The sequence below is a fragment of the Atractosteus spatula genome, chromosome 2 (assembly GCF_055471065.1).
Source record: "Atractosteus spatula isolate fAtrSpa1 chromosome 2, fAtrSpa1.hap1, whole genome shotgun sequence".
NCBI classification, from domain to species: domain Eukaryota; kingdom Metazoa; phylum Chordata; class Actinopteri; order Semionotiformes; family Lepisosteidae; genus Atractosteus; species Atractosteus spatula.
Genome location: NC_142707.1, coordinates 42,420,648 through 42,542,543, shown reverse-complemented (window position 1 = coordinate 42,542,543; position 121,896 = coordinate 42,420,648). Strand labels below are relative to the sequence as shown.

At 34.5% G+C, this 121,896-nt stretch overlaps 1 protein-coding gene and 1 pseudogene across 1 annotated transcript; one reads left to right on the top strand and one right to left on the bottom strand.

The window, feature by feature from the left end:
* Positions 1-249: 249 nt before the first annotated feature.
* LOC148839703 (uncharacterized) lies at positions 250-1,179 on the top strand (annotated as a pseudogene).
* Positions 1,180-4,328: 3,149 nt separating this feature from the next.
* Positions 4,329-59,684, bottom strand: prep (prolyl endopeptidase). Its single transcript, XM_088935308.1, has 15 exons — positions 59,476-59,684; positions 57,567-57,641; positions 56,900-57,033; positions 53,420-53,550; positions 47,386-47,595; positions 46,653-46,774; positions 44,507-44,612; positions 41,855-42,046; positions 35,202-35,399; positions 29,905-30,008; positions 14,588-14,724; positions 12,694-12,788; positions 7,137-7,268; positions 6,406-6,562; positions 4,329-5,734 (listed from the first exon to the last, which is right to left on the bottom strand). Exons 1-15 carry the CDS (start codon positions 59,515-59,517, stop codon positions 5,437-5,439), a joined length of 2,133 nt encoding a protein of 710 aa, XP_088791434.1. The 5' UTR covers positions 59,518-59,684; the 3' UTR covers positions 4,329-5,436.
* Positions 59,685-121,896: the final 62,212 nt, after the last annotated feature.

Sequence of the window (121,896 nt, the reverse complement as noted above, 5' to 3'; positions counted from 1 at the left end):
CCAATGTGCAGCATCCACCTGGATGACACGATGGCAGCCATAGTGCGCCACTGATAACTGATGCTCACCACACATCAGCTATCAGTGAGGATGAGAGTTCATGAGAGGATATTTGGCTCTCATAGCAGCAAGATGACAGGATGTTGGAGCATGACTTACCGTAGTTTGTATGCAGAATTCAGAGAAGACCAGTGGCTGGTGGGTGAAACCAACTGCTCACCCCCATAACAAGAGGCTGAAATAGCTAACATGGTGTTGGCAAATAATGCCTTAAGACTCAAAGAGCCAACACCATATACAAGAGGACAATGGAATGTTTCTCAACGTAGACCGTACAGTACAGTATATCCATATCCACCATTGAGCGCGTGCCGAGAAGGCACAGGATGTCTATGAAGCAAATATATTGTGTGCCATTTGAGAGGAACAGTGATCGTGTGAAAGAAATGCGCTACTTATACATGCAGGTAAGCTATGAATCTCCATACAGTAGGAACAAGTAATAGGTTTATTCCGTGGCCTTCTTCAGGTGTGAGCAGTAGTACAGTAGTGTGCACTTGTCTTGCACAAAGGTGTAGGGGAGTAGTGTTTCAGTATACAGTACTGTAAGAGAAATGCACAATGTCCTCATCACTATACCTATTTAATTTGTCTTTTTTCAGAGGATCTTGAAGCAAATGGTGCCCTAAATAAGTTCATCTATGTTGATGAGGCAGGATTCAACCTGCCTACAAGGCGACAGCAGAAAAGAAACATCACAGGACAGAGAGCAATGGTGGAGGTCCCAGGCCAAAGGGGTGGGAATGTCACCTTTTGTGCTGCAATCAGTCACCAAAGGGTTGTCCATCAGCCTGCAACACATCTGCTGGCATTCCTTGATGCACTGCATGACAAATTGCTCCAACTCAGGGCCCCAGACAACACTTACATATATTTTGTCATTTGGGACAATGTATGCTTCCACCGTGCAGTGGTTTTCAGGGAATGGTTCACCAACCAGCCTCAAATCCAGGTTGTCTTCCTTCCACCGTATTCTCGGATTGAGGATTTTTTTTTCTGCATGGTGATGGAAGGTTTATGACCGTAAGCCTTATGAGCCAGTCAGTCTACTCCAGGCAATGGAAGAGACCTGTGGTGATGTTCGCATAGGTGCTTGCCAAGCACGGATTTGTCATGCTAGGAGACTTTTTTTCCCTGCTGCTTGGCCAGGGAAAACATCAACTGTGATGTAGATGGAAACCTGTGGCCAAATCCACAAGACAGACAGGACAGTTTCTGAATGCAGCATTTTTTTTTTGCTTTCATACAGTAGTTGTGTTTGGCAGTTAACTGTGTTTTTCTTCATTTACAGAAAGCATGTTGTGTATTTTACTGTAATTTGTGTAAAAATAAACCATCTGAACAGTCATTACAGTGATTTTTTTTCAAAATGGTTTTGTTCAATTTGTTATGTTCCTACATGCATTTCCCCTTTTTATCAGAGAATTTACTTTTTTGACACACTGTGTTTTATTGTTGCTTTCTGAGAGTTACACATACAGTATGGCATAAGTGTGTGGCATTCAGACCTGATAGTTTGGTTTTGAGGGCTGTGTATCTAGTTTTTCAGAAGAAGCTTCTTATTTCAAAGTAAAATATTCTGCTAATAGAAGACACGATACTTATTTATCCATTCAAACACTATAAAAGCAGTTGGGACCTCACCAGTTTTTATTTTACTTTGTAACAACTAGACCTAATTACTTGTCTGAGTCACCACTGGAAAACAGGGCTACTATAATGCCTTTTAATCAGGTAGACAGAACATAAAAACAAGCACCCCTCAGAGATTAACAATAACCATATTTTTTTCTTTCCTTTAGTCGAGTCTCTTGGTAGTTTAAAATGTCTTTATGCTCTTAAAAAGACAGCATTTTTAGTCTGTTGCAGCAACAGGAGTAAAACAACCCCAGAAAACTAATTGTTTAGTTTAGTTTTGCGTTTCAGTTATGAACAAACTAACTTCTTAAGATCTAAAAACATAATGTACTATACATATTGTGACATAAGTATTCTAGCAATATTTTGTAAATTGTTTAGAAATAAAATTCAGATCACACTGTATGCAATGATATTTAAGGCTTATGGAGTACATTGTGATAATAATCTTGAATGTATATTTTTCCTATGGAGTATTTCATGTAAAGAAGTACAGTTTTCCATTTAAATTCATTGATAGTTCATTTATAATCCAGAATAATGAGAAAAAGATCAATCATTATATCACTTTAAATGGCCACGGTAACATGATTAATGTCACTTAAAACTGTTTGATTTTATTAATGAAAACAGGTAAAACATTTGCAAGTGTAGAGACCACTTTAGTAGATAAATTCAGCAAACGATCTTGACAAACATTACCTCAAACATCAAAGTGATTTGAAAATGTTTTCAGTCCTGTTCAAAGAGTATTCTTGGTATCTTAAGAGAAATAATACGAAACGGTTAATATGAGGGGTCAAGAAAGAATAACTAATGTGGTCAAGAAAAGAATAACTAAAATCCAATATGCAATATTAAGTTGAAAATGAATTTGAGTATCTATAACTGAGTTCTACAAGATATTTTTGTGACAGGTTTTGCACTTCAAATTGCTTTTGGAAAAACTAATACATTTTCAAACACCCTCAACAATTTGAACAGCAGTGAAATTCCAACATCCTAAACGGTTAAGCCAAGTGTTACAAAATTCTTCTTCATTAAAAAGGTTTAAATAAACACCATTTAACATCCTAAGGGCATGCATACCAGTAACATTACTAGACAGGCTGAAGCCAGTGTTATATTTCTGCTCCTAAACTAAACAGATCAAGTGCAGCTACTGTGTTTTTTTATCATTCCATAAGTACAAATGTTTCATTTGTTCCATCTCCCAAACATTCATTAGACTAAGAAGTACACATTTGAAATACTATAATGTTAATTCAAATATCTGTATTAACCAAGAATATATATATATAACAAAGCAGGCTGGCAAGGTGATGCAGTGGTTACCATTCCTGTCTTGCAGCACTGGGACCCTGGGCTCGGTTTCCTGGAGTGCTTTCTGTGTTGTCTCCATGTTCACATGAGTTTCCTGCAGGTGTTCTGTTATACTTCCACAGTCTAAAGACATACTGGTAGGTTAATCAGATTCTGGGAAAGCTGGCCCTGGTGTGATTGTATATATCTGTGTGTGCCCTGCAATGGACTTGTGCCTGTTCCATGCTGGGATAGGCTCTGGTACCCCTGCAACCCTGAATTGGATGACATGGTTAGAAAATGGGTGGATATTAAACAAAGCAGTACAGATGAAATATTTTCTTTGGAAAAGGGTGTATGGTTATGAAAAGGTCAGATACAGCATTTATTATTTTTAATGTGAACAGCATCCAACGCAAATAATCCTGATTTATGCAGGTAAATTTTACTGCAGGGAGGATCACTGATCTTTCAAATTCTAACAAAAGTATAACCCCTGCTATGGAAACAGACCTCTTCTCCATTCAAAATCTCCCTCAAAGAACATCCTCCAATTTCCCCACTATTAGACCTCAGATGATCTGTTTGGTGTAACCATAACAAGATTTATATCAGCTAAATAACAAATTGGGTTATATTTTTTATAATGTAGAATAGATGTTCAGTAATAAATTAAAGAAAAAAAACATCAATTTATATTATTTAAAATGTATTCTTATTAGTGATTAACAATCGAGAAATGAATTAGAGCCAGTATTTGACTAAATAAATGCTAAGAATACACATGTGAAGTTGTTCACATTCTTACTAACAATGTAACATGCCAAGGTGTACGATAAATGGACTGACTATGCCAGCAGCTATATCACCCTGCAAATCAGGTGTAAGCCTGTCCAGTACCTGGATGGGAGATCTCCTGGGAAAGCTAGTTGCTGCTGGAAGAGGTGTTAGTGGGACTAGTAGAAAGCTCTCACCCAAGAGCATTTGTTGGTCCTAATGCCCCAGTATAATGATGAGGACACTATACTATAAAAAAGGAACCATCCTTCATGACCATCCTACTTATAATCCCCAACTATGAATTGGTTTTATTACCCTGTTCTCCTCTCCATTGCATCATCCAGTCGGTTGCGATTTTAGTAGACTGTCTAGAAAAGCGCTATCAAACTAAAGGAATTTTTAATACAGAGAATCCTCACTATCAAAGAAAAGCAAAATAACCAATGAAAAATACTTTGACTACCAGTAATTAAGCAGCTGAAATGCACTCTTTTACATTAGTATGTTATTAAAACTATAAAATAAAGTGCAACACCAAGCAACATCAATTGTTCAAATGCTATTTATTGTTGACAAGAACTGTATTTTCTCTCTACTTAGAGGTAAACACAAACAGCTTATATCTAGAGGTAGAAACACAATGTAGTCTACAGAAATACCAGGCTGCAAGGATATGAATCAATACAGCAGGTTCACACAAAAAAGAAAATACTGTTTTTTAAACATCATGCTTTAAATAGTTTTTAAGAATAAATGTCCTTGTGAAGCAACTGCATTGACAGAATGTGAGCTCCTGTGAATGCCCAGTTACAATTACTCAGTTAGCTCACAGAAATGAATAGGACCTGGTGGAACTGTGACAGAGAACCTGTAAAAGTTTATTTCATGGCTTTGATAGTTTTTTTAAATATTACTTACAGTTTATACACTTTGATAACACAGGATATACTCTATTAAATGTACAGGATGCATTTTTTTAAAAGTTGGACTGTAAATGTAATGGCTCTATACATTCTTGAGAGCTTTGAAAAGAATCACGAGACAATGAACCAGTTCCATCTTATTGCCTTCTCTGAGACTTTCTCATATATGCAACAGGAAAAGTAAACAGAACAGTCTAATTTGTTATATTTACCATCTTTGAAGCAGCCTTATGATAAAAGGCTTACAAAAAATGACAAATGAGGGAAAGTACAAGTATTGACACTACAATGATACCAAATCTACTGTATTAGCACATTTGAAACCAATAACAAAATGTAATGTTGGAAATAGCAAAAAAGCTATTCAAAAACTGTCCCACCCAGGTCTGAAACATTTTATTTTAAATACTTCCTGGACCTGCCTTGATAAAAGGTTGAACATTATTAGTGTTAAATGATTAACAAGCTCATAACACTTGAACAATAAAAAGTTATTTTATTTGGTAACTAATTGTTTCAACAAAATAATATAAATTAAACCTACCTTTAATATAACTAATATTTCACTAGAAGGTAAACAAATATGATATTCCACTACAGGCTACAATTTGGTGCACATGGTGAAAGGAAATCAAGTGACAAATTGTAAGTAATATCCACAATTAATTTGCATTCTTCTGTTATTAAAGCCCTTAATTCTTCTTCTTTTGAGAAAAAGAGGGCTATGATGTTCTTATTTATTAATCCACGGGATATCAAGGCATCTAGAAATGAAGGCATACATATCAGCCACCTCCTGTATGACCTTGCTGGTTGGCTTTCCTGCACCATGTCCAGATTTGGTATCTACATGAATGAACAAGGGATTGGTCTGTTTGGGATTCTGGCTGGCTATGTACTGCAAGGTAGCGATGTATTTCAAGGAGTGCAGTGGCACCACTCTGTCATCGTGATCTGCAGTGAGCAACAGCACAGCTGGGTACTGCACTCCATTTTCTTCTGGGACCTTGATATTATGGAGAGGGGAGTACCTGCAAAAAGAGAAGCATGGTTTTAACTCGGGGTGTTTTGCTTTTTTCACAGTTTTAAAAAATGAGCACAGAATTTCAGTGACAAATTACTATTTAGCATTTCACTTTCCTGTCACGTATAGTCATTTTTCCTATAAATGTACATTTGTGCAATAATTAATCAACATTCTGAACAGGAATTAAAAAAATATTTTTAAACACTGCTTCCTATTAAAAAAAATGATATTGGTTATAGTTTTTAAATTCTTCACTCATGGTTAGATCCAAAAGAGTAGTTAGATCTACTCTTTAATTTATAGTCTATATTATAAGTAAGAACTAAACCTAAGAACACTGCACATGCAGTAATGACTTTTACAGTTTCCATCCATTTAAACAATGTTATAATAAACTCTTAAATTATATGACATTTTATTTACTTTAAAATTATATTCTACAGTGAATTTTAGTGAAGAATACTTAAAACCTATTTCACCTAAATGGAAAGATTTCACCTAAATCTAATGATTCTGAGAAAGAGTTCAATACAGTGTACAGTATATAGCAAAGCTACCAGTAAAGTATTTGCAGGTCTGAAATAAATGCAATCCTTTACTATTTTACCAACAGATTTTCTTCAACATCTCTTATGGCATATAATTAAATAAAATTTCTGTATTTAGCTAACTTACTTGATTAACCATTCATACTGTTCTTTTATCTCAGAACACCCAAAATCAGTGGTCCAGGCATGACCTATAGTAAACTTGTGAAACTTCAGCATATCCATAACTCCAACCTGAGCAACAGCACAGCCAAATAAGTCAGGTCGCTGATTCACACACGCAGCTAAAAGAACAAAGAGAATTGTAGTAATGTCAGAAAAACACATATGTAAAAAATATGTAAAATAAAAGTTATTTGAGTATATTTATTTTAAATAAAGTATTTATTGTTTAAGTATTATGGTTTAACATAAGATCAATGCATATACAGTACAGTAACTATGCTATTTCTGCTTTTGTGCAAATGACTGAGGAACATATGGGACGCTGAGCCTATACACCTAAGGGTATCAAAATCATTTATTTCACTGAATTCAGTTTTTTGCATTTACTTTGTGAAGGCAGTGTGATTTTGTCAATACAGAAGTTTTGTTTTTTGAGGAGACATTCACAGCAATCATTAGAACTGTGTTAATATGACTAGATTCCTGATCTCAAGATGTACAATGGTTCATTATTTTTTAAACGAAAAGTTATGATCACAAAAAATAAACTTTTTGTTAAGAGGTTTAGTCTTCATGTTTCATAATATAACTGTAACTTATATTGTTGTTTCCTCAAACAATTCTTAAGTCAAAACTTAGATTCAAACTTAGATTGAAACAGTACAGCTTTGATGACATGAATCAACAACATACCCACTAAAAGGCCACCATTGGAGCCTCCATTAATGGTCAGCTTGGAAGAAGATGTGTAGCCCTGTTTCACAAGGTATTCAGCAGCACATTGGAAATCATTAAAACAGTTTTGTTTTTGTGCCAACATTCCACCTGTAACAACAATCAATGCATAATGAGAACAGTAACAACATACAAAACTCAGTTTTGTCATTGTTTTACTCTCCATTCATAATACAATAGCATGAAGAGCACTTGTTGAGCAAATAAGCCTTTTGAGGAAAATTACATTTAGACATTGTTACACACTTATTGTAAATAAGTTGCTGTTTTTTTAGATGTGTAGAATTTTGCATAAAAGTCAGGTTAATATTAATAAAAAAACACTTGCCATGTTGGCACTGGTGTTTAAGGTGACAGTATTTCATCAAGAGTAAATAAAAAAACATTTACAGCACCAAAACTAAAATTAACTGTGATATTAGAATAATGTGCTGCAGGACACCTACTTCTACACTGCAAATGTTCTGTGTTGAGATGTGGGCAAGTTGCAATCAACACAATTATTACTGTCAGAGAGGGAAACTGGAAAGATATTATGCTTCATGGTGGAAGAGACACAAAAATGAAAAGATTATTCTTATGGGTGTGGGTGTGGAAGACAATGAATCTTTTTCCGTGGTTTTGGACAATAATGAAGGTGTCCGACAGCGACACTGACCAAGGGTTTTAGGGTTTATCATGAGCTAAACTGATGAGCATAGTACATTTAATCTACTCTGATTTATACTCTATTTTTCATTCCTCAATTTCAGTAAAAGATAGAAGTAGACTGGTATACTATTTTATTACAAACTAAGAGGCATTGTAAATGCAACAAAAGAGTACTGGAACCAGAGCCTCACAGTATATTTTTAATGTAAGATTTACAAATAAAATGTGACATTATAGTTGTCAAAAGCATGGCAGTAGCAACAGTACAGGATCTTCACAGAGCGAGCACCCCATCAGAAATGAATGATTCGCATTTTATCTTGAATGTCATCTAAGTTCCTGATTTATCATGGGAAGACTAATTTTCAGCCGAATTCTTTAAAAGTATTTTCAGCAAATCAACTCTATGTCTTTATTTTTTAATAATTTCACTGCTCATATGTCCTTGGCATTTGTTCACATTTTTGACTGAAGTTCTTTCAACTCCCTTTCTTTCATCCTAATCCAATGTTAAAGTTACATTTCCATTAGCAACTGATTAAATTACTGATGAGATTCCTTCTCTTAATATTTTGATAAGATGCTAAGCTATTGAGTGTGAAACAAGTGAGTGAAGGCTCTGGTCTTCAGTGATTCATTTATAACTGTAAATCTTTCATTAAACCATAATTATTACTTTTAAAGTGATCTATGTGTTCTAAGAGAATTGTTTTTAAAAAGCAAATCGCTAACAATTATGTGAGAGACTGTAACAGCTAGATGGGGGGTGGTCAACATTTGCAGTTCCTGGGAGCTTCAAAGCAAGAAATGTGCACTGAGTTGTACTGAATCTGAGACGCATTGAGCAAAGGAATCATCTGGTTTACCTTGGTTAATTTAAGTTCTTGGTAAATCCATCAACATTAATTGCCAGCAACAGTCCAGGGACACAAGATTAAGGATAGAGGAAGGAGAGGAAGAAAAAGGAGATAAAGACCCAAGGAGTGACAAGAAACAGTGCCAGACAGTAGGTCCTTGTTCTAATAAGCCTTTAAGACCAGATTCGAGTTAAGTACCTGAACTTTGTTAAAAAAGCTAGCCATTCTGTTTTTTTAGGAAGCTCTGATTTCCTGTATAGAGTTTTGCTAGGTTAAAAATGGTCTCTGCTGGGTAGTAGATGCATTTTAAGAACAGGGAAATACAGTAGGTTCCAATTCATTTAGTAGCACCCATATTGACAGATTTAACTGTAGGTTGTTTTCTGTTTGGTTTATAAGGCTTGAGGTTTGCCTCTTTTTCGCTTGTTATGCTCGGATAATTGTGTTTATTTTTGGTTGGTCAAGAAGTAGGCTTCTGAGGCACCTTGTGTTTAAATAGAGTAACTTATACAGTATGTGGTATGTTTATATTGTGTGTTGTTTATTGTGTCATTGTCATTATTAATAAATATTTGTTGCACACCCTTCCCCAAAGGTCAATCCCCCTCCCCCTAGGTCAATGTCCTCCTGGAATGTACCCTTAAATATCTTGAATTATCTTGGAAAGTAGACACAGAACAGGCTTGGCTAGGGTCTTCAACTAAAGGGCATCTTGGAAATCCTGTCCCAACCTTCAGATTATTTATGTCTTACTCGATACTCCCATTAAAAATATCCAGAACAAAAACAGAAAACAACAACAAAAGCATTGCATTGCCCTTCTTCAAAAGTCAAGTCCTGTCACATATCCATCTTTCCATGTCTTCTGTCTACTGCTTGGATAACAACTTGAAAGTAATTGAACAAATCTAAAAAAAACTGCATGAATTTTTATGAAGATAAACCCTGGAATGATTTTTCTATGCCTTCCAAGAATGTGAAATAAATACAAAAATAATTAAATGAATAAATCATTTGTTGTTGCTTTTTCTATTGTTTTGACTTGTAGCAGTGCTAGAGAGCCTATTTATGTGTATTTTTGCATTTTTTGTACACTTATGGTGTGTATTTATAGAAGATTAACAAAAAGGCTATATGAGCTTTTAATTTCACTGACAGAAAAAAGAAAAAAAACCCCAGAAAAATGGCAATAGGGATGAATGCTCAGGACCTCCCTAAGTCTCTGAATGGTCAGAATTTGCTGAACCACAGCTATTTTTATTAGATAAACTTTACTCATTATCTTCTTTCCCAAAGTAGGGGACAAAGGTTTTTATGTATTTTTGGCAAATTTTAGCTTTTGCGATTGAATTTTCCTGGAGAATTGATATATTGGTGCTTCTCTAAACTGAACTGTCAGATAAATATTCCTATGAAAAAATATTCATTTGCTTTATGCCATTGTATCTAGTTGCGAACCACACTGTCTTGTGTCTGCTGACAGATAGTCTGGGGTGTGGTTTTGATTTTGCTGGTAAAAACATAATTCATCCTTTGTAATAGTAACATTTGCTAGCCATGCAAAAAATGAAAAGCTCAGAAGGTCTCATTCACAAAATATTTGATTGTTAGTACAAATCATAGATAAGGGGTCCATAGTGAAATATCAAATTCACAGAACAAAAATGAGGTACAGTACCTCAAAGCTTGCATGTGTGTGCATATACAAATCCAAGGGGCTGGAAGTCATCTTCATGCAAATGTGCTGAATAGACTACATGTATGCAAATATATTTAAATATTATAGAAAATATAGAACCTAATTTAAATTTTGGTAGTTGAAAATAAAAACAGTAGTATAACGTAATACATACCTAATGTACACACAGTAGATGTGAGTGGTAGCTAAATATAAAAAGTACACAATAGTATTCCACCTTCTTCATAAATATTTTATGCATCAAAGTCTTTAACTTGGTGACTTACAGTGCGTTATGGTTTTAACGTGCTTGTTCTAACACTATATAGTTTATATACTGTATTCCATTAAAAGTTATAATGTTTTATCATTTCTAAGAATACGTAGTAAGTACACCACTTGCTGTTGTGAAAATATTTTACTGATTTAATACCACTTGAACTTAAAGTTAATATTAGTATGGAAAAGTGTAACTACTGCAAGCAGCTAAAATATCACAAGTGGATGTTTTGGATACATTATATAAAACAAAACTTTTATTGTCCTTATAGTGGTAATGGACAGTGGACTGTAATATAGCGCGCTGCACCCAGGCAGTTAAAAGCCCGTTCAGAGAATTACTTTGTTTATTACATAGCCGAATATATAAAAATCGTCCATTATTATAGCTTGTTGTGAACGCGATGTTCAGGTTTACATTCGAATTGAGAAAATCTATATTTTGTGTTTATTTGGCCACTTAGAAACATAACAGCTTAAAATGTTTCGAAAGGAATCATGAGTGAATGATTCAAAGAAAAAATAAAACATTTACAAAGAAAGTGGACTACAGTAATACTACCAGGTATATAAATGTTATATTTAGATCCTTAAATTAATATTATTAATTTCTTTATAATATTCCATATTATATTTCCTATTAAGCAGATTCTAAAAAGTACACATTTAATCTACTGAAATAAAAAGTATTCATAGAAAAGGTTAAAACATTATAGCTTTTTACAAAGTATATAAACTTAATATAGTCAGAACAGGCACGTCACCTTTTCCAAAAGAAACATTTTATGCATCAGTCTTTAATTCAGTCAGTTACTGCGGTTAGGAAGAAAGTGGAATACTGTTGTGTACCTTTTATTTAAGCTACCACTACCAGCCATATACAGTATGTATAATATATTTACATTCCTAAATTAATATCGTTTATGATGATATGATGTTCAGAGGTGTTATGCTCCTGTTTATTTTTATGCTCAGCTACAAAAATTTCCATTTAGTTGTAAAATTCCATATTAATATTCCATATTAAGCGTATTTAAACATGCACAGTAGGTAGATTAAATGAAGCAATTGTTTCCCTAACATCTAATGCACCACAAGTACTGCCTGTCGATCATCTTCGGCAAGTGAATCACATACCACGGCCGTCTGCGCCACAGTATGGGGTTTTACCATGTATTTTGAATGGCTTCATTCACGTGCTAATTGAAGCTGTGCTAAATATACACTCATGTAACTTAGAGGCATGTACTGTACCTCTGCAAATAACTTTGATTGCACTAACCTTTATGAATACAAACTTACTTGTGGTTGTTACATGTCTAATGAGATCCTGTTTATATGTCCTTCTAGGATACTTATTACATTTTTGTGAATGACACTTTGACAAATGCTGCCCATGTCCCTCCTCAGCCATCCTAACACTGCCAGCATGCCTCCTTAGTTTTTTCATGTATCTTGAGGCCTGTCCTGTTCTTCTATGCTGGTCTTACCTTAGCTAACACTACTCTTCTTCCAGCCCATCTTTCTATCATTCACTAATCCCTATCCACCCAGTCACCGGACTATTCAACCTGAAGTCTGTGCTGCCAAAATCACATTCTTCACTAGTCACTATTTACTTTAACACTGACTTTTGCAGCTGATCTTGTGTGAGCAGGAATGCCTCTCGGTAAACAAACCCAAACTGCATTTACCCACTGGTTGGTCTTCTTAATTAAGAAGAGTGGCTAATTCCATGCAGATCTTGACAGCTCTTTTCCTTTACATGGAATCTCACTCCCTCTGAGTGTCAATTACTCATTCAGACCAGCTGTGCCTCATTCTGGAGGGATTCCCAATTAACAGGTAGCCATCTTGGTTTAAAGCCACAATAGATGGTCTGAGCATTGAGCCAAGATGGTGGCTTTCTCACAAAGCTATCTCACAGCCTCACAGAGACTTATCACCTTTGATGATAGGGTAAAAAACTAATGCTTCAAGCTGAGGTATTCCTACTTTTAATAAACTTTTTTTAAATTACTAATGGCAAAACACGAAAATGGCAAATTACCTTTGTGCCAGGTTTCTCCATATTCTCCACCTCCTCTGATATTAGCAATCGCTAAGACCCCGCCCAGGTGTCTCACAAAGATAAGCCTCGAAACACTGAAATGAACAGAAAACACACTATTTCAAATCAATCTGGTGGTATATTTGAAATGTAGGTACACTTAACAACATAAAACCATGTTATTAAGACAAGGGAAGAAAAACGATAACAAAAGCAGATATGTTTATTTTCCACCCACTCCACGAGTTACATAGAGGTTTCACGTCAAGTTTTTATTCACGTCACAAGAGCAAAACTACAAGCTCAACAAGGTTTATTTTCTTTTAACGGTTAACAGGTATATATGCTAATCTCGAAGGTGGGTAGAGAGCAAGAGTGAGAGAATGTACCAGCAGCTAGCAGTCCATGAGGCAAAGAGAAAAATAAAAGGAAATGTCTCCTCTTTATATAGGGAAGAAAAAAATAATAACCATGAACTGAAAAAAAACATTTCAAATCCCTATAATTACAATAATTATATTTTTAAGTTTGCTTTATTTGCTGTTTAGTTTTAGTAAATAAGAGAGAATGACCTTTTAATTTATAAATACTTTGGATTTCTTTACCCTACACTGTACTCATCAGTAAATAAAAATATCATGGGTGCTTCCAAGACACGACAGCAAATACCTAAAGTTGAATTTATGTAAGCAGTCTTGAGTAACCCAGGGAGAGGAATTTGATCTTTTACATAGTCACAGACATATAAATATACTTAAAGTAATAATGCTGAAAAGTTTTACTTTACAAAAGACAGAGAACCAGTATATGATAATTGTCTGTGAAATGTATATTTCATTTTCCTCCAGCATTATAACCAACTTGCAGGACATTAAATGAGATCAGCACTCATCCACTGATACTGTATGTGATGAAAAATAAATACTTCAACAAAAACAAAAAGAGCACAGAACATTTTAAATCCTGTCTCTCAATTCCTTTAAGATAACAGAAAAGCAATAAGAAAGATGAACTGATTAAAGGTAGCATCACATTCAGAATGAAAAAAGGTGGTAAATGTGACATGGTTTGATAAATTAGTTTCAGTTCCTAAACTTAAAAAGTAGCCATAATTTTATTTGAAATATATTTAAACAAGTACAATATTAATGTTAATGTACAGAATTCATGCTTAGGCAGGGAAACAGACAAAATGTTTTCAGACTATTATTGAAAACAATGTCCAAAAGGCATTTCACTCTTTAAATGATTAGTAATATGTAATACTATGAGAATTAATAATGCAAAACAATTTCACAATTCTCAGCATTTTATACTATAACAATGAACTATGCTTGAATTACAGGGATAACGTACAATCATTCTAAAATACTGATGCATATTTTTATCCGAACACAAAATGGTATCATGAAAGGCAGTTGTAGAATCCTTGCTTCCTGATTCCTCTGAGACTTGTGAGTTAAAATATGCTATATTTCTCTGTCCCATTCTGAAAGGTTTCCCTCTAGGATTTCCTAACAGTAAAGGTGACATTGTTTTTTCAGGACTGCCGAGCAAACTACATTACCATGAACAGCTGGAGGACAAATGTAGGACAAACGGACAGAATTATTATAATGTTTTTTTTTCTCAAGAATAGCACAGATTTTTCTCTATTATTAGGAAAGTTTATGGGATGTTTTAGTGTGCTCCAAATTAAATTGTTACTTCACGTCATTTACAATAATAGCACATTTAATTTGACCTTGATTTAAAAAAAAACTTTACTATAATTAAAATGAATAACAATATTAATCATATATTAATTAATTTTAAAAGGAAATGAAGAAATTAATAATCATCTAATAGCTTCTTTCCTGCAAAGTAGCTATGTGGACAGAAAAACAGTTCTTACCTGTAACTGGGAGTAATGGATATATTGAATCCTCCATATCCATAAAGGAGTGCTGGATGAGAACTATCCATATTAATTCCCTTCTTATGGACAATAAACATGGGTATCTGAGTTCCATCTTTGCTGGGGTAGAACACCTAAATATACAACATATTTAAAGGTTGTAAATCATTGTTACAAATACTGCTCTGATAAATATTTCAATATGTACATGATTTAATAAACATATGGAATGTTTTGAATTTTTTCTCACTCGGTTTAATTAGACGAAGTATTTTTATGAAGACTGAAGCTTGCATTTAAATATGAAAAAAACATTTCCAAGAGCTAAAGCAAATAAGTAATTAACAATCACACTGGTCTCACATGAAATGAAAACTTAGATCTGCCAATAGGAAATTCTATGCAAGTCTCTGAAGGTAAAATAAAAATTCTGTATATCAGGTCGTTAAACTCCTGTCTTCAAGAACTGTGTTTGGAATATCTGACTGACAGGTGAGTCTGAGTTTTGATTTATCCCACACCCTGATACGCTTTAGGCAACTGATATTAAAACTATGTTTCTTCTGTTTCTCAGTGTTCTTAAATACACCCATCATCTACTATTTTGAGAGTTGTTGGTGACAATCTCATTCTCTCAGACACACAGCCACACAGCCTCTAGCAAGGAACATTTTCATTATAGCCAATAACATGCTTTTCTTCTATCTTACAGATTAAGAGGCTCTGAGCCAAATCCAGAAGAGGAAGGAATGCCCGATAGGCATAGCTGCAATGCCAGCCGATGGCTAATTTTAGCAGTTTACACTTTGCTTTATGGCAGCTAAATGAAAATGTCCATCTTCCAAAGACTACAATGTTCAATGCATGGCATTTATCACCTTCTCTTAAGCCAGTAGAGAGTGAAATGGAACAGGAACAATTCGATTGAATTATGAAATGGAACAGGAACAATTCCATTGAATTGTGAAATGGAACAACAATTCTATTGCTGGGAAACAATGCAATTAATTATATTTTAAAAAAGTAATTTTGTATTTCATAGTTAAAACATGTTGCCTCAATGATTCTCATCACATTTTAAACCCTCAACAAATGCAAAGCTTGTTTCAAACCATTTTTCCCCAATCCCTTGAATAAATTTCAGGTGGTCTGACACTAACTTCTCAAATTCGGTAAAGTTTTTTATGATTTTTTACAAGACTGAATACTAGCTGTATCGTTAACAAAATAAATAGCTTTAATTGCTATATATTTACAAGATATATACAGTACATGGTCTGTCTTTTCTCCCATTCTACCTGAATCTTTTAGGCGACAATATACTGTACAACTCTATCTAATGCATTTTGAAAAGGGCTAACTGTGCTTTTTACTGTCTTAATCTTCCCACTGAAAGATGCAGAATGGTAGCCTAAAATACCAAAATAACATGATTTTGTGTTTGAGCCGGAAAGCAACATAGTAAATTTAGTATTTCCATCTGAGGAGTAAGAGAAATCCAAATATAAATGTGGTCCTCCTTTTGAAAAAGGGCAGGACCCACCGTTTTATACATTTTTTAAAAATCCTCCTCTTTGCACCTCTTGCAATTCAGGGTGACTTTATTTTTAAATACAACATTTCTGAACACCTGAGAAACACACTAATACCCTAATCCTGTACAGTTTAAGTACATATAGATATAGATTTTAACTAAGGACATAAGAAAGTTTGAAATAAAAGGAGGCTATCTAGTCAGTAGTGAACTGATCCAAGGATCTCACCCAGACGTTTCTTGAATGAAGCCATGATCGGCTTCAACAACATAGCTGGGTAGCTGGTTTCATACAGTACATCCATTACTTTATGGGTAAAAAAGTGCCTCCTGTTCTTGGTTATATCATATATACCATTAGTTTTTTAAGCTAACACTTAGAATATATTGTTGTCACTATTCTCTACTCATTGCTGAGTTCGAAATAAGTGTCCACAGATTTTCAGTTAGTTCGCACATTCCTAATGACCCTTTTTCCAAATAAAAAGGCTTCTTTGAAGAATACAGATTACTTAAAGAGATATCTAATCAATAACAGATAGTAATTAGTTTTCACTCATTACAAAATGTGTCAGGCGTTATTTCACATCATCTTTGTCTAAAAAAACTAAATTTGCAGGGTTTTAGAAAGAGAACACTATTTTTAGTCACTTATGATACTGATGTAGGGACATGATGGCAAAAAAAAAACTGATAAAGATTTCATAAGTTGGCAAATGCACTTTAAGGAAGACATTAAAAATACATCATGATGTGATGTCTATATTGACTATCTGTCATAATAAATCATTTATTTAAAAATCACAGCTTTCCAAATAATGAATACACCTTTTTCAAATTAACACTGACTACTCTGAGTGTGATATAGTCATTAAGAAGTGGGTGAGATACTTATAATGTCCTCATAAATTACTTCATATTATTAAATAGCCAACTTTATTGAGTTCCATTAGAATTTTCTGAAGTGAAATGTGATCATACCTGTAAGCGTGCAATTTTCCAATCATCAACTATTATTACTGATAGTGCTAACCAAAATGAGCACTGAGCTGTCAGACTATACTCCACAATAAGAAGGTATATTGTATTTTCAAAGTTATTACCTGTGGTACGTGAAGGTCTCACACACTTCTATAACAGCACTATCAGAACAAACTCTGAACCTACTAAAGGTAACAACATACATACATATTTTTCACTGTCAGTTTAAATTAGAACAAGACAGATAATCAATGCAATTTTTTTATACAGTACATAGCACCACTTTACAACCACTTCAACGTCATAGGAGACGTTCCAAGCCATGTTCCGTGTTTGGCTTGCATTTTTGTTATTTAAGTGTATATTGGAGCCTAATGGCAAGTGAAATAAATAATAGTTCCAACGATGATTAATCCCACCATTTAATTGGAATTGTTTAAGACCTTCAATCACAAAACTGAACTTCTCCATCATATGTAAGTGAAAGGTGCAAATACACATACGCTTAAAATAGTTAAATTATAACTTAAATGTAAAGTGGTTGAATGCAAAGTAAAGCAGACAAGTTCAAGTTTAAAATAACTTTTATCAGTGTGGAATATTACAGTGTGTTAAACTGGGTTTGTTCACCTAGTTAAGGGGAGGAGAAAAGCTGGTTTGAACATAATCCAACATTGTTCTGACACACCAAATATCACCTAGAATACTGTCTCAGGCCTTGTGACCTATATAAGCCACTAGTACACTTAATGTGTTCAGGTTTGAATAATATGAGATGTTTAATTTTTGAAAGTTCAAAGAAATCCAGGTCAAAATGGAAAATGGTGGATTTATTCACCAATAACTGTGATATGTACCTTCTTTAGTTTCTTTCAGATCTTTTAAAGTTTTATTGTAGAAAAATGCTTTACAGAAAATAGGCCACATTTCGCTCCTGATAAATGTACTGTATTCAATAACATTTTATATAGCATGTTTCATTTCAAGACATCTCAAAGTACTATACAGTGAATTTAAAAAATCAACGTTTCATAAGCAAAAAACAGCATTTCTTTATTGAAAGTGAGAGATGGGAGGCTTGTACAGTCTAAGGTGTTGTCATTGGGACATGCAGCAAACCAGAATTTAAAGAGCTGAGCTGTCACGATAGAGTGTATAACTCAGCAAAGCACTGATGGCCCTGATTGTTGAGTGTTTTGTAGTTTAGAAGAAGGGGTTTGATGTCAATGAAATACAACACTGAGAACCAATGCAGGAAGTCAAGAATAGGGGACATATATATGGGAGACATGGACTTGCTAAAGATTTTAGTAGATGAGTTTTGAAGATAGTAAAGTCTGTTTATAATGTGCTTAGATGCAACAGCAAACAGTGCATTACAGTGTAGGCTAATCTAGAGAAAAACTGGCATGCACCTGTTTCTTACAATCTGATTGGGACTGAAAGGTCTGTATACGGGCAATATTACAGGTTAAAAAAGGATACTCTTATAATAATTCTGACATGACTCTCCAAAGACATACTTAGAATACTAGTATTTTTCCCTTGTATATCTGATTTAATCTCCAAGTCAACAATGATCATGTCAAAGTATCCATGCTAAGCTGTTTGTGTGGCCTCGATACTTGGCGTATCAATAGAGACTAAAAATCTCTATTAACATTTAATTCAGTCATATATTAACATTAAATAGATGTTAAATTCATCTTACCTACTCTTTTACATTATGTGAATTTACATCCTTGACCTTAGACTAGAGATTTGCTTCAAATCTTAGAGATCTGTTCAACGTTTCGCTTTGTAATTACACAAAACACAACCAAAATTTCAAAATATTTGTTTTAATAGTCTGAAGGTCATGCTAAAGTGCAGTACACACCAATTATCTTCTATCACAGTAGCTATCAAGGCAAACTCTTAGCAATCTCTGTTCTTTGGAAGTGCTATTTTGGTCTTTTCAGATCAATAGGTATAAACTGTTCCTGCTGAACTGCTGAAGCTACAAAGTGGCAAAAAACGCACACCCCAATGCTCATCCTAATTCACATCAGTGGAAGCAGCAGGGTGCTCCTTCTTACTGTAGCTAGTTGGAAAACCTTATCTGCTTTATATGAAGTGCAAACACTAGAAAAGAAAAAATTATAATTAAGGCATCAATAGAAGATCTCTTCCGCTCTTAAAAAACACAAAAGAAGATAAAGATCAAAACTTGAAACAATATTTGATTTGCAAAAAGAAGAACACCTGCTTTGTCTTTTGGAGATAAGCAATGTAACATTATGGACTCTGCTGCAGATGTGAAATGTCTATAAATTATCTTTTAAATGAAGCCCAAGCAGGTTATGTCAACTAAAAGATCCAAATGCATTCATTGACATTAAAAGGGTCATTGACTTGTTTAATCCTGACAATTACAAAAAAATGATTAAACCAAAGTCCTTGCTGTGATGAACTGCTACTCTATTTTTCAAAATACTCACATTTAATATTGATAGAGTGAGAGGTTACCCAGCAGGATTCTTGACATGCCCTCACTGTCTTGGCTTTCATATAATAAATGGCAAAAATATTAAACAGATAACAGACTGAAAAGAATTGCAAGGCACAATAAGATGACTTTCATTCATTTCAAAGCTAAAGGCGTTATATCTGTGGTTTAAACAATTGCCTTTTTCAGTTCCCATTTTTATCCATAACTCCTTACCTTCAAGATTTTGTAAAATAAAATAAATATGAAAACTATTCAGGAAGTGTAGTTTCCAATCATCATTCATACAATAAATAAAACAAATACTGGCATGTAATGAAAATGTTGGAAAAGGGAGTTTATGCCAGATGAACAGGAGCACAGTACACATTTTGCCATTTTGCCTTGTAAAGTTTCTTTCGTTTTGTTGGTTTAAACTTCGCAGTCATGACGCTTTGAAGTAGCAATCAATACTGGTTGTATTTACTCCTTCCTACTTATCCACGATTTGTTCATCTGCAGTGTCGCACATTTGTAGTGTCAATCCAAGCCTGACATGAGCAGCATATCTGAAACTGAAAATGTTTTACAGTAAGTGGCTCTAGCGTCTCAGACCATTGGTAAGTCTCAATTCAAAATAGAGAGGGAAAATATTTCCACTGCATTACCCATGGCATCACTTTCCAGTTCTTTGTCTGCTCCGCCTCAGTACTGTTTGCTCACAGTCCTTTGTTGCCTCTTGTTGGGATTTTGCCTTTAACTCCTTTTACACATGCCAAACCACAAATCAAAACAAGCAGGAAACAAGGGCTGAGCATTACTCTCATTGCCATCAGATTTACTCAGAGTCACAACGAACACATTGCCATGCATATTCATGTACGGTACTGTAGTCTCATCACATCTTCCTAAGGATTATGGCACTTAATAACAAGCATAATGTATATGCGTCATGTTTATTTCTTTAATATCACTTTTTATCACAGAAAACTTGTAGTACTATATTTTCTCTTGTGTTCTTTAATTATTTAGCATATTTATATCGATAAACATGGTATTGGTATACCTGTAAACAGTAAATTCTACTGTTACGTGATAGTTGTGTTCCTGGAAAACATTGTTATAATGTACAATGTGCAAACCACATTATAGATACGTTAAGGGTTAAGGGGTAGAGAGTTCAGATTCACAATATCTAAGGTATTTTTTCTATAATAATTGTCCATATTATTATTTGAATGTATTATTTCTGCACAATGTGTTTTTGTAATCATTTTAAAAACAGGGAAAAACAGAAAAACAGTGGAAAAAAAGATAAATAAGGCAGAATATATGTCACTATTTACATCGCTAAGCTATAAGAAATTCTACAGTGGAGGAGGGTGAGACAAGATTTTGTGTAAGAACAATACTACTCTAAGCCCAGTGGCAAAAATAATTTTATATTCTTTTGTTTCTCTCATTTTGTTTAATACTATTAAGCTTTTATTTCTGAGTAACAGCTATCATTTTCTTTTAACTTGCAACACATGCACTAGCAGACCAGTTCACACCCTTGCCATTCATTGAAACAGCAACATTTGTATCGTTTTCAAAGAATAAAAATACAATGACCGAGCACAGATACACAACTGACACAGAATCCAAAGTGTGAGAGAACCGTGTTGCTGACTGAGGCTGTAGCTCAACCATTTTTACACACTACATATGACTAATTCCAGTATACTTAAGGGGTGGTACAGCCTAAGAGAAACTGCTTCATGGCAGAAGCATCCCCTAATAAATTAATTGCATAATACCCAGTTCATGTTAAGTAAACTTGTGTAATAGCAGAAATGACTGAGTATAGTTTAACAATTCTTTTTTTTCCATTATCTGCAGACTATTTAAGAATATTTTCCCCCATGAATAAGGAGGACTGGGTGTACCTACTCCACACAGTCGAAACAAAAAGATAATATGAAAGAAAAACAGAAAAGGTATGATTGCGCAAGTTTTCAAATCTTTACAGTGGTAAACCTAAATTTTCAGTACATTTATAAAATTATCCTAAAGTACCACACAATTAGTTGCCATACAATGTGACGCCTCTATTTATAATAAGTTATTCACATGACCCCGGAATAATTACACCTACTGTATCTTTGTAAGGTTCCTCAGCCAAGTAGTTAATTTCAAGCAAAGATTCAATCATGCAGACCAAAGAGCTTTTAAAACAACTCTGGGCTAAAATTGTATAAATACACAGATAAGAAGAAAGGTATCTAAACATTTCAAATTCCCTTCATGTTTTATGAGTACAGTGAAGTTAATCATTTACAAGTGGAAGGCATCCAGACACTGCCTAAATTGGGCTGTCCTTCCAAATTGAGCAGTTGGGCAAGAAGAAAATTGGTTAGGGATGCCAATGAGACCAAAAAACATATCCCATATCAAATCTCATATCCCACATGGGGTTTGCAACAAAGATTCTAAGTGATAATTGAAAAAAAATACAAAACAAAACTGGAACTTTGTGTAAGATGTAACACTTTGCAATTAGACAAGTGCATCACTGAGTCAACACCATCTGTACTGTCAAGCACAGTGGTGGCAGTATAATGTTATATATCTGCTTTTCATCAGCAGTAAATGGGACGCTTGTCAAGACTGATGTGAACATAGAATGAGCAAAGTACTAATCTTAAAGAAAAATCTGCATTAACTGGGGAAAAACAATCTTCTCAGCAGGACAACGATCCACAGCTTAAGGCCAAAGCTATACTGGAGTGGCGTAAGAAAGTGAATGTCCATGAGTGACCCAGTCAAAGTCCTGAATTGACTTTAATTAAATGGTTTTGGCATCATTATGATTAACTGATCATTCATACCTAATCATGATATACGTGAGTGACTTTTGTTGCGTAAGTGACAAATCACTTCATTTGCAAAATTTGATTGAGCACAGGTGATAAAGTTGAATGTCAATACAGATGAAAATGAAAAAGAGAGGAACCAATATGTCCAAGGTATTAAAAGAACACCTTTTTATTAATCAATATTTTGAAGCAACCCCTAAGGTAAACTCACCAATTTCATTTGCTTTTTGCCTGATCCTTATTTTTAAATAGTGAGGAACTACCGCATATCTTATTAACTTAATTTAGTAGCTATACACTCTGCAGTTCATTCAAAACTATGCTGCTTTTCAAATTCTTTTTCAGCTTCCCTTAAACCCTTCCTTTGTGCTCTTCTTTGACTGTTGCTTAAATTCAACACTCCCCTTGCTCTTACCTATGTCTCGGTCTTATTTGCTCACTTCTACCACCTGTCTTTTATCTTCCTACACTTCGTCTCCTTCCCTATTCCTCCTCTACAGGCTGAAAGCCTGCCACACTTTGATGGAACCATCAGTGAAGACCAGGTACTATTAAAAGACCATACAATGTTAAATGATGTTGTGATCACAATTGTTACAATTTTGTTTGTAATTTGTGTTCTAATATACCTATAAATACTAGAATCTGAAATTATTAATTTTCAACAATCAATAAATGTATATTCTACTAAATGATACATAATTTTTTCAAATTTGTTCCTCCTCAAAGGACCAAACCATGTCATAGCATCTTATCCTTTGATCCCTAGAGCAGACAGAACCAGACTGGTGAGGTGTTTAGAGAACAAGCAACAACAGTACTGTTTTATACACACAACTAGGTGGACTGTAATAAGCTTTGGCTTTTTTCCTCCCAATATATCTTCAGCCATGTCAAAGTTGTATTCTACGATGCAGTGTGGTACTTTGAGGAAATGCAAGTTATGCTTTTAATATGAAGTCTCCATTTTCAAATATAAACAATGATAAGTGCCCTCCAGATTTCCAAATACTTGCAGCACAACTGGATCATATCAAATCATCTGTTTATCCTAATTGTATAATTAAAATTTGGTATATCTACAAATATTCATTATATACTAAAACATTTCCCACAACTTAATCTAGTTAAAAGTCCCAACAGTCAACATCCATTTATCTATTGCTAAATATGAATGATACTAGAATATCACCCCATCACACAAGCCTTATTAAAAACATTTATTCAAGAACAGTGAAAATGTCTAAATAAAAATATATAAACCAACCTAGAACAACTCAAACATACAAACTGAATGCTTTCACAGTATTACAATACAATGTGGTCTCACAAAACCGATACTTTTTTACTGATTTTGCACAGTACACAAGTCACCTTGAGATACAGTATAAGGGTATAAGACCTACACTCTTTTAGGTTCTATTGAAGTAGGACTGCTGTGGCTCTCAAGGGTTAGGAGCTATCCAATGTGTGTATCTATAAATAGTGCAAGGCTGTCACTGAGCTGGAAACATGGGACAGGTTCAAAAGCTGTCCATAAACAGAGGCTGTCATCCACACAACACCAACAAATTAGATTGCAGATAAGACAATTCAGGTTTTTTAGATTACAGATAAAACAAATATGCTTTTTTTAGAACTGTAACTTCTTGTGATTTTGTTGATTATCTGCTGGATTCCTGAAAAGCCACAGGGAGAGAGGACAACATATTCTTGTAATCAGCTGAATTCCAGTGTTGCAATCTAGACACAGGGCTGATCTATTTTCTCTGCTGCACTTGGTCCCTTTTTAATTTGGCCAGACCCGATTTGTTAACCACCAGCAGAAGGCTATGGACAGAAGAAAGTGAGACTGTGCAAATTAAACCACATGGCTTTAGCCAGCATGGGTCTGAACACTTGACTAACAGAGTATTTATTAAAATCCCACTTTCTCTTACCTTTAAGAAATTAACACCCTAAATACATTAACAAATAAATATTTCCCACTTTTTCTGAGGCATGTTACCCTGAATGAAGTAAAAATTAGTTCCTGACATTAAAAGAATGTAATATTTTCACATTAAATTCCAAAACTGTAAAACGCTGGAAAAAAATCAGGCAAAAGGAAAGATGGCTACAAGATCATAGCACTTCAGTGTAATTAATATTATCCATATTTTTACATTTATTGGACTAACTGACAACTAGAGACAGTATAATTAACATCAAATACTTAATATCGCTAAGAGACCTTTTAAAGATATTACAGCCAGGATTATGTGACCACACAGATTTAGGTTAATAGTGTAAAACATTTAAATAATACACTGTATAATGGGTGAGAGTTGTAGTAAACAATCAAAAGATTCTTAAAATAAATAGTAAACTGTAAATTTGCTAGTTTCATAAGCGATTCAAATTAGAAAACTTTAAATTAGTATTTAGCCCTGGAAAAACACAGAGATTGTACACTTCCTATACAAAAAGCTCAATATTTAATCATAGTATGGGACACATTAAGAATTTACAGCTGTAATAGAAACAATAATGAAATACTGTGTGTCCATCTATATCATCTAAATGACAGAATAGGAAATGATAAAATTGTACTCCAATGAAGGGCGCTCAATTTCACCTTTTCACTGAAACATTTGTTTTAGCCCATGACAAAAGGTTTGCGGGTAGAAAATGCCTCATGACCAGTCTTTTAGATTAAGGCATCGTGCATCAAACACACGATGCCTTTTCAGAACACTTGCCACAGAATTATATTTCTGCACCACCCCCCATTAATGCCAAGCACGTTGTCCTGTAGCTCGAACCATTTCCCTTAAACTTTGCCCCCCAACTGCCCGGCACACTAGTGTATACATGTACAAAACCAATAAACCACTGGCACAGTTTCAGGTCATCCTTACCTCTCGCTGGCAGCTTGAAAACTCATTTAGTCATTAATCTAGTAAAGGAATTGGCTACCTTCGTCCGTGAGGCCTGAGGGATGAAATGTCCTTGGCAGCAGAAACTGCACGGGAAGGACAGGGGGGGAAACATGGGGCTAAAACTGAAAACAAGCAATCCAATGCGAAGTGGGGACTCATTTGTCAGGTACACACAGGGCGAGGTCCATCGCACACTCCTCTCGTCAAACACAACCTCTAATGACAAAGAACCAATTAAATTCTGAATGAGAAAACTGGGCTACTTTCATCTTCCCTTTAGGGTATGTGACAACGCATCCGACAGATAATATTAATTCACCGGATTCTGAAAAATATCTCCCTGTCTGTTAAAGGCTTGTGTTATTCTTAGCTATTCCTCAGAGAGCGAGAGAGCCATCAGCCTATTAAAATCAAACACAGGACAACTCTAGTATTGTACATGTTCATTTAGACCAGCTTTTAAAAAAAAATGATATCCACTTTACTGAAAATTACGATTGCAAGTACACTGTGGATTAATTGGATTATATGTTTGAAGTTGCTGTTTTTAATCTATGGACTATTTAAAATAGCAGAAATGATTCTAAACTTTATGTGCATTTCTATAAACCTGTGTGTGGTTCTCAATGTCGTATTTTGTTATTTTCTTTAATAAGAGTTTGCTTATTTAGGCAAATTGCAAACTAAGAACATGACCAGAATCCTGAGTTTTGTCTTTCTGAAGCCTTTAGCAGATATTTTAGTCCAAAAACCAATGCTAAAAAACAACGTGATCCATTCTAAAAAAATAGTACCACTCTATAGCTCGTTACTATTTTGACACAAACTGATTCCAGTGAGTATACTGTCTGTTCTGTATATATTCACATTTTAATTTATATGCAGTATATATGCATTTTGACATTTGTAGCTTGATGTTTTTCCATGGCTTTCTTTCACAATGGTTCCAGTTCACCCCATCTACAAACAATTATTTGAGTCAATCCACATTAATTTAAAACATGAGGTTCTACTGATCTTGTCTGACAGCTAAATAAAAAAACATAACGTAAACATTATTACTGGATTAAACATCAACATAAAATAGCAATTCTTACTTTAATTTTGATATCATCTTTATTAAAGACACAGCATAATCATTCTATGACCATGCAAGCTAATGTGTGGTATAAAGGTGTTGTGAGCACATGTAATATATTAGCAATGCTCCTTACAATATTGATTAAAGTGACACCGTTTATAGATTTCTCATTATAACAGATCTTAAAGACAACATTTGATGCACCTCAGCACGTAATTGTGTGCATTCAAGACCATTTTATTTTTAACTTAATGACTAGAATTTGTATTAGTTAAAACACTGTCAGCACTAAATGGATATACGTTAATAATGTACAATACTGCATTTTTAAGAGCAAAGGAAAACAATGATAGGCTATAAGCCAATGGTGACTCCTGAGGGGACAGACAGAAAATACAGTTCTCAAGCAACATAAATATACAAACAAATCAAAGATATTTAAGATAACTGAGATGTGTTCCATGTATATTTGTGATGTTAGATTGTAATAATTTCACTGGGAGACTCATAATCTATTCCGGTTCTGTGTGAAGCTAAATTTGTAATGTTTCTCATATATATATATACACACACACGAGTTGGAAGCAGTTCTCTTATCCCTAATGCATGTTGAGTACATCTTCCTCAAGCAAAGCAGTACTAGTAGTCAGTGTGTACAAAGGAACTGCTTCTAATTATTGGTAATAATGTACAAGTTTCCAGACATTGTTACTTATAAGAAATAAAAACTTTGTCTGCTTGGCTAGGCTCCAACTCACAGAGACTCTGTATTGGATTAAATGGTTACTGAAAATAGAGTTTTACTATATGTATACCTATGAATTCATTTTATTTTCAATTAAAACAGGCCAAAACATCACCATCATCCTCTACAATATTAATCAGTTTACAAACTATGTGAAACATCACCATTGACAAAAATTAAACAGCCCTGCTAAAGGCATTTATGCCTCTACGATATATATTATCACTGAACACAACTTAACAAGCATTGCTGTCTTTTAGAGATCCTTGTGCAAATGGTTTATAAGCTTGGAGATCACAGGACTTCTCTGTAAAAACAGAATTCAAACATAGTTTTGGCCTTATGCATCACCACTTTAAATGAAAGACATGCTTATCCACTTGTTCTAACAGCAGTGTAATAAACGAGGGTATTCCTTAAGGATATATATTAAGGGTATTCTCTACATGGAATCCCACTGACGTCAAATGGCAAGACTGATGCCTCAAGTAAAAATAGAACACACAGGCAAATTAAAAAAATATAGCAGTTGATACATCATAAAAAATGCATATCACATAAATTCTCCACTATTGCCACCATTCAGTTTAGCTTATTAATAAGAACCATAATGTAAAGATAAAAAAATCACCATTCTCTAATCTATGCAATAAACACAAAATAAAATCAAGGAGTTATGAACCACGTGAGTATCCACTCTTAGTTTCAGTATGATTAATTCTTGGATATAACATCCAATGACAAAGGGTTGTTTTTCTTCAAGATCATTCATCCTGTTCTTATATATTTGTCACTTAAGCTTGTGTTTATGATTCGTAAACACACACGATATGTGTGGACATAGAGCAGTTTTGCTGGTATAATTCTGTATAAACGGGACTGGACAGAAGGCAAATGGATAATGTCAAAAGAAAGGGATCATTAATCAGAAAGCCATCACTGCAAAAGAGGAAAGCGCATTCATCATTTATTGAACCTTTAAGGAACAGGCAGCAGAACACAAAGGTAAACAAAGAACAAGTTCCTGCAGTGACTAAAATGGCACTTAGTTTCCCAGGCCATATGTCTGTTTTCAGAGAAATTAATGTCACAGATCTTGTAGGGCACCTTCTGTGCATTTTCTCATTTTTAAACTAGGACTAGTAAAAAAAAAAACAAAAGAAAAAACAAAAAAGTAAAGCAAATGTTACAAATGTTTAAACCAGGAGTTAGCAACCTACGGCATCTTTGCCATTATTAGCACACAAGAGGATTTTTAATGGTACGTGCAATGGCTTTGTGTGCCAAACTTAACACGGTCTGCTAGATCAGTGGAGACACACAACAGTGAAATGGCTGAAAATGTTAACAGACATCAGTTAATGAAAAAGATGAAAAAGTATTTAGTATTACACCTGATGAGTGTGTGGTACAACCTATGAGATAATGTGAATTCAAGAAGAGCTAAAACCCATAAATGGTACTGTACAACTAAAGGGGAAAAATAGTGATATTAATCACTTTAAGGAAAAGAGGAACTGATTTTATTGTTCATCATGAAAATCTTTGTGTCAGGACTTCAAATTATGAGTTTAATAATGTGATGATGACAGTGGTTAAAGTAGTGAATTCTCAAGTTGCTTGATCTGCCTCGACTCTCAGGCAGTTTCAGACTTCTTCAGGAGATGGACAGTGTCAAGCTACAAACCTGAGACTGGAGAACTCAGCAAGGGAAAGTAAGGGTAAGGATCACACTAAAGAGTAATAAATGCATATACATTTAGGAATGTATGTATTTTACTTATAATATTTTAGTATTACACTTATATTTATCAAAATGCAAGGCACACAAAACTGTAAAAATATGTGCATGAGTTAACTCTTGACAAGCCCCTTCAGGTTGGGGGTCCCTCATATAGGTAATATGATGCATTTCCCACTTTTAATGTTGAACTTCACTGCGCTAGAAGGTATAATCTCTGCCTTTGAAATTTATTGTACCCTTTTCCTGCTCTATGCCTCTCTACCACTATATCCCTAAAATGTTTTTAATGTTATTTGCAATTCTGGTTGGTTTGTTGGATCAGTATATGAATTGCTGCTCAAAAGACTTTGCATATCAAAATGAAATTAGCTGCAAGTTAAACCACTTTTTACACAAGCTATTTCACTGAAGCTTGGAACATTCCAAAAACTTAATTGGCACCTGAGCAATTTAAGTGTTGCAGTAGCTAAGAGGTTGGGTACTTATTAACAGAGAAGAACAGATTATTCTGAGTTTCAGATAATAATCTCTAGAACTGGCTCATCCATCTTTGTGATTTAACTAACAATAGCAAAAGCAGAATGAATTCTGGATTTTACAGAAACACAGCGTATGTTCAAGATAATTATTTCTTATATATTGAGTGGTCCTTCACAATGCTGCTTTTCAGTGACCCAAAATATAAGGGGGGTTATCAAGAGAAAAAAAGTATGAAATCTTAGACTGGCCCAGTCTGTCTTTAACTTTTTTAATCTTTATTTAATTATTTTATTCATTTAATGTTTAGGGTGGTTGGAGTCTGGAGCCATGCTGCTGAAGCCTATACAATCACTTATTTCAAGAAATGTCTGTATGAGTTCCTCAGAACACTTATCTACTAAAATAAAAAAAACCCTAGAAGGACCAATTGGCTTCTTCTCATTTGTAAGCTTATTTCCTATTTACTCATGTAAAAAGAAAAGAAGATGTGAGGGGTGATTTACCTGAGTTGTCTGATAGTCTGAAGGATCAAATCCCTTGACTGTAACCTCTCTGAACACAGTTGGTTCCAAAGGATCCTTAGTTAGGTCACAATGGTAAATGATAGCTATGAAAGAACAAACAAGGTATTAACACAATTGGGTCAATATATAAAAGAGTTATTGAACAAAAAAAATTACCTATGCATTATGGAAACTCAACCCCATCAAACCTACTTTATCTTCACCATTGCCTTTTTTTTTAAATGGCATGGTTGTAACCTAAACATGGTTGTGCTTGCTTAAAAAGGTAAGTGGGGAACTAGCTTCCTAGGAAAGCTAAGGTTGCTGCTGGAAGAGGTGTCAGTGGGGCCACTAGGGGGTGCTCACCCTGCAGTCTGTCCCAAATGTATAATGCCCAAGTATACTAATATACTAATGCCCCAGTAACCTGAAGGGGACACTGTACTGTAAAAAGGTGATGTCCTTCTGATGAGAGATAGAACCGAGATCCTGACTCTCGGTGGTCATTAAAAATCCCAGGGTGTTTCTCAAAAAGAATAGGCGTCCTGGCCAAATTTCCCACTGCTTTTACCAGTCATAGCCTCCTAATAATCCCCATTTCTGAACTGGCTTCATCACTCTGTTCTCCTCCCCACAGATAGCTGGTGTGTGGTGCGCATACTGGCACATCATCCAGTTGGGGGCTGCACATTGGTGGTGGTGGAGGAGTGTCCCTATTAACTGAAAAAGCACTTTGAGTGGAGTGTCCAGAAAATCAATTTATAAATGGAAGGAATTATAATTGTTTAGTATGGCCTGGTTAAGTATTGTTAAGATTAAGTATCCTGTAATAATTATGCTTAACTCTAGAACACAGAATTAAATATATTAAACCCTGAAAAAATTAATATGTACCTAACAGTTTTTGTAAATAAAGTCAACTTAACTGTTGACACAGAAGAAATATTATGAAATAAACACATATTATATATGAATAAACAGTGGTGGTAAGGAATGCATAAAACAGAAGAGTTATTTGTACTTTCAAAAGGTTAATAATTTTCTGTACTTCTGTTATAAGGTGCACTAATTGGATTCCAATCACCAAAAAAAACAGAAGTTTGATTTGAACTCATAGTTCAACAGAGGGAGTCAAATACATGTCTCCAAAACAATATACAATAGTTCAGCAGAAAACAGATCACTTTTATCACCCGTATGTTTTGTGCGGCCAAATGCTACCCTTTTATAGTAGCATAGACTTATAAGTGATATAGGAGTTCATATCTCAAACCAGTTATGGGACTGCATGTACTGTATACAGCAATATGGGCCATACTCCACAAAGCAATATTAGAAGGATGCCAGCTTGAAATGGAAATAAAACTATAGCGAGATACATTATATAAGTAAAATAAAAAAACAAAGGCTGTAGGGGCACTTGGCAGTAAAATTCTATTTCAACATATCTGAAACCGTCCTGCCACCAGCAGTCATATTTACACCCCACAGAGGGGGAAAATTAGCTTCATGCAGAAAACGGTGTATAGTGGATACACTACTGTCTACTGAATAAAAAATCCATGTACCAGGCAAGTTTAAGCAGGCTAAAATAGATGCTGTAACAAGGTGAGTAATTCTACAGTCCCATAAGCCTATTGGTAGACTGATAGCTTAAAAAAAGGTTTGATGTAATTTCATTTTGGATAAACCTGTTCAAACACACTCTACAGGCTGAATTTCTAATGTGTAAGCAAAAGTCTTAACTAACTTGCTGCTGCTGAGTTGAATATGCCAACTCAAAGTACAATCTTCATTTCACAGACACTTGTGAAAGACTCCATGGGCATAGAAACTACAACAGGAAGACAAAAAGTTTAACAACATACAAGAAGACTTGTAATTCTGCAGCAATTCTATAAGCTCAAGTTGGTTCCTTTCATGCTTTTTACTATATTTGTGCTTAAATATAAGGTTAACGCATACATTAAAATTGCAAACAAAAAAGAAAGTAATTACACCTAAAAGAAGAAAGTGTTTGGAATATAGCTATAAGACAAGAGTCACGTGTCTAAGGGGGCAGTAGGTGTTCATTTTAAATCAGTTTAAAACAAAATAAAACAGTACGTGCAGCGCCACCTTCCAAAGAGGAGATCATCTCTACCATTTAAGGCTGTGATCAGAATAACACAAAATGGATGAGAGTTTAGTAAAAGCATTAATCATTGGCATTTTTTTTTACAATTAAATGCTTTATTGATATCAACTATTAGATGAGGAGAGGGAACTTGCATCATTATTAAAATATTAAAAAGCCACCATCTCGGTCACAAAAATAACAAAATTACTGAAGTATGTAGCCAGAATGCTTTTCAATTCAGTGTGTATAGCTTTTTTTAAAATATAATTCACCAAAGTTTTTAACCGACATCTCACTGGGATAACACACACATATATCTTGAGATCATTTGACAATTGGATTTTGCACCACTACTAATTCATAACAACAGCGTCAAGATTTGCGTTACTTGGTTTTAACTGAAATAAAGCAGCTGTTATTACAAAAAATTAAGTGTGATGCACTGTAGACCCTTGTATTGAGCTGCCAGCACTGCAGGAAACGTCTGTAGAAAATCTCCTTATTTTATTAGACAATAACATCCAGGCAAGTGTTCCTGAGAATCATCCAACATCGTTAAACAATCTGACAGCTTATAATGCTATAGCAGAAGCAACTAGGAATTTCAGGGATGAAAAACAAAACCTAGATATTCAGGACTGTACAGAGTTTTAGGTCCCACAGTACAGACTGCAGACAAAAGGAGAAGCAGGTTTACAATAAACGTGAGCTTGTTTCAGCTAACAGTAGAAATTTATTAATTATTGCGTCAGCCCATAATATGTTTAAAGTATGCATTTCATGGATACGTGTAACTTACAAGAGGCTTAATGTAATAATTAGGCAGTGGGAGTCTGGAACAAGCTACCCAGTCATGTTGTCAATGGCAAAACCATGACTTTTTCATTAAATAGCTAGATCCTTGGACACATTACCGCCTAAAAACCAGCCGAACTAGGAACTGGGCTCCTATCATTTCCAAACATTCTTATGTTCTAAATCCATGATGGAAGTTATACTGTACATCTGTTTCATTAAGCCTGGACTGAGCCCTATAGCTCACATATTAGCAGGAACTGCAGGGCTGTGTGACCATTCTATCAAGTCTTAAAAGGGTCAGACAGGAGACTAATAAAACCAGGACATCATAAAACTGTGTAATGGTACTGTGTAATGCAGAAAAATATACTACTGTGCACTCTCTCTCGTTTGTGTATCTACATGACCTGCAAGCTTTAAGATAGTTACAATAAGTGTCATACAACATTGTGACAACCTTAATGTTTCCTCTTTCAGTTGAAAATTTAAACCATTTCACATTCCTCTCTAATGCTTTTTATCCACATATTATCGAGAAGTTTCAAGCTGTTATGACATTCTTCCTTCCTTCTGTGAGATGGATGTAATTAAATCAACAGCATAATCGGTGCTGGTTAGGAACATGAGCCTTGAGCTTTCAAATGAAGAATTTCCCTTTTCTTAATTTTTCTTCCATTTTCTACCTTAGCATGTTTTTGGCACATTTTTTTTATCCACTCATTTTTTTAATGCCATTACATGAATCACTGATTTCCTTGTCTTCTCCTCTTTCTTTATAAAGGTTAATTCTAAACAGATGACAAGACTAACATAAGGATTCAGTCTTGTTTTGGTGGTTCAAAAATAGTTGACAAACTAGTTAAAATGGAAGATTAATTTCTAAAGGCTCAGCATTTCTTCAATATCATTTAATACGCAATGGAAGACCTATGAAGGGTATTTTAACATGATAATCAACCTAAAGACTAAACCTTAACTGCTTAAAGCTTGAATTAAGACCTAGTTTTCAACAAAATAATACTGGATGGCACTGAACTGAAAAACAAACCAATACATAAAGGACCTTGTTTTTCACAGATGTTCAGGTTAAGTGAAGGTGGGATACATGGATGTGAATGTTTAATGATATATTTTTTTTAATGACAAAACAAAATCTGAATTTCCTCCTAGGTAAATATACTGTTAGGCTAATTAATTGTCAGATTATTAAGCACAGCTGAGTAAAGAGTAATGATACTGAGGACTTACAAAACATGTTAATAAAGGATGTTTTCAAATTTTAACTACTGGCCATTAATATTGTAACATGTGGGGGATATCAACATGTTTAAATTTCACCTCACAGTACCCTATTTCTTAATAAAAGAAAATGATCATTCCATGTAGCATTTGCCTAGCTGTCTGTTAACTTGTCACTTGAGGCACTCACAGTGGTCAAAAACCAGGTGCCCAAACAAAACGGATTCATTTTTTAACCAAGCCCAACCCAACTGTGGATGAACGATTAAGTCATCCATCTTAAAGGATCAATAGAGAAGACAGTACACAAGTAAATAGAGAAATCAGACCAGAATATAGATCTGTAGATGGGAGAAGAAGTGTCTGTAGAACTGAGAGAACACCACCTTTACAGACTAGACAGACTACATCCACTTAATTTAAACATTAAAGAGAATGACTTCGTTTTCATGTAAGTGAATTATTTGCCTATAAGGCTTAATTACATCATACAACTGAAAAAAATTGAAAAAACAAGTTTCCCTCTTTTCCCTATAGAGTAATTCTGCCTCGCAAGGTGAGTTTAATATTTTTCTGGTTTGGTTTTGCAGTAAACATTGGGCTTTTATATTCTTGTTAATAAAACGGTCATTTTTACCACTGGATATTTTCACTGACAACAGGAATATACAGTATTTCTATAATTTGCTTGAAAAGGGACCAATTGGAGTCAGGACCTGATTTTATTTAACCTCTTACTTATTTACAGCTACATACGGACACAATTCTTGACAAAGAAGCAAGCTACTTTTTGTCTAGATGTGCAAAATTTTACCTTATCATGTGAGTCAATATTTACTTCTAAAAAATGGCACATCAATGAACCCTTGCAGAATTTACTTAGTTCTAGGTGAAGCTAGATATTGACACTTTTTGCAGAAGATACATTTAGGTTGCATCCGGTCTTTGAGAGTGTCCTTTCAGGAAATTAGTAACTGATGGGCTCTCTGAAGTGACAAGTATGACGGTACCACACAGCATTTGATTACTCCTTCTCATAAATTAAATCCAGTCTTGAGGCATAAAAACTTGCTGGTGGGTCTAACTGCAGGTGAGACTGGGTGGAGACCTAGATCTTTTTCACAATGCATATGCTATGTACCTGGTGAAAGAAAAGAGGTGAAGTAGTAAAAAATGTCAGAATCCTTTTTCCGCCCAGTGAACCCCACCACAGAGCCTACATCCAGAGGGAATGTCTTCAGGTGTTCTCCAGTCTCCAGACTGTACATTGTAAGCACATTCTTCACATCATGGAGGAAGCACACAAAAAGAAAATGTTCATGTGCACAGGATGCAAAAACTGTAAAAAAAGAAAAACAATGTTAAAATTTGAAATCTATTCATATTTTCCAAAACTTAATTATTGTAAATCATTATGGAAACAAGACACTATGTATATAACATATATTTAGCGGTACAGAATACTATTGCTTGTGCAAAAATAAACTATTCCCTAATGCAGCGTTGCGTTGGCATGGCAAAATACAACTGACTACTTCACAAACCAATTTTACAAAAGACAATCTTGTTTCAATTCGGCACAAGAAGTATAAAATCACAACACTGCCTATACTTGTAGAGTAGGAAACTTGTAGTGAACAGGATGACTTCTGGGAAGGAAGTCATACACATCAAACATATACTGTAGAAATCAGGGCGTTCACTAAGGAAGGTAACAGCTACTGATACTGTAGGTCACAGCCCAATAAGTTTCGGCTAGTATCACTGTGGGAAATGCATATTTGGATTGAGTATTAGGTAATGGATAGAAAACAGAGAGCACAGATAATAAGTGAATGCTCAAGTAAACTAATATCCTACCCTGAAAGAACTGAACCTTTTCAGACTTGTATAGAGAAGACTACAAAGGGACCTGGTCCAGTTATTTTAAATTCCCAAAGGCACTGACAAAGCAATCCCTATGGACCCCTTCAGAAACTGTAGCGTAACACAAGATCTTAAAACTATTTAGGAGCAAACTCACCAGCTGAACCATAATATAGTAGTAAGAATTTTGTAACTACATTATCAGAGAAAATATTAGTGTGGTTCAAGAGAATAGGAGAAATGTATATTTGTTCATAGAAGTGAATGGAAGTATTTACATGCTTAACTTGTATGCAACAGACAGCCGCTTTCCAAAGAGAAATATCAATAGTGATACTAGTGGACTTAAATTGTTGATACCTAACCAACATTATTCTGCTTTTTCAGTTTTTATGAAACCTTTCCATTTGCCCAGTTTGCAGATCTGCAAAAGTCTGCAGAAATAATATGGAACCAGGCAAGCTTCTTCTCACTTTTCATCAAAGGCATTGCGTTAGTGCAAGGGTTCAATACGTTTGTGGGTCCCTGCGATCAGTATGGGGAAACACTGTGCTAGTGTTCTCAGCCCCTTTAACAGAATGTATAGGTAATTCTAATCACTAACCCCAGAGCCAACATAACTCGACTTATAAACCTGCTGTTCACCAGTTGTTACATTCCCATAGAAAGCCTGCAAACCCTTTCTAATGTAATACATTTTGTAGCCTAAAAGCTTAAAATCAAGATGCATTAAAGCAGAATTTGTGAATTGGTCTAGAAAATAGCCTGATATTACTAATCATCATATTAAGAGTACTGAATCATCAAAATAAGAACACAATGGTATGTTTATGATAATTAACCCATTTACATTAGTATAGCAGTCAAGATAAAATATTTCAGCTTTTTTAAGCTTTTGAACATTTTCACAGTGCTGCTATGTTTAAGGCAAAGCAAATGTCTTTCAATTGCTAGTCCTTCTCAATGCTTTCTATCATTTATCTATCATCACATTTTACAACCTGCGGGAATGCTTTTTCTTTGCTTTTATAAAGACTGAGCACTGACAAAACGTTACTAAAAATAAGGAGTATAATCAACTATAAAAATCACTAAAAAAAAAGACACTAAAAGGGAAGTGACTTTGTTGTAGAAAACATGGCTTTTTACAGCAACAACATGTATTAAAATCTGCACTGTGTTTATAATTTTTGTTACAATGTTCTTTTCAGCAGAACAGATTTATGGAGTGTACAGTAAACACCACTATCATATTAAAAAAAAATATACAGTCATGTGAAAAAGTACACCTCTTTCAATTCAATGGTTTTACATATCAGGGTATAAATAATCATCTGGTCCTCATCAACTTCTATAATTAGATAAATCTAGCCTAAGGTAACAGACAGCACATAACAGATTTCACTATGTAATCATGCCAAAATGCAGAAACCATTTGGGAACAATTAAGTACACCCCTACTACTTCCATAGGAACTAAGAAGGTGCTGCTAATCAAATGCACTTGATTAGCTTATCATCAGGAAGTGTGACCACCTCTATAAAAGCAGAACGTTTGGCAGTCTGGTGGTCTGGAGCATTCAGGTGTGTGTTAACACCATGCCAAGGAGAAAAGACATCAGCAATTAACTCAGAGTAGCAATTGTTGCTGCTGATCAATCCAGGAAGGGTAAAAAGGCCATTTCCAAACAATTTGAAATCCATCATTCTACAGCGAGAAGGATTATTTACAAACATTCAAGACAGTTGCCAATCTTCCCAGGAGTTGGCGTCCCAGCAAATTCACCCCAAGGTCAGACTGTATAATGCTCAGAGAAATCGCAAAGAACCCAAGAGCTACATCTAGGGATCTACAGGCCTCGGTTAACATGTCAATTATTAAAGTTCATGACAGTACGATCAGAAAAAGACTGAACAAGTATGGCTTTCATGGAAGGGTGGCCAGGAGAAAGTTCCTTCTCTCCAAAAAGAACATGGCAGCACGGCTTAGGTTTGCAAAGTTGCATCTGAACAAACCACAAGATTTCTGGAACAGTGTCCTTTGGAGAGACGAGACCAAAGTGGAGATGTTTGGTTATACCAAAGTATACTAGAGACAAATGCGAGGCCATCTGTCCGACAGCTAAAGCTTGGCCGAAATTGGGCCATGCAACAGGACAACGATCCCAAGCACATCAGCAAATCTACAACTGAATGCCTGAAAAAAAAATTCAAGGTTTTGGAATGGCCAAGTCAAAGTCCAGGCCTCAACCCCTTTGAGATGCTGTGGCGGGACCTTAACAGAGCTGTGCATAAACGAATGCCCTCAAACATAAAAAACTGAAGCAATGTTGTAAAGAAGAGTGGGCCAAAATTCCTCCAAAACGATGTGAGAGACTGATAAACTCATACAGAAAGCGATTACTTCCAAGTTATTGCTGCTAAAGGTGGTTCTACAAGCTACTGAATCATGGGGTTTACTTAGTTTTTCACACATGGCTTCTGCATGTTGGCTTATTTTCTGATAAATAAATAATGACATAGTGGAATCTGTTATGTGTTGTTTGGCACCTGAGGTTAGATTTACCTAACTGTAGGACCTGGTAAGGACCAGATGATTTTTTTTATGTCCTGATATATAAAACCACAGAATTGAAAGAGGGTGTACTTTTTTTTCACATGACTGTAGATAACAATGCCAAAATATATCCCATACTCAGATGGTCATCAGTACATTTCGCTAAACTGGCATCTTCTGAAAATGAAATGAAATATTTACTTGGAAAATTAACAATATGAAAAAATGAAAAAAAAAACAAATACTTCAGACTCTCTTGATCTATATTATAATTGCTGTTGCTAAGAATAATAAACATTAGCTTCATCACAAATATTAATTCTGTTTTTCTTTACCACATTTCTGTGTGCTATGACTTGAGCATGTTGTGGTATCTTGAGGCTACTTCAGAAGGTTGATTGCCTTCGAGCATTTTACAGATCCACTCCCAATCACATCAATATGGCCAGAAGCCATATCACCCTGCAACTCATAACTGGCAACCCACTGAAGCTCAGCAGGTGTGAGCCTTGTCAGTACCTGGATGGGAGACCTCCTGGGAAAAACTAAGGTTGCTGTTGGAAGAGGTGTTCTAATGACCCAGCATAGTGACAGGAACACTATACTGTAAAAAGGCGTCATGCTTTGGATGAGATGTAAAACCGAGGTCCTGACTCTCTGTGGCCATTAAAAATCCCAGGGTCTCTCTAGAAAAGAGTAGGGGTATTACCCCAGCATCCTATTCAAATTTCCCATTGGCCTTTATCAATCATGGCCTCCCATCTGGCTTCATCACTCTGTTCTCCCTCCCACTGATAGCTGGCGCACTATGGCTGCCATTGCATCATTCAGTGGATGGTGCACATTGGTGGTGGCGGAGGGGAGTCCCCATTACCTTTGAGTGGAATGTCCAGAAAAGCACTATAGAAGTGTAAGCAATTATTACTACATTAATTTAAACATTCTGTGCTGCTTAGTAATGGATACCTCCAATAGCTAGAACAGTAACCTAGCTTTAATGCACAATATTTTTTGTGTATTTATCACTCATTATCATAAATAACTTCCAGAACTCAACAGTAAACACTTCAGAATTGATTAATTAAACTAAAACTTCAATAATTGGGCTGAAAATAACTGAAATGAATTGTTTCTCTTACAATTACATTCGTCTTGGTGTACCAGATGAAAAGTATGCAATATTTACTCAGTCTTATTGCGAAATATTTGTTTCATATTTCAAGGGTATGATATGTACACATATACTGCACACTACAAGGTCGGCAAGTCCATGTAATACAGAAGGTATAGCCAAATCTCCATCAAACCACTGGAATTATGTTTCTATAGTATATTTAAACTCCTAATTTAAGATGGAAAAGGAAATTCAATACAATTGATATTATGGTAAACACAAAATATGCAGTGTAAAGCTTTATATACTAGATGGAATTAGTTATATGGTGTGATTTTCACGCTTTAATGGCTTTTGCTCATGGTCAGCAGCAAACACAGCTATTCTCATTTCCTGGTTAGCTTTCTATATTAAGACACACAGAGTCATAAAAGGAATACAGATGACTACACAGTCATCAAAGACACCCAGGCCATGTTATCAGTATTTTGAGCTGTGGGTGTATAAAAATGAAACGGAAAAAAATGCAATTGCTTTCTGTCATGAAAAAGGAATAAGGAAACTAGACTATGTCCTTTCATACTCTTAATAAAAAGGCAAGTAGATTCCTATCTGACCTTTTCTAATGCTTTGTATACGAGACCTTTTTTTCCTCTTTAAGGATAGCCTTTTCTTAAGAAAAATTTAACACTGAAGGAAATGACAACAACAATGTCACTTTTCTCTAATGCAACTGTCAAAGGTCTCAGAACAATTTTGAATATAAAAGCCCATCTTAAAAGCCACTACATTAAACACTGCACATTACCATGACATTTAGTGTAAAGGGAACAGTTTCCAAAAGGAAAATCTGAGAATAGCTGAAATGCTTTCAGCATCTCAACTCCAATAAATAACAGCTCTTCCGTTTTCTATAAGTTGAGTTTAAGACACAAAATTAGGTGTACTGATTTATGATTTATCTATGAATTGGCTTCATTACTCTGCTCTCCTCCCCACTGATAGCTGATGTGTGGTGAATGTACTGGTGCACTATGGCTGCTGTCGCATCATCCAGGTGGATGCTGCACATTGGTGGTGGTGGAGGGGAGTCCCCATTACCTGTAAAGCGCTTTGAGTGGAGTGTCCAGAAAAGCGCTATATAAGTGTAAGCAATAATAACAACAACAACAACGTTTTCATGGTTTCCTAGGCTAAAGATTATGATTTTCCTCTTATGACTGTCAATGAATGGTGCACTAAGATAGGCATTTATCATATGTTTTAAATGTATCAATTATGTACTGTACTCATCTATGTAATAAGTTTTGGACACTATGAACTGAAACTAAATTTAAGATGTTTGTTTACCAAAAGAACACATTTTCAAAACATCTGAGAAGTGCTAAAGTGAAACATTTTTTGAACAATTTTAAACTATACTCATTTAAATTAGCACTGCAAATGTTTAAATTACCCATTTCATCGTATACGCAGCACAACTCAATTTTAGCAGTTCCAGCTCCTTATCAAGAAGCCCTGTAAAATTAATATAACCTGATGTGAACGTATATAAAAATTAAGCTTATGTAACTCTTACTGTACTTGTGCATCTTCTGAATAGTAAAATGTTGAAAATGAGAAAATGATAATACATATAAACAATGAAAATCTGTATATTCACTACCATCGCTCTGGAACATTAAAATCAATTAAAGGATTAATGATAAATCTGTTCATTTTATCATAAACTTAAATATAGTCGAGAGTTCCATGAAAAAATACTTGTTTAAAACCCATTTCATATTCTTGATTCTAGTGGATAAAAACACAACTATTTCCACCTCAAAGACTATCACCATAGGCAAAAAGAACCATACCAGTTTACCTAATGTTTAGGTCATGGGATTTGTTTTCCAATCAAAATAAAAAAGACATTAGAAGTAATGGAAAGAAATTTAAGTTCTAAGGCACATATAGATTTTTTGTATAATCAGTGGTAGGCATATAATGAACATTCATTATTACATCATGTATATTTTGACATTTTTGGCATTTTAACACTTTTAGGCAGGTAGCAACCTTCTAAAAATATAACACAAATCAAACCAATACTACACTGTCAGTGCTGAGACTATCCCGTGCAATGACTTCTGGAGAGAGAGTGTAATGTAGACAAACTGATAGAACGCAGTTGACATTTCTTCAATTTGCACCACATAAAAATGGTACTGAATGACAGTAAATCTAAAGTTACACAAAAAAAATCACAAACCTACCAATAACATCTTTTTCATGTTCTGGAATTAACTCCTTCCACTTCGTAGTATCTGGGTCATCAAAGTTGATGTTGATAATACGATATCTTGGGGCATTTAAATTAGTTTTAAAAGTAAAAACTGAGCCCTCATTGGTGATGTATTCATATTCAGCATCAAAGTTGTCAATTAGCTTCACCCATGGCAAAATTCCTGCAAAAAAAAATAGAAAATGATATACTGGAGTTCTCAAAGATATACAAACATATGTTGTAAAGTGCCCTCAAAGTGTATTTGAACAACAAAATCAAACTTTTTTTTCCATAACAATTACACAATTTGTATTATTAGATTAAATTGAATCCTAATCTAATATACATGTTATTTAGGGATAATTCCATTTGATCATATTAGAATACAAATATACTTTTGTGTTCAATCCTGTGATTCCAATTGACTATAGGCATAGACATACATTCATATTAAATTTGTATTAAAATCAGTATTTACAGTAGTTACATATCACTTTTAAGCAATAACCATATGAAACCTCAACCCATTGTACTCACAAAGCTGTATAATAATGTTTTTTGTAGTTACTTGGGAGATCTTGCCTATTCTTGAGGTATTGGGACTTAGGGTTTTGTTTCTTAAAAATGTAAAATGCACGCTCAGTTGGATTCAAATCTAGAGATTGACTTGGTGTGTCAAAGATTTTCCACTTTTTTTTACTGATGAACTACTTGGTTGCATTGGTTATATGGTGCATGTGGGTCAGTGACATGCTACATGGTGAACAGCCAGCACAATAAACATTTTCTGAAATGTAAGCAAATAAAATATTTCTGTAAATGACAGAACTCATTCTGCTGCTGCTTAGTTACACCATCAAGTGCCACACTGGGAATTGACACAATTCCAGAAAGCCTGATAGAGATTGCATGATTGAAAGACTTTGCGTCTCAATATTGTTGGAAGGCATGACCTTGTACTCTAGATGCTTACTGTACATACAAGTACACTAGAACCCTAGAATCGTGGCAGGTTCCACCTGGTTACTGTGTGTAAATTATTTCAGAACAAACTAAGTGCTTTCAGAAAGGGTGTGGGCTGTGCTACAAGCAACAAGTTACATTGGTGAATTCCATCCAAAGAAGATATGCAAAAACATGAAAGGCTAAAATTTTAGGGCTGAAATTATTTAGAACTAAGTTCATAATGAAACTGTGAAAACACATTAGTAATTGATCTGTGCTTTAAAGTGAAGAATATAATGCAGTATACTTCAGACACAAGAAAACATGATTCAGATGCAGATGATGTCACAGTAGTCAACAGCAACAACTCAGAAATTGATCCCAGATTTGTCCAATGCGAACTACATCAATATCAATGCTAAGATAATGAAAAAAATCAAGTATTCATTGGAGAACTCAGTGCACTTACAAGAAATACTAGACCTAAACAAATGTACAAAACAGGAATACATAAAAGACACAAGATGCAATTAAGCAACAAACTACTCGATCATGTTATATTTAACATGTTAACATTAACAAGAAATTGAATCCTGAATTAAGCTGACTACGGGCTAATAACTTACAATATTTACAAAAAATTTTAAGTATTTCTTTGATGCCATACCAAATGACCTTTGATCATCTGAACTACAAATTATTCTGCTTTTATAAAACCAGGTATCTTATATTTTACAGTTGCATGACATATCATGGCAAAAGGACTACTGCATTGGTAAAAATACAGAGTTTGCTGCATTATTCTAATAGTACCCTAAATCACAAAAAATACCCAATACCCTTAATCACAATGACATAGGTACTTATGATATTCATGTTAATGTGCTCAACACTCTGAAGCTTGGACATAGACCAAATGACAGTGAAACAGTTTTCACAAGCATTTATGAGGCCTGACATCTCCAAATCACCACTCTTATTACAACACACACTCCAATCACAAGAGATTTGTTTCAATTATTGTTTTTTTTATTCTTATTAATCTAGAAGTTAATATAACATAGTAAGCATCAAAAGCATGCAAATCAGAACATTTCAAAATCTTATAAACAACATCAGACCTGAGGAGAGAGAATTCCTCATTGCTAGGGTGCATAATTAAAGGTTTCGAATGATACATAAAGTAAGATAGATTCAATAATATTTGTGGTAGTCTTATAAAAATCATTTTTTTAATTTTCTTTAATTTCCCTTATGGTTAAACAAAAATTCTATGAACTATACAACACCATTATAGCAATGCAAATCTAAGCATTAGACTTTCATGAAGGCCTGTTACTCTTAAGTGTGAACTATTTTCTTTCCCTTAACAATATGGACTTATGTGATGAAGCAGCAGACTTGCAAAACAAACTGTCATACAAGAGAAAATACTTTAAAAAATTAATGATATACTCAAAGCTGAAACCACATGTGAGCTTTGGATATGAATATTGAACATTTACAGTCCAAACAATTCACTAATTAAACTAAACAAAACTACCAAATGGGTCTCTGTATAACCATCTAGGAGCTATGCATTTTGTTAGTTGGCATTAAGGTTATGTCACATACTTTTTAAAAACAATCAATATACTGAATCTGACTTAAAATCATGCTGACAACATTTTAAATGAATGTATATATATTTAGATACCTTTTATTCCCTCTGGGACCTCTTGGAGATCACAGTACCACAGTCTGTTCACTGGGTCACAGCCTTCATGGATAGACAGCAAGACATACCGTCCATCATCTGACACCTGCAGTACAAGGACAACAAACCACTACTTCAAGATTCCAAAAATAATGCTTCTCAGGAAATACTGTTATCCAGCTGTTAGAGGACCAGTTAAAACAAAACTAAATATTATGACTTCTTGAAGCTCTAATGTCTCTTACAAAAAAAAACTGAGCCTCATATCAACCCAGCTTTAAAAAGCTAACTTTAAACAACACATCTAATCAGTCTTAAGATGGTTTACAGGTACTCCTTAATTGGCTGCTTGCATAAAAAGGCAATAAGCAAATTCCTTTGCATTAAAGACATTGAATTCAAGTAGTAGTAATATTGATGTATTTCAGTTAAAGTTGTGTACCCAATATGAAATACCACCTTTGAAATCGGTAAATAAGCAGATAATTTTTTTTAGTAACCTTCACACTACATTTTAGATATGTCAGTTCTACAATTCTATGAATGCTATATTCAACAGCATTATAAACTTACTCATACACTTTTAAATGTGACTTGTTCTGACAATTCTAAACAGTACAGTAAAAAAACTTGCATAATTTAAGGATAGCAGACTTCATTCAAAAGTGACTAGCAAAAATATTAGCTTTAATGTTGTTAAACAGGGCAAATTAAATTCAGACTTTAAGTTGCTTAATTGTTTCTTTGATAGAAAATTTCACAAAACACCTCTAGGTGTTTACTCATAATGTGACAGAAGCACTGCACTGTACAGTGAAAATATTTGAGTTAAATTTGAATTATTGTTTCTATGTCTTTGGAAACATCTGCTTGCTAATCAAGACCATGATCGTAGATGTATAAATTTCAACAATAAGAAAGGAAAAACCATGTATATCTGACACATAAGCTCAATAGTGACAGACCAAGATACTTAGAACAATTAAAACCGGACACGTTTCATAAACGCTTATAATTAAATTTTTAAACGTTGTGCATGAAGCAGTAGATGTACCGTATCAAACAGGTAAACTAAGCTACATTTACATAAAATTAAACTTTTTAAAAATTTACAATAGATTTTAATAAAAATACTGTGTAAATTTTAAAATTGTCACAATATACACCTATGGAAAAAACAATTTATCAAAATATTTTAAATACAATTACACCATGTAAAAGTTTATGGTAGCATTTTGGAATTATAATTTTTACAGCCAAATTTTTTTTTAGAATTCTAAGCTATTACTTAGAAATTCAGATTTTGTGATTTGATTTTATGAGTGAATTACTGAAAATCTATATAAAATCACGAAATTTTCAAATAAAAGTGATCAAATATAATGTCGCAGCAGAAGTGTTCGCCTGAAGAATAACGGCAACCGAGTGCTAACAAAAAAAACAGAAATGAGATCACAGATACAGTGGAAAATGATTTAGCCAATCTTGCAAACTGGGCAAAGTGTTTCAGTGACACAACTGACGTTATCAGAGAAAGCCCTTTGCACAGAGATAAAATTGAAGCCTACAGTACATGCCTGGCTTTGTACGGTTCTGTCAAATCACTGCTAACTGTTTTTAAAGCCTGTTGAGAGGTTGATCCTAATCAAGTCAGGCTTCCTGACCTCGCAACACTCAATGTGTTTGAGGCTGCTCCATGTTTGAAGATGATGCATTGAAAGTTACCAAATATATGAAACATACAGCAATAGATTAAGAAATTAAGTGCAATGATTAAGGTGTATTGGTGCAATTTAAATTATGGCTTTCTAGTTCTGTGATATCTCGAAGATGTTTATTTATGCTAGACAGCGTGGGCTGAGAGATTGTTTTTATCATACAAACTTATTTTACAGGAAAATTGGCACTCAAAATGCCAACAATGTGATAACTCAAACAACTGCATAAACATGCTTAATTACAAAAATTCTATACTGTATATGTATACAAGTATTCTCTATATGTATACATTTCTGTGATGTTATTGGCCCCACCTTTAGCGTATCCTTTAACTAAGAATCCCCATGCCAAAATTGCAGAATTATGACATTAAAATAAATGAACTAAACATGTCATCTGGTTTGTCTTAGAAAACGACCAGGCATACCTCAGCTCCACCCATCCATTTTGGATTTTCTGGAAACTCTACACAGAGAACATCCTCCGACTGAGGTGTGCCAAGAACATGATAATACAATTTCTGGTGCAAGTTAGTGGATGTTTCTGTACCTTGTGTATATAAAAGAGAAGGGGTCAGTATTCTTACACATACAAACATGACACAAAGAATAGGACATGGGCATACTGAGACAGAGCAGTCTTCTCCAACTGCACTGCTTTTTCTCATTTTTAAATAATGTCCCACATTCAGGGCCAACTTTTATTCTGTTGTTAAACCACCCTGACTTATGGTTATTAAGAAATAATTTCTATCATAATTACAGTAACAATTCCTAAGGACATAACAGTGGAGTGGCATTATTCCAAAACAAAATGGGTATGTGTGAAGATATGATTTCAATCTTTTCCAACTTATACAAGATAATTGTGACTTCTCCACTCACTTGTGTACCTGAGTTTTAAATGTTTCTCAATGTATTACTGTGCAGTTAAGTCTTCCCTTATATGGAAGTTCTATATACAATTATGTCCATATTAACAATGCAACTAGGTCATGCTGTGATAAATAGCCTACTTTCATTTCAATGGCTTCCACAATTGAGCCAGAAAACAAACATCTGACTGAAATAGAAAGACTGATTTATGAAACCCTTCTAGCCCTTTAGAGGTGACATGACTATTTGAACTTGATGTTAGGAAGTTAAGAGATGCCCTGTTACCATCACTCTTCCCGTCCTGAATGGGGTAGGAGTTGTAAAACAAGCCCTTCCCATCGTGAGTCCAGGACATGCAGCTGAACTTGACTCGTTCCAGACGGTCCTCCAACACTACAGGGCCATCCACACGCAAGAACTTGATCTCCACCCAGTCAGAGCCACTGGCACTGACGCCATATGCAAAATATTCTCCATCTTCTGTAAATGTATAGCCTGTGAGAAAATAGAGGAGAGATCATTTTAAGGATATGTAAATTAATACCTAGTCTTTGAAAGTGTTTTTAGAATACACCAGAAGGCCTAACTCTCAGCATTTAATTTGTAAATCATGAGGTGCCGCAGCTCAAGGTGAACGGAAGAGACCAGATGTGTGAGGGAAAACAGAGGTCCTAAGCGCATGTCACAGTTAAACGCTCCAATGCTCATCACCAATGTAATGTACTTTCAATGCATTTTCAAGCCAATACAGATTACATGTTACAAAATGTATTTAGTAATTTCAAATGCCATACTTTTTCTTATAAGGCCATGTATATTTTATACACATTACCACTCTAATGTTGTCAGAACCTGATGGTATGATCTCCCACTGACCCACAGTGTTTATATGCCATAGGTAACTAAATGGCAGAAATATATCAGTTTATGTTTGGGATAAAATCCCCATATTTTCTTCATTTTCATAAAATCATGTTTTAAATACTTTTGGTTTAAAAAATGTATGAGCAGGCATGTAACGCATCAAGGCACTTTTTATTGTTCAAACAAGTAGCCTCATCCAGCATTAGCCAGAGTTCAGGAGTGAACTATACTATCTTCTCAATCAATTTTTTCCTCATTTCTGAGGAAAAGTGTTTTTGAATGTTCCAGCATGCAGTATTGCAATGCAAAACCCGTCCCAGATCAATTCCTGGCAATCAACACTGGCAGAGCGTACACTGCATCAGAAGAACAGCAAAGTACAAGGCTACACATCCTGTCCCTTTTTCTTCTGTGAAAAAAGTCTGTTTTAAGTTATTCATGCACAGTGAGCAAATATGATTTTTTTTTCTTGGAAAAGTAATCTAGGTGCCAACAAGATAAAACGGTGACTGTCTTTAAAATGAATTTTAAATTGTAAACGCACAAGTTAAATTTCTCATGTCACAAGGAGGTGCCAGGAAATCTTGTTTCTTAAGAATCTGCATATGGTGCTTAGAGTGCAGCAGACCTCTACCAAGTAGTCCGTGATTACTTGCCACATTTCAAGACATTCCTTGTCAATCTGCTCTGAGAAGAACCTGAAATAGAATATTTTATGTGCTACTGAACTGTGCAACGATGATTTCAAACGGGAGTCTTTAACAGAGGTTAGGATGCTGTTACGGTATGCTGGAAACATTATGGTATGTTGTGGCTGCTGGAAAAACTTAAATTCCAACATAAACCATTCCTCCATTATTTTGTTTAAAAAAACATGCCTCTGAACATAATTTAATAATTTAAACATAATGCATTAATTTAATTTTTAAAAATGAAAAAAAGATGGGGCTGCATAATGAATAAACAACAAATAATTGATAAATTATTAATTATAAACACAAAAAGAAACTTAAAATAATACATATATTTTAATCAGCCACAGACTTACATTACCCAAATTAATGAGCTTTCTGATCATGTGACATGATTACATTAGAGAAGCTACTCCAGAAAAAAACAGCAGTAGTTCCAATAACTAAATGAAACTATAGGAAAGCTTGCCTTTTATCTAACACAACTAAAAAAGGGTAATCTAGAAATATGCAATATACTATAATTTATTTATACATAAAGATACACAAATCCATCTATTTACGAAAAACTAGGACTTAAATACACACAGAGTAGAAAGAGCAAAGATGTGGTGGTTTTTACAGGTATTTACAGGATAAAGGGGAGATATGAGAGAAAGAATGCATCTCGGTCCTAGCTTTGTTTTCTCCTTCACATTTGAAGGCTTCACGGCTGAAATGCTTCCATTCCTGCTTGTCAACAAGGAATTAACTTCTGCTTGTTCCTTTGCAGATCACAAGCTGATGCAATTCCTCACTAACATTTATTTATGCGGCAGATCCAATAAGCATGCCATTACATGGCAGCCCTAAAAGTGAAAGATACAGTACAATAAACACCTTGAACTGTACCTTCTGTTTGTACAAAGATTAATATTATCTGTGGAAAACTGAGAAGGGCCACAAAACTGGTACATGAACAGTACAAGTTTTGCTTTTCTTGAATTCATTTTTGCAAAAAAAACAGGCCATTGTTTTTTAATCATTATACCCTCAAAAAAACATAACTGTAGTGTATACCATCCACATTCAGAGTATTGTGTGAAAAACAAACATGGCATTTTGTAATATTTCTGTCATTAAATTGTACAAGGTATTAAAACACAGCTGTCTTTTTTTATTCTTACACTCACTGTGAGTTGCTAATAGTGTCAAAACCTATGTAATTATATTTATCATACCAAATCCATCTCAGTGCAAAAATCAAAGACATTTCAAATACATTTTGGCTCAAGTGTTAAACCATGTATTATTCAAATACAGTACTTGTATAAATCACATTCAGTAACCACTTTCCTTGTACTGTTCTGAGAAATGCATTTCCTTTTAGAAGGAATTTGATTCCTACTTCAACTCAAAAGGCATAGTCATAGAAGTTAATACTGGTCAAAAGGCATGGCACCCCCTGCACATCGACATATTTCTCTTCAATTTCCACTTCTGCTTTAACACAGCTGAGAGTCTCCTTGGCTGACAAGGACAAAACAGCAGAATAAAACAGGGAACAGTTCCAGGGACTCTACAGTGCACACGAGCAGGAGAACAAATAAGGAAAATCTTCTCAACACCACCATGATCACAAACTTGGACAACATTCTTTTATCTAAATCAATATCTCACTAATCCATGAGGAGTTTACTATTGTGCAGCAGAGGCTTTCCCCCTGCAATTAAATAAAGCACAGTGGGTGAATTGAGTCTAAGGCATACGAATCACTTCAATTCAACCACTGGCCTAGAGAAGATTATGGAAAAACAGACTTCCACACAAGATTGTACAAGACTACATGAGCTCCAAAAATATTTAACAGATAAATTGAAAAATTGTTGTACATTAAAATATTACATTAAGTTTAACTCAAATCTAAATTCTCCTGTATACATAGTTTCACGAAAATCCAAGTATATTAAGCATGGCAATCTTTTATGCATTCATAACTTTTGAAAAGTAAACTACATTGCTGACCAGACTTTATTTTCCAGACACTGCCATCTTGTGGACACGATTACCTAACAAACATCTTCTGCAGAACGTCCCCTGCCACTGACATTGAGAGAAGAGAGAAAAAGCTGTCTGAATAATGGGGAGTGTGTCAGAGAAGTATGGAGCAAAGATCTCTCCAAGCCAACCTGTCCCCCTTTTACCCGTCTCCCTGCAATGGCACTGCCCATTCTGCAGGCATCCTTTTACAGGGATTCCAGACTGCTGTGTGAGAAAGACATTAACATTCAACTCTAAAGGTTCAGGTATTCCTCCCACATCGCAATGATCGACAAAAGTGAGATGTACAAAAATTATTTACAGATTGCTGCCTTGGACACCCCCCTTTAGTTCATTACAGTGATTTCCTCACTTCTACTTATTCATTCTCAGGTTTTCTTTTGCCGTCCAAACTACTGATTATAGTTCGAACCGGATTTAAAAATATGAAAAGCATTTCTTGTGGGAAATAAATTAAGCACATCTTTACAGAGAACCTCATCTACCTACAACGTGTGCAATGTCACTATAACTATAGTAGCTTAAATATGACCCACTAACCCAAGACAAATGGTCAATTCATCCTAAGAAAAATCTTATATAGGACATGTCAATCTCTGCTGTAAATGCTGAAAAATGCACTGGGTTTTACACTCTGCAATGTACTATAAAGAGAAAATGTTTCAAGACTTAAAGTTACTTGATATCTCGTTTTTTCTTATGTTTTGTTCTAATATGATCAAATCTATGCATGGAATAACCCCCAAATTATATAAAGTTTACACCCCCTTTCAAAATTTCACCCTTTGTTGAGTTATAACCTTGCTTTAAAATGCATACAAAATGTCATTTATCTACCCATCCTACCCAACAATGTCTACATGCATGGCACTACCAAGACCCTGCCTAGATCAGGTCATCCATTCAATCTAGATGAGCAAGCAAGAAGGAGACTGATCAGAGAGGCTACTAAGAAGCCAACGGCAACTTTGAAAGAGCTACAGGCTTTTATGGCCAAGACTGGTTACAGTGCAACAACAATATCCCAAACAATCCACAAAATGTATAGTGGCAAGGAACCTTTTATTCAAAGAAGCCCAAAACTGAATCCCATCTGAAGAATGCAACAAAACACTCAGGAGATTCTGCAGCCATATGGATGCCAGTTTCGTGGTCTGACGAAACTAAAATTGATCTTTTTGGGCTAAACGCAAAGTGTTATGTTTGCCGCGAATCCAACACTGCACCAAGAGAAGATCACCATCCCTACTAGGACGCATGGTGATGGCAACGTCATGTTATGGGGATGTTTCTCATTGGCAGGTACTGAGGCACCTGTCATAACAAAGGGAAAATGAACAAAGCAAAGTACAGAAAAGCACTCTGGAAAAGGAAAACCTGCTGCAAAGCTGAAACTGGGTTAGAAATTTACATTTCAGCATGACAATGATTCAAAGCAAATAGCCAAAGCTACACTATGGTGACTAAGGAGCAAACATGGTAAAGGTCCCTGAATGGCCCAGTCAGAGACCCGACAAATTCAACTGAAAAATTGTGGCATCACTTGAAGATAGCTGTCCATATTTCCAAAGAACTTGACCTAGTTAGAACAGTTTTGTAAAGAAGAATGGTCAAATACTGTCAAATCTGTTTTCAAAATTGGTAGAGACCTACCCCAACAGACTTACAGCTGTAAGTGCTGCCAATGGTGCTTCCACCAAGTATTAACTTGGGAGATGGGGACTTATCCAATTATTATATTTCAATATAGGTTTTTTCAACACTAACACATTTTCCCCTTGAAAGCCTGGAGCATGGTTTGCAGATAAGAGGATAACCTCATTTAAATGGAAACTCTGAGGCACTCACACAACAAAATATGAAAAAAATGTTTAAGGGAGATGTAGACTTTCTTCAGGCAAAGTCACACCGGTTTTGACTTTGTTGTCCCAATATTTGTGGAAGGCACTATATATGATCTACAATCTTATCTAGACAACCCCAACCACAGAAAAACAGACTCTTTCAGATAGACATAAGAAACAGATGCTATATTTGTCTGCTCTTCATCTGCCTTTAGTCTAATTCAAGCCCAGCATATTAGTGAAAAGCATTCTACCAGAATGTATGGTTAGAGGTACTTTCTATGGAAAGCATAACTGGCCTGTTACACACTATATCTGAAAAGTTTACACAGCCTGTAAAGAATCACTACCTGGTTCTATCATACGTTTCCCATTCATCAAGACTGTGTTTTACCTGTACAGCACTCCCTTCTATTATCCAAATGGATCTCATGCCTTGTGCCAAAACCCAGAAGTCATGAAGGGAGATTCATCCTGCTGCTGTTGTCTGCACCCAGTCAGCTGACAAATCTCTACACTGGGTAATACTCTGCAGTGCGTGAGCACAAATCAGAGTTACAGCTGCATTAAAACTTTGATTTCTGTGTCAATTTCTGTTACAGTGGCATAGAGATTAAAATCGGGGGGAAAAAACAATGGCATACAGGAGTCAAAGAACTTGAAATAGAAAATCAATATTATATTCACACTTGTACTGCATAGCAATTTCACTCTGTAAGACATACTATGTATATTTACTACATATCACAATGAAAGATAGCATTCAAAAGCAAGTGGCAGAATGTGAAAACTGTATGCAAGAACAAAGAATCTTAAACCTACCAAGGATTGTACACAATGAAATTTAAAGCTGACTGGTAACAAAAGATTGTAACCTACCTCTTAAAGCAATTGTGCCATCTTCTGAAAACTTATTTGGATCAAGAAAAACTCTTGGCTCTGAATCCAAGGAATCCTGGACATACATGACACTCTGGTTTTGTAGTCCAGTGTTGTAGAAATGAAAGTACCTAGAGGAAAGCAAAGAACATCCTGAATACTAGAAGTGCTGCATAGAGAGATAAATGAAAAGAGAGATGAGTAAAAAGTAACGTACAAATCATAGCATTTCATGTTTAGTTTTAAAAACATGTAAAAATAGAAAAAGATTAACAAGTATTTTTTTAACCAGATAATAACCAGAAGTGAAACAAAATTACACAAGTACACCACATATACAGTGCCTTGCAAAAGTATTCACCCCCCTTGGACTATTTCACATTTTATTATGTTATAGCATGGAACTATAATGTATTTAACTGAGAATGTTTGCCACTCATCAACACAAAGTACTATATAATGTCAAAGTGAAAAAAAAAATCAGACATTTTACTACATTAAAAATAAAAAACAAAATAATTGAATGCATAAGTATCCACCCCCCAGAGTTAAACCACCATTGGCAGCAATTACAGCTGTGAGTCTCTTTGTGTAAGGCTCTATCAGCATTGCACATCTTGACACTGGAATTTTCCCCAAAAAAATGTGATTCCTAACTGAAGTCTATAATGTCATAAGTAGCTATAAATAATAAAGAGCATGTTTTTTAACAACATGACAAGAAGATACACGGACACTTGACTAAATGACAGGAAACTTAATTATCAGTTTACATTTGCCCAATTAAAATTATTGTATTAGTATGTACAATTCACTTAAACACATTCCCTTTATATTAGGAAAGCAGACAATATCTCTGGTAGAGATGCATTTTTATTTAGGCAAAGGAATGTTTGACACTACTTCTATGATGTGTAATATTACAAGGAAAAGAAGGATTTTTATAGCTACATAAATATACAGTCAAGCAGAGCCAACCGGAAGCCTTACACCATTAGCATTCTGACTGTAGGCATTTTATTGTTCAAATAGACCTCTTCCTATTGCTAAAAGAAGACTTTAAAAGCAATTAGTAAAGAGAAGATGGCACCAAGTTAACAAAAAAATTAATGTCTTTGATAAATCATATATAACTTACCAATAAACATGGTGCACATAAAGATGGAAGTATTAATGCACTCCACAGTTTTTAATTTATGTGTCATGCATCACTGCAGTTAAAGAGATTATAGACAGCAATGGCATTCTTCATCGACAAAGACAGAAGAGATATATGCACTTCTGTCTGTCAACAGACTTAATTGTTTTAAAGTCTGTGATTATATTAGAAGACAAATCGGACCTATCAGTACAGGAACAATCACAATCAGTATAACTGTTAGCATTTATGATGGCATTTTATGCCACAGATGAATATATCTAAGCCTGAGGTATAATCATGGAAATTACTTTTTCAATTAAATATGAAAATCCAGATAATTTAATCTAAAGGAAATGCATGGGTCATTAAATAGTTTATGGTTAAAGTGATTAACTTCTGCTTCACCAAATTATAAACTACAAATCAAACCCATCTCACACAAAGACATCTTTAAATGAACAAATATATCACACATAAACCTAAAACTGATCCTAATAAAAAAATCATTGAAGCAATATAAATATAAAACACAACTGCTGCAGCCACTGAAACAACTGTTCCAGCAGTTTTATTTTGTTTACTCCTTAAGAAGGTTCTTATTTACTATACTTGAGGGGTGAATTTCCCGAAAACGATGAATCTTAGAGACTAACGAGCAACTTTACAATGTACATACGTAATGCACGTGCTACTTTTTCGTGTGTTTCCCAAAACGATCATTTTACAAGCGATTAAAAAGTACTTCTTTGTTAACCCCGACCCTGAAGTCACTTAGCAAAAAGCATCACAAGTCGATTAAAAAACAATCGATTGACAATACTTTCATTATATGGTGTCGGTTTTGGTCCTTCAGTGGGATGAAATTAAGTTGTGAAAAGGAATATGAAGTAAACATGACATCATAATTTAACAACCATTTAAGCGAAAGCTTATAGATAGGCACAAAATGGGACACTTATTGTTTCTAAGAGAAAATAAAATAAATGACTGACATGCCGTAAATGAAAACCAAGTTTAACTGTGTGGACAGTGTATGCATCCTGTATGACATCTTTGATTTAAAGCAATATTTTTTGGCGCGCTGCCATTGTTAAGAATCAGTGTTTCATGAGAATATACTGTTGTTATTTATAGTTGTTGGGTGAATTGGAACTCCATTTTAATTGGTCTTGGACATCTGGAAAATTAACTACTAAGCTTGGCATGTGTCCCTCAACAAATACAGGACCTATAATCAAATTTAAAAACAAGTAGGTCTAAGCTTTACCGTCAACATAAAATGGTATTCGAACTTTAAATATTGTATCGACCGTGGGTTTCGGTACGGAATGGAGCAGGTGTGGGACTCAGGGAATGGGGTTGAACAACACAATTATTAACTCGAATCGGGAAAAGTACACACACAGGGACAGGGATTACACCTACACTAACATACACACACACAAAGGGAAGAGACTGTATCCCAGCCTCCGTCCCACTATATACAGTCCGGTAGTCCCGCCCCCAGGTGCTGGTCTCAGCCCGCCTTGCATGTACATGGCTAAATTATATTATAAATACATGTTAGGCCCAATGATTTAACTTAAATAATGCATTACTGCATTTCATCCTGAAAATAATATTATCTAGTCAAGTATAAAAAGTGTATTGTAACGGATTGGGGTTGTCTGGGCATGTGCCCTTGCCGCTCCCATACAAATACAAGTAGAGGAAAAAATACAGATAAAAGAAAGAAAACATAAACAGAACAAAAAAACAATTAACTGCCAGCGGTAATGAGGTAAATATTTATGTAACCAAGTTATATTTTTACATATATCAAATGTTTTCCTTGCTTTGGCATTTTTCACATTCTTTAAATACAATTTAAACCCCACCTCAAAAGTACTAAAAGAGGGAGTATTATTAAAACATTTGACTTATGAATATGAAATTTACCCAAGATGACTAATAAATTCATTACTGTATAAATAAATGTTCTTTTTTCAAATTTCCTCTTATATAGTACAACAAAATATCTGGTTCTAAGGTTGGCTCAAGAGGCAGCCAGTTTAAGAAGCACTTAGTGATAAACGAGTGCGTGGGGGAGCACGTAGATTACGAAGGATTTAATGTGCTAATTTAGTTACGATGGATTTTGGGAAACACTCGTAAATTAACGATAGATCTTAAGATCAAGTTTACAATGTTCTTAGAGTTACGATGCTTTCGGGAAACTCACCCAAGGTCTAAACACACTCAGACGTGTACACTACTGTGTTTAACAATTACTCAATGAAAAAGCAGAAGTTGAAGACAGCATACACCTATCACTGTCTTTTTACCCCTCGTTCACCCACCTGTTTCCTCTTTTAAATGGACAGCTGTACTTGGGATAATCATAAAGCTCTGTCATGCGCTCTTTAAACAAGTTCCTGACAGGACATCCTTCAAGAAATGGCACAGTCAGTTGATTTTGGGCATTCACAAAAGCCTGAAATGCATTTCATTCAGAAGTGGTCAGCAAAACTATTTTCAGATTTTTTAAGAAGTAGGGTTGCTGATGAGGTCTTGGTATCACTCAAAAGACTAAGTCCTAGCCACCATATTATCACACCTTATTATTCAATCTATTTTTATTATAATTATTCATCTATATCATCAAAATCAAAAGCAATATTTCTACTGTATTAAAAGAGATGTATTCAGAAGCCTGCTTCTTTACAATGTCATAGAGCCGCACACGTCACTGGAAGTTTTGTTGCCATGCTCTGAATCACAAAGCATGGCGCTGCACATACCTTGACATTTTTGTGATGTAAACTGAAGGTTTTACAAGTTACTTTGCACGTTTTACTTTTATTGTGGTTTGAAATGCACTCATCAACGCTGATTCTTTCTAACCCCAAAATATAAAGATAGCATTGCAGTTCCCCTTTAAGTGTCCATATTAAAGTAGTCATAGAGAAGAATGTTGTAGTCTCACATAGTTCATTATTGTAAGTGCATTACTATACAGTACTTTACCTTTGTTCTCTCACTGTCTGGATCTTCCAACCAACTATAAGGATCAGGTATTTTATCACCATGGTAATCATCAACCTACACAGATGGACAACAACAAGATTAGGTGAAAGAAATGTGAAACCTGAATCTTAAGTCCCTCATCATTAAAAAAAAGCCACTTACATTCTCCTTACATTTCATCTAGATTTTCCAAAACTCAAACAAAGTTTCTAAAGAATTCTAAAGCAGCAAGATCAAGTCTCAGTGTAGGAGCTGGTAATGTATGCTTGCAAATAGTTTTAAAAATACACTTCCTTTTTATAAAATAAAGGCTTCTGAATTTCTTTTATTATTTTTTCTGCAACAGAAAGGCATTAGTCTTAGAATGTTATCATTACAGTTGACTGACATGACATTCCAAGACCTCTTCTTTACTTCGTTATTCGTTCGGCAATGATGCAGCTTATGACAATTGAACAAAATTTTCGTATGCCATGAAATCTAGCAGATAATGTTTTCTATATTACAGGACTAGTGCTTATATAATCAGCTGAAACATGTAATATAGAGTATTATTTTTTTTAAATCTCCTATTTAAAAATATTATTTCTTCACTCAGGCTTACTCAGTCAATAACCAGAAATTAAAACTTAATAAAAAAGAATTAAAAACCAATATTTTGGGGTGATATACCATACATACATTTTCTAATCACTTTATCCAATACAGGGACGTCAAGGAGACCCATGCAAACACAAGGAGAAGATATAAACTCCACACAGATAGCCCCCAGAAACTGAACCAAGGGCCCCAGCACTGACAGGCCACAATGCTAATCACTGTCTCACCATGCCACCCTCCATTTTATACAGTATGTACTCATGAACATATTTTCTATTAAAATATATATTTTTTGAAAAAACAGCACACACTTTCACCTTCGTGAAGGTTTTCACCTGTGTGCTGACAGTTAGCATGCATTCTTTTAACCACTCTTAATAAAATAAAAGAGAAAAATAAATAAAATTTAGCATTGGGATTAAAAGTGTGATGTTATTGACAGTGAATTGTATCAACTGGTAGGACTGAGTGTAAAGACTTTTTTTTTGGAGATCAGCATGTACCATGACGAGTTTCCTTTACAGCGGTCACTTTCATTTGGTGTCTACACAGAGCTCTACAAGAACTACGGTTAATTCATCCATATATTAAACTGGACTGATTAAACAGTCAGAAGCTCTGACTTCTCTACTTTCTCTGCTTTAAAAAATGCATCTAAATTTAGGGGTAATATACACTACTACTAAAATTTCCCTACGAAATTAGGTAAGAATTAAAATTCGCTCAGAATTTACTACTGAAATCAGTCTGATATTCCTGTGTACTTCTCATTTCATTTTCTCTATTACTTTGATACAAGAAATATCATGTTAGTAATAAAAGAAGTTTGATTGTTAGGTAGCAAAGAGAATTGAACTCTACTTGTTTATTGATTATCAATGAAACGCTAAACAGATAGGTAGAGATTCCAGAAAATAGTACATTGGATAAAATTAAGAATCAATGCCTTATCCGTTCAGTTAAAATGTAAAAAAAAATAAACATAACGTCTCTTCATTTTAAGCAAAAAGTCTTGGGAGTGCATACACTGCTTAGTGATGTTCAAATTCATTTTAGCTTTTCGCATTTTCAGTTTTGAACCTTTGACAGATTGCAATGAGCCCACATAAAAAAATGTCATTAAAATAATTGCCTAAAATTCCCATTATTCTTTCTAATGATGTTAGGGAATAATGAGAACTCTTTTCATAATCTAAGCCTCTTATGAAAAATAAAATATTTAATTTCGTACAATCACAGAAACAAAGACGATAAATAATGTAACTACCAGCAAACGGGAGCTGCACAATACCGGTTCAATTGTACTTACTACAGATTCGTCACGATACGCTTCTGGGTACTGGAAAGACATGTTTATAACCTGTTAAAAGTTTTATGATATAAACACTCTTGAAAACAGGAAAAAAGGATAGTTTTACAATTGAAATTCGTGGTCCCTTAGAACCACTACACCCAAACAAGACGTTTTTCCAACAGCACAGACTATAATCTCCTCTTCCTAGCGTGACAAAGAAATCTGAGAAAAGAGAACACATGGTCGGGAAGAGACCATAAAAAATAAGGGCGCCCTCTTGTGTTACAATATTATATAGCTTTACTGTTTACTGCAATTTTATGCAATGTAATTGTATTTTGGGGATTGTGGGAATAAATGGTGAAATTTGGCCAGGGTGACGGGATAACACCCCTACTCTTTTCAAGAAAAGATTTTGTTTTAAATGACCACACTTGCAATTTCTGCGACTGTCTGCTAAGGGATGAAATAATTTAAGAACAGCAAAGATAGGGGCAACATTTCTGCACTAAACTTTAAAACATTCAATAACTAGTGACAAGGATTTCTTGTTTCTTTGTTTGTTAAATATCTGTTCATTTTGTTGGACAGATCCACATTCCTGAAGTAACGACAAAAACATTGAATGGATATTTAAATCATGTGTGTGTATCCCATGACGGAGCTACATAATTGCAATATTACCAACCAAACTCTGAGGAGATGTATAGGTAAACACATTTAATGAAGTGAATGGTGGGTAGCTGCGTCAGCATGCGTAGGCTGCAAAGGAACAAGTAATAGGTTTATTCCATGCTGAAAAAAAGAAGAAAGAGAACACAACGTTTCGGCCGTGGAGCCTTCTTCAGGTGTGAGAGAGACAGGGCAGTAGGCAAAGGTAAAGTAGCAGGAGAACAAAGGTTGGGAGGGAGGAGGAGTGAGAGGCGGGAGCAGGGGACAGAAAGAGAGGCCAATCAAGAGGTGTGAAGTCAGAATGGGTGCAGAGAGGTGTGAAATGAAACTTCCAATGAATGGAGAAAATTTAAAAGAACAGTAGTCTGTCGTTAAGAGAAGGGAGAATGTGTGATCCTAGCTGCAGAATAATTTTAGTTTCGGTGGTCTTTCTGATGTATAAGTTCGGAAAACCGTCTTTGAGAACACAGATGGAGAGATTAGAGTGGTCGTGGCCGTCAGAGGTGAAATGAGAAACAATGGGCTTGGAGAGATCTTTAATCTTCACAGCCCTGACGTGTTCTATGAAGTGGTCTCTGAGTCTCCTTCCTGTTTCTCCAATGTAGATGGCTGGGCATTTACTGCAAGAGATACAGTAAATAAGGTTGCTGGAGGTACAAGATGCTGTCTGGGTGATCCGGAATTGTCCTGAGGGGCCTTGAATGAGTGTGGTGTGGTGGTGGATGTGACTTGAAGGCACCACAACTCCATATGTGTGTGACATATTCATAAACCTATCCTGCTGCTACCAGTAAACATTTGGAATGCCAACAATATGAGAATTCACTCTAAGTTATGTATTCTGTGATATATTAAGAAGCTGTTTCTACTCCTTACAAAAGGAGTCTCACTTTTAAAAATGTTTGAAAAACAAGGTTGCCACTAGATGGAAGCAAGTGCTTCTATTTATCCATTTCTGTAAGATCAGTCATACTCCAACTAATTCTGAGTTTTCGTAAGTGATGCACATTTTGAGTATGATGATGTTATTTAAATTGCTGAAAGATGGTGATTATTCTGTACAGTCATGTGCTGAAAATGACCACTGTTAGTAGTGCAATTGCTTTCAGTATTGCATTACATTCTTTAGTGTATTCCATCTTTAATTCTTTCCTACATTGATGACACTGGTTTGATAAATCGTAATTGCTGTCCATTCAATTGTTAGTCAAGTTAGGATATTCCAAAAAGATTAAAAAAGAGTTTAGGTTTGATGACATCATTGATGTCTGGAGATGTTAATGGGTTAATAGCCAACTTTTGTGCATCAAGATGCAGATACTAAGCAACATTTGAAGATAAATTTAAACACAATAGTTCCGTGTTTTTACTCACATAAGTATGTGCATGTTAAAATAGTTTTAAACGTGCGTTCATTAATTTCAAGAAATAAAACAGATAAAAATATGATACAGCTAAAAAAATGAAAAATGAAAAAATATTTTAAAAAACCCTTTTTGACACGAAAATCATTATGGGAGATATAATCTATGTAGGTTTTAAACCCATGACCTATTGTTTATTTGTTTTTACTCAGTTCAATGATAACGGCTAGATAATTTCATTAATAATTCACAAAAAAAGTTCAGGTGACACTGAAACATAAAAAAGACAAACAAGAACTGAAGTATATATAATGACTGACTTTTTTATATTACTTTTCTTAGGCAGACACTGGGAATTTATCCACTTTCACTCAAATGCAGGGTGTACTTATACTGCATACGATATACTATACAGTACATATACTGTAGTCTATATAGAACAACAATTATTTGGTAGGAGTATTATGTAGGATTATATTAATAGGTCAATGGACACTTACTTGGAATAGTCATAATTCTTTACTCATAAGATCCACCTATCTGTGGTTGGTATGACTATTAAATAGCACTTGCTATTTTGCATCGCGAAGGTAGGAGTACCCATGTAAAGAAACTGCTAGTTTTGCTTTTTGCATTTATCAAGTCATCAGCCAAAGACAACTGTTTCTAACTAACATTAATCAAGGAAATGTATGTATTTACATATCTTCCAATTAACACCTTTTAGGTTTGTGGTGTGTATTAAGAGCTTTTAAGTTGCATAAATGTTTATATAAAATGGAGGAGCAAATGTTCTTCATATATAAGAGGTCGCCTGATGAGACAAGGTCAGGTATGGTTAGTATTGGCTAGGAGGTCTCTAAGGTTGCTGTTGTAAGGTGGACCAGGAGATAGCACGTTTTCAGAACCAGTCCGAAGGTGTTAAAAGAACAAACCCACGGTAATCTTTTATTTGCAAATGGTGCTAAAAGACCAGTAACTGGAAATCTTCCATCTGGAGCACAATGACCAAACCATTGCCCCAGTATGACAAGTGGAAACACATCGATGTGCTCTAGGTTGTGTGGATGAAACATTAGACTAAAATTCTGACTACCTGGTCATTAAAGATTACATAGCCCTCTTGAAAAGCAGAGGTGTTAGCCCTGGTGTCCTCTGCTCAATTCACTTTAAGTACCTTAGGTTTGGCCTTGTGATGTAGATTTATGCTTCTCTCCCTGTTCTGCTATGTAGTGCTATGAGAGAGGCAGCTGTTCTTGACCTAGATGTGCAATGGACTTCAGTGGTGAATAACTTGGGTCTCCTACTATTTAAGGCACTTCGGGGGGGTGAAATGCACTACATAAATGCAACCCCCCTGTATATCTTTCAGGAGACAGAGAAACGTTTTTGTTGGACAAGACCTAAATGCTAAACCTGTTGTTTAAAATGTAACCAATATACAAAGCTTAAGAGTGATATTTATTTTTTTCCTATAGGGAGAGTCATTAGTGCATAATAAAGTGCTATTTAATACATCCTGTAATCTGTCTGGATATGACCCTGACCACTGGTCACTCCCTGATGACAAATAAACAAAAGGAATGACTCTATATGCACACAGCTGTAAAATCAAAGTTAACTCCTAAACATTAACTTGTTTGACAACTTTTTCATAATAGATTTTAAGGTGTACAGTCCTTGTACTTACCTGACAAACATTAATGAAATACATCTAAATGGAGACTAGATTATTTCTTATAACATCTTTGTAGATTAGTACAAACAGCTAGATATTATGCATACAACACTGAATGTATGTACTGTACTTGTTGTTAGATGAATGTAAATTTAGTTTGGATAAACACATTTACTTAAACAGCATTTGAATAGGTTTTTTGAGGTCAGCTTATTTTGAGGTCAACTTCTTTTCATTTTTACTGCAGTCATAGTAACCTAAGTACTTTAATAATATTTTATCATATACTGTATTTTATCATATCATGTATTTTGGCAGATGAACAAGAAAAATACTGTATGTCTTCATATTTTATAGGACTTTTTATAGGATTCCTGCTGTTTTATTTCAATCCAGATTTTCTGCCCTCTGCCCTGTCGGACTCAACAAAATAAGTGAGTCCTTGAGCACCGGAGTGGTACCAATATCTTTTAAAAAGGCAGCAGGTACCCCTGTGCTCAAAAAAACAAATGTGGCCCTTGACAATCTAAACAATGTTTGCCCTATATCCAACCTACCTTATCTTGCAATAAAATTAGAATGTGCCATTGCAATTCAATTAAATAGCCTTCTTATTACAAATAACCTCTTCAGACCCCTCCAACCTGGTTTCAGACAATTACACAGCACTGCAAATGACCTTGTTACTAACGATCTTCACTTTCTTATGCTGTTGATTTTGGTTCTCTATCCTAATTCTTCCTGACCTCAGTACTCCTTTTGACACTGTTAATCATGACAACTTTCTTTCTCATCTTGAGACTGTGTTTGGAGTTTCTGATGTTGCACTTAAATACTGATAAATACCTTACTGATGGTCAGCACTTTTTGTTTCTCTTGGGGGTTCTAATCAGATGTGGGGTTTGTTAAGTCTGGTGTTCCTCGGGACTATTCAGCTTTTACATGTTCCCACTTGGTCAGTTATTAAAATCCCATGGTCTGAATTATCACTTCTATGCCGATGATACTTAAGTCTATGTCTATACTAATCCTGACACTGAAGTAGCTGGTTCTGCAGCCTTTAATTGCATCTCTGGATGTCTCAAAATGTTCTCTATCTAAACTGCAACAAGACTGAATTCATGCTTCTTGGCACCTCCCATCAACTATTTAAAGCAACCCTATCTGTAGATGGCATTGTATTTGAATTTCAAAGAATTTGGGGGTAATATTTGATCCAGGCTTGAACTTTGACCCACATGTGCAAAATATTGTAAAAAAAACATTATTTTTATTTTTATCAATATTGCCAAACTATGTACCATGTTGTCTCTGACTATAGCAGAAAAGATGTTCAACATGTTAGTCTTTTCCAGAATTGATTACTGCAATGCCCTTCTCAATGGGGTATCTAGATCCAAATTGAACAAATTCTATGATGGCCAGAATTCGGCACCCAAAATCCTGACCACGTTGTGTGCAAGTTATCACATAACCCCTGTTCTGGAGTCCTTGCACTGGCTACCCATCAGGTTTTGTGTGGACTTCAAAATCCTCTTGCTCACCTTTAAGGTTCTACTGTACATGGCTTGGCACCTTGGTACCTTTCTGACTTTTTATCTTCCTACTCCCCCATCTTGCAATCTTCGTTCATCTGATTGTGGTTTCATGGTTGTCCCCTAAGCCCGTTTAAACTCTATGGGTGACAGAGCCTTTTTTTGCTGGTGCCCAGAGGTCTGGAATTCTATCCTGAAGGATATTAGAGAGTCACCTACCCTGAGCGCATTCAAATCCAGACTCAAAGCCTTCTTCTTCAGAAAGGCTTTAATGTAATTGGTACCTGTGTCGGCTCCTTTCATCTTCTACCACTTCTAACTCCTTGTGTTTCTTTGTGCACATTTTATCTCATTTCTTACTTTTCCTTTGTTTTAACTGTATGTTTTTTCTACTTTTCCTGTAAAGCACTTTGAGATGATCATTTTAAAGGCACTATATAAATAAAGTTTACTGCTATATAATAAGATTTACTAAATAAATGGTTGTGTTACTAGGAATGTTTTAGCCAAGTATAAATACATTTATTTAATTGAATAGTCATGATAAAACAGTTCTCAAGTTAAAACTGCTTGCAAAACAAACTGTCATGACATCAGACAGATCTACTCCTGAGGTAATAAACACTGATAGATTTAATAACATGAAGAAACAAAACATTGAAACACAAGTGTGTGTATCTTTCCTGTTACCTCGGATACCAGGCATCACGATCATTAAAATCACATAGATTTTGTGTGTCCAGTGTTACACATTAACAGCTTGCCAAATCTGACTGATTGCTCGATGATGAGATGCTGTTTTCTATACTGTTGAGCCTGCAGTTTATTGATTAGATTCCCTCTATTCTCTTTTTAATGGTCACCTCATTTCTGCCTTTGTTTTGAGATGTCCCTGCCCATAGAAATTACACTGCAAACAGTCTATCTCAAGTTGTAAAGTATAACATATGCAGTTACAAATTACAACAAAGTTGTCTTGTATTTGCAATGTAGTGTTTTTAAGGGTAGGGTTGGCCACCTAGTTGTAATATAACTCATGGAGATGTTTGCTTCTCGCATATCCTATCAGCTACACACAGTTTACTTTCAATAAATAAACTTCATAGCTCTGTTACCCTATTGTGTCAAAGCCATTTGTGTGTGCACATTTATTTTACCATAGAGGTTTAAGGTTTTTAGAGGCTTTATGAATGGAGACTTGATGGCAAGTTATTGAAAGGGTATTATACTTTTTTATACTATAATGACCACACAGTTTATATTAAAAGATTAGCAATAGGTATATCAGAGGAGTGAGCTTTTCATGTTAAAATGGTTTGGATTCCTCCACTGGTTAGCTAAGATTCCCCCAGTAAACATAGTTTAGTTTAACATTCACATTACATGCAGTGTATGTATGAGTTTTTTAAAAAAAAACAAAATCAATAAAACCATGGAGACACAAATTAAACACGTCTGCTTGCTGATTCTCATTGTTGACATTTTAATTAGAACCTAGGGTAGATTACAATGCTTGAAGGCCATTTTACCATCTTGTCTTTTTGCTGACTTGTAGCTTATTGATCCAAGTTATGTTGTCTTGTTTCTTGGAGAACCCCAGGCAATTTTCTTCACAATATGGCTGGGCAGTTTGTTCCAGACTCCCAATACTTGTAAAAAAATGCTGTACTTCTACTGTTACTTTTACTCTTTCTTAAGAGCCTATTGACATATCTTAGTTATGGGTGACACCTTTCCTTTCTTAAATCATTACTGGAAAAAAACAGGTACAACTGATTGCATAATTCTTCTAATTTCTTTAACACTTCTGATTCTGTCATGTTAAAATTATTTAGAACCAAACATGGTCTTTCTGTAGAAATTCTGTTTGTGTTTTTGTGACCATCTACATTATTATTCGATATGGTCCCTGCTACTCCCTTTCAAATGTTAACAGTAGTTTTTTAAAAAAATTAAATGTGGTGATTTATTTCTATGTAAGGTAAAAATCTGTCCAGCATATTTCATATTTATATGTTACCATCAAAACATTAAAAATACATTATTTTAAAGGATTTTGAACTAACTTGTTCTTCAAGTTCTTGTTCTTAAAGAAATTTTAATGATAATAATAAACTAATAAAATAATGAAATAAGGATTTTAATGATTTTGGATATGGGACCCATTTTCAGAATTACTAGTTTTTCATCAGTCTAGGAGTTTCTTAAAAAGGATTCAACAGTGATTGTTGTGCATGCTAAAATGAAAACAGAACTTTTCAAATAAAGTCCTCTGGTGTTTCTGAAAAGCAGAGAGCACATCACAGTAGCATTATGGAATAAAGGCCACTGGGCATAGCCTGTCTGATGCCGCAGGTCTATCAGTCTCATGTCCTGAAACAACAGTCATTTCCCGGACTTCTTCATCTTCTTCAATCGCAGCACCTTCCTTCTCGAAAACCTCTTTTCACTCCCTGTGATACATCCTTCAGCAGGTCTCTTTCTCTTTCAGGGCTTTTCCTGTTGTCATCACAAAGACCTCAGTGTCCTTTGTATCATAACCTCCACTAACCTCTCCCCAAAGGCTATCACAGCCATCAAGAAACTTGATCATTAAATATATTTATCATTCAGGATACCAGTGCTTTGTTCCACATCCATTACAAAGTCTGTCTCCCCCACCCCTACCCCTGTTAGCATCAGACATTCTCTTCTTACATTCTCAGGTATTTCAGCAAGGAAAGTTTAAAGTAAGATTTTGTTTGACTTTTTGGATGCCTGTGAGTTTGGATAAATTGTGCCAACTTATATTCAGTATTTTATAAAGTGTGAGAGATATTGAATATGTGTGTTCTCTCACACAAATGAATTAGTGTAATGTTGTTTAGAAAACTTTAAATTATTCTAGGCTGCACTCACGCAGGCTCAAGCAATTTTAATAAAGTATGATTATTGTCCATAATACCCATGATAGAGCATACAAACTTCTGTTATCTTTATACAGAAAACAAGAAAATATATTCATAAACAATATACTATATACAGTATAAGCTAAAAAAGGCCCTGACCACCACATGCATTCTTAAAGTTTTTTTCATCGATTAAGTACAGTGAATTGGGTTCTCTTCACTACCTTCAGTTACATGCTCATCTTCTATCCAGGTTGAGGACTTTCTGAGTACTAAAATGATTTTAAAAAATCATGTTTAATTAATTAATTTGACTCAGACAGCCATTTACATGATGGGGTGGGTGCAGGCAACTTTAGCACATGTTATCTAAAAAGCTAGACACTAGATGTAATCACTCATTGTAATGATAATAATCAGAGTTATTAACATGGAATCTGGGTTTGGATTTCACCATCACCTTTCAATGTATAAGAGGGGGTTGACTACTTCAAGTAACTTCCAGTAACAAGTGTAACATCAGTGTTCATTTTACTAGCCACAGGAATGTGGGCCCTGTAAAGCAACAGCTCAGGCTATTCAAGATAAGGAATGCAAGGTAGCTGAAAGAGACTCCAAGTCACTGCATACTAGGAGAAAATAACAACCGTGCACTCTTTCACCTAAGGCTGTTTGCATGAAAGGATTTCCTTTTTCTGGGTTTGCGCCTACAGCTTGCGTTCCTTTCTTCTTGGTCATCTTTTCCATACCCTGAAGACACTTGCTGATGTCCTGTAAACCTAATTTGACTGGTGTGTTAAACTGCCTCCTACTTCTTACAGCCTGTTTCATGGAGCAGGAATCTTTAAAACAAAGAGACCTCTTTATAGCCTTATAAGATCATTTAAGTGCTGTTGTTTCAGATCCCTGAATTGCTTGCTAACACTTTCTCATTTATGCTCACTTGATTGGCAAATAAACACAAGAGAAACAGAGGCTATGCCCCCAAAAGAAGGAATTTGTACCCTGAAGGCAGTCATTCACCACCACCCAAAATGGCAGTGGATTAATATACCTTTCCTCAGCAATGATGGAACAAATGGATGAATCTGATACCTGATCATTGTAATGTAAGAAAGGTAAATTCAAGTACTGCAGAAATTTTATTGTATGTCCCCTTGATATATAAAACATAAAATGGAACATAATGTTATTTAAGTGCACTAGACATTGTGTTTTCTCACAGTACATCTGTCTGCTGCTGTTTCCATTCAAGTCCCAAATTTCAAAATATAAATGTCATGATTGTGACACACTCATGCACAATAAGAAAAATATGTGGTCCTTGAGAACATCACCTGCTTATATACTGTACATCTGTAGTTACTTACAAAATGCACTTGTATTTTGCTCAGATTGATAGTAAATTATGAAAGTGCCTCAGATATTAAAATGCAGAAATACATTATGTTTTGTTAGAACATATAAAACAGTATCTGGAATATAACTAAATAACAATTGATGGGTTCTATGCTCCACTGAATAAAACAATACTTTTTCATGACATCTTCATAATAGAGAAGCGAAATGTGAATTTTGAGAATGTGAAATCAAATCTGCACCTCTATCTTTTGAAGGAGCTTGTCAGGAACTCTTCAAGACATGGGTGGGTGAGATAATTGAATCAGTATTCTACAAACAAATGCAAACAAAATGCAGAAAATCCTTATTTGTAAACTTATCATCTATGTTCTTCTTTTCCATATAGTAAAATGCTGAGAGTTAATTAACATTCCATTTCTAATTCATTGAGTGGATAGCAATAATGTAACAATTCTATGACTATGATTCAATTTTGAAATTTTACTATAAATGATGATGCACTGTAGTGAAGGAATAATTTCATCACAGATAACTGGGGTGAGTTGGTTCATTGGTGTCCTGCTAAATACTCCATGTATGATTCTTGAAGGTTCCTGAGTTCTTAAGAAAAGCTGAAGATTATTTTTTGTTGGTGAAGTTGAATTTCCATGGTCATGTTATCACTTATTATTTCATTTTGAGGTTAACAATGAGCTTGTGTGTGCAATTAATTTAACATGCACATTAGTCATGTACAGTTAAAATTCTAAACCAACACACCTGCCCTTCCATTTTGCACTTTTTAATGCTTCAAACTAGTCTAAACCTGCTGCACTTGGCTTACAGATCTGTGCATAAGATGTTTCCAATTACCCAAAACCTCCTCTCTAAGAGTGCACGTAGTGTTAGCGTGTACAGATTCAGACTAGAAAAACTTTTTTAAAACCTTTGGAAGATTAACCAAGGTAAACCAAACAAGCCTGGATTAAGGTATATGAGAAACATGTGACAGATTGTTAAAGATTTTCTCAAAATACAATTTTATTTGTTTTTGGATGGTAAAACATTTTCAACAACAAAAGTCTACGCAAGACAAAAACATATTTTAAGTAACATATTAAGATCTATAGCTCCTTATCATTTTAATAAGAAGCCTTTTGACATGCAGTATGTACTAAGAGGTTATCCAAAAAAGGCAACAGTCCCTTAAAAAAGAAGATAAATAGAGCAAATTTATTTTCCTTGTTACTATAATAGATTTATATTAAAACACAATGGATTATTGTATCAAAACAGCAACAACAAATTGTATAAACAGGCTTACAAGTAATAAAAATAAAGTTGGGATGCTTTCAAAATATTTAAAATAACATCTGGTAAAACTGTTCTGGATGATAGCTGTATTAACTGTATTTATTTTATGCTGTATCTGCATTACTAAATGTAACATTCTGATGACAAGTGAAAAAGTCTCAAATGGGAATTATTAATTTAGAATTCTCTCAGGCTTTGATTAGACAAATATTAAAAAACTGGAATCATTTCAATGGACTTTTTCTGCATGAGAACGTTTTTACATTGCTGTACATACATATATATATATAAACTATATTGTTTTTGAATCTCTGCACCATATTAATCAAAATGTATCTGTCTCGCAAACGTGTAATACTAAGCCCACAAGACTTTGAGTTACAAAATGAGACATTTATTTCTAGCAATGTTGTAGCATGAGTGCGTTCTTCTGAATACCACAAAAGACAAACTACAGTATCTGGCAAAAACACAAAGGAAGTAAAGTAATAAATTATCTCGCAATTATCATAAAACTATTACATCGTCAAAAAGAAAACAAAAGAAAGAAAACAATGTCCCAAGTACACACCAAATGTTTAAAAAGTCACACTAATGGAAAATATTCAGGAAGGTTACTCAATAGTCTCTAAAACCAACTAACCAACTAACTTACAACCTCTATGCTGTGAGACAAAGTGGGGGGTATTTGGATTGTGATCAAGCTCCTTAAAACATTTGAAGGAACTATAAGAAATTCCATGAAATGGGCTTAAGCAATCTCTCTATTTGAAGTATAAAACTTTCCATAGCTTCAGATTGCTACAGTATAATAATTGCAATGTATTTTTAAGTTATGAAGTTATACATTGTATGTTTCCATCTAACACATAATACTGTACTGTAATTTTCTTTTTCACACCCCTGTTATTTCTTATAATAGAAAATGTAACAATAATTTTCATTTTTTTTGAAAGAATGCAATCCAAGCAATCCAAGTAAAGAGTAAGAAAAGTAATGTATTTCTTCTTATAATAACCAATGCCTTGGTTACATAACAACATCAGAAAGGCTGAAAACTTGGTAATTTTGTAGTTAAGGGAATCTAAAAGTTTTGCCCTCATCTGCCCAATCAAAGGTTATGCCCTTTAAGATAATGTACTGCTTCCTGTTCATTAACCAATTTTCAGTCCATGTGCAAACATTACCTTGGATTTCTGGAGCTTTCAATTTATGAAATACATCAGAAACCTTATCAAATGCTTTCTGAAAATCTAAAGATATAATGTCATATGCTCTAGCTCCCTTGTTGCTTGTTGAAAGGATTCTAGTAAAGTTCATTAAAAAAAATTCCTTTCTAAACCCATTCTGCCTCTCTCATAAAATATCAATGTATTGGAGATATTCGTCTAATTTGCCTCTATTGTTTCCATAATATTACCAATAATAGAAACAGAAATGTTCCCAGGCTTCTATGGTTCATTTTTGCCATGTTTTTGAATTATTGTTGAATCAGCAATTCTTCAGTCTGTGTTACTGGTCCCGTCATAACAAGGAGCTGAAATATACTAGCTAGTGGTCTATGAATACTTCCATCATGTTTAACTTTGACAGTGAAAATATAACCAGGCCGTAGCAATTGATAAGTTTTTAACCGTTTCTGTAATCCTTGTGGAATCTGAGAATCAGTTGTGTGGAAACTATCTAATTCTGATGTAGCACATTCTATAAAACAGGACACTGGTGTCTTCTATTAAAACATGTAACGGATTTATCAGCCTTCTTGAAGACTAATACTGATTTTTAAATGTGCTACTGTATATAAATGGAAAAAAGTTTTTTTTTCTTGTTCTCGTTTTTGTTCTTCACAGTATCTTTTTTGCATCTTCTATTTGTATAGATACCCAAACTTAAACTGACATGCTGAGGTCAAAACTCATCCAACTTCGCCAAGAAACACAGGATTGATAACTTTTAGCAAACTTTTCACCATGTCATCTAAAGGTTTATTTTCTTCCACCTCTAAACCACCTTCCTATAATAGTATCTAATTTCTATGGAGTCAAGGGTTAGTACTCACTCAACCTCTGCGATCTCTGACCTCAAGTTGAGGTCACAATTTAGACTAAAAGAAAAGACCCTGGACCACAACTGTCCTAATCATTCCACTTGACAATTATTCCTCTAAGAAAGCATTTGAATACAGCAATTTTATTTTTAATTTTCTTTGAAGGCTTAACATGTCACTGTGGTTTTCACTATGCAAATCACATTTTTTGGAATAAACATCAGTGGTTATATCTCTTAAGGTTGTCAAGAAACAAACCTGACATGTTCTCACTCACCTGATAAAACTGGAACAATTATTTTCAAAACAGTCTGAAAAATAAATAATCATCAACAATGAAAGCATTGTGTAATTAAAAAGCACAGACAAGATTAGCATCAGTCAAGTCGATTGCAACGTTTTTAAACTAGGTCATTATGTTACAACTGTAAGCCTACAGTAAAGTCATTTGAATTTGATGTTCTCCCTACCAGTTTCAACTAGAAAAGAAAAATGCCTTGAGGTATGTTACAGACTCCTCAAGAAAGATACATTTAATCCAGATTTGCTCTTTGCTTGGACATTTTGTTATGATAGGTTATTGCATTTAAAAACATGTGTATGGCACTGGAAGCAGATGTGTACTCCACAATTGTTCAAAACTTCTTCATGAAAGTTATTACTGTCTCCCTTTGGCGTATTCATCCCATTTAGAGATGCAGACCTTTAAATTAACACCTTTCTCAACGTCAGTATGAAGTATGAAAAGGAATGCCATGTTAAGTAGCAGTGAACGCAAATTGCCAAGCAAAAAAAGTTGTTTCTCATACCATGGAGTTTGCTCATGTTAATAGTGCAAGGCTCTCTGTTTCTTTCAACACTTATGCTTTCCCCATGTTCTTTTCCCAGAACTCTTTCAAAATCTGCATATTCATCGTATTTATCACAAAACCAATATGAAATCTATTACAATCAGTTTAATTGTTTTAGAAGCATGATGTTACATCACATAATAACAGACAAATAGGAAAGGCATCTCACAACAAAATTGGCAGTCACTGTACAAATAAAATAGGTTTCCATTAACCAGAACATGCACAACTATTGCCAAAGCATTTTTCCTTTCTTCTACATTCGGATATGCTCTGATAAACTAAGAAACACAAACCTTTTGATTGAAATCCCAGCACAAGAGTTGTGAACATACTTTAATATAACTTATACACCAGTAAGCGTCACTTTTGCTGCAAAGAATTGGGAAAGATGTGTACTGATATGTGCAAATGTAAGGCTTGAGTCAAAAATGACACCCAGATTCCTCACACAAGTACTTGTATTGATTCCATGACCATTATTAACCAAACAAAGGAAGATATATCTGCAGCATTGATAAAGAGAGCCAATCGTCATAATTTCAGTCAAATTACATTTATATGTCAAATATTTAGTTGTGTCCGATTTTATCATTAACTATGTGGTCTGACAAGTCAACATTTAATTCATGTCAGGTTTTGAGGGCAAACATTTTTTTTGAGTGTTAACCGTATAGCATTAAAGAGCATTAAAGAATCCCATGTATAGCATATATATTTTACAAAGAACTGGACCTAAAACAAAACCTTCTGGGACCAGATTTGATGTGCTTTGTTGAAGAGGCAGAGTGACTGATATTAACAAATGTGTTTTCTATCAGTTACATTTAAACCACAACAAGGCAATTCAAGGAATACCAACAGCCTTCTCTAATCTATTCAGCAGGAGAAGAATGGACAAAGAGTTATGTCAGATCATAAGTGACATTAATAAAAGATGTTCCTCTGCTATGAATTAATCTGAACCCATACTAAAAATTAACTTGTCTGCAGATAATGAGCTTGTAACTGAACTGAACAACTGCCTGTACTAATGTCTGTAAAGAAATGACTTACATTACATGATGGAGGACATACATCACTCGATGTATTCATATGTGTTTTTTAATTATTATATCTTAGAAGATGAACTTGGAAAGAGGATCACAAAATGCTAAAGAATTCAAAATAATTTAATTCTTATCTGTAAAAACACTAGATGAGTTACTTCCTAACTCTTGGCAGGCTGCTTATAATATGATTCCTTATATGAATATTGGAAACCATCTTGAGCACTGTGTACTAGATAAAACTTGAAGTTCGGCAGTGATCAGAATCCAGCCTGGATTATCAATGAAGGAAATGGTACAGTATTCAGTTATTGATGTTATTTTTTATGTGGTCACAGGTTTACCTTTAACATTCTTGGTGTGTTGGACCCTTTTGGGCCACATGTCCTGCTACAAATTCTCTGGCACATTTTGAATATTGCTTCTTCATTAATTCACGCTTGAAAAATGCAGTCAGTTGTTCAGTTTTAACATGATAGATTCTAAATGGTTTGAGAGTCCTCTATGCTGTACTAGGCAGGCACATATTATAAGGGGTGAAACACCCCAATATCTGAAAAATGAATCCTGCTCTAACGAGATTGCAGTCCATCTCATTTTTGGCAAATATCGGAGTTGTCAAAGTATCATTATCTTTCACATTATGTGTCATACCTGACCCAGACAAGGTACAATATTGATCATATAGTATATAAAATCCACAGAAACCAATTCTTTCAAAAACATTTCCTCAGTTTTAACTTTTCATAAAATTTTGAGGCAGTAGGGAAATGAACAACTCCTTTAACAGCAATATATAAACATCAAGTTTTTATTACAGAATCTTGATCTTCAACCTAAGTGGTGTAGTGTCATTTATGCTGAATGTTAAATAAAATACAGAATACTAGACATTTCTATAGAAACTAAATCAATGCCTTCTGACCCTTTGGTATGTTACAATCTGTGGTGTGAGGTGAAGGAGAGGACACAATAATGTAATTGCTTCCTTCTAATAAAAGTCACCAATAAAGTCTGATATATGGGAAAGTCATCCATTGGTGTTAGGGAAGGATATCTACTGCTGTTGACCATGTTGTCACCTTCATGACCCTCAAGCTTTTTGGACTAAATTACTTTTAAATAAAGAATAAACTCCTGATTTTCAAACAGTGAAGTTATGTTTCAGTGCTTTTGATCCTTCAACTATGACACCAATTCTAAATTCTACATGTACATTTGATTAACTAAAACCATTTGAATACAAATATTGTCTATAGATAATTATAAGTAGGTGATGGTTGGCATCTGGATGATTTTACTGAAATATTTAAAAAAGGAAGAATACAAATTACTGTTTAGACTCCATTTCAGTTAACCTTCTGAAAAGAAAATGTAAGATGTTTTTTGATTTCTTCTTCAACATGATGCACAATATTAACACAATTGAAATAGACCGGATGAATGTGATGTAGTTGGCTTTAAAAGACTGGGAATATATTAGAAAAGCTATGTGAGAATGTGAGGATTTGCAGGTTAGACTGTTAACACAGATATTACAAATATAAAATATGCAGTGAATTGCTATGTTCTTTCCATGTGTAATGAAAAATCATATTTCTCATACTTTGTTCTTTTATGTTCTTACTTAACACTATGCACTTCCTTTTTTAACAACATTTAAAGCAATATTATGCAGGTCAATGACCCACACATTCAAAGTGCACACTCATGTTCTTCCATCAAAATGAAAAGTAATTTGGAAAGTAAGTGTAATTTTGTCTGCTGTACTAGCAGATATCAAGCATGATATTCATCGAAATTTTGAATTTTAGGTATGTATTAGGATCTATTTCGATATATAAACTAGACCACAAGATGTGGTGGCAATACAGCAAAAAACAAAGTTTGGCATACAGTATGTGTAGATATGACTGAGCTGAATGCTGAATATCTATCACAGTATAACAAACTGTACAGAAAAAAATTACATTTGTCTAAATGTTTCCATGTGCAAAAAAAACCTAAAAGCTTGTAGTCAGTTGTTTTCCAAATATAAAATCCAAATCAAATCCAAACTTATCCCACTTTCCAATACAATTTCCAATTCAAGCTCATTGTTTAAGTGTTAATAGTTTTGAAAGAATCATATACAACCTGCTCTTATTAAATATGTAGTGAGATGTACAGGAAAATACTCAGGAACAGTAAAATTACTAAAGAGTCAATATTACTAGTTCCAAAGTCTGACCAGCAGGTGGGGATAGACAAGCATGTGCATAGCATAGTTGTTTTCTCTTTTTGCTTAGAACAGGTGCAAAATTGTAAAATATATTATTAAGAACAAAAACAGCATATATAATTTATTCAGGTGGGTAGCTGCGTCAGCATGCGTAGGCTGCAAAGGAACAAGTAATAGGTTTATTCCATGCTGAAAAAAAGAAGAAAGAGAACACAACGTTTCGGCCGTGGAGCCTTCTTCAGGTGTGCTATTCAATTCAATAGCCAATTCAAGCTCATTGTTTAAGTGTTAATAGGTTTGAAAGAATCATATACAACCTGCTCTTATTAAATATGTAGTGAGATGTACAGGAAAATACTCAGAAACAGTACAATTACTGAAGAGTCAATATTAATTAAAGTAAATATTAATTAAATAAAGTCAAAATTAATTAAAGTCAATATAGTTCATTTTCTTTGCAAATAAATCATTTCAGTAATCATGAAAGGAAAAGATTAAAGTTGAACACACAGGGAGGAAAATAACATCTAAAGAGCAATTTAAAGAGAAAAGGAACACTTCAATTTCTTTATTCTCAAATTTAAGAATATTTTTAGTTTTGTGGTGCCTAATGAGTTCAGGAAGACTACTAATGAAAATGTTTTAAATGCTAAATAAAATGTTTGTATCTTAAATCGATTATATGAAAATCAACTCGAATGAAATTAATTTAGTACATGATAAGGACAAGATATGCACATTTTTTTATTTCACTCAATTGATATGATTGGTATGGGAATAAATATGTTCTGCTTTACATTATACTGCTTCATCAAGGAGTCATGAGTGCATATCTAGTCCAATGTATATAATCAGTAAATTAAGTATTTAAATAAAAAAACACCAAAAATACATATTGCACTTTCTAAAATTTAAAATTTAACGAGGCTTCTTCTTACTCTTCGTAATCCATCGGTCAGCAAGTTTGAAACTTCAATATATTCAAAATTCACCAGGGCCTTCCATTTCAATATATTATGAACATTTAATTATACTAAATCCTTTAATTTATCTAACATGTGTATCTCAAAGAGTTCCAAAGGCCTTCACCTATAAAAAGGCACCTATATCACTTAAGTCCAGCCCCACTAATTGCTTCACCAAGATGCTTCAGGGGGAACTTAAGGAAGACCAAACTGTGCCCAGAGTACAGTTCAGCCAGGAAACTGGGGTTAACACCTCCACTCTCATGTCATGGGATCTTTATCAGCCACGTAGCCAAGACATGTGTTTAACATCTCATCCAAAGGATGCCACCTCCTACTGTACAGTATCCCCTTTCACCATAATGGGGGACTGGTTTTGAAATTCTGGACTAGTGGGAAGAGTGCCACCTATTGGTCCACCAACGTCACTTGCAGCACCACTTGAAACCTGGTTTTCCTTGGTGGTCTCCCATCTCAGTACCAAGAGGTCTGCTGTTGAGATGTGATGAAATCAGTCTGAAAGATGGAAACACTACTTATTTTTAATAACAATAGTCTGAAAAGGAGAATATAACTGTAGGCAAATTATTTTAAAAATTTCAGCTGAACTTCAGAAATGAAAGAGACATGGTTCAAATGACATTAACTGCCTATGGAAACTGCACTCGATGAGTGAATAGCTCATTGAAACAGAAACCTTCCGCATGCTCTGATTATTAATGCAAAGATTACAGGTCACGAACACGTATTCAAACACCATTCAGCAATGTAAAAAAAATAAAACAAGGCAAAACAATATCCTAAGACTGAGAAACAATAGCAGTTCACAGCTCTTAGCGGAAAATATTATAGAATTAAAATTGGGAAAAACAGAACTTGGCTAAAAATCCCCCATGCAGGTGTCAACAGCATTGTGTTCAAAGAACCAGATGCTGAGAAAAGGGAGCATCTGTTTCCTTTAAAAAAAAACTTAAAACTGATACATCTGGAATCAGAACAAACATTTTGACAAGTGTACAGTTTAAGAAAGGAAAAAAGTTGAATTGGCTTCCTGCAAAAAATGCTGTTTCCACTGTGATGAAGATGTCATTGTGACTGCATCGTTCTTTTCAGTTACAGTACATTCTTCTGAAACAGCATTTTTACAAAACATAACACATGGAAATGAAAGGTAAGTAATACATTGTTTGTTACCAGCTACCTCTACTTTAATTAAGATACAGCAATCATAAATTGTATAGTATGACTTGAATGCACTATTTGGAAATGACACGATTTCAGTACAGGTAAACACTCAGGTACAGCAAGCACAGCACATCAATATTTTTGGAGACTTTGTAAAGCCTATTGACACCAATTGTGAGAAGATAATGTCCCACTTTTTAAACTAATTTATAATAGCTGTGGAAATGTAACTACATTGTATATTTTAAGTGAAGAGAACCTATTGGTAGGGTCAGTGAAGTCAGTGAATACTCCAAAGAAGGGTACAATGTACTGTCCAGGTAACTAAGTGATACCTCTATTAGGTGATTAAAACATTTTAAAGTGGCTGTAATAAATACAGTAAATGATCTTTTACTATAATATAAAAGTGCTTTTACTATGGCATAAGTGAAGGTACCTGAAGGTAAGATGGTATGATATGCCTTATCGCACATAAATAACCTTTTGAATGTGTTTACCTAATATAATGCATTCTGTGTTATTATGTGTGACCTAGGGGTTTATACAAATCATTGGAGTCTTATTTCTGTACCGTCATTTCCCACAAGCTAGTTTCCACACACATGCAACAATCTGGCATGTACTTAGTGCCAGGATTTCCTGATTTGTTTATATTTCTCAAACACTTTTCTTCCTGACTTGGACTGAATTAGATTTCCTTTTCCATGTTTGACTATTTTGAGACAGCTCAAACTCAAGAGCTTGTGTTTTCGAGCTCTTACCAGATTCTCCTCTGCTGAAACAGCTTTGATAAATTTCCCTTGCATTAGTTTGCAATATTTATAGAGGTTAAACACAGTATAGTTATGTTAAGGAACAAGTAATAGGTTTATTCCATGCTGAAAAGAAAAGAAAGAAAACACAACATTTCAGCTGTGTAGCCTTCTTCAGGCGTGTTAATAGATATGTTAATATATATTACACAATATGTTGCACACAAAACATAAATTCAGAAAACACTGCAAAATTGGCATTAAAAGCAATTTTTTTAAATCATCAAAACATCCAATTATGATGTCAGTGGTACCATCACAATCAAAGTGTTTAAATTCTGTAACAAGTCACTTTTCACATAATGTAATCAGTGGGCTTATCCATGCTAGACTGCTAGCCAGGATTAGTAATGACGGCTTCTGCCTGATCTTTGAAAGATCTGTGTGTATTTGAGATATGTGGGATATAATGATATAATGAGGGGATATGCTTTTTCTGAAGTGCCACAGCCAACACTTTTATTAATTAACAGGTTCGCATGATGTCCTAGATATTTTGTATATGCAAATGGTTTGTATCAATTGGAAGACTTTGTGGACATGACCATTAAAGACATAAGGATGATAAACATGGGAATTATTAACTTAGAAAATGAATCCACCATAAAGATAGCATGGCAAAGTGTGATGCTGTTTACTTGACCATGGTGACCATGGAGAATTATTTCCAAGTCATGGTGCTGTCTTTCCTTCATGTGATTACACACCCCAGGGCGGACATCTTGAAACTCCAGTACAAACCTTGACTCGTGTGAAAACATAACGTCACATATAGTCACTGGACCTCTGAACAAATTACTCAAACCAGTCCAGTTCTGCTTCCAGGATTCTGCCAGTTATGTGTCACAGGGCTCACAGTATTATAAGATAAACTGTTCCAGTGCCGTAACCCCCTTTAACTCCCAGTAGCATTGAATTTTCCTGCCATGGGGGACCAGCCTTGTGGAATAACACATTTCATCTCTATTGGAGAGGTCCATGTGGATCAGGGCTGGAAGGATTGAATTTTCCTGCCCTGGGGGACTGGCCTTGTGGAATAACACATTTAATCTTTTTTGGAGAGGTCTACATGGATCAGGGCTGAAAGATTAAGTAACAGCACTCAAATCCTTGCCAGGATTAAACTGCATACTACATATAGTTTATATTCTCTTGGATTTGCAATACGTATGCATGAGATTTACTTTTTGTGTGTGTGTGTGTGTGTGTGTGTGTTTTCTTAATTTGATCTAGTTCTGCTAGTATCTATGTTCAGGTACTATTGCTGTTGTGTTATGCTTTTCAATCTCTATAGCAACAAGCTAGTGACCAGGGATTAGGTTGGACAGTGGATCTAGAATATTAAATGTAAATGTAAACCAGGGAAGTTCTGGTTAGTTGGACCATGAGTGGGCATGACTGACTGTAAGAAACTAATGTTACTCTGACCATATTTCAGCAGCTAAATGTTTTGTCACTGAACACATAATATATCTGATGTTGCCAATAAAAACCCACAGTCCAAAAAACAAGCCTTCCTGTATGATTGTGAACAACATAAAATAATACTATTTTATTAAAAATACTTTAAGCATAATTGTTTGGATGATGTGTAAATATATTAGCCTGTAAACAATTAGGATCAATTTTTGCTAAGATATAGTATAACTGTACTCTTGTGGCTTTCAAATGTCTCTCTTGTTATAAATTTTTCAGTAAATTAAAATATAATTTGTTATTATTTTTAAAATAATCATTACAATTGTACTTTGTTTTAAATGATTTATTCCATACTTCATAAAGCAGGGCATAGGAAAGGCATGATGACAAGATATTGTACACTTCATTGATTTTGAAATTTACTGTAACAAACAACTCAGAACAGGTGTTCATCTGAAGCATTTTCATTCATATTCTACATGAGTAACAATGTGTTGCTCACAATTATAGGATATGCTATGCAACAATCAATTGTTTTCGAGTGAATTGCTGAAAGTATATCTTTCTTCCTTGTGGAAGTCTGCTAACAGCATTGACACACAGGGAAACCCCTTCTTGTAGTATTCATTTTTCCTGTTTGTGATTATCAGACATGAATACATGAGGCATTGTTTCAGTATAAGCTTTGCATCCTGAAAATGAGTGTGAGTATTAAAGTGTGTCAGAGTTGCTTGCCTATTCAGCAAAGTTGAAGGCTATGTCCAAATTCAAAATTCCTTTGTTTACATAAACTTACATGTATTGCTATTTCATTCTGCATATAATATTAGTACTTCTCAAAATGATCTTAAATCTTTTTGAAATCTTATAGACACCTATAAACCAGAATCAGAAAGGCTGATCCCACCCTTTGGGGTTATTGCTTTTTTTAGGGATTCAGCGCACAGATCAATATTGAAATGAAAAGGAAGGATGTGTCATAAGATATGGAACTAGGCAATGTGATGATATGCTTTCATGAAGCCAAAGTTGCCCTGGGATTGGCTGGTGTCCTGTCTAGGGTATACCTTGCCTTGTGTCCGTTGCTTGCCGGGATAGGCTTTGGCTCCTCTGCAACTCTGAATTGGATGAAGTGATTAGAAAATGGATGGAGGAATCAAAGCTTAAAAACAAAACAACAGAAAAAAAAACTTTCATGTTCATGTTTAAAAAGGTAATCTCAAAAGTCATTTAATTTTCAACACATGATGAGAAAACACCTTTCATTGTTTTGAAACATTTCACATGAGACTCATCTCAAGTGAATCTTTCCATGTCATTTCAACTTTGACTGGTCCTATTTAAATTATTATGTGATCCCTATTTATGATTGTTGCCATAGAGGTTGTAGATTTAGATGTTGATGGGAAATTATGTTTAAAGATGGGTGGGGTGTTATTCAAACAAAATTTCATCAGGGTAAAAGACTTGCTTGAAATGTTTTTGGAACTGAAAATCTCTAGTGATTACAAATTTCCAAGAACTGACTGCGTCCTCTTTGTTTTGAATACTTTGATTATTGTTTTATGAATGGTGATTCATTCGCCATGCTGATTATTTGACAATGTTGAAAGTACAGAAAAGATGATTTTGAGATTTGTTAATAATGATAGCTCTTTTGATTCACTTAAGTCCTTGTATACTTTCAGCAATTGACAGCTATGGCACTGTTCTTCAATCACTTAGCTGCAAGCTGGATTCTGTTCATAGAAAATGAATAGAAAACACTAATGTACAAATGAAATGCAACACGCGGGTCTAATGGATTTGATCAGATATTTTAAACAGTAAAGGTGAAAATATACCAAAGCATACCAGTAGCTCATTGGGTCAGAGCTAATCCTGGATACTGTAACATTAAAGTATTTCTAAAATAGAAACATTACAAAATTAGTATTGGGAATGACCTCTCTGAGGATTAATACAATTCTGGGAGTGTTAACACATACTGTAGACCTGATCAGCCTCTGGACAGAGGATTGTGGAATGTTCTGCGACTCTTCCTGTACACCTGCAGCAGGTCATGGCTGTCTGTTTGCTACACTGACAGGCTGGCCCCACAAATGTAGTATTAGATTCAGGGCACTAGAAAAATCTTGCCAAGACAAGACCTCAGCATTATTTCCTTAAGGCTTTGCCATTTGTGAAAATACTGACCCATACTCCACCACACTTTTCCAATAAACTTGCAGTGCCAGCACATCGCCTTAGTATTTCACGTTTTAAGTAGTCTGTCTGTGCTCTTATATACTTTCAAACTTTCTCTCTCTGTGAAGAGAGCACCCAACTTAGCTTGAAGTTACACCATTGAGCCTGACATTTGAGCTAAGACAGTGGCTTCCTTGCATAGTCACCTCTCACTGCCTCTCTCATCTCACTACCTCACACCAGTGCTATAATAGCAGTGTGTAGTCTTGCATTGTCCCATTAGAAAATTAACACATAATAATAATAAAAATAATAATAATAATAATAATAATAATAATCTAAATTGGTATACAAGAATAAAAGAACAGTTAATTTAAGGACATCATCAATGTATTGATGAACTTAAACAGAGGCCCTCAATCCATGCCAAAGGTGTTTTTGTGTCAAAGGAGATTCCTTTTCACATAAGAAAGGTTATTGTTTCGTATGAAGTTTGTCTCTCTTTTAAGGTGACATATTCAGTTCACAAATTTTGTTGAAGGAAGTTAATACTTGATATAAAAGTTTTAATATCATATCATCTCCATATAAGGTAACAAGTAGAAAAGGATGTATTTGTGTACTTGTATAATATGGGATTGTGAAGGTAATTTTCAATATATCAGTTGATCTAAACCCAGGTGGTGTCCGCATTAGTCAGATTTTCATGCTAAGTATGAATCAGACCTGGAATAAATATTATTAAACCAGATCTTTTGTAGCTGTTTACTAAAGGCTAAACTGTCTTAAAGGTACACATATGAGAAAAAGCCGACCACAGTCATCACATAGTGGCTAACAAATCGGTTTACGTGATACATATTTCATCTTTTAATTCTTATGAGAAATAAAAAAACATGTCACAGTCTTTACAGCATGTGGTATAATGTCCAAATCTTCATTATGAAAATCTGGTACTGTGCACATGTTAATGATGTCTGACACAAATTAGTGAAAACAAAACAGAAGGGAATCACAAATCTATTTTTTCCTTTTAGAGGTCTTTACATTTAGACAGGAATACATTTACAATAGAGAAATTAGAATTTTATGGATATGCACAGGGAAGTAGAACTAATTGTGTAGCTATTGTTAAATTGTTCTATTTAAATAACCAATGCTGTTTAGCTAAGGCTTATTCCTAAAGACAGTGCAGTAATATTGCTATACAGGAGAGACAGCCTTCTTATCTAAAAAACATAGCAGTCTATCAGAAATAAATCTACTAGATATACTAGATAGATGTAGATATTGAAAATAAGAGAAAGATTGGCAAGGTTTTGAATCTGAAATTGTCTGAAATTGTCAAATGGGAATCAAGATGTTGCAGGCCATTAGAATGTAAATATGGTAACAAAATAAGATCTAGTAAAGCTCAAGATGGTAATGTAAAAGTAAAAAAGCAGGTAAGGCAAATACAGTATGTCGATAATGTATCAGGGTTTTGGCATTTCAGAAAAGTTATGTGAGAGCTCAAGATATGATAACCTCAGGATGTCTGGTGCACCACTACTGGTACAGTATCACATACCTTGAAAGGCATATCAGTCACAGTGAGAAAGGGGAAGTAAGAAGAGATCAGGAAAATAGCTTGTTACAATACATATCATTTCTTTTGAGATCTCCAAATTTGTCTATGGGTAAAATTTTGGTTTTGTATCTAAATAACTATCATTATTCCCATATTCCTGTCCTGAATGGCATCTGCATTTCAGCAAAATGTGATCACATCTGTGTGTCTAATATGCAAAAACACTGCTGTGCTTTTCACAATTTCATTTTGTACTTTTATCTTTTTTGCCCTTTATGTCAACACTACTTGTGATGTAAAAAGAGGCTCCTTTTGCACATACACACATTTACTGGACTTAAATTAAAACAGGGAAAAATCTGCATTTGTCATACACATCCTTGCTTAGTAAAGGTAAAACCACATTAAATTGTACAAGACGTGCACAGAACATAGTTAAATTATGACAAATAATGGGGGGATGAAGAAGAATATGTTCTATTAAGGATCCATGGAAGAGCAAATAGTATGCATTTAAGAAGCAGGGGAAAGCTGCTATATTACCATGTATGCCTATTGTAATGAGCTTTCACAGGACTCCCACGGAAAAAAGGAAATGAAGCCGAGTAGACACATTCAGTGTTTTGAGACTTCTGAATATTTTATTCATGTATGTATTTTAAAAATACCAATACTATAGTCTGAAATATTCTAAACTGTTAACAATATATTGTGACCTAGATAAAATGGATTTCTAAAGGTAAGGTTTTGAGATATTTTAATGTTGTAATCTTGATGGACCGTTTCTTTTGCTTTTCAAAACCTCAGTGAACTACCATAATCATCTGCTTATCAGAGGAATGAAGAAAGACACATGTGGTTTGGCCACTGCACTGACCAAAGGACAAAACAACAGAGCATGTGCTTGTGCTGTGTTGAAATGACAAGTTATGTTATGTTACGAAACATCCTCTTTGTAAAAAAAATATAGATATGGATAGATTTTGCATACACAGTATTTAAAACCTATTCCTGTTAACACATCTATTATGTACTGGTAAGGAAACATTGAAGTTTGTGTACTGAAACAATGGTATAGCATGCTACAGGCACTATTCTAATGTTGAAATTTGAAAGTTGTAGACTATCTGTATGATAGCTGAGGATGGATGCCCATCCCAGACTGAAACCCTCTCCGATGCCCTTTTTCTGAGGTCCTCCATTGATCATGACATGAGAAGTTTCTACTAACCCATATGGAGCTAGAGGTTTACTAGGGGTTTACTTATTATTTCACATACACTGATTTTTATTATTGTTGTTTTCTATGTCATCATTGCTTCACAAAAAACATGCAGTTGGTGAATATAAAACATTTTGGTTATTTAAGACAAAGGCTGGTTTTGATTGAACAAGAGATCATTGTAAGACATTGCAGTTCCCCACAATTATATTGGGGGTTCATAAACTTTTTTCTCAGTACTGTAATGGTGACCTTCCATTGATGGGAATCAACTACCATCTGGCCAATGGAAAGGCGCCATTGAGTAGTTGCTACTGGTAGGATACCAGATGCATTTGTTTAAAATAAATCCAAATTATCTTGTAAAGTCTTACTTTTTCACCTAAAATCTGAAACCCTATGAATATGACCATTAAAGGAGAATGTAATTAGGTATGGAAAATGTAGTAAAGCAGTATCACACTAATCTTTTTCACTTTTCTTAAAAAGCCTCTGATGTTATAAACATGCAGTTTTTATCTTTGATAATCCAGACTGATTGTGCATGCAGTAAAAAAGAAAATTAAATGAATTTCAGAATTAATCTGTTTTTTTTAACTGTGATCTTAAATATATCAATGTCTTAAAGATATCAACTGAATTCTTAAAAAAGAGAAAACAACAACAAAAACCAAAAGATCTAAATACAAACAGACAACATGAATGAAACATGAAACATGAAATCAAGTCTTCAACCCACTTACTAAGTGCCAATTTAAGAAGGGTCTTGGGGGGTTTCTATTAATCAAATTCTATTTAACTTGCATCTACACAATAGAAAACCACCACCAAGTAATGGGTTTGTAATATTCAATTAACATGGCAAAATTCTGATTTTCTTTCTGAGCTTAATCTGCTCATATACTGTATGTAACTGACTAAAACCATCCATGGACTACAAAATACAATGCTGAGTACAGAATTTGCAATGTTTTATTGAGCAAGGTTCACTCTACAAATGTATAGTCATGCTTTATTTGTCATGCCCCACACTCTCCCTCACAAATGCCGTTGCATTCCCAAACCCACTGTTTCACAATCTCATTCCTAATTGAACCCATCACATTCCCACACGCACCAGATTCCACAAATTCTCATTCCCCGAACAATTATCCAAATACTGTACATCCCTTTCCCTTCAGTATTTAAAGTTACCTCACATACCAACCCATGCTCATTATTGAGAAGCCTCCTGTAGAATTCTCTTGTGTGCGTTTCTAAGCCTTTTGATTGATCTCCTGGTACCAAATCTTTGCTCCTGCCTTTTGACCACGTCTTTTGGATTTCCCTGGTTACCAGACTCTTTGCCTCCCTAATTGACCAAGCCCCTGGATTACGTCTTTTGGAGTGTGCCTGTGCTACTCCGCATTCTGCGGGATTCACGGTTATGCATAAGAATCCTCCTATTCTATCAGGTGGTTTCCTGACATTATTAGTATCACAAATAAACAATTTTAAAAAGAACTGGAGATTAATCAACTTAGCACACACAGGAATACTACCTCTTCTCAACAATATCAAAATAATTGATATACAATCAATTACTACAATCAAATTATACACTTTTCCCAATAATGCCATTTTATCATACTGTATTAATGATTTTCCATTCAAAAGGATACAGGAGACAGCAATATTCCAATACAATGCTCTGTAGGAGTGTTTTCAGTTTCCGACATATAATTTATGCTATGACAGTATTTACTTTCGAGATTATTTCCCTTCACCTGGGTTAAGCAGGATGTTTAAAGATTTGAAAGATGGAACTATAATAATCAATAGATTGTGAAATATATGTTTGGATCACCTACAAATTACCAGTTGCAATATTTGGTATATCCCAAACATGCAACAGAGTCACTTATTACTGTTATTTCCATATTGACTTTGTAAACTAACAAAACATTCATCAAGATTTTGAAGCAGCTAGAGACACCTCATAATTAGAGAAGAAGTAAACTATTTAAAGATCAGTATGGACATAGAAAGTGCTTATATTAAAACAGCTTCCTTAATCTATTCAAAAGAGATGTCAATAAATATTCCAATTCAGAAAAGTATGTGAAGATGTGGATGATCATGTTTACAGTACGATTTAAACCTGCAATACTCAATGAATGGAGGAATATGCACATTGAAGGTAGATTTGGTTACATTGTGACATTTTCTTCTGTAAATATAAATTTTCAACAAGAAAACAGATTCAAGATTAGCAAGAAGTATTAGGGGCCATGCTGTGTGGCTCATTTCTCAGACAAAAGAGAAAGTGTGCTGAAATGTAATATCAAGGTCAAGGTGTGTATTTCTAAGATGCACAAATGCTATTTATCCACAAGGTTACATTTAGTTTAGACAGATTTGTAATATTTACCCTTTGTGCCTCTTTTCTGTCTATTGTATTAAATTCACATACAACACAGCATTGGAGGAAATGCAGTATAAATGCAGTATGTGATTCAGGTGTGTTATAATGTGACATGCCCTTAGCAGATATTAATTATTAGTTACTAGTGTCATCTATTCCAACAAACTTCATATTAATATATTGCCTGCTCATAAACGGATTTAAACAATTATAAAATGTACATTTAATAAAATCAGTTTTCTATTTTTTTCAAAAGGTTCTGTGATAAATATAATTTGATTTGCCCAGCTTTAAGCATCTCTTTTTCACCTACACTTAACCAAACTTTCCAGCAGAGTAATTGTTACTATAAGTGAGAGATTTAACCAAATTACAGCACCATGGACACGCTCATATAGCAGCACAATAAATTTTGAGAACAGCTTTAGCTTTCTACCTGACCAGAATGATATTAATGGAATTCTTAACTCATCACACAACTCACCACTTAATTCTTATACACCATTTTTGGTGAGTTTAAGTAGACTACATTTAGACTACAGAACTGTAGGGTGCATTTTCGTAATAAAAGTAAAAACAACCATTTATCAGGCAGGAACTGCTAAATATCACATTTCATTTGCATAACGTTTTAGAAGCCTGTGTGGTGTAATAAAAAATGAAAGTAACAAGTAGTTTTCTTAAAATTAGTAATTTTCCTATTTTCTGTAATCTTAGTATTTATGCTACTTTTCAGTATGTATAAGACTTTAAATATGTTTTATTTACTGACCATTCATTGTCCTGTTTCCTGGTTTCTCTTTGGGAACTGCAATTAAACTAATTATTGCTTTGAGAGTTGTTTGTGTCTACAGGATTTTCATGCGACATAACAAAAAGCCACTACAAAGAATCTCTCTGTGTTGAAACGTTAGATGTTATTTATAGAAATGTGTATTAGGGAGTATAGGCCAGAAATATTGCATTTCTCACTGTACTACATGCTTTGTGACAGCTTTAATTGTACATGTCCTGCCACATGCACACACACAGGATAGTTTACAAACAGGACAGAATGTTATTACAGGTCAGAGATTGAACTATGAAACTACTGAGTACAACTTAAATTACAGAGGAAAGGAAAATGATTTGTGCTTTAATAACAGGATTACATAAGTGACATTAACAATTTTGTACAATTTAATTATGAAATAGTAACACAATAAATCTGTTTTGTTCTTTTTAAAAAAAATATTGATATTATTGTAGATGTCCAGATATATTTGTGCTGTAAAAATGTTTCTAGATTTCTAGAATGAACCAAAGGTTCAGGCATGACAATACAGACTGCAACCTGTCTTAAAATAACAAAGAAACCTCCTGGTTTTGTCAAGAAAATAAAAATATGTATAATTGAAATACAAGTATGTAAAACTTAAAAAGGCAAACATAAGAAATTAAAATAAAATCACAAAAAGATCAGGCTTGTAGATTTAGATATTAATCCAGGAAGATTCTTTGCATTCATGTTACTAAATAAGTTGTAAGTTTCAAGATAAAGTAAGGGGCATATGAGGGTCAGCAGCAACTGATGATCAGATCTGGTTTGCTCTCTGTGTGTTACCACTTTGTAAAAGGATCAAATGGACCCGAGCGTTTTGTCATATTACATCACTTTATTGCATATACAGTACATGTATATCTTCTCCAAAGCAGAGTACAGACAGTAAGGGAACACGGCATCCTGCAGACATTTGCCTTGTCCTAGAACAATCAAATTATCATTCTTGTTGTTGTACCAAACTTACTGATCCCTGCTCTTGTATTTTCAATTGCTCTTGTGGTATTTAAGTTGTTTTCTGACTCACATCATGTCTGGAGACATTCTGAAAATCCTGAGTACCTAGTGAATCTGTTTGTTTTACCACAGTGTACATACTTACACACTCATATGTCTATATAAACATGAATTTGTGAACAATAAATTATAAGAAAGTCAGCTTTTATTTTTGTGGTATTGTGCTACAGATTTCTTTACCAACCATGTTTGTGTTGTATGTTCTCACTCAAGTGTGATTTGCATCCCCTTAAATAAAGTGCTACTCTCTGGTATAGCTGTTATTCTGGAGAGTAATGTCAGTTTAGGTCAGGAAAACAGGATCTTCATTTCTGAAAGCCTATAAGTGTCAAGTGTGATTCCAGCTCCAATATACCTGGTATTTTTAAGCTTTTTTTAAACCTGAGAAAGCGATTGAACTTGTCTTTTAACTCATGTAGACTAAACCCCAAGCTTCTGCTGTACCAGAGAAAAGTGCATGGTATGCTGTATGTGTGCTGTGTCGCAAAGTCCTTACCTTGGAGATATGAACTCATGTGAGTATGTAAATAATAATATGACCAGCAAAAACTGTAAAGTGCCAAATACAGTTTCACACTCCCCCTATCCCAAATTATGTAAATTCCAGTTCACATCTGTTTAATGTAAATTTGTTTTCTTTTTGCTTACAACATAAAATTGTCACACTCTGACCAAATCAACTCAGGTGCTAGGCTCACTAACTAACTTTTACAGGGTTGAAAATGACTGCAGGCAGCTTTTTATACTTTCAAACAGAGAATGTTTAAAACATATCAAATGATTTAACATTCACTGCTCAATTTACAAACACTTGTCAGACAGCTATTTATCCTCTGTTTAATTTCATCAGTGAAAACATGTTATATGCCATTACTTACAGTATGTTTAAAGCTCCTTTTAAAATAAGTAAGACATATAGTCTTCTTTAATGCTGTTTGAACAAGAATTCAGTGAAATTACCATTTTGTCAGTTATGACACATTCCACATCCCTTTTTTCTGTAACACACTAGATGTTTTTCTACTACAGTTTCTGTCTGATTGTTCACTGTATACTGTACATACTGTATATAGTTACTACACACAGCAGATGTGCATAGAAAGTACTGTAGCTTCAGCTCAACAAAGGATTGTGTCTTACCTAGTTAACAAATAAAACTGAAATTTAATCCACAGCATACCATGTGAAAATGGAATTTAGCCAAAAGCTTAAAATTAGAAGTATATTTCTGGCTAAGTCAAATCAGGTAATGTCAACAATTCTAATCATGGAATTGTGGATGAAGTAAGACGTAGACCAAAAATATCTACATACAGTATAAGGGTTGTTAACCTGTGGTGGATGACGGGAAAAAAGGGATGAAGAAAGACAAGGACCTGGAGACAATGAATGAGTAATATGTCTTGTGGAGTTGAGTAATTTTGTCAACCCTGTTACCACACAGGAAAATAGACTCGAAAACACAAAGCTTAGTTTTGGTGTGTCTGTATGAATACTCACTATAAGTATAAAGCCACTTTGTGTCATTAACATAAAGTCATTCAGTTACACCTGAAAAGCATGCCTCCCAGGTACTTCCAATCAGCCATGAGTCATACATGAGACTGCAAGACTGGCCACAACACATCATTCAAGTTCTTACTGTAAATTTTCCAAAAGACTTACCGTAATTGAACTATTTTAGGCTAATCACTTGAGTATGAACTTATTAAACCTGGGATAAGGACTACTGTATATCCTTATAGATTTTGCTAGCATGCTTCATTTTGATTTGTCTGGTTTGTCAGCTTTGTTTGATTTGTTTTCTTTTGCCAAAGGTGCTCAATTCCAGTAAGAAGTAGCAAGAAACACTTAATCAATCTTGAAAAAAAAAACCCAACTCAGACACAACCAGGATCATCCTTGGTGTTATGATGCTTTTATGAACGTGCTCTAATCAATATCTTTGAAGCCTATGTGTTTTCAGTGATTATTTACTTGATAAATGCTTGCAAGATTAGTTACAAAGGTGAAAATACAATGTACATTACTTGTGTTTCATATCTTTTCTCTTTCCAACCTGTCCACTTAGAATTTTCATTTTTAAAAAAGGGTGACATTTAAATCTCTGAAACCAGAATGGTATAGTTCATTCTTGTAAGACATTTCAATAAAGTTTAAGAAAGAAAACAAGAAAAATTTGTCATTCTAACATTTTGCTGTACAGATAAGAAATACTTTAATATTATAAGGATGGTTTGTTTTTAATACACGTCAGCTACATTATTATGAATATAATAGTATGAGCATATGCAATTTGATTACATAATACACAGTAAATTATAAAAGAATAACAGATATATTGACAAATATATTTAATACATGAAAGTCAAATTTTTGATTTAGAACAACAACACCAAATTGAGCCTATATCAGAGATCCCACAGTCCAAAGACATGCTGGTAGGTTTACTGGCTTCTGTAAAACTGGCCCTGGTGTGAGTGTGTGCATGTTTATTTCCATGTGTACCCTGTGATGGATTGGCAATTCAGGCCACTGTGATCCGGAATTGGATAAGCAGTTATTGAACGTGATTTGATGATGTAATGTAATATTGGTGAAGTACAGTATTGGAAGGAAACAGGCCTGTGTATTAGTGTAATGCTAGGTAAAAATAACATAGGTAAGAAACCCGGACTTTGGCTAGACTCTGTAAAGATAGAAATTTTGATCACTTTGTGGATGCATACTTATGATTGGGATAAAACTCAGAAGTATCCGTAATCCCTGTATCAAGACAGGGAAGGGTTGAAAATTTGCCTCTGGAACATCAGGATAATTATGTGGGGAACAGGCTTGGGAAGTTTTTTTATTATCACAACTCAAACTAACAGTCAGGATTAAAAAAGCACACCTATATTATAGTGTTCAGTATTACAGATTATAATCAGATGTGTTTTTAATCTCAGATGGTTAAAATTGAAAATGACAGAGTTATTAAGGGATTGATTTATTTCTGAAACATTATAAAGTATGAGTGTTATATTGAATTCAGTGCCCCCTTGGAAATCGGCCAGTCTTTCCTACTTCTACTCACGAGGACTCACCTAACACTCATAAAAGCATCATCTAGATTTACCTAAACAAATTGTAATTGGAGAAATCATTATACTCTGCAGATCTACTCACATCTTATACAGAAAATGCTGGATTATGTGAACTGAAATGTTTCACATATTTCAGTTTAGAGATGGAACCTAAGTAAATGAAAATTAAATCAAGAAAGACATGCTTGTTCTTTCAGGCTTGGCTTCAGTATTGTCTTACATCAATTCATTTCATTCACAGCTTCTTATTAGCCACCACAGAGATCTACAATACAAAAGTCCTGAGACCGTGTATAATATGCAATATTATAAATTTTAAAAACACACCTTCTCATGAATTAAAAAAAATCTGCTTTGGTGGTCTATCTATTGTACTGTAGAAATGATCAAATAAAAACTTCAGTGCCATTCATTCAAATGCAAAAACAGCGTCTCAGAACAGTGTTAGGTGTTGTATCTTCGCATGAAGCAAGGAATGACATGGAGGCGGGTGTGGAAAAATGAACTATGTTTTTTTTTTTATTAGTTTGTACAGCACATTACACTACTGGTCTGACATGTTTCTCTCACGCTAGCTTTCTCCAACTGTCTCCCCGTTCTTTCCGGTTTTCTCTCTATCTTGCTGGCGCCAACACTATAACATCCGGGTGACTCTCAACCTAAGACATTGGGTAGAGAGACCTGATGGACTATTACATGTAATTACAACATTTATACATTCCTATATCACTTTACTACACTAGGTACAATTACAACAACCAGACCAACCTCTCTCCTAGGCTCACAATATTTCTCTGAACAAAAGTTGTGTGGTGAAGGAATCTTATTTAACAAAATGCTGTCAACAAAATGAGGTCGCCAGGTTTCATTTTAATATAAAAGTCTAATCCCATTCAGTAATCAATACATTCAATATTTAGGCCTTGCTGGTTAAGGAACATATACTGTTCCAATATAACTGCACAAACTGCTTAAATCGATGGCAGGGTGTCTATGTGAATGAAATATCGAATTGTCCAAAAGGAGGTGAGGTTATTGATTAACTCTTTGGTGCAAATACAATTGTGGGCACAGCCCTCGTACAAATATTTTAGCCTGCACAATATACTTAACTAACTACCATCTGTATTTGGCAATACCATATGATTTACTTGTTTTGTGATTTTTTTTTTCGTTCATGATGCTTTTTTCCGTCAGAACTGATGCAAATATTTTAACAAATCAATGACTGATTTTATATCAGCTGTTAAGAAATCCAAGGCCACACACTAATGAGGACAAACATATACAAGATGCGAGAATATTTAATTTAAGTAGCTATTTATAAACTAAAGTACAGAATGTACAAACACAAACTGTTTAGAAAAAGTGAATCAGTGTCTGGTAATCAGCTACAATCTGTGCACAATCAGTGCTGACACATGCAATAGTTCCTGTAAATCAAGGCATCCCTCGGGAATCTTATTGGTTATTGTGAATAACTTGATTTAAATCTTTATTTGAAGGAAAATAGAATGATTATTGGATTGGAAAATTATGCATACATAAAAATACACTACCTTTAACAATATTTCATCTGAATATATAAAAACGTTGCTTTATGAAAGAAAAGGTTTATTCTGAAATAAAAACAAGGTGTATCTACACAATCCATTAGAAGGAAAACCATCATTTATTTGTGCTGGACAGACACAAATATTTCAATTATGACAAGTATTTTACACATATCTTTTCTGCATCCATTAAAATGTTTGAGCTGAAATTTCATATACAAACCCCTTAATAAATGAAGAGAATTCATACAGTGTCACTAACCTTATAATAAATGGCCCTTATAAAGGATTGGTCATTAACTGGCATGGTTATTCAAATAAATCAGATGTTTGCCATTTCATTAAAACACTAAAATTTATTAATGAATTTTTCAGTAGCCATTAATAACTGTTATAGTAGATAGCTGCATCAGCATGCGTATGCTGCAATGGAAAAGGTAAAGGTTGCAATCCAAAGAAGGCTCAACAGCTGAAATGTTGAGTTTCTTTTATCTTATTTTCAGCATGGAATAAACCTTTAGCTGTTCATTAATAACTGTGTTTGTTATGCACTTATAATGTGTATACTCTTTCACCTAGTGTAAGGTTCATTGTCCTTGTGAGCTGACTGTCAGTCAACTATTGTAAGTGGCTTAATATTAAAAAAATACAGACCCAAAGCAGGGATTAGAATCACAATCTATTTAAAATTATGAGAACATAGCACTAATATTGCATTTAAATTAATTTTTACTAAGGTCTCAATGAGCGGGAGTAAAATGGAAGGCTATTAAAAAAGACATGAAATGACTTTGACATATTTACCTCCCTTAATTGTTTGAATACATGACTAAGTACCGTGGTGTTAACCCAGACACACGGCCAAGAATTTGGCGCCTTATTTTTAACAGGATAATATTTGCAGAGGAATTTCCTAGTATTCCAAAATAGAGTTAAAAGACCAGTATTAACATTATGGATATTCAGCATGTTTTTGTATGTGTTATTTATTAGTTAAAGAAAGCATTCGCAGAAATGTGTATCCTTGCCAGGGTTCTATGAAAAGTATTCAATAAATATCCTTGGCAATGTTTATACCATAGAAATGAGAGTTGACCTTTACATGGTGATTTTCCAAGGGGACACAAGATCTGATCCAGAGAAAAATGCTGTAAGCCCATCTTGCTGAAGGTAAGCCAAACTACTGTTTATGTGACTGAAGTATTTGATAGGAAATAACCTTGGTTAAACAATTCTAGTGAACCCATTCACCATCTGTTTCACTAAGTTCCATTGTGAAGTCCAAAACAGCTTTCTTTTTCATCAGGACTCACAACACTGCCTTACATCTGCAGTTCTAATAAGAGTGAGGTTTCCTGTATATTTTGTTTTATTATATTAGGTCTTCCTTCCTTAGGATGCAATGGAAAATATTTATATAGATTCAATAGATAAAGGTAGTTTAAAATATTAACAAGATCCCCACTCAAACTAGGTAGTCCAAAATATGGTGTGCTATGTACTGAGTGATAAACAGTTTTCTAAAATTAAAATTGACTGAATCGCCATTACTATCACAAACAAAAATCACAGTTACTACACTGTAATTATTTCAGAACATCAATGTTGTCCTTCTACTACATTTTCAGAAGAGAAATGATGGAGCCTTCATATAAAAACCACAATGTCATTTCATTTCATATTATACATATTTCTGTTCAGAACTCCCAAAGATCTTCAGGTCTTATTTTAATTTTAATATCTGAAATGTTTATTTGCTCTAGGTTTATTTGTTCTGCGTTCCAAGCAAGCATCTTTTCTGGCTAAGCCACTAAGGATTCTCGAATGTGTTATTTTTGATACTCATTATCCTTTTCACATTTTTTATAAGCCCTTGTCATAATCCTACTGTGAAACTAAAGCAAGAAACAGCATTCATAACAAAAAGATGTATCCTACAAAAGGAACATATAAAGCCTCTAAGTAATTTGATTATGGTATTTTTTTACTGCAAACATATATTCCATTCAGTTCCCTTTAATAATAATAATTATTATAATAATTGCTTACACTTATATAGCTCTTTTCTGGACACTCCACTCAAAGCGCTTTACAGGTAATGGTGACTCCCCTCCACCACCAATGTGCAGCATCTACCTTTACTGCATTTTCAACATAGGAATGTCATCATCTTAGAAAGGGGAGGGGGACATTCAACAATTTATAGCCATAAGCTAGTATATTCATCAATTCATAGCCATAAGCTTGTAATATATAGATCTGAACAGCTCATCCAGTTGTTTATGGAAGAAAATCAGCTTCAATAGCACTTCATGGTAAATTGTTCCAAACACCCACCACCCTGAAAAGTGCCGAAAAGTGTTTCCTGTTCAGTTCCACATTCAGTTCAAAGCCATTTAGCTCCTACAATTAAAACCAACTCTTCTGCATGGAACTGTGGACCCTGCTCACACCTGAAGAAGGCTCCACGTCCGAAACGTTGTGTTTTCTTTCTTCTCTTTTCAGCATGGAATAAACCTATTACTTGTTCCTAAGTATAATAAGTTTTGGCTTAATCCGCTTAATTAAGAGGTAGCCTCCTGGCCATTGGATAGGGAGGCTCGACTCCCCTTTAGTGAGAGGTGTTGACCAAGGGGTAGCTGCAAAGTTGGAGATACAGTGGGGGTGGGCTGAATGTGAAAAAAAGTCAGTAAAGATTGTGAGTTAAAACAGCTGCTTGAGATTGGCTCGTTATCCCTCCCAAACCTCACTTAAGAACTTCTATTTATTGACTCAAATCTCTAGGTTTCTTAGAAAAAATCTGATCTTAATCTGGCCATTTTATACTTTTGGGTCTGAATGAATTTTTCCAGTATTGGTTGCATGACTTAAATAGAGCCAAATGAGCATAATGGGTTGAGTGGCCTCCTGTCATTTGTAGCTGTTCTGCTGCTCTGATTAATAGTAACAAATATGGCAGAAAACAAAATTCCATCTAGTAAGTGAAGGAAACACCTGATTTGTGTTTAAAAACCTTAACATTTTTGTGAAAAGCAAATAATAAATTAGCTGATTTCCCCAGACAAATGCATAACTAGATCTCCAACATTTTGCTTCCAAGATCTTCATACAAATGCAGTTAGATAAAAATAATTTTAGGTTTTCATCGCTGTTATATAGAGAAACAAGACAAGAACATTAAGAGAAAACAGTGAAAGTAGTTGGGAAAATATCTATTTTATTTTGTATGTATAATTTTTAAGAAGTTTAATGCTCCTGAAAATGCAAGGTAAAGGTAAAGAGGAAACAATGGAAAAGAAGAAAAGTGAAAGTGAATGCTAGTGCAAACCTTAACCTATTAGTTCACAGCTGACTAACAGACAGAGAAAGTAATGTATGCTGACTAAAAGAATGGTCATGCTTAGTGCCCTCAAGATAAAAATGTCAGGATTCATAAAATATACCTGTCTATATGAGGTACTTTCACCTGCTTATTCTGAAAACTGCTGGAATCATACCGTGAGAAATGTATCCTGTGAAACTCAAGGATGTGCAGATGTACAGTATAAATGGCTAGGTCTGTCACAATAAATTACAGGTTTCCTTTCCAAAACTGCAGCTTGCCGTGGTAGAGTACAGCTGTAGAATAGAAAAGAAGCATGCACACGGGGCAAAACCTGAGTATCCTGATATGTCTTTGGGTAAATGGGAATACAAAAAACATTTCCTTTTTTTCCTTTGTTTTTCAGCAAATGTTCCAAAGCAAATACTTCCACATGATGTCTTGGCCAGTTTAGTTCTTCACAGTGTTACACAGTAAATAGTTCTGAAAAACCGTTTGCTCTGAAATATATATCACATGTTTACTTTAAAAATTACCACCATGACATATTTTGAAAAAATAATTTGAATATATTTAATCCTTATTTCTTTTCTCCTACCTCACAAAAAAACTTGGTCATTTAAGTCAATGCTACAATACATTTGTACATGTATTTTATAAAATACAAATTTCTCAAATGATAACTATTAAGTGTTGTGAGCATTTTTTACTGATCTCTCAGAACTTTTCAACTTTATTCTTTAAAAATTGAAAACTAGATTTTATTATTTACATATAGTCTCATATATACCCAGGTACAAACAAGTATTAATTGTATTTTTCTATTCAACCAAAGGGTTTTTGCAATTTCATGCCAATAAATAATTCTTAAGATCTTAATTCTTAAGATTCTTACATTTTGCTATTTGTATGCTGTAGAATTAACGTAGCTCCTCTCCAAAACCTAACTAATCTAACTAGTTCAGCTATGTTACAAAAGCAGGAAGAATGAATTTAAACATTTTTGACAACACAGCAGAAAAATGCTTAGCCAGTTGTTTTAAAATGTTGAAAGAATTTCCATCTTCTTTTACTTACTTAATTGAATGAAATTTAAATATTTAAAAGGAAAACACTGAGGTTTGAATGCAAAAAGTGCTACCAAATATATCATATCTGAGGGCAATTAATTATTACATTTGCAAGGGTTTATTTAAGCAGATATTTTGATATGTTCCCCGACAGTGGCATTGATAATATTATGTAATAATATTCTTGCTGCTTGCTTTGAATGACTGCAGCTCCATGATGTGGTGGTGGGCACTGCTGGCTCAATGCTCCACATTCTTGGGTTGGGGACTACATTTTCCTCTTGTGTTTGTATTGGTTTCTGCCAGGTGCTCCAGGTTTTTCCTACCATCTAAAGACATTCCAGCTTGGTCTGATGGGCTATTATAAATTGTCCCATTCAGTGGGGAAGGATTTTTGTTCTTTCAGTCCTACTTTGCACTCTGTGTTTCCAGGTAAGGCTCTGGCTTGCCACAACACTCAACAGTAGAAGGAGTATATAATGGATGGCTGAAATGAACTCAAAGACATATCACAGCTTCGATACAACTCATATCTCACATTTCACAATTATCATTTGTGTAAGTGAAACTGAAACTGTTGCACTTGACACAGACACCGTTTTGTGACAGGATGTGAGTCACTTTACAGTCTCCAGGAAGGGCACAAAAGACATAGAGAAGTGCATTTCATTAACTGAGTGAAAATTATGTTTAATGACTATCTGTGATGTGTCCAATGAACAGAATAGTTTAGGTGTCTCAGGATCAAATATTATTACAGGCAGTGATGCATTATTAGGCCAATATTACAGAAAATGAAAATGAAAAAAACTACTTGGAAAAAGAAAAAATAATACTTGTATTATATATAATAGTATTGTTTAAAAATGCCACTATAAGGATCCAAACACTCCAAAGGTCAATGATTTATTTAAAGTTATCCATTTGGTCACCAAGTCATAGGCAGTAAAAATAACTAGGTTAAAACATGCTACCATCTTTAATAATACAGGTATTTTTTACATGTGCCTGTTATACATAACAATCACCACTGATTATTTTATAACCCACATTATTCTCAAAGAAAATAAAATAACTTTATATTGTTTTTCATTTATAAAATATGTGAATACATGTTCTCTTTCAATGCTAGAGTTTTAGACTAATCAGTGAATTGTAGACTACAAGAGATTAAACGGAAAATGATTTTTTGTCTTGCCCAATCATTTAGAGATCATATGACATAATTTTCAACTGTCTCATTGATAAAACCTCTCATCTTAACATATACTGTACTTTCATGTTGTATTTTACTGAGTTTAGATATTTCTGTATTTCCTCCTTTGTTTTACTCTCTTTTGCTGTTTCTGATTAGGCTGTTATTCATCCTGTTGACTTACTCAAAAAATAGCTTCTGAAGAAACTTCTCACAGCTGAAGAAAGGGAAGTGTATCAGTGTGGCAAATTCAAAACACTTTACTTGTAGGTTTATACAATGTTAATTTGCTTCACTTCCTGGCAATTAATTCAACAGAATGTCTTTTTAGAATCTATTTTTACTCAGAAAACACACAAAAAAGATTTATGTAAAAAGAAAAACAAAGATTCAATCAGAACTAATAGTAATAATAGCACAGGCAACTGACTCCTTCGAAATCATTCATCTAGTTAAGTTGAGCGTATATTCACATCTAGAGTCAATGACCAGCTAGCTATCAACCAATTCCATATATAATGTCTATTTGTTGCATCCAACAAATGGGTTGAGTAAGTGCTGAAGGCATTTCGGTAAGAATAACTCGAGAAATTATTTGTGTTTGAGAAGTACACACAAAGTTCATACAACTACAGAAATATTTACACAAATACAGCCTTTCCTTAGTTTTAAACAGTTTTAATCCTTTAAAATCTAATTTAAAAGTTTTGAGAAATTAAATTTTAATGACTACTCAAAAATGTAACCATTTAATGGGAATCCAAAGTCACACAAGGTCATTGGTGCATTGCAAATTAAAAACAAGAACTGAAGATGTCTGAAACAAAGTAATTGATAAAAAACCTTTAATGTTTTTTCCTTAATACATGCTCCAAATGTTTTAATGTATTAGTAATATTTCATACATACTGTAATTTTAAATGGCCCGAGGGAGGTTTCAAATTAAAGTTAATTAAAAATTAACTACAGGAATAAATAATGCATGATAATCTATTCAAGGTTGGTTCTTGTAAATCATTATATACAAACATCTAAAACTTTTTTTTTCAACAAAACAGATCCACTCTTAAAAGTAAAAAAAAATCTTTTCTTCATCTTTGTCTTTGAACAGACTCACTTTGTGTTTTGTCAAAACAAAGAAAATGACTATCCCCACATGAGGCGGATATTACCTTTTGAAAGAAAAACAAATATATGTTATACATTTCAGTGAAGAAAGGAGCCGGGGTGTGTACCCAGACAACAAATTTCTATAATCAAGAGGCCTGTAATTTGCTTCTGAAATATGTACTTACAGTTTGAAGAAGGGGCAGTCTAATAACTGGCTCGGGTGCTAATAGAGACAGGTAAAAGGAACAGAGCAGATCTTCAGCTGTAAAAGGGTTGCAAAACACAATTCCTAACTTCCCTGTGGCTTTTCTGTGACTAATCAAGAGGTGACAAAAAGAGTGTCAATTCTTTGAGACAGACAGGTTGGCACCTAAGATGTCAAATCAGGCTGCTTAGTCATTTCAGGAAATGTATTGTTCCAAACATGTAATTAACAAAGCTAGCATTCTGAACAAAACTGATAAAAAAAACATTATGTGTTTACAAACAGTTTTTTACATCAAATTGATATTTAGGATTGACTGAACATGACAGTGGTATGTCAGTAGTAAGGACGTCATGTTTATGTGTAGCCTGAACTGTGAAAGCCTACTTTTTATACATGGTATCTTTCATTTATTAAAGACCTATACATTAAAAGTAGTCCTAATTAGGACAAAAAAAGAAATATTGCTTGTCTGATTTTTTGTGAAGTGTAAGGAATAGGCTTGCAGTAATTTTGTACATTTTGTTAGTTGTAAGATAATATAATAATATTTTCATACTATGCAATAATTAATTCAGAGAAAGAAGGAAGCACGTAGATAATGAAAATGACCTTTACCTGTCAAGGGCTCAAAATAAATCTAGTTAGCTATGCATACTTTTCACAAAACAACTGTATTGTGAACAGTATGCATCATCATGCATTGAAATTTGATATACACAGAAAAAGGAAAAGAGTGCATTCCCAGGGTATAAATTTCTAGAGACCTGAAAGTCAGAAGCGATTCTCCCTGATTAAAATACAAGTTCATATGCACCTGCCAAACTACAGTGGCTGTGGCAAGATAAGGAGAACTTGGCTGACTCAAGAGCACCACACCCCAAGTGAAAGCTGCTACAGGGGTGAAGTCGGATCTAATTTAGTTTGTGCAGAAAATGTAAGTATTCAAAATGAAACAAAGAACATCCTTCGAAATCAGATTTCATCACTTTTTGTCACAAAAAATCTTCCTAAGCCATCCAAGACAGGCATTTTAATAGTGACCACCACCTGAAATATCTTGTTTTTCAGATTTAACATTAAAAAGTGTTGTCCATCACAAACGCAGTTTTTGTTTTGCAACAAAAGCCGTGGATTTACATTCGAGTGCATATTATACCCTTCGAACCATTAAAAAAAACATTGCTCACATTCTTTCTAGTGTTATTTGAAAAGAGTTATTATAAGATCTTGATACCTTAAATGTGGAAATCACATTTAAACTAAGTGGATTATAAAGTCAGTGGTAGTCCTGTTGTTATTATGTGTGCTGAACATTGATAAGGTTGTTTGAGTTGGGGAAGGTTCAGTTATGGTTATGATTATTACCTACATTTTAGAAGATGTATATTTTGTGTCTTTTGGCTGTCTTATAATTAATAGTAAGAAATGGCTTTACATTTAGAACATAAATTAGTAAATGAATGTAAATGATTTAAACTATAAAAATATCTCTAAAACATAGCAGAATTGAACATGAATGCACAAAATGTGGAGGCATTTAGAAAGTTATATGATAAATATAAAATAAGAAATAATAATAATAATAATAATAATAATAATAATAATAATAATTGCTTACACTTACATAGCGCTTTTCTGGATACTCCACTCAAAGCATTTTACAGGTAATGGGGACTCCCCTCCACCACCACCAATGTGCAGCCCCACCTGCATAACAATAAATATGTTATTGTTTCTGCGATGGACTTGTGCCACACCCAGGGTGTATACTGCCTTACACCCATTGCTTGCAGGGACAGGCTCTGACTCCCCTGTGACCCTGTATTGAATAAAGTACTTAGAAGATGGGTGAATTTTACAATCTTGATTTTTCAAGACAATAAAAATGAGCCCATATTATCAAGAATGAACCCCAATTAACTGAAAAAAAAAATCTTGTTTTCATGGGAATCCAGAGATTAAAATTGTAGTTACATCTTCCCAAAATATTTTCATAGTTAAAGTATCAAAACAAATTGCAACTATGATTAAGGGAACAAATATTAGATTAAAAATCATAAATAAATCTTATACTAATAAAATAATAAATAATACTAATAATCCTGTATTTAATCAAGTGAGGTAGTTGGGAAACATGTTTTCATTTACAATGATGACCAAGCAGTTTGTGCCATCGTTGTACAGAAGACAAAGCAGTGAGAGAAACGAACAATCAGTAAATTGTAAATAACATAAAGTGCCAAAGTGTCAGGCAGAAATAATTTATCCAAATGACTGAACCACCCTCATACATACAGTAATGCTGGATAATTTTAGCTTACTCTGAAAAATGTTTGAGTAATTAGAAGCTGTCCAGCCAATTTTTGCTAACACTGGATTTCCTACAAATTGCATAGTTTGCTTCCTTAATTTTCTAAAATTTAAATTACAAGTGCAAAAATCACACTATCACAGTTGTGAACACCTGTGCAGTAATACGTACAGCTTGAAGTGGACAACTCGTTTTAAAATTATACTGTATGTATTCCAAAAAGGTAGTCCAAGTGTCCTTCACTTAAAAAGTGTTTCAAAAACAAACAGAAGTTTGTATCATGTCTTCAGTCTTTTTCATTTTGAAAGTTACTGACATGTCAACATGCTGATATTTATTGAATGCATATTTTTTAATTATAGTGTTGAATTTTTTAATTTGAATAAGATTAGGGCAATTATGCTGCAAATAACATGACTGCATATTTCCCTTTCTTAAATTGCTACCTCCCTTATTGCACCAGTATACTTAATTAGTATTTTCCCTTTCAATTTCTACAGAAGTGCTGCCAGCATAATGGTGTCTCCAAGACCTCTCACAGTGCAAGGAAAGTTAACTATAATTTATTTGTAACTTTGATGGTGCACACTTACATTTTTCAATCATGTATATGCTGAAAGGAAAATGAATGAGACATTACCATGACACAAAGCTTGCTGTTCAAATTTATATTATCATTTCTTCTTTGTGTATGATTTTTTCTTTGAATTCAATAACAACTAAACCACAGAAGTGTTTATGTTACTATATTATTTAATGTCTTATGTGGGTGGCCATATTAAATTTACAAAAGTAATAAATAATATGTGGAAGCCCTTCTGGATATTTTTGACAATGTTGACATAGCAGGAACATCTACTTGTATACATAAACAATTAATGTGGAAAATAGAATAATAAGGATAATCATTTAACTACTGTCTGTGTAAGCATCAGCTGTTGACTGCTCTAAGAAAACAAACTGGGGTGGGTTTCCCGAAAACAATTAATCTTAGTGAATAACGAACAAACTAACGAAGGACGTGAGAAAATAACTTGTCAATTCTGCAATTTGTTGTGTGCACTGAAAAATTGGGATGGGTTTTTTCCTGTGAGAGCAGGAAAGTATGATAGATAACAGAAACATATTTAGGGACTGTTCTAGGTTAATTTGAAAAAAATACACCTAGCGTCTCTGTGTTTCGCCCACATGCATATGAAATAAAAACTTTTTTTTAACTTCTGAGACAGACTCCTGAAACGGAAATGGGGGAAAATGCAAGCTTGTGGATTGCTAAAGCAGGTAAGCCCCACACTACTTCTGAAGAACATTGTTTACTGTTGTTCAAAGTGCTACCTTCATTACAGACTTCTTTTTGTCTTTAGAGAAATATGGTAACAAACAGGTATACATTAATTATAACTAGTTTTTCATTTGCCATCATAAAACTGTACATTGGTCACTTCGACATCCTTTTTCTATAAATGCCTTTACAGCAGCTGCAGTGTGACTTCTTACCTGAACCATTTTGTCACAGGGCATTGCACTTATGCATATTTCTGGAATAAACTTGGTGCAATATCATTAACAGAACCTTTCTCAACACGTCATCCCCAGGAGGGGAAAACCATACCACAGGATTTCATTGACATGTTTAATTGAATACAGTGGCAGCTATGTATGGTTGATAATGTCGTCTGTGTTCATAAAAACATGGTGTAACATCGGTTTATGTAACACAGATGATTCATGGAAAAGACAATTTGGTGGATTTTTGTTATCGTCAATGTTCTGTTCAAAATTAAGTAAGTATTAGACATCTTAAAAACCTTCATAAACATGTGGAGGGTAACGAAAGTAGAAAGTACAGTATGTATTACACATACAGTATACAACATTTACTTATATGTATGTCAAGTAGTTATAGCCACATTGGTATAAAGAACAGAAGAAAGATTGCAAACGAAGGAAGAATATTCAATCTATCTTGCTTATTTAGCTGCTCGTCGATTATGACCCGAGGATCTTATCCAGGCATTTCTTGAAATACTGCAGGGAATCTGCTTCAACAACAGGATTGGCCAGATCTTAAAACCAACCACCCAGGATTGTCAGTCCTTAAAGCAGTCCATCTTCATTTTAGTTTTTTCCCCAGGTCCTGGTTTCAGTGCAGTCCCTGAAGAAATTCACTGGGTTAAAGCAGTGGCATTTAGGATTCTACATGCTTTTATCAAGTCACCTCGTCTACTTTGTTTAAAATTGAAGAAATTAAGTTCAAACATCAATTTCTTCTTTGAACTCTTTCAAAGACAGAAATATCTTTGTAAATGATGACAAAGATTGCCCTTAAATGTTGCTTAAATAGTGCATTCAGTAAATTTTATATTGAAACTTAAATATAGTTGTCTCTATGCTTTAAATGACAGAAAAATTACATGCAAATATTTTTGTTATAAGAATATTGAAGAGGTGTTAGTGGGGACAGCAGGGGATGCTCACCCTGCGGACCATGTGGGTCCTAATGCCCCAGTATAGTGACGGGGACACTATACTGTAAAAAGGAGCCGTCTTTCGGATGAGACGTAAAACCGAGGTCCTGACTCTCTGTGGTCATTAAAAATCCCAGGGCGTTTCTTGAAAAGAGTAGGGGTGTAACCCCGGTGTCCTGGCCACATTTCCCATTGGCCCTTACCAATCATGGCCTCCTAATAATCCCATTCTATGAATTGGCTTCATTACTCCACTCTCCTCCCCACTGAGAGCTGGTGTGTGGTGAGCGTTCTGGCACTATCCAGAAAAGCGCTATATAAGTGTAAGCAATTATTATTATAATTATAATTATTATTATAATATTATGTTGTTATGCTGTCCTTTGTTTTTGTTAATATTTAAAAAACACCAGTACAAAATCAGCTACATACTGTACAATCCTTCCTACAGCATACTTACAATGCAATTCATTGGAGACTGATCATATCGGCATTTTCAGATGCACTCTTTTTAATTGTATTTTTTGTATGTTTAATTTATCTGTTAATTTACATAGTTTTTCTTGGTAACTGTTGTAGCTCATTGTAAACGATTATTACAATTCAAACTATGGACTATAAAAATATAAAAAAACTGAGTATAACTATAATCTGTTGAATGGCCGTGTTAATGTACAGTAAATTCAATCACCATGAATTAACACACTGAAGTCAAAATGATCTGTTTTAGTGAAATTCTGCTCAGAACAGGCATCCTGATGTTTCTGACATAATTACATGAAAGTTTCCAGATGCACACAGGACCCTGCAGTAGAGACTGTCTATGGCATTGTCACACTGGCTTTAAAATACCTTAAAATAAAACATACAAAGTGACTGATTGCTAAAGGAACAAGTAATAGGTTTATTCCATGCTGAAAAAAAGAAGAAAGACAATACAACGTTTCGGCCGTGGAGCCTTCTTCAGGTGTAAACTATGCTGTCTTCAATTAGCTGTAACTAACGTTAACATATTATAAAATCCACTGCTGTATCAGTGGCATTTGGTTGTCATTCAATGGACGTTAATGGGCTAGGGCAAGGGTTCGTGTTTTCCTAATTAAACCCATGCACGACTTTATACAGTGAGCAGTGGCAGAGGAAAAGCACCATCCTTCGTTATTAGACTTAAATTATGCAAACAGGAAAATGTCTCTATTTTCCATAATGAACTCCAGAACCTTTTAATGTTTCTGCGGTACAGCACTTGTAATTTTAGCAATTCACAGGCTATTTTCATAAAATTTCACAATTTCACAAATGCATATTACAGGAGTTTCACACTTCGGGCTAGACTTAGAGGAAACTGAGACTCTGGGTTAGAGAGACCAGTAAGCCAGTAAGGGTGTGATACATAAAAGATGGTGTGAAGGGTTTTTCAAGGAAATAAAGGCACTATCTCCTGGAGTAGTTCAGGTGGGTAGCTGCGTCAGCATGCGTAGTCTGCAAAGTAACAAGTAATAGGTTTATTCCATGCTGAAAAAAAGAAGAAAGAAAACACAACATTTCGGCCGTGGAGCCTTCTTCAGGTGTGAGGATTGGCCAGATTGAAGAGATGAAGAAGATGAAGATGAAGAGACGAAGAAGGCTCCACGGCCGAAACGTCGTGTTTTCATTCTTCTTTTTTTCAGCGTGGAATAAACCTATTAACTGTCTCCTGGAGTTGCCTTTTGGCATCTGGTTCCCACCAGGAAGCACCCCTCCAGTCATGTTCTCTCTGCCACCTCCAATCCGGTTTATATAAGGGGGAACCCCTACATGGATTGTCTTGTTGAACTCCAGAAATATTAAAATGAACTGTAATCTTGTGTTCAGAGTAGTGTTCATTACTTCTCTTTCTGGAAACTTCATAGCTTGTCGACTCTCTGCCTAAGTTGTAGAAGACACTGAAGAGAGATCTTGCTACAGACTAATATAACATACTCTTGATGTACTTTATCATGTAGTAGTGATAGCGTCTTTGAGAAAAATACAGCATATTAAAGCAGACAGAAGCAGGAGTGAGAGAAAAACAGGTTTAATATTATAATATATGGAAAGCAAGCATCATGTTTTTTACTTATAGAATGTTTTCACAGAAATATTCTATGCATAAGTGAGTAGGGACAAATGTGGTGTTTAGTTCAGTTTCCAAAAAAAAGTTTTTCTTGCCTTGTAATGAAATTGCATCCTATCCAGATTGTTAAACCTCACTGTGACTCCTTAAGGATGAAGTGGTTATTCAAAATGAATGGATGAATGACTCACAAAAAAAAACACAATGCGAACCCAGAACTTAAAAAATACCAAGAATTAGTGCCACAGTCTAGTCATGTGGGATAAAACCAAAACCGTACAATAATGGCACAATAACACATATTCCCTTCACACCGAATTTATAGCTGCACATTACCATTATAAAACATCTCCTGAGGATGTTTCAGATTTTTATCAATTGTACCAAAACAGAGCTGTTACAGGTGAATCACTTAGTTACAAATGGCAAAATTCCATCTTTACTCTCCTGTGTGAATGTCATACTGCTTTCAGTAGAGTTCCAGACAATTTTTGCCTTCTCTAAAAACAACTTCATGTCTTTATATAATTTAATCAACATAATTATTTTCTGTGCATTATCCTTCTCAATAATGATCAAAGTGTTAAAACAAAAATAATGAGAAAGTATACATATTTTAATTATTTACGTAAATTACATAAGTTGAGAGGCACAACTTCAGACATGATGTGCTTCCGGAATATGTTGTCTTTGTTGAAAAACTTTTCATTGATTGTTCTGATAGCTTGCTAGTCAGGTTGGAAGGCGACACTTTCAACTATACTTCTGGGTAGACTGTATTTTGTCTTCCTGCAACAATAGGCTGCATTGTTTGGTGTTTTTAATTTCACACTTTGAAGTGTTAAAGGAAATGTCCTGGACCAAAGAGGGAGCCCACAGCAGTTGTAATTTAAACAGCAGGTGCGCCTGATGGTTTTAGGAAAGACGCCAGCTTCAAAATACCTTTTTAAAGGATGAAAGATGTAGATCTTTAATTGTAAGACAGAGACAAGACACAACAAATAGGGTAGATGGAACTTTCTAGAACTTGAAGTAAATCAGTCTGTAACCACAGCTCTTAACCTGGGATGACATCCATAAAACCTCAACATTTGCAAAATGCTCTTCAGTAATCTTCATCACGTGGGACTAGGTAAGTGTCTGAATATAGGCATATGACAGGGAAGGAGTAGACCGATATATAGCCCACGGAGATAAAAACCCATTGTTTCTTTTTTAAGTTTAATTTAATATAATTTAAATTCATTTAGGAAAAAAGTGGTCTGCTTGTTTTTAAATGAGTGTTTCATGAATTTATTTCAATAAATTAAAATTTAAGATCACTTTATTAGCCATATACAATTTCTTGCATTAGGAATTAATCTTTCACATACCCCAGCTTGCTCTCCATGAGACACAGACACACAGACAGGGAGAGAAGCTTGGGGTCAGAGCACAGGGTCAGCCATTGTACAGTGCCCCTGGAGCAGTTGGGGTTAAGGGCCTTGCTCAGGGGTCCAACGGAGTAGGATTCCTCTGCCAGCCGCAGGATTTGAACCTGCAACCTTCCAGCCACAGGCACAGATCTTTAGCCACAGAGCCAGTAAATGCAGTAAGTTATAGATCAACTTAAATTTATCTTTGAGAAATGTTGCAGTGCTCTCATCTCCCATCACAAACAAATTATAAATTTGTCTCTAATGTCAGTATTTCCTTCTAAAATACAAAACGTTAATTTGGTAGTAATGACAAATGGCTTTTGTACTTCACCTACAGGTATCTGATCAGATTAGGTTATTTGAAGGTTGTTAAACCCCAAACAGAAAACTTTACCAAGGTGACATAATTTTGAAAGAATATGTGAGTAAAAAAAGCTACAAAAAGAATTAATGTGGAATCAATAATATGTAATGATAATAATAAGTTTTATTTTCATTTAGTTTATGGAGCAAGGTAACTAAACATAGCTGAAACAAGATGGGACAAAACCTTAAAATGAGAAGTTAAATCGATTGAGCAGGCTTTTATTCTTCATGCACTTTTTAAACACAATTCTGAATTGTTATCTTTCTTCTAACAGCAAAATGACTCCAGCAAAGCACAGCGAAAGCAGGCGGTAGGAGAATTCAGGCTTGTAGTTGTGCAAGGACAACTGCATCCCGTCCTGAGTAACTCGTGATAGAGATTTCCAAGAAAGATGGATAGACTGCAATAAAAAAATGTGTTCATAATTTATCATGTAAAAACAACATTTATCATGTGAAGACAACACTGTGTGAGAGAAACTAAGATCATTTAGTTCTGGAATTAGATTAGAATTAGATGTAATTGGAAAAATACATAAATTGGCCTTTCTTTTTAAATCAACACATTTGGGATGTTCCCCTGGAGCTGCCCATCTGAGAAAACAAACAAACAGGCAGAACAATAATTTAGGATGTTAACGTAACCTGCTGTTTGCAAAGACAGGTTAATGTATTTGGAAAAGGGTAAGGCAGTTTGAATAAATCCACTTGTACAAAGCACTATTGTTAAACAGACTTCTTAAGAATAACATTTTGAAATATTTGAGAATACCCTGAAGCCAGTTATACCAGGTATGATGAAACCAAAAAAAACATTTCCTGGAAAAAGGATGAAGACCAAGGCTTTCTAGTGAAATAACAGCAACAACTAGGTGGAGATACCAAAAGAAAATAAAGTTTCCTCCCTGGTTTCTCTGAACTCAGAAATGACCACACTAAACATTCCACTGGTGTGCCTACCTAATGTCTGTACATTTAATTCTAAGAATTCTATAACCATCTTGGATTAAACTGTTTTAAAAGCAAGCACACTAAGCCAATGTAAGAATTACCGTTTGGAATGTTTTGTTGATGCATCCCACCCCAGGACTGCTATGTGTATTTTTCCCTGAAGTCTATCTTTATACAATATCATTCATATCTTTCTTTTGACCTAATTCATCCCCATGTGCTTTGGTTCACTGCTGGATTTAATAAATTGTAAAAATGCAAAACAAGGGGAATCCAGTTATTCATTGTGATTTTCTGGCTGATTTACCACCTTATCTTCAAGTAATTGGTGTTGTTAAGCTTCTCCAGGGCATTCTTAACTATCATAAATGAATTTGCACACATGGCAGCTTGTTGAACCAATTATGATTTTCACCTGTGATACCACAGGTAGGCATTTTTGCAAGATTAGTAATCATTGCAGGTGAAACCTACACAGGTATTTCAAAACTCACAAAATGCTTTTCATTTTTAATGACCAGCAGAGGGTTTCTCTCCTGAATTGCTTTCAGGAGCACTTCCTTTCATCTGCAAAGTAACTTCCCTAGACCAAGAATTAAAAGTAGTTCTAAATAAAGGCTTCAAAGTTTAAAGATCATCCTACTGAAATATAGCCCATCACTCTAAATGAATGGATCAATTAAAATCTTCAGGGATAACTTTTTCAGGCACCTTTTTAAAACCATTCAACCATTTCAAAAATAGCATTCAAAATAATATAGGAGCTAAGCATTACCCTCCATATATAGACATAGTCAATCCAAAATAAATGTGACTATCAGGAAACTTTTTGTCAACCAAGTGTGTCTTACTTCCTATTTTTTGCATTATGTATGTAGTATATAGTATGTTAGGATAATCCAAATATGCAGAAGCTATGCTGAATTCATTGCCTTCTGTTACTTTCTCCTGCCAAATCTATCCTTTCATAAGTTACTACCATATCTGTGTTTTCTTTATTTCAGAAATAAAAGCTTCTTATTAACATTTAGAGTTTTGATTTGCATTCATACCACTATTAACTAACAGTGGCATTCTCATTTGCTATTATTTTGATACCTTTCTCATATGTACGAACAACTGCCTGTAGTGAATCTGGTACTCCTAGCGTGGCTGTGATTATGTCCTTACCTTGGAATCCTTACCTTAATGTTCTTTGTTTCTAGAATTAATTGTTGCAATGGACAAGTATTTCTAAGAAATTAAATGATAGACTCCTGTTATTTTCCAAAGCTATGCTGCATTCTAAAAAATGCCAGAACACATGGTCATGTAATCGCTTTTCTGGCTTCATTGCATTGGCTACTTGTAAAATGTGTTATCCTAAACTCCCTTGGTTTGTGGTCTGCTGTCAGTAATGTTGGTCTACTGTGTATTTTAAAGATTAGAAAACTACGAGACCGTTTTTTTAAAAGAAAAAAGAAAAACATACAGTAGATAAAAAAGGGCAGTAAACACAATTAAAACAGAGTTGAATAATGTAACACAAACATAATTTGTTCATTTTCATTAATTTTGTATCTCACAATTGATATTTTCTGTGTCCATTACTGTACAATTAGCTTTTTAAAATGGTTTGCATGTAACGCGCACCTTAGAAGAAAACAATGATTACGGGTATATTTAATTTGAAGACAGGCGGAAAATAGTTCTGTTTCACTGACACATAACACAAAACAGTGTGCAGCTTGCTGGAATCCAAGTGAAACAAAGCTTGCATATCCTGGCAATGTTAGATGAATGAATAAGCATGGTATTCCCCTTTTGCATTTCATATTCCTCATTGACTATGATACAATATATACACTTGCTTTTGATATGCAGAAATATTCTGTGGTTGTCTGTCTAATTTTTCTCTTGTTAAATTTTTTATGACAGTAGCACAAAACCACTGTGGTTTTATAAAAAAAATATTGTTTTGAGACTCACATTAAATATCAAATGCCTAGCCCATATGTTTTTTCAACTTTCAGTAATTTCTAGAAAATAAGTAATGTGAAGTACTTTTGCCATTTTACCATTTTAATTTTTTTTAAATGATCATATACTTCATATGTGTTTGTGTATGTCTTTATCTTTTACTCTTATTCTTAAAATAAGGAAAAATTGTATTCATGTTAAAATATATGTTTTTTGACTTATTACCACTATATGTTAATTACCCATATTGGTAAGACTGGTGTAAGACTGCATACTGGAATTTGCAGGAGGTGTATTTTTATAACAACAGGTATTTTTACAAGGATTTATTGCAGTGTCCATGTACACCAACAGTGTTGGGGGTACTTTACAGGGTAAAACAAAAAAACAGAACATTGAACAGAACATTAAAGTGAAATAAAGAAAAAAACAATAAAAATAAAAAATGTGGAAAAAAGCAAACACTTATTAAAATCCTGACTAAACATATAAACAGGATTGTAGTCTTTATTTACAGCTTTAGTCTAGATTTAAAAACTGTAAAAATAGTTTACATTTCTCAGATTGGCAGGGAGTGAGTTCCAGAGTTGTGGAGCAAGGCGGCTGAAAACGAGCCTTTCAACTGAAGACGAGAACATATTTATTTATTCACTAACAATACTCATTGTGTTTTTAGCAATTTTATTTATATCCTGCATATCTTATAAACATATTATATGCTTACAAAGGTTAAATAGTACCATTCAGAGTCTGGCAGCTTTCCTTTGATGTAATTCTGGCACAAAACTTTACAAATATGAAGCAATCATACTACAAATATGCATTTATGCAACATAAAGGATTTGAAAACAAAATCCATATTGGAATACACAGAAAAACATAATTTTAAGGGTATTCGGAGGAGCTTCACATAAAAGGTCAACCTCCTAAGTAGAATAATTCCTTCAGACCAAAAGACATACAGCAAATTGTAAGAGACACAGAAAATTCTAAAAGAGCGATCAGTAAAACAGACACAGCTGTTCATCTAATACAGTTGTGAGCCCAAAGTAGCTAGAAGAGAAAAACAACAAATACAGGTTATGGGAGCCAAATAACAACTCTACATATTGAGCTGTAGAGCAGATGTTCATTTTCAGATGAGACTAACTTAAAAATTACATTTTTGAAATTACATTAATATTAAATTAACCTGCAACATGCCTGTGTTTTCTGGTTCTTAGTCCAGGCAAGTACTTGATCGCAGGCTAATTGATTTCAGTTTCTTATTTGGGACATATTTATAAATTAGCTTTCAGGTCTTAAAAATTCAGATGGTATTTGTGATTAACCCTGTAATAATTTCAGAATTTCAGAACTGCCATCATTTAAATATGTTGCCTGAATTGTAACGAATTAGACCTTTGCAAAAGGAAAAAAAATGCTCGTTGTAGGAGTGTCTGATACAGTGTCTTTCCATCTGTGTCTGTTAATCATAAATGTATCAACTAGTAAGAGCTATTCAGTCAGAAATAACGGTGTTTTTTTTTCTGAAGAAAGGCTGAGTAAAGTTCCGTTTTGGAAACATTACCCTTAAACTAGGGTATTTTTGACATTCGGGACTGTCAGAAAAAAAACAAGTTTAATACGTCCAGCAAGTCTAACAAGATAGCATATAAATGATTAATTAATGCTGGAAATGTGGAGGTTAAATGGAATGAAAACCAGCATACATAGTGTTCCTCCAAGACCAGGCTTGGAAACCACTCCCTTTAGAATATAAAGAACATCAACCATACTGTACATTTCTTCTCTAATTTGCATCATTGAGCACCCAGACAATTTTTCAATCACTTCATAGTGGAGGAGTCAATGAAGGAAATATTCAATTGATATTTTCTTTCTTAAAATTTAAAAGGAGTTAGGGCTTTATAATAGATTTAGTATTTTATGTTGGATTGAATAACTGATCTGAAGCAAAATAATACATCCAGTATAACTACAAAGGTCTTAAATGTGTGCAAGTTAAATAAATAAGTTATAATAAATAATCAAATTTATATTACATAGTAATATATCCAGATGTTGCTTATGCAATGCATTGATAAAGCCATATTAGCAAGAGCAGTATTCATAAGCCTATGTTTTAGTTTTCATCAATTTTAAATATACCTCTTAGCAGTGCCTTGCTTAGGAAACACAATGTGATGTCTTCTTCTTTTCTTTTGCAACAAATCACCCAGTATAACCACACTCAAGGCTTACACATGGGAAATTGGTAGCAACATTTCAGTGCATGCAATACATCTTGCAATGTCAGTCCTTCACTTTTCTTAGTGGTTGAAGAAAAGGAAAGCTAGAGCAAAATGCCCTGATGGTTAAGTTAAAGGACACATTTTAAAGAACATGAAAATGTTAGGAGGATAAACAACATCTTTCAGAACAATGGATGGGTTGCATGTGTATGTAATATTCACATGTCAGGAGTATAAAAAATAAGCCTTAGAGAAATTGATAAAATAATGTTTTTTTTTTTATTATCAGGGTCTGTCTGTTTACAGTTTCTTGCAGACCAAGGAAATGTGAGCCAAATACACTATATATATACATAAAAGACATTTTGAAAACTGAAGCAGACCAACAAAACACTATAAAACGGTAATGTCTCCCCTCCTTACACGGATTTGGTTTCACATTTACAGAATTCTCACCAAAAGCAAGTGGGGCAAAGTCTCACGGTCTAACACAGCATAGGTCTCTGTGCTGGCACACCTCCACCACTTTGCTCTGAACAAGGCGTTCTTTCTCACCTGTTTTGTGGTATCGCAAAAGCTGCATATTGTGTCTCCTATATTTTCAATCTATTTCAATTTTTCCCTTATGTTTTTTTTAATGTTATTTACTGATAAACATGGCTCCTAAATGTGTTAGTGAGTGGGAAAGTCAGGAGTGTTGCTAAGAGTTCATGATCTATGATAACTTTATGAAAGAAGATTAGTAGTGTTGGGCTGGCTTGTAAAGTGTACTGTACATTACTGTGTATGTATTAAGAAAGGTGGTGGCTATTCTGAGATTGACAAATCTAATGCTGGCTGTGTGAACCTAACCCCATTTTCCCATATACTTCAGTATTCATTACATATGGTTTCCTCAACAACAGGGGTTTGCAGGAAACAAACCCTGGTTTAAAATGAGGGAAAGATGTACAGTACATGCAACATATCTCAATTGAAACTTGCTTTGTAAAATAGCTTTTTAAAACTCAACATACTTTTATAATAAAACTGATACATTTCTGGTCTATCTCCAGTACAGTGTATAAATAACATCCTATGGATATCATATACCTTCAACATTAATGTCCAAAGCTAAACTGAAAGAGTTATTGTACTGTTTAACCCAGTGCACATACATCCATGTTTCAGTTAACTTTGTGGTGGTGAATGATTGCATTAGAGAACCACATCCTTTTAGAGGAGACATATTTCCTCCAAACTTCATATCTCTAAAATTTCCACAAGCAGAGGGAGAGTCCACAAAATGGAGACAACACTGAAATTTGAAAGAGCAAACCAATATGTAGTATTATTGCACATATAGTTTAGGTAACGTTAATGTCAGCTAAAATACTGCATTAATACTGTTAATGTACTGCATTAACCAGCTAAAATCTTTGAATATGATGTAATGGGAAGTTGGAACATGTGCTGAAATTGTTTGAGTTCGCGTATCTTTTCCCCTCTTTTTTAACAGTACTTCTTCAGCATAAAGACATAAATTGTGTGAATATATACCCTTTAAGAAATGTTAACAGTGAGTTTGTGTATTCTATAGCTAAAACTAGTTTGTAACACAAATGGATAAAATGTAAAAAAAAAAACCTTAAAGCCGATTATTTACTAGACTACACAAAAATCCAAAGCACTTGCAAACATAGAACTGTAATGAACATGTTCAATGATGCCACTGAACATTTTGTGGGAGGTTATGCATTTTTTGGAAGGTCATGAATGCCACCTTTAGGAGTTTGTTTGCTGCTCTCAAAGGTAATCTCACTGTAGACATTTATGTTGACAAACTTTTGAGACTTACTCTCCACCTAGTCTGAAAGCAATACTAACATCAACCTAATCTCTTAATCTTTTGACACAATAAGACAAGTGTCTAGTATAGACATCATTAGGACCTAGTGGGGCGCAGCCCACCAGAGACAATTGAAATAAAATTAAACTTTACTCCCCAAACGTAAAGCTAAAATGTTTCAATTTTTATACTTCTTAAAGTTATTATTTTACATTTAGAGAACATACAGTATTGTACAATACAAGATGGTCAACAGCTGGACATAGGTTTGCATTGTATAGGGCTGTATGGGGTTTCAAGATGATTTCTTGGTAATGCTCAGTTTTATTCCTGCTTTATATGTACTCATGCAATGCAATTCATAAATGAATCCTTACACTTAATCAATGATCAAAGTTAATTAATATTTTAGTTAATTACATATACAGTATATCCGGAGAGAGATGGGTGCTACAAGAAGGTCGAAAGTTAAATTGAGGCAGAAGTGGTATTTGGCAACTCAAATTGTGATTGAGCAGCTATTTTCAGGATCCACTGTGATCACCTCCTTTTTTTTGGTGGGGTGGCTAGAAAAAGTGTCCTAAGCAAAGTTTGGCTCATTACTCCTAACTGGTTAGCCAAAGCCAGAGGGTCACTTTTTTATGTTTGAAAAACACAAAAGGCAGTGTTAACTTGTCCTGGAACACCCACACATACCATACAGAATGCCATACTACATTTGTGGCCAAGAAACACCAGAGATATGAAACCTGTCATGCTGCAGAAAGGGCAAATCTAGGCTATACTTTCATCTATAAAGGAAATCAAACAGTGAATTTATGGAATGGTTATCAAGAATTAAATCGTGAACCCCCTTAATAAATTTCATGATTTAATCAATGAACATCTTGTGAATCAATGTGATTTCCACATATGCCTCACTCTAGATTCAAATAACGAAAATAAGTAAGCTTTCTATGTGGATCTTCACCAAATTCTTTATGGAATCCCAAAGGAGGACAAATTTATTCAATGTGGAGCCCTTAAATTCAGAGCTGGAAGAGATGCCAGTCTCTGGAATGGAACCATTGGTAATAAAGATATTGGAAATATCAAGTTTGATGGCATTCTTTTCTTTACCTAATGTGTGGAGCATGGGCCTGTTATCACTAACACTGTTTTGCCTGAAAACTGACACAAAACATTCTGGAAACATCCACTATCTAATCACTGGCACCTGTATGACAGTGCCATCACCAGTGCACAGAATCACAAAGATATGCACATCACCAAAGTAATGGTAAAAGTTTTGAACTGCTGGATCAATCTTATCTGTTCAATTATGTCTGTCAAACAGACTCCTAAACATCTGCTGCTGAAGAAGCAATGTCCACAAAAAAATCAAAGCCCTGAAGGATTAGACCTAAATTTAAGGTAACATTAGGGAAAAGCCTTAACTAAGAACAGAAAAAAATCGGCCATACCACTTTTAAAAGGCCTGAAGGAAATATCACTAATCCCTGCAAAGAGACACTTGGATTTTATACCAGGAAACACCAGTTTGATGGGCTGATGAAAATGATCAGATGATTGATGAGCTTATAGAAGTGTAAGATGTTCTGTGCATGACAGATTTCATTCTTAAAATTTCCTTAGGACCTGACCTATGTTCAGTAATAAAATCAATTCATTTCAGTATTTTCTTACTGAATGTCTTAGAGTGAAGAAAAAGGAAAAATTCAGCTTTCTTAAAACACCTTCATATAAAATACAACGTTTTCACTTCCTAAATTGATCTATGCATTCCTTGAAGTCAGAAGGCTACAAAATGAAACAAATGACTCATTTTTAAAATTTAGTAATATTTTTATTCCTGTTGTTCCTTTTTTAACAGTTGTTAAGGGAAATATATATTACCATATGATACATGATAAGCAGACACACATCCTTGTCTTAAAATATTTCTACCATATTCATTTAGAAACATTAAACTTATTTCATTTGCCATAGCTTAAAATCAAGGGGAATTCCATTTATTTTGTAAAGGAAGGTGAAAAGAAGCACAACTATCTGTTCACTAAGTTACATGAAGCATCCCTATTAACACAGATACTAGATGTGACTGCCTTAGAGCAGCTTGTTGACAGGGCCTTTTTCAGTCTGCTGTGTGAAGTAGCACACCAGTGGGCTGTGGGATCAAATCACAGGGACTATGGGGCTATGCTGTTGTACTCTTTAGCAGGATATGTCACATAAATTGCTACATTCAGTGCAGTGTAGAGGTCTGCACGGGCATGAAATTGAAGCCCGAACCTGGCCCGTACCCAAGACCTTGAGACACAACCCAACTGAGTCCGAATGGTACTGCCAAATTTGAAACCCAAAACCAAAATCAGTCACTCTCTTTTCCTCTCAGAGCGAGTAGACACACATGTACACACAGAGACGGATTCTCAGAGATGAGGTTTTACAATGCTTTGCTCAGCTGCTACGCGCTTGAGTTGATAGACAGAAAAAAAGAAAAACTGGTATTTTATAAATCTGTAATACTTTTGAAAGTGGGGAACGGCTGAAAACCATAATAGGCCTACTAAAAAAGCTAGCGTTATAAGCAAAGTGAATATGCGCGCAGGCATTACTGGTTTATAGCTACCTTCTGCGTCATAACGTCACGTAAGCCAACCCACCAGCACACAAATATTTATTATACATGTTACACACATATGAGAGAGAGAGAGAACAAGCATGCAAAAAGTGTTACAAATGTCTTCCAATAAAAATACATTTAAAACATAAAATAATAATTAATTTTCACTTATTAGAAAACCCACCCGAACCCGGCCCGAAACTTTGTCGGGCCCTGTTGGTCTCGGATCAGGTAGCAGACCTCTAGCGCAGTGGTTCCCAAACTGCGTGCACCACCTTGGGGAGGCGCCATTTTCAGGGGCGTCACAGGTACAGCTGATCGAAAAAAAAAATTATTATGAGCAAAACCCGCTGTTCGTGTACACAGAATGTATGAGTTGTGGATTTGAAGGTACTAGCTTTGTGTCACATGACACTGGGCACGAGAGTCGGCAGTCAGTCAGCAGCTTCCAGCGTGGCTTCGGTGTTTCACATGTTTCTATCAGTGGTTATTTTGTGAATTTTTTGTTACACGATTGCAATGGAGAGGTTTTAAAATATGAGTAAAAAAACATGAAGTGAAGAACACAGAGACTAGTTCTAAAGATAAAGATACAGGAAGTATGACGACAGTTACTTGGATTTCGTTTTCACATGCACAATTGTGGATGATGAAGAACATCCTCAGTGTGTCGTCTGCCTAAAAGTTTTGGCTGCTGAGAGCACGCTCCCCGATGTCATTTGGAAACTGCCCACAGTAGTTTGATAAGTAAGACTTGTGAGTATTTTCGTGCAAGTTAAATGAAATGAATGAACAGAAAGCTTCAACCCCCAGCAAAGCTCTTCCTTCATCATACAAAGTTGATGAAAAGTTCATCATACTGAGTAGCACGATGCAAAAAACATACTATTGGAGTACCTGAGATAAAAGCAACAGAGCCCTGCGAATTCTGCTTCCCTTTGCAACTTCCTGCCTTTGTGAGGCTGGGTTTTCAGCACCTGCAGTCATCAAATCCAAGTAGAGATCAAGAGTCAATGTTGAGAAGGAGATGCGCATTGCCATTTCAAAAACACTACCCAGGTTTGATGAATTATGTAAAAAAAAACAAGCCCTCCCATCTCATTAAGAGGCACAAAAAATACATTGTTTTCTCCCCCCCTTTTTAAAAAACATTTTATTTGCATTTTACAAAGATGTTGACTATTTAAAAAAAAAATTCAAATTGTTTTCACATTCAAATAATTTCTATAAAATGTTTTGTCACATATTGTTACTATTTCCCAGCTTTTCTGAGTATTTTGCTTTGGAAATGATTAAAAATAATAAAAAAGGGATCACTTTGTTTTTATTTTGACCTATCATTTTCTTTTCAAATTTATAATCTTTTGCCAAATACTATATCACACTTCCATAGAACTTATTTTTGACACAGGGGAGGCATGTGGAAAATGTGACAGGTCAAGGGAGGCACGGCCCCAAAAATTTTGGGAACCCCTGTTTTAGTGGATGTTCCATTATGTTGTAACTGTTCCATACAGATAACCTTAACCTAATGTAAAAAGATACACTTAACCTAATGTAAAAATGATCACCATATAATGTATCAAACCATAGAATGTATTTTTAGTTGTAAGACAGCCATAACTATACATCCGAAAGTCATGTGGTAAAGATCTAGGCGTTTAGTACTTCATCATTTTTTCCACAAAAAACTGTCATATTTATAACACATTGAAATCACACTGCAAGTAAAACTTACATTTCTAATTTAATGGTGCTGGTATTGATCCGAGACAGGCTTTAGGAAGATTGTTTTTCTGACAAAATTATTGTATGTACAAGTGTTTAATACAGCAAGGAAACAAAAAGAAAAGAGTAAACATTGATACATTTCAAATTTTATAAAACAAATTTCTGAATTTTTAACTATATATAATTGCTTAGTGAACATTGTTCTTGTGAGGTGGTGAATTATGTTGCAAAGTACTGTTTAAATTGATATAAGCAGTTGCAGACTAAAATAAACACATAATTTGCTGTAAAAAAAATTTGATGCTATTATTAAATTTATTCTTTTCTTTTTTAGACTGAGT

Bases quoted from the DNA above. Each gene is read 5' to 3' on its own strand.
- prep (XM_088935308.1), bottom strand. From the start codon at position 59,517: ATGTCTTTCCAGTACCCAGAAGCGTATCGTGACGAATCTGTA. The intron at 46,775-47,385 runs GTAACAGGGCAT...TATATACACAAG, and splicing joins TCAGGACGGGAAGAGTGATG to GTACAGAAACATCCACTAAC. The intron at 35,400-41,854 runs GTAGGTTTGTGA...CTTTTTTTACAG, and splicing joins ACATGAAAAAGATGTTATTG to TTTTTGCATCCTGTGCACAT.